At 38.4% G+C, this 144,179-nt stretch overlaps 2 protein-coding genes across 5 annotated transcripts; both read right to left on the bottom strand.

The window, feature by feature from the left end:
• Positions 1–33,157: 33,157 nt before the first annotated feature.
• Positions 33,158–44,322, bottom strand: ALDH8A1 (aldehyde dehydrogenase 8 family member A1). The gene is made up of 7 exons (XM_039707610.1): positions 44,074–44,322; positions 39,921–40,068; positions 39,386–39,541; positions 37,528–37,677; positions 36,662–36,918; positions 35,710–35,871; positions 33,158–34,300 (listed from the first exon to the last, which is right to left on the bottom strand). Exons 1-7 carry the CDS (start codon positions 44,209–44,211, stop codon positions 33,848–33,850), a joined length of 1,464 nt encoding a protein of 487 aa, XP_039563544.1. The 5' UTR covers positions 44,212–44,322; the 3' UTR covers positions 33,158–33,847.
• A 2,325-nt stretch (positions 44,323–46,647) lies between these two features.
• HBS1L (HBS1 like translational GTPase) lies at positions 46,648–105,559 on the bottom strand. Of its 4 annotated transcripts, XM_039707014.1 has the most exons (18): positions 105,380–105,559; positions 102,766–102,831; positions 100,700–100,840; positions 98,381–98,575; positions 72,053–72,161; positions 63,665–63,921; positions 63,042–63,207; positions 61,876–61,993; positions 58,987–59,133; positions 58,266–58,340; positions 57,387–57,504; positions 57,135–57,203; positions 53,811–53,915; positions 51,732–51,822; positions 50,025–50,133; positions 49,328–49,428; positions 48,265–48,409; positions 46,648–47,317 (listed from the first exon to the last, which is right to left on the bottom strand). In XM_039707014.1, exons 1-18 carry the CDS (start codon positions 105,420–105,422, stop codon positions 47,306–47,308), a joined length of 2,067 nt encoding a protein of 688 aa, XP_039562948.1. In that variant the 5' UTR covers positions 105,423–105,559; the 3' UTR covers positions 46,648–47,305. The 4 variants fall into 4 exon arrangements, with proteins under 4 accessions (XP_039562948.1, XP_039562949.1, XP_039562950.1 ...); XM_039707015.1 differs by lacking the exon at positions 102,766–102,831; XM_039707016.1 differs by lacking the exons at positions 100,700–100,840; positions 102,766–102,831; positions 105,380–105,559 and adding an exon at positions 79,972–80,036 and having other exon boundaries at positions 98,381–98,487.
• Between the last annotated feature and the right edge of the window lie 38,620 nt (positions 105,560–144,179).

Genomic DNA, 144,179 nt, shown 5'->3' with positions numbered 1-144,179 from the left:
TGTCCCACATACACAGAGCAAAACTGCTGATCACTGTCAAAAATGAGACAAATGGCACTACAGAGAAAATCTTAGACTGAAGACGAGGTCATTGACCCCTCCATCATGCTCTGTCTGAAAGGAGGCTGCTGCTGATTTGTGAAGAGGCAAAACAAAAGAGCAGGTTTTTCTGATTCTTGGGCCAAAGGGCTTGCAGCACAGTTTGTGTCTCTGCCCTTCACACAGAACAGAAGGCCAGAGTGTGCTGAGCTTGTTACTCCCAGCTGCTCCTCGAGCCGTGCAGCAGATTCAGTTTTGCCTCAGTTATGTGACTCAAAAAACCAATATAATAATTACAGAATGCTGGTAAAAACTGAGGGAATTTTGAAGTCTTTTAAGCGTCTCCTCTCCTCACATATCTTTTTTTCCTTTTCTTTATTTCCAGATTCAAAGTTCTCTGGTGCTAACAGCTTTTGGTCTTGCCCTGCACAGGATGTTTTAAGCTCTCCTATCTAAGTGCAGTAGATCCCTTAAGGGGTTCAGCCCTGAGGACATTGGCTCTCTATAAACAGCAGGAAAATGATCCATCTGTTAAGAGGGAATTGTATTGCAAAACCATACACAGCAAAACTTTGGTTTTGTATACACTCTATGGCTGAACTGCCACCATTTTCTTTAAAAATCTTTTATTTCTTTCCTTTAATTTGATTCACAGTTTGCTCCTTTGCATTCAAAGGCTGTTGGTAGAAAAGAAAACTGGAGAAGAACTACAATAAACAAATACAATAACAGCAAATACAAATACAGACAGAAGTGTCTTGGTACATTTTTTTGGTCCTAATCTTGAAGAATTTTTCCCTTTAGAAAGTCAGCAAGAGGGCACCGATTGATCATACTGGACATCATTACTTAGGCAAAACAACTACTCTTAAATTCATTTTTACTGTGATTCATAATTGCTAATATGGAACCTTTGAAATAGACTCCTCTTGCTTTGACTCACTCTTTAAATTGGCTGAAAACTCAGGGCAAGGGTCTGCTCTCCAACAAAGGAATGCAAAAGTCAGATAAGCCAGTCCAGAGGCAGCAAAACTACCCCCTAATTTTTCCCTTAGAGGACATGCCCAGAATGCTCCCCACCAAAATTGTTTCTGTTGTACTGCTTGCAAAAGGTGATGCAGAGGATGATTGTCTGACACCCTCTGGCAAACATCTGTCTCACAACTTGACAGGTGGCTCACCAGTACAGTGAAAGTTACACTATGGGAAAGCAGTCCCAGAGTGTGGAAAAAGAGAATCTGTGGCATAGGAGGGAGGGAAGGAGCTCTCTAGCAAGCTCAAGCCCACAGAACAGGTGGTCGTGGTTTTTCAACTCAGCTCACCAGGGAAAAAAAGGGAAATTACTTCAGCCACTTAGTTCATCAAGATTGTATTTAACAACCTCAAGTCGTTAACTATCAGGCCATAGGGAGCCTAGGCCAGTTAAAGGATGTGGGAAGTATGCATGAATTACACAGATGGAATAAAGGATTTGACTTACATAGACAGACAGAAAGAAGGATTTAATGTAACAGCATCAATTCTTCTTTCTCAGTTTCTCTGCTCTGACTCCACTCTTTTCTCACTAAGAAATGGAGGCAAAGCAAGGGTCACAGTACTCCAGAAGCTCAGACAGCAAAGAAGCAAGAAAAATGCATTTATGTAACTTTATGAGCATTTTGCTTACACAGGAAATTTAATCAGCAAAGACATCATGTACTTTAGGACTTCCTAAATAGCAGTATTATCTATAAAAGGAATGAATGCTATTACATGAATTCCCCTTCCGGAGGCAGAAGTACATTTCATCCCCTTTGCCTTCCTGGCATGCCTATAAACCCCAAAGTATTTACAGGTAGTGCACTCCAGGGCTACTGAGCAGTGAATATTTGATTTGGGCAGCTCTTAACCTCTTAAGCTCTTCTGAGTACCATATGCTGTGTGATTCAAGAGGTGAGTTTTAAAAACTCTAGGTTCTTTCATGCTAGTGACTTCCAAATCACCCATTGCTCTACAGATGTGGTAACACAGCTTCTGCCTAGTGAAATACCCTAAAATCTCTCCTCTTTCAGAGTTACACAACTGAAAATCACATTGTAGGTCTGAAATAATAGAGGTTTTTGTTCTAAAATGCAGCATCCCTGAACATTTCCCAAGCCCCAAATCCATTTGGTGAAAAGGAAAGAGGAGGCAAAGCCGTGTCCATATGCTCCTTGGAAAGATATAGCTGTAGTCAGGGTTTAAGTTCATGCCTTCTTGTCAATCTCTTGCAGTCCCAGAAGAGATACCAGGAGGGGAAAAAAAAAAGCTGCCATAAGCCGATTTATCCTGTATTATATTTTTCTCTGAGGTTTTTTACACAGCTAGGTGGTGGAGAGTTCCTTAGGCAGCCCCATGTCACTGCCACACAGGAGACAAGGAGCTTCTTAGCATGTCTTACAGGACTCTGCAAGTCCCTGGGCTTTACTACAAAAATTAAAATATTATGAGAAAGACTGCTTATATTATCTTTGTAATTCTTAAAACAACACTTCTTATTTCCTGACTATCAGGGAAGGAACAAACTAGAAATAAATAAACTGCATATTAAATCCTTTGAATCTCCCTCTTTTTAACAGTTAGACTACACAGTAGCTGTAATGTTTGAACAGGAACCTCTCCTACCTACATATTCATATTATATGTATAATATCTATATGTAAGAGCATGAAAGTCAAGCTCATTTCATTCTTTTCAATTTTGTCAGAAAAAGCATATCCTCTCCTTTCATTCCTGTTCCTGAGAACCCCCATTTAGCTTTGTACCCCTGCTGCCCTAATTTTCAGGGCATTTCTTTCAGGGTTAGTCCTGACTGCCTGTTGTCTGCTTTCTCCCCACCTGGCTCACAATATTGTGAAGGATGTCTAGGCACAGACAGGTGAGACTTGTTTAGCCCCTCTCATTATTTACTGACAGGATTTGTAACAATGGCAGCAGCTACTGATGTGACTGGTACCCCAGCTGGGATTATTTCCGTGGGCTCCAGAGCTAGTCAGAAGAGAAAATGTCACTTCAGTTAGAAAGCAGGCTCTGCAAGGGGACTGTAGTGTTCTTCCACCTGTGTGATCCAGAAAGGGCAAATAAAAGATTCTCTAATCCCAGCATGTGACAACAGAAATGAGGAATACAGTGCTGTCACAGGAGATGAGCTCAGACAGTGACCAAACAGAGAAGCAGATGAATTCATGGGCAAAGCCTATTCTGTCATGCAAAATCAGTGTAAATAAAAAGAAAGAAAAAGCAGGAAGGACTGTGAAGATATTCAGGAAACATTGTAGATCTGCATTTAAGGGAATCAGCAAGGCTTTAATAACAACACTGGCACTCTTCAGGCCATATGTCCAATGAATGACAGAATCCAGTGCAGCCTTTTCTAGATGTTCTCAGTCCTTTTATCCACTTGAGCAATAAATTATTACTCATTCATATGCTGTCATATCAGTAACTCAATGTGGGTATTAATACACTTGCTGGGGAATTTCCCAACAAAATAGATTTTTATTGGGGACTGTCAACCAGACAAAACCAAGAAATTTTAGGCAAATTGTAATGAAAGATAGGAGCTTGTCCAGAATTTGTCCTGCCACTTTTCCTTTGGGTCATCTTATGCTATTAAAGGTTCCAGCATTTCAGATTCTTGAGCATTTTGCCATAACCAGCACTAGCTCACCCACCAGGTCACAAGCTTTCAAGCTTCTTGACTCAATTTTAGATCATAAAAAAGAGCCTCAACTACCAGATCTCTATCAATTTTTCTTTCTCTGTTTCCCTTGCATAGTGCTATCCCACATGATCAGCTTCTCTTATTTCACTTTGCATTTCACCTTTTCAGGACCGCATTTTAGTTTTAGGAACAGCATATTCTGCTAAAATACAGAGACACTACAATACACTCCTATAAAGCAAGGAGATTTCTACTTGAGAGCAAGTTACCTCCCAAGACAGTGAAGGACAAAAATTGAGAACACTTCTCATTTCACCCTATGCCAGTGTAATATTTGTAGCAAATATCTGAAGAGATAATTTCTTCTTCTCAAGGTGAACATTAAAACCTGATGGGCAATATGCTGGCCAAAATAAAACCACACAGCCACGTTAAGCACTCTTAAGGCAAATGAGCTCTGCTTGTTAGGCATGCTGTTGAAAGAACCAGAATGAGAATTAGAAGTGTTTGAAGACATCCCCTCAGGGCTAAAAAGAACAAGCTGAATTGAATTTGACTTGTACCATGAAAAGTACACTACCTAGAGCCCTAGCAGCAGAAAGTCAGTAAATGAAAGCCATGCTATGCTTGGGCACTACAGGGGAAACAGAACAAATGTACAGTACATTAATTATGTCTGTGTAATTGCTCATTAATCTGAAAAGAGAGAAGTGATGTTCATCATTCATCTACTTCAACACATGACATCAGAATAAATCAATACTTTCATAAGCTTGACAAATTTGGGGAAGAAAACATTGTGTTCTGAAACAGAGAAAGCCTGCAGATTCTAATCCAAGCCATACCAGTGAGTGACAGAGGACAAACACAGGTGCTTGATGCCCTGAGAATTAGAATAAATCAAGAGCACAAGGGGAAAAACAAGGAGGGCTTCATCATTCTTCGTTGGTTTTAGGTTACAACAGGGGAAAAAAAAGTCCAGGCTTTAATCTTAAGGAAAAACTGACAACTTTACCCAACTTTGTACTTTGCACTGTTATTATTGTTTTATTATTTGTTTAATTCCTGTTCTCAGGTGTTGATATAAAACTGAAAGAGGAGAATAGGAAATCAAAGTTATCCTCCTGGAGTCAAGAAAGGATTTTAACTGTTACCACATTTTACTACACATGCAACTAGGACACAGTAAAAATTGACTGCTTGTTAATAGCATCACTGTATAAAACAGACTGACTACAAGCCTCTTGGTAAATCTTCTGAGGATTGTAGCTCTCCTCACATAAGTTGTTAAGATGTGAAGCTGAAAGACACAAGCTAAAGATCTTAAGCAGGCTCCTACTTATTTGTCAGGTGGCATCAAATAAACAATCAACACTTCAGATTAATTCCCCACACTATAAGGGAATATCAGTGTGAAAAAATTCAACATTGGATTTGTTTTTCAAATACTGACTAGTTTAGACATCTTTTTGTGTACGTGTGTGTCCCCAAAAAGAGGGAAATTAAAGTTTTAAAATCCCGGCCTTTGAACATTAGTTTACCATTTAAAAAAAAAAAAAAAAAAAAAAAAAAAAAAATGAATTTCGGGGGGGGAAAAAAAAAAAAAAAAAAAAAAAAAAAAAAGACATGCAGTTTCAGGTAGGCAGAAATGCTTCTTTTCCAAAAATGAAAGTTATTTTGATATTTCTGTTAGGAAGAGGTAGATACTCCTTTCATGACAGCATCAATATTGCAGTTCTTAAACAGGAGGAGACCTGTTATTGTTCTGCTGCCAGTTTACTGATCCTAACTTCTTCCACAGCCCCCATTACACATCTCTGAGCACTGCAAAATCTTTTAATCTATTTATCCTTATGAGACCCCTAAGAAACAGCAGAGCACTGTTATCCCCATCTGCCAGGTGAACTGATAAAAGGAAGCCAGTCCCTCATGAACTCACCATGAGCACACCAAACAAGGGCGGAGCAATATCCTTCCAGCAAAGAGGCAGGAGATTTCATCCATGGCTAAGGTACCCCACCAGATGAGGAAGACTTTGAGTCTTTGCTCCCAGTTATGCAAAGAACTGAATTCTTCTCTTTGTCATCTTGGATATTTTCAATGTAGTCCAGCAACTACTCATGCATACTGTTTGGTACCACATTTGAGCAATGAGACCATTTCAGGAAAAGGTGAAAATAGATAGGAATTCTGTAAAGTAAGTATCCACTTCTGACAAGACCCTCTATATTGTTGCCAAAAAAACCTCCCAGTGTATTTTGCTCATTGTTGCCTCTACACAGTAGGCTGCTTCTCCTGGCACACAGCACAGGAAACCTCCACTTTCAACACAGAGCTTGGAGTGGCCCTGAAGGAGTCAGATCTTGCAGCACTGAGGAGCAAACCTGAGTACAGCACCTCTGTGTGGTCTGCCAACAGTAATAGGAAACAGGTGGTTGAAAATGAAGCTGAGATATAAATCTAGGCATTCCTGACTTTGCTTGTGAATTGTGGTGTTCCAGCCCCTGGACTATCCTCATTGTTGGGCCATATGTATTTTTGAAAGGAGATAAGAAGCATTCCTGCCCTGACCAACCAGGAGTGTTTTTGTCCAGGAATATATTAAAAATTTCTTCTCTCAACCATCTGTCAACAAGATGAGCACACATGGGCTGGGAATATGAATCCATTACATTGACTTCCTTCACCTCCTCCAACTGATTCCTAGAGTATACAGCTATGTGAGTCTGACTTATATAGAAAGAATAAAATCATTAAGCATGGTTGACTTGGCCAAAAAACTTCTAAGACTGAGGTAGCTGTAAGCATTTGGAAGGCATAAAAATTAAGGGGAAATTAAGGGAAATTAACTGGCTAGGTTAATCCAAAGGAGTGGAAAGTGTTCTATATGGTGATGGTTAAGTACTATCAATTTTTATAATAGACTAATGCAGAGACTAAAACTTGTCCTGTTTTCTCTTACAGCTCCCAATAAGACATGTATTGGTAGAGTAAAATAAGGTTGTCTGGGTTTCAGTATCAGACTCAAACAGGGCATAAATAAAGGACAAGTGTATGGCAGAGATGATGGGGTTCAATTTCTGGACAAGCATACACAAGGTGCAATATATTAAAGGCCCAAATTGCTGCCTGCATCTTTTCCACCTAAAGGCAAAATGGGCTACAGTCATCCCTATTTGCTACTTTGCCACATTTCACAGCTCAATCAGCATAAACCCCAAAGGTTTTTTTTCCATTTATATTGAAGCCAACACTTCAGGAGAAAGCAGCAAATGCTTCTGACTATCCCTCCACAATCTTGCTACTTTGCCACATTTCATAGCTCAGTCAGCATAAACCCCCAAGTTTTTTTTTTCATTTACATTGAAGCCAACATTGAAGCCAACACTTCAGGAGAAAGCAGCAAATGCTTCTGACTATCCCTCCACAATATTACAGATTTACTTTCCCCCTTCTGCATTCTATTCTCTATTTATGTTGTATTTCACAGGCTGATCAAGGTTGAATGGGAACTCTGGAAGTGATCTTGTCCAAACCCTCTGTTCAAACAGGGTCATCTAGAGTTGTTTGCCCAAGTCTACACCCAGACATCTTTTGAATAAATATGTTTATGTTGTCTAAGATCTTTAATCAACAGTAAAGTCTAAAACAAATTAGAGCTAGCATATATTCTAGGAAGTAAACGCTTTATGCTTGCAGGCATAGCAATCATTTAAGTTACAGATGTCCTTAGAGAGCCCACACATGCCAACTGACTATCCACCTACAGCAAACTTGAATACTGACTGTTACTGACTGTCACCTGAGTTAGATTCCCTTCACACTCAGTCTAAAAAGATAGGGTGGATGAATAGAAGATCTGCCACTCTGAAAGTTATTTGAGATTTTGATGGATATTGGTGGATTGGACCTGAATCTCTGTCCCAAGATGTTACAGTGTAAACAAAGTTAATGAACATGAAAAAGGACAGCTAAGAGTAGAAAGAGATGTCTCTTCTATCTTTCAAGAGAGCAAAGGCACAGAGAAGAGATGAGCTCCAACTAACTTGCACCTAGTTCAATGCCTTGTACCTTGACTTGAGGTGCCTGGATCATCCAGTTTGGAAAACTGATCATCCAGCCTTTCCCAAAATACCTTTCTTTCAAGGCTGTTAAAAATATTAGTGCTTGCCTATGAAATATGGCTGTAAACAAACATTCAAGTCACAGACACAACGTTTTTATGAACTATTCATAAATAGTTCTGTGAGCATATACTGATGGAGTTTTTACAGAGATTGATCTGAAAAATCAGAAAAATGTTTCCTTTCTATTTGGACAGGTTTTGCTCCTGCATCAGAAAGCTTTTCCATTGACTGCAGCTCATCACACACAGCACAACGAGCCCCAGGTTTCAATCAGGTTCCTACATAACACACACTGCTTTCTTTATAAAAGCCTGACTGATAAGACAAGAGTGCCTCCTGAACCAGAGAAGCACATTAGCAGTAAATTTTCCATGCAGGCATAGGCAATGGCTGTAAACAGCAGACTAATGGAACAGAGTCAACAGGGATCTCACAATCCATGAACTGATTATGTAAATGTCCTCTGATTGTTTGCTTGAGCCATTCTAAGCATGGTCTAAACACAAAGCACATGGAGTTTTTCAAATGTGAATGAGACTCTACTAAACATCTATATACTTTCTTCCTGGGGGTTTTTCTCCAGTGCATTTGATATTTTCAAACCATTAAGTTAAAGGTGCAACTGCCACTGGAATGAGAAGCCAGCTAGTTTGCATCCTTTAGAAACAACATTCTTCTTCAAATATGTCAGAAAGGAAAAAAAAAGTGCATTATGAAGCTTGAAGGGTAGCTATTGTAAATCTTGATGCTGAAAGTGATAATTTCAAGCTATGGACTCATGCACCTATAAAAGGTTACAATGGCTGTTTTTTGGTTTGCTGGACTTTTTGGTTTTTCTTCCCAGACAGTTAGTTTTAAATGGAGAATCATGCTTCATAGACTTAATATAATTCTGGAAATTGTGAGGTACAACTACAGTACTGTGGACACCCAGTTCTCATTCCTGCAACTTAAGTACAAACCCTCCTTTCCATCTCTCTGAGCATATACTCTTTTTCAGCATATGCAGACACTCCACAGCATGTACTTGTCCCACCTAAAGCTCCAGTCCTTCAGTGTTCCTGGCACTCCCACACAACAGATGTCAAGATCTGAGGTTTGCCAGCCATGGTCTGCATGCCACAAGTGGTTGGAAAACTCTTCCATGGTGAATATGGGACAGCTCTTGACACTGGCTGCACAGATGTTTCCCCAGGAGCTGCTGGATAAATCCCCCTTGTTTCTCACAGAGCAACTGGGAGTTGAAACAATTAGCAACCAACACAACCTTTAATGATAATGCAAATGCCAAGAACTTGGCAGAATGAGATAGGGATCACTGGATTAGGATGGAAGGAAGGCTAGATCATATTTACCCCTGAGGTGAAAGAAGAAGAGCCATTAAGAAAGAAGAAGGATAGGATTGGATTCCTCATTTTGGCAGACAGGAAAAGAAGGGAAGGAAGAAGCCAGAGAATGAACTACTGCTTAAGGGTGTGTAAAAGGAAGCAAGGAGCTTAAAACTGGGAAGGGAAGATGGGTGGGAGTAAAGTCCTGTTTTGGCAAACAAGCTGGGACATGCAACTTGCCCTGAAAGTTAGCAACTGCTTCTGCCTTGAGTAGTGCTTCCCAAACAGAGTAGAAAGTGAATTTCAGAACAAAGGGTTTATGGCAGAGAAACCCCTGCCCATTCTCTCATCCCTTTTCTTTTATAGGAAGAGAAATGAAGAGAAGGGCTCAGCTTTGAAAACATGGCTCCACTCCCAGTTCAACCAGTGTCAGAACCAACACCCCAAAGTGCACCTACAGGACTAGAGGGAGCCAGAACAGCTCTGAGGGCAGGGTATCTATCCCATATTCCTTCTCAGGTATGTTGCCTACTCACATGATGCTTTTCCATTGAGACTGGACTACTGAGAGAGTACTGTGGAGCATCTTCCAGGTCTATGAAAGCAGAGATAACTTTTGCAGTAAAAAAAAAAAACAAACTCACAACACATGTCCACTGGAAATAATGCCAGGGAATGGCATTATTATTATTTTCTTTTTTTTTTCCATTGACCACTAATGCACACTGCAAAAATTTTATATTACTGAAGAAAAGCTCTCCCATGAGATAACTTTTGCAGTAAAAAAAAAACAAACTCACAACACATGTTCACTGGAAATAATGCCAGGGAATGGCATTATTATTATTTTCTTTTTTTTTTCCATTGACCACTAATGCACACTGCAAAAATTTTATATTACTGAAGAAAAGCTCTCCCACAAATGCCAATGTAATTTGGCCTAGTTGAGCAGGCGGTTCTTAGCCCTGACTTCAACAGAAATCAGTGATTAAAGTTAAACCAATCCATCAGCATCTGCAGGATCAGAGACTGTTCAGCTTTTCCAGTACAGTTCACAGCACTGCTAGAGAATAATATTTAAGAGTGTATCTTAGTATATCCAATCTATTTAGCTGGTAAGTTGTGCATCTCAGATAATTTCCACAAAATATTGTTGAAGATTTTCATTTCTGACTCCCAGTTTTCCTGATAATCTGCTTTATTTTTTGTCAAGATGTGATTAATTAAACTGATTTAAATGTACTTTGATTTTTTTAATGCTTACATCAGTCGTGTTTACTGAATTCCATATTTGTATTATTTGTGATATGCATAATGTTTAGAAACACATGAACAATACACTCACTAACAATAGAAATTACCAGCTCCAAAGGCAAGAAAATTATGTTCATTCCATTATCTAGATTCACCAACAGAAATCTCATAGATGAACTCTATTCTACTACACAGCCAGATAAGCAATCTTCTTATCTGATAATGATTTCTTCTCATTTAAATCTCCGTTACTTCTGTCATCTCACTTTTATGTAATTTCCTTCTTACAGATGCTTTTATGTTAAATTTCCCCAAGCAGACAATAGATATTGCATTTTCTTAATATCTATTTTAAAGCCTTTTATGTGGAATGAAAATAAGTGTAGAGAAGCTACAGGAAGGTTTTGTGTTTTCATGCACTCCCCTACTATATATATTATACACTGCCAACTCCTTCTAGATGGAAACTACACTCCTTCTTAGAAACAATACCTTTTCCAAAGGTAAGGATTAGGAAGCTAAGTTCCAAGCTTAAAAAACTTTTGATATAATAGTATTGCTCATAATACTGAGTAAAAAAAAAAATCCAGAAAGTCCCTATAGCTTATCAGCCGAACCATATTGCACAGACCTGATGTAACGATATCATCCTTGAATTCACTTCTACTCATCAATACAAATTTCTTCCTCTAACAATCCTACGAACCTATGACAGTACTGAATTCCAGGTAGACAACCACAGCCTTTCTTTCATCCACCAGATGGGTCACCTAGTCGTAAAAGAAGATCAGGTTGGTCAAGAAGGATTTGCTTTCCTAAACTCACCCTGGCTGGGTCTGATCCCCTGGTTGTCCTGTATGTCCTACACGAGAGCAGTCAATCTATTCATAACCTTCCATATCTGTTCCAGCCCTTCTTGCATATGGGTGTCACACTGGCCAGATTCCAGTCATCTGGGACCTCCCTAGTTAGCCAGAACTGATGATAAATGATGGACAGTGACTTGGCAAGCTCTTCCACCACTTCCCTCAATACCCTCACATGGATCTCATCCAGCCCCATAGACTTTTGAGAGTCTTAAGTGGCCCAGCATGTCACTGACTGCCTCCTCCTGATCACAGGAGATCCATTCTGCTCTCCATCTCTGCCTACCCACTCAGGGGCCAGATGCCCTGAGAATAACTGTTCTTTCTGTTAAAGACTGAGGAGAAGAAGATATTAAGTACTTCAGCCTTTTCTTCTTCCATGGCGACAATGTCCCACCCCCCGCATCCAATAAATGATGGAAATTTTCTTTGGCCCTCCATTTGTTGCTAATGTATTTTAAAAAAAGTTTTCATTGTCTTTTATAGAGTGGCCAGATTGTGTTCTAGCTGAGCTTTAGCCTTTCTCATTTTCTTTCTCTGTGATCTAAAAACACCTTTGTACTCTCCCTGAGTTGCCTACCTTTCTTCTAAAGGTCAAAAATTTTCTTTTTTTCCTTGAATTCCTGTGAAAACCCCCTGTTCAACCAGACCCATCTTCCTTGATATCTTCTCTTTCAGCACATAGGGATGGGTGGCCTGTGCATCTCTAAGATTTCCTTCTTAAAATATGCCTGGCCTTCCTGGACCCCTTCACTATTAAGAACTGTTTCCTAAGCAACTCTCTGAACCAGTGTCCTGAACAGGCCAAAGTCCACCTTTCCTAAGTCCAAGATAGAGGCTTTGTTGACCTCTTCCTTGATCCATCAAGAACCAAAAAGTCCTGCAGCTTTGTGGTCGCTCTGCCCGAAGCAGCTTCTGACCACCACATCTCCCATCAGCCCTTCTCTGTTTATGAAGAGCAGGCCGAGCAGGACACTGCCCCTGTAGGCTCCCTCACCAGCCATGTCAGGAAGTTATCTTCCAGATGGTCCAGGAACCTCCTAGACTGACTCCTTCCCACGGTGTTGGGTCTCCAGCAGACACTGGCAGGTTAAAGTCCCCCAGAAGAACAAGGTCTAGTGATGGTGAAACGTCAGCCAGCTGCCTACAGAATATTCCATCTGCCTCTGTCCTGGCTGGATGGTCTGTAATAGACTCCCACCAGGATATCTGACTTACCAGGCTTCGCCCTGATTCTCAGCCTAGGCACTCAATCTTTCCACCACTGTCCTCAAGCTTTGTGCAGTCAAAGCACTCCCTGAGCTACAGAGACACCCCACTGCCTCTTCTTCCTTGCCTGTCCCCTTGAAGAGCTTGTAGCCACCCTCTGCAGCACTCCGGTCATGGCAGTCACTCCACCACGTTTCCCTGATGGCAATTACGTCATGGCTTTCCTGCTGCAGGATGGCCTCTGGTTCCTCCTGTTTGTTACCCACACCCATGCCTGCACTGGTGTAGATGCAATTGTGACTGCTCCACTCTCCTCCAAAATCAGCTTCTATGTGTCTCAGGTTCTGCACCTGAGGGAATTGTAAGCATTTGAAATAATGGCCCTTAAATCAATGAATAATTCTAACCACTGCATGTTGCTGAAAAACAAGAGTGTGTATGGTTCAGATAAGTTCATGTATGTATTTTGAGACTCAAAAGAGAAGAGGTTTTGAATTAACAGGTTTGAAAAACAGTATGAAGAACATCCTGAGGGCAAATGATCTAACAATTGTGTCATGACATGTATTTTAGTAAGAAAAAATATTAACTGCCATGGTGAGCTAAGTGATCATTTAGACATTTGCAGACCAAAGAACCACTGCCCTGCTGAGTTTTTAATGACTTGAGAACAAAAGCATCTCCATTTAGACACCAGAAGCACTTGACCCTCACAACCCACTGTTGCTGTGCTCACTAGGTTGTGCCCATACTGCCTTTCTGGTTCAGTGCTGAAGTGAAACCTTGACTGTCCTAATTCACCATCTGTCAGTTGGATTTGCAGTGTGGTTTTAGCATATTCAAACTAGATTATCTGAGCAAGAAACCCATCCAAAATCTGTTTTCCATCCACATATTTACCCCAGTCTGCAGTGGAGACAATAAGTAGCTAAATCGATTACTTAGTCCTTCAGACAGCCTCAAACTACAGAATGATCAAGACTGCTGTGAGAATTAAAAGATATGGTATCAAAACTTGGAGCCATGCACCATATTTACCTCAGTCTGTAGTGGAGACAATAAGTAGCTAAATCGAGTCCTTCAGACAGCCTCAAACTACAGAATGATCAAGACTGCTGTGAGAATTAAAAGATATGGTATCAAAACTTGGAGGGACTAGAGACCAGGTTTGAGTTACCCATCCCAGTTTGCACAGGCAGATATTCAGTAATGTAGGTTGTATTTCGGCTTTGGGAATAAGTCTCAGTGTTCCTATTACAAAACTGTAATGGATGTCTCCATCTCATCTTCCTAGTGCTACTATAATTTTATAGCTAAACACGTCTAGGTTTTCTCCCTCAACAATCAGTCTAGAATTACTCTTTCCATATTGCAAAGTTGGGTAATTTCTGATTGTTTCTTCCTCTTGTCCATTTCAGCTGCAGCACTGACTCATGCCACCTTCAGACCACGTAACTGGTTATCCACATGCAAGGTAAGTAACCTCACAAAGCACATAATGCAAGATCCAAACAGGGCTGCCTTATGCCAAGGTACCCCAGCACCAAAGTACTAAGACACCCCTCCTTGATGCTGCTTCTCTGTGTGCCTGTATCCTGAGTTCTCCCTGCATCCCAATGTGCTGAATATGACTATACTTTACAACTAAGCAAAGTCTAAATTCCTTGTGCCCATAGCTCTCCTTCCTTTCTTGTGCTCAACATGGCAGTCTCATAATTTTCCATTTTTCTCCCGAATACTTCCCCCAGACTCAATTAGCCCAGGCTATCTTGGTTGTGGGTTTGGGACACAGCTTGAGAAAGGTTCAGCACCGTAATGGGAAAGCACCGTAATGCACCTGCAGCAATCACACAGACACAAAGCACAGGGCTCTGCAGCACCAGGTGCCAAGCACATGGTCTCCAGCACAACCTGCAGCAGATCCAGGGGATGCTCAAGGTTTCGTGACCACTGAAAAAGCCCTCTTCCATAATAATTCTTGGCTGCAGCCCTAGGAAGTACCATCCATGGGAGCTCCAGGTGAGGATAATGCAGGGCATTGTGGGGACAGACTGCAGCTGCCTTCCCAGAGCTGCTGTGTGCCAGGCTGCACCCGTGCTTGACCCATTTACAGTTGCCATGGAGAGAATGAAGCGTATGGAATTATCACTCCTCCAAATGCAATGAGATCTCACAGAAATAAATATTCATTTGTGAATTTAAAGGGGAAATACAACAAAATAATTATGAAAATCTATGTCCAGTGACTGCTGAAAAACATGCATTATTTGACAAAGCTAATCTATCATCCTTTGTTATCAGCAGGCTGCAGCTCTACCCAAACCAAACCTCTTCACAAGAAAAGAGAGTAAATAGGGCACAGTGGTGGTACCTTTCCTTTCAAGACTTTCACATTCAAAACTCAAATACTTTTCATCTTAATGGTCTTGTAACAAAAAAATGGATTAAAGCAGCAGTAAGCCAGAAATCACATTTTTGTGTGCAGTGTAATTTCTTGCAAATTCCTTGAATAGGTTGGTCTTCTTCCTAACAATTAGATTTCTTCCCTCTGTAATTGTGTTGCAGCTACAGCAGCTACTAAAGAGAACAGCACAGTGAGACTGATTCTCTGAGATTACAAAGAAGAGCTCCTTCTAAGTGCTGCTACTCAGCAAGGTTTCTTAAAGAAAGAAACACTACTATATAAAGGTTCGTTGAGTTGATAAGAAATGACCAAAAATGTTTGATTTAGGCCTCAGTAAACAATTTATACATCTTAATGATTTTTTCATTAATTTATTCTCTTTTTCTGCTAAGCTATGAGTTTATGAATTTCAAGGATGTATAAAAATGTTAAGCTATTGCAAGGAACTCTGCAATCATGAGACAGCTCAATTTTGCAAGCTTGGTGGCTGAAGGTAATTTTGGTCAAGCCTGCAGTTAAGGATATTTGCAGCATATAACAGCAACAATTTATTGAAACTACGGCTCAGTGAGCAATGCTATCTACACTCACGTGTCAGTGGATGGTCCTTGATTAGCCATTCGTGTCCACGTAGCTAGGCACATTCATTAGTTTTTACTTTCATTTGTTTAAACAATTTAGAAGCCTAGCTGGGGTTCAGCATTCCCAAAAATCACCCACATTTGGATGAGCTTAGTCTCATGCTAGAGATCTGATCCCACTTTTTTTCCACTGAGCCTTCTGATTAGTTTACATTTGTGATAGCAGGGAAAGACAAACAAGTTAAAAGAACAGAGTAGAAAAATCAAGGCATATAAAGTCTATTATTCTAACCGGAGTGTCCTACAGGGAAATGATTCAGGGCTAGCAGCTCTGAAGATGGAGGAGGGGAAATCGTGCTAAAGCACATTTGAGTGACACAGATCCAGGCTGTGGGTTTGTGAGGGTTTGGTAGTTTTATTCATTTTGTTTCCTGGTAAAGATTAAAGCAGACAGTTGAAAACTCAGAGGTAGGCAATGACTTTCATCCATCTTAGAGACAGAGGGAGGTGGCTTGTCCTGCGGTAACGCAGTGCCATCTACTGATTCCTTTCTTTAAGGAAAAAAAAGGAAAAAATATCAAACCAGGCTAAATTACCCCTCGTGGTAGGGCAGGTGTAATCATTGGCTGCAGCATCAAATGACAGCTGTCCTGATTCTTACTGTGAGCTTTGCAGCACTGCAGCTTACCTATCTCAACTGGCTTACCTATCTCAACTATAAACCCAAAATATTTATTTGACAGGTGTGAAAAGCCACAAAAATGGGAAGGAAACTTTAAAAAAATAAAATAAACCCAGAATTTCTCATCACAGATGATTTCATGACATACAGTGGTCTTTGGACCCTGGCAGTTACTCTAAATCTGATTTATCCCCATCCTGTGAGTTGAGGTTCAGGTGCAGGTGCCTTCCAGAGGCCACACATTCCCATGAGCTAAGTGCTGGGCTACATGCCGGGAAATTCCACATATTTCATTTCTGCTCCCATTTGGCCTGAAGACACCCATCCCTTTGTACTGCTGTGTAGCTGCCCTTGGCCAGGAGACAGCTGCAGGCTGCACAAAAAGGAGGGGAGTGGGATGCAGCTGCATGGTCGTGACTTTGGCATGCGACCACCATGTGTGTCCACAGCTTCAGTGGGTGCTATATGGGACTGATATCCTCACCAGCAAATCTATGTTTTGTCTTCTTTATTCCTAATTGAGAAGAAGATGAGTGAGAGGAAGACCAGACAACAAGCCTGGGATTTAGAAGTGTCAAATACACCTCATAGCTTTCCACAGATGGGGTTTTTTCCATATTTTTTCAGTGACAAAGAGCAACTCCTAATGCAAAACCAAAGAGAAACTTTTGCACATTTTTGATTGAACAAATTTTTGTGCACTGGTGCAGAATTTACCTTTTCTTAAAGATAACATTTTTTTTTTTTCTTCAACTTGAAATGCTTTCCTGAAAAATATTGTTTGCATATTGGGCCATAACAACACCATGAACATCCAGAGTCTGAGATGGTGTATTAAAAACAATGGTAAGCAAGCTTCTAGAATAGTAGAAGAGCAGATCCTGAGAGCTTTACTAGCTCAAAGCTGATCTATATTCACCACTAACACATAGTTTTCAATTTACATGGCATGTAAGAAGTAGTCCTTTTGCCCCGTTCTGTCTTGGATACACACCCAGGATTTGGTGCCACCTTCACAATGTGTGTGAAGAGATCCAGTGGAAAGCAGTGAACAACGGGAGATCTGGAAAGTATGGCATACAAGGAAGACTTGCATGAGGCAATCTTGCCTAAAAATATCTTTAAAAGCTACCAAAAAGAGAAGTTATAAAATTTTCCTGCCCATCACCAACAGGAGGAAGATGTAATGACCTTCATTCACAGTTAGGAGAATTCAGGTTTCATGCTAGCAAAAAGCACTTCAGCAGCAGAGGTAGAGATAGGGGAATAGGGTTCCAGAGAGGCTGTGGACTCACTTCAGCCAGAGGTCCTTACTAACAAATTTAATAGAAATACAACTATAATTACTCTGGCCAGAAGCAAAGCCTGAAACAAGTTCATGATGTTCTTCAAACCCTCCTTGCTCCATGAACCTCTGATGTTAAAATTCTAGCCTAGGGAAAAAATGAGCTTCCTTCCAACCCCTAACACAGGATCAAAATACAAGTACAGCCTGATTTCACACATACTGGTGTAAATCAGGAGGTACTAAACTAGGAGCAGTGGAATTATTCTGCTTTAAAGCCCAAAAAAAGAGGGCCTTTAAAATCATTAACCTAGAGGGTTTTACTGTAACAAAAGGCGATTTTTAGATATTTTTTGTTCCTGTTCTAGTTTCTTTGTTATGATCTATTCTGGGTTTTATAGCAATAATGATATCATCACCTCATTGGTCTGGTATCTACATAGTGTAGCAGGTGGAAAAAAATATTAGCCAGGAGAAAGATAAATTGATTTGATGCCCCTGCACCATATTTTAAACCCACCTATAGAAGAATGGAGATGAATACATTTTTTTAACAAACTCTACTTAATTATCCAGTTTCTCTGTCTTCTGTGACTAACAGTTTCACACAACTTTCTTTTTAAACTGGCTAATTTTGTACAGGAAAAGTGTTAATTAAAAAGTAAACCAAAGGGCTTAGCTAAATCTTTGATTTTTCTCTGTGCCCCAGTTGCTCATCTGTAACAGAGAGATCATAGTTTCTCAGCCCAGACATCTGCTGTATGATTCATTAAGATTTGTAGGGTGGTTTGCACATTCCCAAGTTACTAAAATAGATTACAGCAGATAATCCAAACAGTGCATTAGAAATTAATTTCCCTCTACTGGACTTTTGACAGAATGCAGAAAATTACTGGAAGTTCTGTGGTTTTTCTTCCAAGCTGTACAGTCAGCCAGTGTGACTGTCCATGCTGAGCCCAGCAAATAAACCTCTCAGCAGCCTCAGTGGGAATGGGATCAGCTCATCATTTCCCTACTTTTTCTACAGGAAGCCTGACACCCTGCCCACACAATGAGCACCCTCCAAGAAGTACCTCTACTTCTGCATTTGCATCCTCTCCCAGTGGATCTCCCTTGTTAGCACCTCCCAAAAAGCTGATCTGCCCCTTCATACATGGAAAGACAGCTTTTATTGCACACAGGAGTATTTAAATGTCCTTTCTATTTAGCATGAAGGGTGAGCAGTCAGTACAACTTTGGTTTTGAGGCAATTTACTTATTGACAAGGATCAGCCTAATATCACCTATTGCTGGGTGGAAATAAGTTCTCTTTGGGGAAAGGGGATGCACAGTCTGCTTGGCTGCATGAAGAGCATCATCCCTTGTAGTTGTGATAATATGCAACTGTCCGTGTGTGGACACTCTTATCCTAGGAGTAGCAAGTGCATTTTCATGTTTAATCCACTTCTGAAGATAAATGCTGAGTGTGAGCAAACCAAGCAGGAAGAAGACACTCATATGCCAGGAGCTGATAAAGCAAAGTTTATCAGACTTAGCACAAAGATGAAGCAAGACACACCTGAAGCTGTGGATATCAAAAGCCCAGATTCCAGGCATGAACAAATCACCTTAACACATTTGACCACACACGAGTAGCCTGCAAACCAGGAAGCAGGTATTTGGAAGTGTGAGGCAATGGCCACTGACTTGCCAAGGGTATCTGGGACAAAGTGTCCTCACTTTCAGCTCTTGATGTCATTGACACCAGACAGCTTGATTTGTCATGGGTGTTCACTTCCCCATAGCTGAGAGGGTACCAAGCAAGGACAGCTTCCACTGAGCACTACAGCAATGCTCTTGCTTGAGCAGTCCAATATCTTTGCTGTTTCTCACATTATTTGGTAATTTGTCCTATAGTTTTGCTGCAGCAAAGCTCCTTAGTTTCCACTGTTTCAAAATATAATTCTGCAATAAGGAAGCCTTAACTTTGGGTTATTAACTTTGAATGCCAGATTATGATTTCCATTATTAATAGCCACAACAGACTATTAAGAAGGCATCTCCACCCAGCTAAAAGCAAGATTTTGTCTTCAGGCATAATAATATCTCTGGGAGCTGCTCAGTTCTAATAAGTATTTAAACATATATTTAAATTTAAGCATCGTTGTCCTCTGACGTCAGTCAGAATTCTATTTAAAAATAAATCACAGACTTTGTTTTCTTTTACTCAATACAGCATAGTTGCTATGGCAATAATCAGTAGCAGAGCACTTGTGGTGAAAGGCAGAATGTTTTGATTGTCATGTGAAGATTCACACCTTCAGAATTCAATTCTCTCACTAGCTGCTGCTGTTCCTCCTGCAGGTTCAAGAGACTGCAGTGAGTCTTTATTAGCTCCGACAAGCAGCACTAAGACAATGATTGTCCAGCTTGCACTGAAAGGCCACTTAGCACTGAAGAATTAACAAGGCATTCACTCCCTAAGGAGTACAAACAAACACCCCAAAGATGTACTACAGAACAGGTGTTTAATCTGCAAGGAAACTTCCTTTTCCTTGGTAAGGAAAGCTTTTCATTCGCTTCCTCTATAAAGAACACCTGATGGACTCTATTACGCAAATGCTAACCACGATCAAAGCAGTTATAAGAAGGGATATCCAACTCCTGATCACACGTCTATAGTCTTCTTGTGTGTGCACAATAGGTATTCAATTTTTATCAGAGTTTTATGGAGCAAAGAACAAATATAGTACCAACTTGTTCACCAAGAACAGAAAAACATCCCCAACTAGTCAGACGGAAAAATAGATATGTGGGAAAGAATAAATGAAAAAGTATCAAAGCAGAGAGAATAGCAAGGCAGAAGTTGCTGTTTAGCCTTAAGGTCACAGGCAAGTTCATAACAATTTCTGAAACTGTTTGCTATGTTGAAAAAATCTGGGACCTCTTAAACTGCCTGCTTTTATAAGGTGCTCTTGAGGCTGGCCCTGAGCTACTTCTTGGGAATTCTAGGAGGAAACCTCAGTTCCCCAACAGTGTCCTCATGACACACTTGAAGCACGTTTGGGCTTCCAGATATTCCCTCTGCCCTTTCAGTGACCATGCCCAGTATAAAAAAGTCAGATGTCCTTCGTTGAGGTCAATGTAGGATAAATAAGGACCCAGTGTCTTGCTGCCACCTGCCAGAAAGGCTCATGCCCTTTATAAGCAATCTGAATAGAAGCTGCTACAAAAGACAAAATCCCTACAAACAGCGAGGTCCCAAGAGTGCCCTGGGATCAAGGAGGCTCTGATACTCTCTTTCAAAAGAAAAGCACACACAACATCCCTGAAATTCAATGCAAATACTTCTCTGTTAGAAAGAAACACACATGAAGCCTTTGAGATTATAGCTGGGGGGGGAAAAAAGGTAGGTACTTTCCTTAGCATGTTCCTAGGGAATCTGTATTTATTCTGACAGTCTTCATCTAAAAGGATGGTCACATGTTAATACAGAAAAGTAAATAAGTAAAAAGACTGAACAGTGTTAGTAAGAGCTACTTCACAGTGTATCCAAAAAGTCACTTTATCTCTGCTTAACTCTGCTGTCTCTGAAATGGGAACACATCAGTGGAAATTTTTCTTGCTTCTGCTACCTATTTTTGGACTTGTCAAAAACATATCACCTAGATTTTTCCAGTTTTCAGCTGATACAATGCTTGTTGCTTTTCCCTATATACTTTCATACTGTTAAGCTTTTTCATACACAGTAACTGAGCTTTCCTTACCTCAGTTAAACCCTGTTTTATAAATCTTGATGTCTATGGTCATTTCATAACGTTAGAGTCAGGTCTTACACAACTGTAGATGTCCAACACTCTTCCATTCACACACAACACTGGTTTAAAGTCTCAGCATAGAAAGTGGAAGCTGAAAAAAAAACCCCAGCAGAACCTGTCACTAGAAGTGGCTGGACCTTTTCACAGGTATAGGTTGATATCAACTTCAGGCAAATATCCAAAGATTTGTTATTTCAAAGTATATCACATCTGGATCTGGTTTAGTACCTGAACCTGAAGCCTTATGTACACAGGTTCTCACAGGAAAAACCTTCCTGCTACCTTTTTACTGCTTTGTCCTTTTGCTGTTCTGTAGCTGAAACTTGCAGAGGCAAAGGTAAAGCAGACAAGAAAAACATAACTGTAAAAAGATGAGAACAAAGAAGAATTTTAATAATCAGAACAAAATTTAATTTCTAGAAATTGGTGAGCTTTGATAACTAATTTAAAAACAAAAATCTTAATTATGATTTTAAAATATTTTTTAAGCCTTTCATTATCTTTAACACTGGACACTGACCCCAGTGATAAAGACAAATAAGCTTTGAGATGGAAACCAATATCTTCTCCTTGTTCAGAGAAATGCCTGAGAACAACTTGCTGGGAAATCATCTGTGACAGGCACAGAGGAAAGCCTTGTGAAAATGTTCCTCACAAACTCAAAATTAGGGAGGCCCTCCAGCCATACACCTTCCACAGTTTGAAATGAGTGTATGTGACCCAGTATGAGAACTTGGTGTTCCTTTTGTTTAAACATTTATCAGCTTTTGCAGAAATAGCAGAGCAGTTTCATTCATTCTCTTTTCAATTTATATAAATATTAGATTTGTAAATACACAAAAAATCACTTTGCACTTCTAAAATTTAAATTACTACAAACCTGAAATGTAACTTCATACAATACTTGAAAAAAACATAAAAGCAGGAGGGAAAGAACTGAGACTACTTTCCTAATATATATGATCAGTCAGATAACTTTTCTTCACCTGTCAACAAATTTGCTTCAAGAAGGTTTCATTTGCAGTTCATCATTATTAAAATGCCCCTTAACTTATTTCTCCCTGCTATGTATTTCCACAGAAGCTTACAACTGTCAGAATTTAGTCTTGCTCAAGCAAAAAATCACAAAAATACATACAGCACCACCACTCCCTGGAAATTATTGTTTCCATAAAAATTCATAAAAAGGTAAGAGATATAAAACCACCTTAATCCTACAGACTAAGCCAAACCATTCCTCCAGTAAAGAGCCAGCAGGCAGAAAGGAAAATTCCTTTATTGGCTCAGAAGTTTTTGAATGCTGAGAAGGAGAGAAGACCTCTGCGGGCAGGGGTAGTTCCTCAGCCTCCTCCCATCCCACCCAAATCAATCAGCAGGACAGCTCTACACACCCTTCAGGGCTGGTTTATATTTAGAAATTAATAAAGAATAAAAAATAGCAAATCATACACCCACTGTGCTTTGGGGAAACAAATGTGCTAGTCAACGGAAGATATAAATAATGGCACGATGACACAACGAAACGCCTCATCCGGCGGCTTCAGTGCACGCCGCTGTCCGGGGGCCAGCAGGCTGCTGGATGTATTCCATTAATCTCTTTCTCAAAGTGATGGATTTCTTTTCTTGGGAACAAGCCCAGTTCACAGAGGAGTCATTTTTTCCCCCATCAGCTGAGAGCAGTCACCAGTAACTCATCACTTCTCATCCAGCCCGTGCTCTTCACTTGTACCAGAGACTTTCCAGCAGTGATACCACAGCTGGCCTGCAGGAAACACCCCCGAACTCTCTATTCATAGTCTGGGAAGGGCAGAGGAAGGAGAGAGCAGGCAATCAGATACAGAGCGATAGGAAAAGTGTGACCTTCCTTTCCCTCCATATTGATATCATTTTCTCCCTCTGCTTTAACCTTTTAAAAACATTCGAGAAGCCATGTGAAAACTCGCAATCTCAATGCAATCTAGACTTAATAATTCCAAATTTTTAGGTGCAGAAGAAAATCCATAGTGCTGGGTATAGATATTGGGCCAGAGAAGGTGAGCGTGACCAACAGCTCCAGGGAAGAGCCATTCTGGGTTGTTACTCCACCAACTACAGGCATTTCTATTAAAAACTGCTTTCATGTTTTATCAAATAAGTTTGACATGCTGTCCTGAGACCAAGAAAACATGAATTTTGTGTACCTAGCTCTCCCAGCATGACACAGTTTACCTTTAAGGAATGTATGAAAAATAAATCTTTTTATCAGGGACTTCCATGCCCCCTCCCTGCCAGCTGCAAATGAGGCTGGCATGAGGCAGAAGTCATAATGCCTCTAGACACTCGTGGGAAAGGATTGAGAAGCCAGGAACATTTGGATGCTAAACGTAGGGAGGATGGCAAGTTTGTATGGTGGCTAAGCAGAGGCCTGGGAAATTGCAATGGAAGTTGCTCAATGGCCTTGGCCATCCAAAGCTGGCTCTGTCAGTCTACTCAACTGCACAAGAACTTGCAGACACATGACTGGAGGTGTACAGGGACAGAAGAGAAAAAAACGTGATGGGCTTATAGGGAGGGAATGGATTTTTACTGCTTTCCAGCTGCCTTGCAAGAAAAGAGTGATTGAATGGCAGGCTTGTGCTCTCAGGGTGGTCCACAGCAGGGTGTAAAATTGTTGGGAAGTTTATTTACATGCTCAGTCACTCTCTCTGACTTCTAATAGGAGCAAAATCAGCATGAAATGAGGCCCCAGCTACTGTGAAGAATTGCCAGATAATGGGATTTATGAAAGAGTAAACATGTTTATGCACATCCCTCAGCAGTTAACCACTGTATTGAGCAAAAGACATGCTGCCACTTAAAGGGTTAAAACAGATTCAAAATTAGAAGGGAGACTACAAGACCCTGGTACAATCCTGCTGTGCAGGACAAGGAGGAGGGTGGTGAGTGTGCACACACACCTCCTTCTGCTCGCAGCAACGATATTTTTATTCACTTTCCCAGATAAGAGAATCAAAGAATCATAGAACAGTTTGGATTGGAAGGGACCTTTAAAGGTCATCTAATCCAACCCCCCTGTCACAAGCAGGTATACCTGCATTTAGATCAGGTTGCACAGAACCCCTTTCAGCCTGGCCTTGAATGTTCCCAGGGACCTTAGAGCAGCTATAAATTGCAGAGCTTTTTGTTAGCTGGGCTGTCACTGCAGTCCTGATTCAAGTTAGTGCTGTAGCTCAAAGCCTGTGCTGCCCAGTGCCTCTTTGAGGAGCAGCACAAAGTGAATGAGCTTGATCCAAGCCTTGGCATTAACAGGGCTGCCAGCACCTTTGCTGGTAGTTTCTGGGCACACAGAATTTTTCTTAGTCCTAGCAGGGCAGAGCTGAGGCACTACTGCAGAAGACATTGCTTGGTCTGCCTCCATTTGGGGAGGAGTGAATGTTGGCTGCCTTGGGCTGTAAATTCTACCAGCATTTCTCCGTATTTTACCTATGGTTTTCTCAGAATTAGGGGTGGTGGAGGAAACAACTCTAAATAACCACAATGCAAACATTTTACATTAGAAAAGGCACCACCCTAAAAATGGCACAGAGCCATCATTTTAAATTACACAGGGCAAGAGCAATGCCCCTTTGGAAAGTGTCATTTCAAGGTAATGAGGATGTTGAGGAAAGACTGTGTGACCCTGCCCATATTTATCCTCCCAAATAGGTGGGGATGTGTCACAAATTGCTGTTACCAACCCGAGCCATGGCAAGCTCTGCCTTGCCACCAAGGGACAAAGCACAGCTACCACCATAACTATTCCACAGAAGCAGCTCACGGCCAGTTTGTCACTGTGAACCTGCAGTGGGGAGCCAGCAGTGCCAAAGGACAGAAATAGCAGCACTCCTTTTATCACCCAGGGTTTCACAATGCACAGTGCCATGCCAAAAGGTCCATGGATAGGGTGGGGAGATTCCTCTCACCTTTTCCCAAGGCTCATCTCTTAGTCTTGACGTTTACAAGAACTGTAAGAAAAGGTTTCTCATTTCCAGGTGTGGCAACATGACCCTCACCTCTCAGGTCAGGATGTGGTCTTTACAAAGATTGGACTGCACTGCTCCTGATCTGAGATATACAGTCACCTTTAAACAATACTTTGGTCACACAGCCTGACTGTCTCTCTACCGTTGCTCCATCCTGCTCCAGGCAGAATTGCTGCTCTAAGTGGAAAGTTAAGAGCTGGGGCTGTGCTTGGCCAAATTTCCTATTGTGATGACCAGAAGCTGAGTATTGAGAATGGGCTGAGTCCTCCCAGCTCTGCAGGGCTGGTCTGAGCTCACCCCCACACTTACCTGTCCAAAGCAAAACTGTCCCTGATGGGAAAAAGGCATCCATTGATGTTGGAAGAACAAAATGCTGCATTCAGCATATTTCCTAGGACTAGAGAGCACTGTCCTCATTCACATTTTTCCATCCACAAAGTATGTATCAGTCTCCCCTACAGAGAAATAAGAGTTATTATCATTCTGATGTTTCTGATACCAAGTGTTCTGCATGGAGAACTACAGGACCAGAAATCATATCTATTCAAAGCACAATAAATTGTTCAGGACCACATAGAATAAAACCAAACCAAGTATCACATGAGTTTCATTTGTGAAACCCCAGGAAACTTCCAGTTTAGTTATGAACTAAATGACCCTGATTTGGCACATCTAATGCACCTGCTGCTCTGATCATGCAGGGTTTAGTCCATGCACAATCACTACTGTGAGTCTTCACATTTCTTAAATTTAACTCAGAGGATAGCTAAGTAGCCACACGTGGAAAGAGAAAGAGTGCTGTGAATTAATCATAAAAATTACCTGACTTAGCTTCAAGGAACAGAGCTCTTTCAAGAGCACTCAAAATCTGACAGCATCCCAGTGACAAGTCCATGGAGTACAACTCCAGTCCTCAATGGCTGTTTCCTAAAACCAAAATAAGTTAAGCTTATATATTATTTCATGGCAGTGAAATCCAAAAGAACATTTTGTATTGTTTAGAATATTGCCATAGATTTATTATTTTCCTGCACACATATGAGTGTCAGCAGTTGCTTTTTCTTTCTACGTGATTTGAATGATCTCAAAGGCAAAAGCCAACAGCCCGCTATAAAAGTTACTTAATTTTTTTTTTATTTCTGAACTTTACTTGAGTCCAGCCCTCACTTATTCCGCTTCTTTACATCTGCTGTTACTTTAAGTATTTTTATTATTTAGAGGTATATAAATTGATTTACAATATTCATCTACAGTGAAACAGGAACTAACCAGCCTTCCTGAATTAGTGTCTGACCTCCCAGTGATGCACACTGAATCTTTCACTCTTTCTACCTCAGCTCTGCTCTAACTCATCCCTACCAGACCCAGCAGCCAGAGCACATACCAGCTGACACCTTTTTTCTTGAGTTCCAGCAAGTTTTCCAGGATGCCTGAAGACAACATAAATCATACTACCAACAAATAAAGGACTAAGCAAGAAAGTTTCAGGCAGGAATATTCTGCCTCTTCCATACAAAGCAACTTTCTTCTCTGCTGAGATCAGTCAAACCATTCAGACCATGACTGCACGAGGGAAAAAACTACCCTCAACTCACTTTGAAGAAATGTCTTGCAGGCATTACAGTATAGTCTGTCCTTAAATAGCCTCAGCAGCAAGAAGAAAAATGGTTCACATTGGTAAGATGTGCAAAGAAGGTTAATTAACTAAAGTTCATGTACTGCTTTGAAGGTGGAAAGACCTTCAAAGGAAGTGTTAAGAACAGCTAACCAGAATCCATCTTTTTCAACCTCATAAAAAGCAGATCAATGCTGCATAGAATGTGCACAAAGAGAAATTGTCCAATTGTAGGATTATTCATCTTCGTTAGAGCCTAAGGGGTTGCTTAGAAACTGGTGTTTCCCAGCTGTATCTCAGTCAGAGCTGTGATTTCACTACATCAGTGGAGTCAATATGGAGTCAATATGGCTGGAACATTACAACATTTTCTTCAGCATTCAGGGCTCATAGTTTTAAAAAGCAGATTTCTGACAGCTCCCTCAAAAAGTAATTATTTCTGTGTCTGTCCAAATACATAACAGCCCAGCTAAAAATGCTGTTTCTGTCACATAGTATGCCCATTAAATAATTCATATCACTGACTAACACTGGTGAGAAGTGGTATGTAGTAGCAAAACAACAAGTGAATCTGAGTACATGGCAGCATATTTCTAAATATTAATTAGGAAGGAAAGAATGAGCATATTTAAAAATCAAACTGGAATGTATCTCTTGCTGTATTTTGTCCTTAGATAGAACATTATCATCCTTACATCCAAACTGCATGAACTGTAATAACTTAGCCAAACTCAGGAAGAATAATGGGAGGAATTGCTTTCCTCCCCAGTGGTGAACGGCTACATCTCTCAGGCAAAGAAGCACAGTTTGCTTTAGGAAACAATGTTCTAGTTCTACTGTGGAAAAGAGGTATTAGTCGGACCCTGGGAGGAAAAGTGAGTCTTGGGCAGGATGACAGCAAAACCACAATCAAACTACCAGCTGACTGTCAAAAGTAGACATTGATTTGTATCAGCTGAGGGGAATGTGACCTCCCCTGAACCCTTGTTCTCAAAATAAGGTAGTTGTATTATTTAGATGAGTGGATGGTGTTAAACATGACAAATACATAGCATGTTGTACAAGCATAGAGAGCTCAGGAATCTAAAAAACTTGTTTTCTTTCGGGCTGCTCATGGAAAGAAACTGAACAGGGAAGTAAGGTCTCAAACCAGAGTGAGAGTTTCTTTGGAAGTACTTGGATCAATACTTCAGCTTGCCCTTCTAACTGAAGCACCACACTGTGGAAACTGCATATCTAAACAGTATGCACATACACATACTTATTTTTTAAACATAAGCAAAGGTTTCAAAGCATATCACCAACAGAGGAAGCAGCCTGAAGCTCCTTGCAGGGGTCAACTGATTAGAAGAATCCCACAGCGCTGTAACAGCAAATTTCTCTCTGAATCACCAACAAATTCTAGCTCTTGTGGCTCTTATAGAATTTTGGTTTTCACCCTTGTCCCATATGACTCAAAGCCACAAAGGCCAGAGATACATTTGACCATCCAAAAAACCTCTCCACACTACGCATTTGAGTAGGCAAAACAGACAACTCAGGAAAAAAATGATGAACTGTAGGAATATAATTACGGGTTACAAAAGTATCCTTTCCATCTTCAAAAAGCTTTGTGCAGTTCTGGAAGCAAACCAGCACAGGAAGGAGGTAATTTCCTAATCAAACTTCAAAGGTTATCTTATCAAACCTACTCAATGTCCTCTACTTGGAAAACTGGCTCCAGAGTCTCCTTGGAAAACAGCGACTGAAATACAGCCATTCAGCAGGACTGAAATTACCTACTTTCAGCTTATAAGTACTCATGTGAAAACATGGATATTTCAGCACAAGAATCCCAAAGAGAACCCCAGACAGACATTCTGCTGTTTCCACCAACAAACATTTTGGCATTCATCCTGAGGACAAGAACTCATATTTTCATCAGTGAAACACAGTCAATGTACTGCAGCCAAGTAAGTGTAAACAAATCAGTTAAAAAAAATTAAGGCAACATTAGGAAATGTTCCTTTTTTTTTTTTTTTTTTAATAAGTCAACCTCTGAAAATGTCATTTTACAGCTGCAGAAGACTTTGCCTGACTTTTTTGTTGGGTCAGCCAAACTTGAAGAAAAACATGAAATATCTCTGTAACCAAGGATAGACCACTACTTTAATAGGCACTGCTCCCAAAGGAAGAGAAAATCCAATTAATAAAATGGTAGCATAATCTTTTCATTATTATTTCAGGAGCTCAGAGTTAATTGGACAAGTTTAGCTCCCTGTGAATGAATGTGTGTCCTCATTTCACAATAAATAGTCTGTAATTACCTCCATTTCTCTGAAACCAGGAGATAGCTCTCATTAGCAATACCCTGGAAGAAGCCTTTTGTGGGTTTGAGTAATATTACAAACCTCATCATTATCATATCTGGGCACCCCACAGAAGCTCTTACACACAGAGAAATGTTCTTATTTCATCTTTCATGTAGCTGCACAAATGCCCCACATGCCTATGGGGAAGCTGCACAAGTGCTTTTCCCTCAGCCTCACTGCAGCCCAGCATCTGTCTGTCACCTCCTCATGGCCCAGTGGGCTCCTTGGACCAGGCACTCCTTGCCAAGCTGCAAGGTCCAGCACACCTTCCCAAAGCACAGGGCAAAAACAGAGTGGTAGCATCCAGGTGAGAAACCTTGGCCTGATCCACCTGGCAGGTCACAACTTCCTCTTTCCACCTTAAACAACTGCCCATCCAGGACCCTTGTGCTACCTTCTGTGGGAGCATCTGCATTTTCTAGGATATTATTAAGGACACCTGATGCCAGAGAGGAATGCCACAAGGCAGGCTGTGCTGTGGTTAACTCGTCACCCACCAGAGAACACACCAGTCAGGTGTGCTGCACCATCTGCTGTGTTTTAAGAGACAAAACTTGCTCTTCAACACAGAAGCCCAGGAGTATAGCTGCCCCTCTGACACTTCAATGACCCCTGCAATTGCTTCCTTGCATATGAACACACACACACACACACACACACACAAAAGCTGTCTTGGCAAAACTGGTGTTTGTGAAGCCAAAAGGTGTTGTGACATATCATCCAAGTCCCACACTAAAAGGACTTTCTTCAGAATTTGGAGCTATTTTCCTCCCTCCAAATCTCTCTGTTAAAGAGAACAGGAATAGATGCACAACATGACAGTAGTGTTACATACAAAGATAAAGACTACTTGCAGATTTAGCACAGTTCTTATTCTCTGCAACATCATGCTGGCCCTCCTGTTAATTGCAATGATGTGGCAGAGCTCAGGCTGAGTTCTACACTCTTGGGCTGCTTTGGCTGAACTGGTATTCTCACACTGATTGCACTTTCCCTCATAATCCCCAAATCCATTTCAGCTGCTCCTTTTCAGGAGGCAGCACCATACACACAGTTTCTGGCTGCATAACTAGCCTTCAGCTGCACTAAGATGCATCCTGTTTAACCAGTTACAGTACTGCAGGGCTTCCCTCTTTTTCTCATTATACCCCAATCTTCACCTAAATTACAACTGTTATCAACAGAGATTTGAGGTATTCTAGAAAAAACCTTGTGCATTGTTGTCCCTTAAGTACAAACATCACCCTCCAAGCACAAAAACAAATGCTTGGAAAGGAGGGGAGCAGAATTCAATGAAGAAAATGTCCCAGAATTTCCTGCAACTGTTGTTAGTTTCCTTTATTCATTATATTTAGCTAACTATAGCATATTTAATGACCATCTAGGGTGGAAAGTGACACCTTGGTTTTACTCTAAGACTAAGAAAATTTCATTCCATTCTCATTTTTCACTCTCCCACCACACAGAAAATCCTCTAATTTAATAAGAAGCTTGAGGACAAGTGCTTGGACACATCAACCAGTATTCTCTTCAGAGCTGAGACAGGTGTTGAGCTCAAGCTTCAAGTCTGAGCAAAAACTTAAACCTAAGCCCTGAAGACAAGCCTGGAAAGAAACTCCTCACTGTTTCCTCACAATCTCACTCTCTTTTCCCCCTCTTTTTGCTTTATTTGTTGCTGTTCATAAGAGGAAAGTCTTAAGTATCTGATTCTACCTGTGAAGTTGAATCTTAAGGCATAGCTTTCTGAAGTTCAGAAATTCAAAGCTTGGGTTTTAAAGTCAGTCTAGCTTACTAGACTGGTTTACATTCTTGTTCTGCACATTTAAGTTACACATTAAATTTTCTCTGACCCAAAAATCAAGTCTGTTTCCATCTCTGAGTTTTACAAATGTCTTGCTCTGCCTATGCTACAAACACTGTGGGAACATGAACATAGCTTGATTTGAATATAAACATTACAGCTGATATCTCCCCTCTCCAAACTACATGCAGAGTCTCCCCAAGCAAAGCTGCTTTCAGCATTACACAATAACTGGGTACAGACATAAATAGGCTGAGAAAAGATCTGAAATAGAACAGAAATAAACCTATGCTAACTGAGAGCTGTAAAGGATGGCAAATATATTAATACTTCCCCATGTAAAGTAATAATCTCACACCAGTGAGATAATCTTCTAGTGTTAAACTGAACTGTACTCACTCCATCAGTAAGAATTAACAGATGGAGCAACTCTTTGAGATTTACATAACAGTAATTAAACAAATCCTCACAATGGCCACATGATTTCATGCTCATGCCAGGGCAGTCTACAAAAAAAAAGCTTTACTCTCATGTTGGAAAATTCCAGAACACGTAGCCTGAAGAGCTCCACAAGAGCCATCAGCCTCATAACTTGGATCAGCCTGCCTCATCCTCCACGATATCCTCTTCACTGTCCACTTAAGAGTGAGAGCAGAAAACTCAGAAACAAAGCAGCTGTAATAGGCACCTTCATCATCTGTAGGAAGAAGTCCCATGGCACCTGCTTCACTGCCACAAGCACCAGCAGCTCCCTTTGGGGCTAGGACCTGAGGCTGGAGGTAGGCATGGGAAATGCAAGAATTACCCATTACTACTGGCAGGAACTGTCCCCACTGATAACACCCTCACACCTGTACATGTGTGAATGTCTAGTAATCTAAAAGGGCAAGAAATAAGCAAGGTACTTGAGCTGCACATTAACTGTAGAAGGAAGGAGTCTGCCCGTTAGAGATGGAAAATGCAGAAAGGGACAATATTTTGTATTTTCACATGGTCTCTCCCTCCTGCACAAAAGTCAGCAGCATCATTAGCACCAGCAGACTTCCCTTACCTCTCTGAGGTGCTGGACACAGGGATGACAGAATGGGGCTTCCCAGAAGTTCACCTCTGAGAAATCTTCAGTCATGCTGGACACAGGGCCACCACCTCCATATCCCACACCTGGGGGTCCTGCAGAACTCTTTCTCCACCCCACCCACAACTCCACCTCTGATGTCTTGGGCCAGAATCATGTAGCTAACACACAGACCTTTGTCTCCAGCATGTGAAATACATCTAGAAATCGCCCATCACATTTGACGATAAAATCAACCCCTGAAAGCAAATTAATCTCATTAAACCTGAAACTAGACCAGATCCAGATTGCAGAAGGTATCCATCCATTTCTGCTAATTGTGCAATAGGCCATCTGCTGTTGCTGAAAATGTCTGCCCACCATCACCCCCCAACTAATGAACTGTTTCACAGCTTTTGGGTTCTTGTGCTCTTCCAAACAGGATGTGTAAATACCCATCACCCCCCAACTAATGAACTGAATGAGCTGTTTCACAGCTTTTGGGTTCTTGTGCTCTTCCAAACAGGATGTGTAAATAGAAAGGAAACTGGCAGAATGAAACATGCACTGATAGCTGTTTATTCCCCTCCCAGCTGAGTGATGGGGATTAAAAATATCAAAGCAGGTGTTCTGCTGCCACCACATGGTCATGAACAGTCCTAAGCATTTTTAAAATAAAGTGCTTCCTCAGAATGCATCAGTTCACTAAGCCCAGAATTTTTACGTATTTCCTTAACATGCCTTTGGCTGGGGATTCTTGTACCAAATCCATCAAATGCCCACAGTTCCAGCATGGCTGCTAGCTCTGCCCTGCAACCAGGTGGAATCCTGTGGAGGTGTATCCAACTCTATTTCTCTTTTTGTGGAAAGCAAACAAGTTTGTGAGATACCTGATTAAAAAAATCCCTGCAAGCAAAAGGAAGAGGAAGAGTTGGAAGTGGTTTTATATTTTAGTGACAAATATTTCCAACAGTTCATTCTCTCAGGAGTAAATTCTGGATTCTATTAAAGAAGAGTGACGCTGTTTGTGATGCAGCCAATATTTTTGTGCAGAGATGCAAAAACCACTATCACTGAGGTCTTGAAGTGACAAAAGGCTTTAATTTTAAAATAGACAAGAGAACAGGTATTAGGATGATTCAGCTCCCAACCATAAAGAAGGTTATAATTAAAACATTTATTGGTTCTGTGAATATTAAGAGAATGTCATGACCCCATGGTTTAAAACCACGTAGCAGGTTGAAGAGAGTTTCTCAGGCTTTCAGTGTAGTGTAGTATCAACCCTTGTCCGATACCAGTGAGGTGCAATATGGGTGAATGTGTGGACGACACTGTTTAGAGTGAAAATGAGCTGATTCCCCTTTACAATATCAGTCTCACCATGTAGTACTTGTTACTTTGTCCCTCAAGGTAATTCACAAACCAGAGCTACTGTAATATATTACTCTTTCTCCAATCTGTCTTAAAGGGACAGATTTTTGAAGCAGGAATATCAAAAGTATCAAAAAGATTTAGGATCTGTAAGACAGGCAAGTCATCTGGCTTGAGATGGGTTGACTGTGGAGTCCACACTGACCTTTTCATCCAACATGAAAAACTGACTTTTACATTAGCATTTGGGATGATCATTTTCAGCTGTCATTGATATTACTTGACCAAAGTTCAAGAAAGGAATGGCCACAACAGCAACAGTCTGTATTCTAAGGAGCCATTTTTGGTAACTCAAATTGCTGTCATTTATTTCACTCTAAAATACTTCTGTTGACATATGTCAGTGCTTTATTGTGATAGTTTTGACCTCAGTAAAGAACTCGTAGGAATCCTTTGCTCCCTCCCTGCCTATGCCTGAGGCTTTCATCCCACCAAATGGCAAGTTCAGGTCTCTCACAAGCCAGCAGTTGGTCCACACCAATCCAGACTGCAGCCTGTGTGCCACCCTGTGAACGCGTCCCACGTTGCCGGACCACACCGTGGCTGCCAAGCCGTATTTCACACCGTTGGCTCTTCTGATCACCTCCTCTTCTGTATCAAATGCTACCACACACGTCACAGGACCAAAGATCTCTTCTTGCATGCAACAGGATTCATCCTTGACTTCAGCAATTACTGTGGGCAACATGAAATAGCCTTTCTGGTTGCCAGGTGGGAGGGCCAAAGGATCCACTCCCTCTCCGCAGAGGACTCTGGCTCCTTCAGCCTGGGCTTTCTTCACGTAGGTCCTTACCTGGGGAAGCAGCAGAAAAACATCACTGCTAAAGGACACCAAATCCCAAGAGTTCACACATCAGCAGAAGCCCCTGAACAACTCTAGCTGGAACATGCTGCCCTCTTACAATAGAGGGCAGCATTCCCTAAATTTTGTTGTTATGCTTCTTTGTAAGCAAAGCTGTGTATTTCTTGCTGAAAAAGTAATTGTTTTCTCTTTCCTAATACTTACTAGCCTAGCAGACAACACTGCTGGCCCTTCCCACTAAGTATGGTCAAAAGGGTAGGACTCAGTGAAAACACAAGTGGTTCCAGAGCCTCCCTCCCCCAGGAGCAGTTTGCCATGTATCCCATACCATGGTTCACTCATTTACTCCAAGAAATCAGTAGTATTTTCCTGCCTCACAGGCAAGACTTCTCAATGTTTACATGCCACGAGGACGATGAAGCCATGAATGGTACAGAAAATCTCATCAATAAATGATTAAAGATGTTTCCACGGCTGCTGCTACCATATGCTTGCTACCTTGAACACATAGGATGTTCTGTTGATCTGCTTCTGCTGTTCTGCAGTCGCTGCCTGGTTTCCCTCCTTACAGAAAGACCACAGAGATACCACAAGACTTCCTTATCTTTTTCTTCTTTTAGGCACCTTGGTAGGTAAAACGTGGGAGTTCTCTGTGGTGCTACAGACTAAGGTCCACAGGAAGTGGGTGTTGCTACCACTCTACTTCAGAACAAGAGAACCTGGAGAACCTTCTGAGGCATCAGGGAAGCATATCAAAGGTCTGGCTTTCTCTCACTCTGTGGTTTTTTGGTCTGCTTCTTGCGTCAGAGAGTTCTGGGATATAAGCATCTGCTCTCCCTGAACTCTGACACCACAACTTTCATTTCATATAAGCCACTAAAGCAGACTGTGTCTAACTGTGCACCATCTCAGCTGCTCTCCACACAGCTAGACCATTACAAATTACTGCAAGCAGTTCTAGGAAACTGTTCTGTACAAGCCTGAATTTGCCAGAGTGATATAAAAATAAAACTTTTACCTTGTCAACTAACTTATTAGGTAAATTAGTGATCTTTGCAAATGCACTATTAAAATCCAAGAAAATGTTGTTGAACTCTAAGATTTGTGAGTATAAATTCAGGACTTAAAAGAAATTATAATTATCTCATTCAAACAGGAGGAAATATACTTTTGCCATTTTAAATTATTTTCCCCAGGGAGTTTGATTTTTTTTTCAGAGCAATCACATGATCCCAAGCCACAGGCAACAGAAATCTCATTAAAAAGATACCTTATAATGGCTTTATCATCCCTCAAAGCTGATCTTGGAGATGACAAGATCCTTTCCCACATAGTCCTGAAACTACCTTTTAGCCCTCTAAAAGATGAGATGAAATCACATAAACTCCATGTAGCATCACCTTTTCTAGATGCTCTTTACTTATTAGTGCTCCCACATCAATTGCAGGATCTGAGGGATTCCCAGTCTTCCACTTCTTGGCCTCTGCCACAAACCTCTTCAAAAACTCACTGTAAATTCCCCTCTGAACAAAGATCCTGGAGGTGCAGAGACAGATCTCACCCTATCAAAAACAAAGAAATAAACTAGAAATCAACAATATTGGTTCATAATACATTGCACTGTTGACATATATTAGGAATTACAACCCAGTTCACTTGTGTGCCTGCATTCTTGGTAGTGCAAACTACGTTAACCAGCACTGCAAAGTAGGATTTTTTTTCCAAAAGGAGAAGGAAAAGGCAAAACTGTATCAATATCATGCAATCACCACCATAAGTAAATTTAATTTTATAAATTACATGTTTTCTTCTCCAACATTTTTTATAGAAAACATGATTTCCAACTCTGAATGATCTCTCTCCATTTCCTGATAATCTCTCTGTGATACCAAGCTATTTTCCTAACATTTGCCCAGATACAATTTCCTGGCTTTGGTGCTCTCTCCTGAGGGTGGTGATGAGGGAAGAATAATGTTGGTAAAATTTTTGGGGAAGTCCCCTAATTTAATTCTAACAAATCAACAAGCTTCCCACTTTCTTACTCAGTGGAACTTAAAGCAGCTGCTTCCATGAGAGATAAAAAATCTATGTACTTTGAGAGGAGTAATAACACCTTGTTATCTTCTGATGGAGAGCACAAGGAAGAGCCTTTATTACTCTGTGTCCCTCCCTGTGGAATAATGAAACCTTTTTCATATTTTTCTACTTAGGATCTTCTCAAACACGATCTTGAAATAGACCTTGACAATCTGAGATTCAGATCCAAAGGTAGGCGCAGCATGCACACAAACCCTCAGACATGGTCCCACCCTGCTGCCAGCGGGGCTTGTGTGTTACAGGGGCGGGAGGCACCTGGTTGGCAAAGCTGGACCTCACGGTGGTGGGGATGCACTGGCTCAAGTCGGCATCATCGAAGATGATGGCGGGGTTTTTGCCTCCCAGCTCCAGCGAGAGGCGCTTGCAGTGCGGAGCGCTTTTCTCCGTGATCCGCTGCGCCGTCAGCGTGCTGCCCGTGAAGGAGATCAGAGGCACGTCGGGGTGGCACACCAGGGCCTCTCCTGCCTTGGCCCCTGTTCCAAACACGACATTCACCACCCCAGGAGGCACTCCTGATGGGAACAAAGGCACACGGTCATTGTAACCATCTGTCTCCCCGAGGGTGTCACTTCACTTTGTTTTGTCCTTGAAGTTAGAAAGTTACCAGCAGCTCGAGGGCAAAAAATACTAACTCTCAACTTCAGTGGCAGCTGAAATGCACGATGTTAGACAGCTCTATGGGTCATGGGTTAAATGATAAAAGCAGTCCCACTGATCAAACTTGTCTGACGTGCATCACCAGAGTGGAACAAGAAATTGTTCTCCCAGTTTTAATTAATAGTGTAACAAATACAGCCGTGACACAGTTACCAAGAGCTGATTCTCACTCCTTTATTCTCTCATGGCTCCTTTGCTTGCACCACAGACTTAGGAGACACTGGTAAGTGCAGGAGAGGCAAAACTTTTCATCAGAAGATAGTGGGGAAAAATGAGCAATAGCTGGATATGGAAAACAGGATAGTATGAGAACAGAGAAAGCCTTCTGTTCTCCAGTGCAACATTCAGCTACAGCAGTCTTTCCCAAAGCCTCTGAGCCCCTTCTGATTTCAACTAAAAAACACCCAATGAACAGACAAGCATTTCCATTCAATTCCTGTTCCTTTGCATGCTGCAGGACTTACCTGCTTTCTCCAAGAGCTTGCACATCATCCAGGCTGTGACAGATGTCATCTCACTTGGCTTGGCAACCACAGTATTTCCACATGCAATGGCAGGAGCTATTTTCCAAGTCAACAAATACAGTGGCAAATTCCAAGGACTGATTAAACCAGCTACAAAACAAAACCACGAAGACAGGAGGTCAGTCTGCTGGGATACAAAACTCATTTCTCTGACCTCAAGAATTATATACACCAATTCAGATCTATGAAGGGAATTTGGCCATGGCTTTTATTTCCAGACAATATGTACAATAAATTTGCAGCATTTCTCACAGGGAGATAACGTCTTAAAAGACCTGTGCAAATAATTCTAAAAGTGATCAGCTGAGCTCTCTGAATAAGTTTTGCTGCTTCTTCAGGGCAGAATCTTATATTCTCAATAAGTTTTTTAATGTTTTGCAGGAACATTAATGCAAGGTTAGGCATAACAACAATTTGCAACAACTTGTCTGTGGTAATACTTTGTATTAGCAAAGAGCAAGTGAAAGTAATTATAGAATGGTTTGGGTTGAGAGGGTCCTTAAAGATCATCTGGTTCCAACCCCTCAGGGACACCTTTCACTAGACCATGTTGCTCAAAGCCACATCCAACCTGGCCTTGAACACTGCCAGGGTTGAGGCATTGTCCATTTCTTCAGGCAACTTGTATCAGTGCCTCATCACCCTCACAGTAAAGAATTTCTTCCTAACACTTGTTCACGTTGAAGCCATTCCCCCTTGTCCTATCACTACATGTCCTTGCAAAAAGTCCCCCTTCTCTTAAGCTCTCTTGCAGGTCTCTCAAGAGCGTTCTCTTCTCCAAGCTGAATGTGCCAGCTCAGATCACATTCCTGCTTTCTCTTGCTCTTTCAAGCTGTTTTTTAATTTTCAATTTTAATATTAAACAAACTCTGTATAATATACAGCACACATTTTCCAGATAAATTTTAGTCTAACTTATGAGTGCCAAAATTTATCACTATATAAATTGTTGTTCTCATGAATTGCTGAAAGACCAGAATTATTTTCAGTAATTGCCTTTAGGAATATTTTCACTTTACATATTAGTAGGAAATTATGAAAAAAATCTGTAATTGTCATGTGTGGCTCCTTACAAAAGCTACAGGATTTCTTTCTGTTTGATGGTGCAGATTCAGTGAGGGACTTTTCCTTATGAGAATAATTTTACCAGAAAAAGTCATGTTGTCCACTGCTCAAGAAAAGTTTTAACAGGGTCCTCTAAGTTAGCCAATTTTACTTTTAAGTAATTCAAGTGAAAATGTGGAGAACTCACAAATATTTAATGTTATATGTTATTTATGTTATATTGTATAACTTAACCTAATAATGAAATCATTACAACACTGCTACTTGTCAGCATAGGACTTTATTTTCTGAAGCAGCAGCAGCATCTAGTGGCTGAGTTCAGCAATTCCCCAGCTAGAGTGGCTTATTCACCCACGTGCACTCGGGTCACAGACTACTACTGCTTTCCCAAAGGAGAGAGGATCCCACTCTGCCCACTGGAGCAGGAGCTCAGTGCTCTGCACATCGCACTGACCCACAGCTGTAATGCTCAGCCACAGACACACACGGACAAAACACAAGAGAGACTGTAAAGCTGAGAGCAGTAGATGAAGCTTTTCAGGTATGCAGTCTTTTTTCTTTTTTTGCCATGAAGTCATACAACTGACTTTACATGAAGTTGCTGATGCTTTAGCAGACAAGCCCATGTTTAGCACATGACTCAGAGATAATAAATGCTTTCAAAAACTCTTTGCTGAGCCCCTACGGAGGCAGACATTCTGCCAAGCATTTCAGCATGTGAGGATTATCATACCAACTCCCACAGGTGCCCTCGAGGTGTAGTGCACACAGCCCATGGTTGGCATTTCGGTGCACTCTGTGACGTGATGAAGGATGGAAGAGGCAAAGAATCGGAAGTTGTGCACAGCCCGAGGGATGTCCACCGTTCTGGCAAACGTAATCGTTTTTCCTGAAACAAAAGCAAACCTGCTGCTGTCATCATGGACAGAAACATTGCTTTAATAGTCTGCTCTCAAAGCTGATTGGTGTGTCTTATGGGAAATGTCTTTTGTCCTGTGCCCAAGTAATCGCCAGCACAGTACAAACGTAGTCAATGACAACAGCTCCCCTCTAGCAATTCCAAATATCTGACAACTGAAGTCACAGTCAGTAATTCCGAAAAGCAAGAATCACCCAGGAATCCCAAATCCAAAACCTCCTCAAGGTTCATGCGCATCTACCCCAATTTGCTCCAACAGCTCATACCATAAAAAAAAAAATCATCCAAATCCTCCATTTCAATATTCAGCAAGGCACACTTATTTGAGATCAGCTGTTCCAGTTCTTACCCTGATCCTTTGACTCTGCTTGTGCAAATGCTTCCAGGTCATGTTCAATCAGGTCTGCCAACTTGTTCAGGATCTGAGATCTTTCCAATGGACTTTTTGAGGACCAAATTGGGAAGGCATCTTTGGCAGCTTTGACAGCAGCTTCCACCTTAAAAAGCAAAAGAGGGATGGTGAATGCTAATGAAAGGCTTAAGAAAATATTAAACACTCAGCAGATAAATTTATATTTCAGAGACTAATAATCCAGACTACATTGCTGGGGAGATGACAATTCCTTAGAGCTTCTCCATTGTTATCAAGACACTATCCCATGACTCAAGAAGTGTTACTGAAACAGAATATCTAGAAAAGAAACTTCCACTGGAATTCTTGTTTTTCTCCAAATACAGCAACTTGTGGGCCACCCTCCAGGCCTGGAAGAAATTCTGGAATGGTCAGCTGGCACCAGCAGGTGCCACTGGCCAAAACAAAAAAAAATCTTTTTTCTCATGGAGGAAAGAGCAAGAGCAAATGCAGCTTCAGTCTCAACATGCACAACCCTTGCAACACAAGACTTCACCACAGCAGGCAATGATGAAAGTAAGGGGCTGGATGCTCAGCTAGCTCTTGATTTCTACCATTTGGTTCAAGCAATGACTAAGAATATATTTAGAGAATGGACATTCAAGAGGAAAATTTTGTCTTACCTGATCACAGCTAGAAATTCATTAATGCCCTCACGGAAAAAAAAATGTTCCTTTTTCAACTCTGGGAGTTTAGTCAGTTCTCTTACCAGACATCTAACAAGCCTACAGGTAAGAATCATTATGTATTTATACAGATACACACCACTCCTATCAGTATATTGCCTGAGATGTACATGACTGATGCACAGTCCTTCAGCATGACATTTCTGAACAGTGGCAGATTACCAGCACTTTTCTGAAGCAGACCCATCTTCAAAGGATTAAAATTCAGCAGAAGGCTTTCTGTCCCATCAATCATTTCCTCTGGACTCTTAAATGGAAGTTACCTGCATCTGTCTGTTGATTTATAAGCAGTTCCTTCTTCATGTTTGCCAGTCTCACACTAACTAAAGATGGTGATCAATATCCTTCCATATTCTAACTGCTCTATTTCCCAGCTTTGGCTACCTATGTAACACTTATACCATACTCCCCATGTCTAATATATGCATCAAAGTGGTGGTTTAGTCACAGCTGTCGAAGCTGAGTTCCTAAAATTTTTCCTCATACAATTTCTCCAGTTTGGGAAATCTGCCAAAATCAATAACTAGGAGGATGCTGATGTAATATTGATCAGACCATTATGACCTCCCTGAATGTTGCCATATTGCTAGTCCCCATGAAGTTACTGAAGGCTCCTTTCCACCAATTCCACAAAAATGAGTTCTGAATTTGTTCCTTCAGATTGTGACAGGTCAAATAAAAACCATCACAAAATAATTTACAGCTATTCCAAAGACTTTTTAACTAATGAGGGCACAAAAGTTCAAGCAAGCAAAAAAATAAAATCTATATACCCCTTCTCTTTCCTCCTCCCACACACATCAGAATTTATGGGCCCTGTAAAAATAACACCCAGAGCTTGAAAGCAAGAACACCACCAGTGCAGGGGGCAAGGTGGGAAATAAACCAACGTGCAGAGTCACATGGATCACTGGCCAAGCTCAGAAACCTAGACTCTTCTCTTTCGACTGTAGTTCCACAACCTCCTGCTCAAGTGCCAATAGCAGCAGGCTGTCAGCCACTGAACAGCTGAAACAGGACCAAACCAGGCCTGGGAAAGGGGAACTGCAGCTTCCTGAGTGAGTCCAGTGCAGATGCCATGCTAGCCTGAAATGTTCACCCTCTGTGAAACCACACCACCTTCACTAATTAACTTGTTCTTCCACCCTCCCATCCTGTGCTGCTGCTGATCTGTCCTCTCCTCTGTGGCCTTTTCCACCAGGTGCTGCCAGGAGAGGAGACAGTCAATACTGTCTGCATTTTTAACCCTTTAGTGGGTTTAGAAAAAAGGACAAAAATATTGTTTTTTCACAAACAGCAGAAGAAAAATCTAGCAAAGGAAGGAATTAAGTGGAAATTAACGTAAGAAGAAAAAAGGAGAGAGATCTGTAGAGAAGAACTAAGCATACAAAGGTTAAACAGTTACTTAGTTTGATTAGCAAAAACCAGCAAAGAAAGTCAAGCCACAAAGCAAGCATGCATAAGAATTCAACTATGAACTCCTGTGTCTGAAACACTTCCTTCTGCTTTCCTCTTCTGCATGAGACAGACACAGAGAAACAACACACAATCCAGACCCGTCATAAAAAGTTGCTATCAAAATACCCCATGCTGAACTGCCCTCAGGACAAGATGTTTGCTTTTGCAGAGGATGATATGCAGCAGCCAGGTTCTTCAAAGAGAAGTGTTTTTAAAGCAGATATTTGCCAGTACTAATTAGTCATCAGCCTGTCTTTTGGATATACAGGGCACTTGCTCATCTTGCTGTGGTACTGCCATGTAGAATTTAAGATATCTAGCTAGGGAACAAACTGACTCCTAGAAAAAAATACATTCAGTATTTTTGGCAGAAAGTGGCTAAAATAGCCACAACAGCTGACCTGGTATTAAACTCTGGGGTCAGCAACAAACTCACTTTGCTTCACCTAACTTCCCAGAAAAATCTACCAAGATAATATGCAACTGGACATTGAGCCTTGCTAGAAACCAGCACCCTGAGTCCTTTGTTGAACTCTGGTCTAGATGCTTAATTGGTATTTCTAGATAGCCTCAAGTAGTATGTGATTGCATTTTCTTCAGCAAATTCCACCCATCCCCAGTGGATGCCAGCTCTGCAGAGCACAACCTTCTTGTGCAGTTGTCTAAAATAGGACTAAAGCACTCACCAAATTTACAGTTCTTTAATCAGGGTTCCCATTGCTACACACAAACACTGACTCAGAAAGCTGAAAGAGAAAAGCATTGCTCTTAGGATGCTTGAACTCTATCTCTAGAGTGACCAGCAGCCTCTGGCATTCTCAGATCTCTCTGGTTTTAATGATTTTGCAAATGAATGGACAAGAAGATTTGCTCCTGCACATCAAAGAGCAAACTTTTCAGGCATAATTAGGATTGGAATGAACTTACACAGATATATTCCAACAAACCCAACCTGTTACTCTTTAACCCTTGGTCACCAGCATCTAACAAATATTTACCCAGTTGAAATTACAGTGCAAAGGTTTCTGCTGAGAGAAGCTGTCAATAAGGCTGAAATACAAGCAAAGAGAACAGGTACACACTGCAGTATTCTGTTTTAAAAAACATTTTCAAAATGCTGTCCATTATTTGACAATATTTTCCAAGCCCTCTGTGCTATCCAAGCTGTCCAGTCACTTTCCTCTTCAGTGAGTTTGAAACACTATTTTGGACACAGACTTTAAGGTCCCCTATAAAGCAGCATCAATGAAACTGCAGCTCCCCCAATGAACATCATTGCCCATCCACACCCAAATATGTACAATGTTCCAGGAAACATTCACCCCAGTAGGGAGCACAAGACCAGGAAACCCTATAGATGCAGAGGACAGGGTATGTTATAAGGAAACACACTCATCACAACCACTGAATATCCAACTGCTAACACCAAAAACCAGAGAGGTCTGAAAGCTTTTTACCATTTTCAGAGAAGAGACAGCAAGCCAAAAACCCTTTTAAATGAAAACTGCAAATCATCAAGACACTAAGGGGAGAACACAGTTGCATATGGTGCCTCTAAGTTTATTTACAGAAGAGATCAATAAACACTGCTCTCACAGATTGTTTATATTTACAGCCTGTCTGGGTGTTATTGTGAACTTATGCACAAGGCATCTCCCACCATGTGAGCTGAAGGAGCTCCATGCAAGCTACTGAAGCTTTATTGATTCACACCAGCTTGGAATCCAGATCATAACTTTCTAATAGCAAAATGTAAAAAAAAAATGGCAGCATTTGCTGCTGCGGCAGTAGATTACACAATACTACAATATAATCAAGGATTTACTTGTTTAGGCATTGACATAGTCATTTTTCTGTTCTCTCACCTCCAGCCTCTCTCACTCACAAGGTTATTGTTACATGCATTTAACATTTTTCACTTTTTTGTACTTGTGGATAGTACTCACCTCTTCTTTGCCACTGTCTGGAACCCTGCAATAGACATCTCCAGTGGACGGATTATAGGAGTCTATGTAGGAGGAACAAGGAACAAATTTGCCACCTATGAAGTTTTCCAGCACTAAGAGAGCCTTTGAGTGAGCCATTGTTGGCTGCTTGCTTCACCTGTGATTTTTTTCAACGAGGCAACAATTCAGATTAGTATGTCTGTATGTATTTGCACAGTGAGTCCGAACTCCTCCCCTGTCTCTCCTGCACCACTTGTTTACAATTGAGAACAAACCCTGGCAACAACAGCAGGAAAGACCAAAGGAGAAAAAAATTAGTATTACTGTGACCCTTGGTTCTTTTCTAGGAGTTGAAGCAAGGAGGGAAGAACAGGACAGCTGCTGGAAACCAGCTTTTCTCTGTCTGAAGGAAATGAAAGACTGAAAAAAAAAGAGAGAAAACGAATGGTTTAACAGGGGAATTTATACCTATAACAGTTTTTGAAGTTACAGTTTGAAGACATTTTGCAACAACTAAACAAAACAATTCAACACTCAAACATCTGGCCAGGAACCTGCTTCTAAGTGTCAGCAGACAAAAGACACTTAAGACCAGCATATCTGCAGCCCACGTTCACTGTTCTATCAGTACTTTTCCTTGTATCCCCAAAACCAATGCACCTCAAACCAAAAGATTTTAAGCAATAAGAAACTCTTTTCCACAAAGATCACCAAACATCAAACAATACAAACAGCTGAGTGACCCCTCAATTGAGAAGCACAATCCTACCTGGTATACTCTTATATGTTGTCAGAAATTCATCAGGCTTTTTCTCCCCAAAAAAGCAAGACACTGGCTGTCATGCTTTCCCTTCCATAAATATTCCAGTGGAAGCCCCTTACTACAGAGAAACCTGTTACATATAATTAGTTTTTCCATTTTTTATAATTAGTTTCCCATTAGTTTAGAACCTAAACTGCCCAGTAAGAGCTGTGTAAAAGACGTGTTCTCCAAGACAATGCTGAGGATTATCAAATTGCTTTAAGATTGCATTGCACCTCCTTGTTCTCCAGAGATATTCAAAATGCTACACCCAGAGAGCAGTATGTTCTCACCAGGAGATTGTGAATATCTCATTCAGGAGTTTAGGAAGGTTTTGCATCCTAGACAACTGGCAAGCCATCAAGTTTCACGTGGATCAACATGCAATCATATTTTGATCGAAGAAAGGTGATATGCTTCTATTGCACAACAACAGATCATTTATGCTTCAACCAAGTGGCACCTCTGGGCAGAGTTCAAATCTGTGCTGAAAGGTAGTGCAGTCATGTTGAAACTGGATTATGTAATACCTCTGCTTCTCCCAAGCTGCAAACTGGGAAAGCTAGCATGCAGTAGCTTTTCAGTCATCACAGAAAAGTAAGCCTCAAAATTTAGTGCAAAACATGTGTGAGAAGAGTTATCAGAGGTTCACCGTGTATTACACTTCCTTGTCCATAAATAGTAAGGAATTTATGCAAGTCTTAGAACTGAAGACTGTAACTGCTCCCTGATTTAAGGGCAACCTAAAGATTTTCAAAGCTTGAAGGCAAGCTCAAGTGGAACCAGTTCAATGCAAGAGCTTGGCAGTATAAATCTCTGGAATCCACCAAGGGCACCTAAACCTTCACAGTGGCATGTTGAAACTGGTAAATATTTAAATGCAATTTTTGGTCTCTAAAAAGACATAACAAATAGTGGTAATTCATAAACTTGCAGTAACAGTGTTCAGGTATTTCAGATTCATAAGTTTTACAAAGGTTATTTCCACATAAAGCATTGCTGATACTTCTATAAATATCCATGCAGGCAACAGTACAATTCATCAATGTGGTCAAGTGCAGGTAGCTGCTGAACTGGGGCTAAAGCACCTAAGTACAAAAGAAGTTATCTACCAAAAAAAATCATGTAGGAAGAGTAGTAGTATGGCTCACAGACCATACCAGACTGTGAACTAAATAACAACTACAGCATTTTAGTGTTCTTCACTGCTCTGGACACAGCTTTACTTCAGTTAACCCCACAGACCGACACTCTGGAGCGAGTGCTTCAGTTCCTGTCTCCCACTACTAACTCTGGGCAAAGGTGAATTGTCTCCACTCTGCACTCACATATAGGTCCTGAAACACCTGAGGTCCTCTCAAAATTCCTACCAATATAACTTCCAAGTTGTAGTAAAGTGTGTCTGTCCTGAGCTGGAGGTGGCAGAAGGATCCTCCTTTAAGCTGGAAGGTTTCATCAACCCCATTACTGAAAAGCAGGAAGGAGTTACAGGCATAAGTCAGCACAATTTGGCTTTAGCAGACACCACAAGATTAAACGGTCAGCCTTTGTTCAAAAGAGCACTAAGTCTGGATGAAAGAGACGTGTATGCACAGTGGCTGCACTGAGTAACATGAGAAAAACTGAAATTATTTCTTCAGAAAGCCAAATTGGATGCCAGTTTCGCATTTTAACTCATAAGTTTACTCTGAAACTTCTCAGTTATGGTAAGTAAAGAATGATTTAACACAATTTAGGAGTGTTTAAATAACAAAAGATGAGGGAGTCAAAAATGCTCAGACAAATTTATTTTATTATTCTCACTGTTTAAAAAATAAAATTAGCCAAATTTGGCACAGCTTCCACTACACAGCAAAAGAAAATCTCTTTTTTCTTAAATAAATTCTGGGACAGGGAAAGCAATCCCATGATAATACTACATGCCATTCTCTTGAAAACAAGGTAAATAGGTTTGTTTTTTTTTTCCCTGAATATGCATTCAATTCAAACCTAAAAATATTTTAGACCAATAAAGTTACTTTACTGAATTAATGTGCAGCAAAAAAGCAATCAAAGAAAATATGTAAACAATTTATGTCTGTAAGTAAGAAGTTTGTTTCATGATAATTCATCATCTTTTTCTCTAATTCAGCTTTCTAATATTTTTCCATCAACTTCTCTAAGGGCTAAATTCCACATGGAGAAACTCATGAGATTCTTCAGATCAAGAAGTGCAACACTTGCAGTTCCTTGTCAGTTGGCATCTTGTTCTGCAGCAGGAGAGACTGATGAAGGGATCCCCAGATGTCTCACACAATTCGACTTTTGTCACCACCATCTTCTCCCCAGTTAATTGCACTTGTTCCTTCAACTGAAATAACTGGATTCTTACTCAGAAGTTTGGATATCTGATTGAGTTTTGCTTGGACGGTGGAAATTCTGTCACCACTGTCATTCTTTAATCTAAAAATGTAATCAAATGGAAAAAATCCAATGGTGAAAAATTAAGTACTAAGTGTAAAATTATCTCGGTGTTTTTCAGTATTATATAGTTGTGGAAAAAACAATTCTTTTTCCACTTAAATTCTCGGAACAAGAAGACAAGTACTAAAATAGCAATTCCCAAATAACATATCAAAGAGGTTATTTAGTCCCAATTCTACAAACATTAGTCTACCTCTAAACATTGCAGATCTAAAAATCCCATTCACCTCAAATTTAATGAAAAATGGGTTCAATCCATCCTATTTCTGGAACTTATTTAAGACCAGACAGATTTTTAGGAGCATTCTACATCCATAAGACCTGTGACTGACCTAGCACATCATTCTTACATATACACAGAGAAACCAGAAAAGCTCATGCTCTAATTCTAAGTTTTGACATTAAATGACTCAGGCTTAAGTTCTCAGTGCCAGAACTTGGTTAATGCACAAGATTTTTTAAAGGGACAGCTGGAGGGACATTCACATTTTTTGCTTCTAGTTGAAGATAAAACATTTATGTTTAGCCCTACAGTCTTTGCTTCCTCTCTGCAGAATCAGAAAATCAGTATCAGCATCAGTAAGAATCAAATGTACAATTTTAACAGAAAAAGACGTTGGACCCAACCTAGACAGTTAAAATGGCCAACACTTCTTATTTACAAACTGCTTCCAGAATATTCATGCAGACATTGCAAAAAGACTGATATATTTCAATTCAAGGGGAAAGAGGAGAAATTCTAAACACAGTAATTTTTACTCCTAATAAATTAGACAGAATTATGACAAGTTTTCCTTACATCTTGCTGAAGCACTGTCTCTTCCTTAGCACAAAAATATTCACTCCGGGCTAGAGGGTGTAAAACAGGTCTTAACCATAACATCACTCCTCTGCAGTACAGAAAGTCTATTACAAAAATGCCATACCTCTGTAACAACTCCTGCAGCAATAGTGGAACCACTGTAGCGTAACATAAACCTCCCCAGCTCTTTAAAATCTTTGTACAACTCTAGAGCAACAGGTCTTTGAGTTTGTAGCTCTACTAGAGCATTCTGGCCTTTAGCCAAGAACCTGCAGGAAAAAAAGCAGAAAACTCTATTAGAAATGTATGCATGGATCAATAAAGAAAAGAACACTGAATAAATGGGAAAAATCATTTTAGAAAGCCCACAGTACAACTATCAAACTTGATTTCAAGTATAACCCAAGCCACAAGACTGAAAACTTAGATGCCTTATTAAAATGTATACTCCAGGCAAATGAGTTTTCTTCAAAAACTTTTTGGCACTCACCACAGCATTTAACAAATTGTTTTGAAGCTATTTATCTTATTAGCACCTGTTTTTTCATGTGAAGTGGAAATCAATTCTTATTTCAACCCCACAGCTACAGAGCCCATTCATTACTTTGCAGAAGTCTGCAAGTTTCAGCCATGAAATTTCTGGAAAAGGATTATTCTGAAAATGTTGTATGTCTTAAATAGCATTTCTATATTAATTTTAAAATATTATTTTAAACAACTAGAGTGTAGTTACTGTAATTGTATGGGAAGATACCCTAAATTTCTTTTTTTTGCACTGACACATTGTCTAGTCAAGTGTGTTTTAGGCAGTTAGAAATCTCCAGAATTATATAAGGATCCCATGCTTTAACAGTAAAAGAAGAAATACTGTTAAAAAAAAAAAAGAGAGAGAGAGAGGGAGGAAAAAAATCCTTTAAGTTAGGCACTGCTGATCTAGGATTCATTCCCAATTATGCAAGTGACCTTAGGCCTAAATCACTGTACTTCTCAAGTGCTCTGCAGTTATCAAGAGGGCAGGAGGCTTTTCAGTTTGCAAAGCACATTGAAATCCAAACATGAAACCAACTAAAACAATAAAAGCATATTCTTATAACATACAATTGATTCATAGTAGAACCTGTTTGATATACTGTGTATTAAACATCAACCCATTTCTTGAGTAATTATTAACTATTCATAACACTTACTTAGGTTTTTTCTTTGTCACTTCACCAGTACTTTTGTGCAGGACACTCAACAGTCTTGTAATAGTAGCAGGTTCACTTACTGTTTGATAGTGTAAAAGCACCTGAAAATATTTTTGCAGTTATTAAACATCCTACAATAATCAGCAATCCTAGGTGTTAATAGCTGAAAACAGCAGCTTGCTTTAAGACTGAATTTTTTTAAACAAATACTTATAAACCTTCTCTCACAGGAGTGTGTGTCTCACACCCAGTAACTGTTCCTAGTTCCTAAACTTTGTGATCAAAACTGATATGACACAAAGGCCATATTTCATGTCATCATAAATACATTTTTCATCCTTTAGTGTTTGGCTTTTGCCACTTCAATGCAGTTCTGAATTGATATTTTATTTATTTTAAAAAGTATCTTAAAAGGTATCTTACACTTAAGTGCATCACTATATTTCCACAAGACATGAGCTTCTCAAGCCTAGCTGTGGTGGAACTCACATTCTCTGAAATGGCTCAGCTATGTAGTAAAAGCCAGTAAGAAAATGCATAAACAGGCACCGTAGCCCCTTCTATCCACTTCAAATTACAGAATAATCTGTTTCCTCTGGAGAGACAGAACCACTTCTGGATTCTGACTGTGTCTCATATTCAGGAGGTCAAACAGAGAGAGTAATCTGCCATGAACACAGTTTCCACAGAGACTTACAGGAAATCCTTTAGTGATTGGAATCTCAATATTGAAGATGAGAATCCGAGCTCTGAACCGAGTACAAACTTTAATGGGTTCCTTGGGATCACAAAATACACAGCCCACACTAGAAGAGAGAACAAAAAAAAAAATTAAAAAAATAAATAAAACAATCTCTTGACACAGAAGTGTTCAATAAGTATCCTTTTCCAGTGCAGTGATTAAGACAAGCAAAGGAAAAGCAACACCAGTTTAATGTAAGCAGGGCGGTGGGGGGTTGTAGGTGTGTGGATCTCCAGGAACACTGTATTGAAGCCTGTAACAAAACGCGTTCCTAGACAATGTCTACCTTATTTTGTGTGTATGCATGAAGGGCTCTGTCTAGTTCAGTGAACAATTACCTCCATTGCTAATCAGTTTCTGAAAATGTCATTGTTTCCTGTGCGTAGATATTTTTAAGAATTAGACTTTCATTCAGAGATTCAGGGTTTCCGTTCAACAGCATAAGATACTGCAGGGTGCCCAAAATTGCAGTACTGCTGCCTGTGGCTCTAATATTTTTAGGATAATAAGGGAACATCAGGATCAGGACTCAAAACCTGAGCTTTCAGCAGCTCTCATTTCAAAACATTCTACTTGGAGTCACAATAAAGCTGCTGCTTGTTACAAGTTGCTAAGTAGACTAGACACAGCTTTTTCATAGGGGCTACTTTTAGCCATCTGAAATGAAAGGAAAATTAATCCCACACAGGAAAACATGACAGAAGAGAAAAAAACAGCACGATTAAACATATACATCAAATTTCATCAATATCAAAAGGACTTGAAAATTCATAGCTTTTTTTGACAACCCTAACATATCTACAAAAGATGAAGACATCAATGTAACAAACTGACTCAAGACTTCATTCCACAACTAGAACAAGACTTCCCTCAACCTTTGACCACTGAGAATGCCACCCCACTATGAAATGGCAACACAGAATACCTGTACTTTTCCCTTAAATCAGAGCATAGATTTGAAAAACTATCAATGCAAGGAGATTTTCCAAGAGTAGCTTGAAAGTTTGCTGTCTGAAGTCCAACCGAAATGTAAAAAAGGTGAACAAATTGTGGATCCAATTATGTGGCCTAAACAACAACTGACACTTAAAAGCTTGAGGCTAATGCACAGCATGAATCCTACAGACTGGAGAAGACACCAAGAGGTTTGCTGCACCTCACTATTACACCACCCCTTAGCAAAACATTTAGGAAAATAAATCTTACAATTAGCTAAATGTGTTGAATAAACAGGTTCCATCAATTCCCTTGTACAGATTTACTTATTAGTACAAAATGACAGTTTGCACGTGTCCTGTTAGAATGATTGATAATTTGAGATGTTCTTTAAATTTTTTCTGTTTTATTTAGCAAGGTTGAATTTATTTGGCAGTTAAAATGTCCAAGGGGTAGTCTAAAAGAAAAGGGCTTGGAAGGTTACTGGTGTCAGCACTAGGGCAAAGGAAAACTGACAGTATTCTTCTGAGGCTGCCGTTGCACATGCAGCAGATGTTTCCAACGTTTGTTCATGCAGGCCAGGTGATATGCATCACTTTGGTTTTAAATATCCTGGTAGCCACATCATTCTTCAAGTAAACCGCTGTAATATAGCCCAGTGTAATAGTTATACAGCTTTTCATTAAAAACAAACCGTTACTTAGACTGAAACCCAGTTTTGCTCACTTGATTTTGATGATATCCATGCCGGTCAAAGTGAGACTAACGTGATCTCCTGCTGCAGCCCAATCAACTGGTTCATCGTGCAGTGTGATTCCTGGAAATGAGTAAGAACAGAACCTCACAGTGAAGTACCTAGGTTCTGAGCTACAAACAAACAGCTCTGTTTGGGCCATTTGTGCTTCATCAACCATTACTCATCAATTTTCAGTATGAATGGGTTGAGAGTAAAAGCTTTTTAACTGAGAAGACTGAGGAAGCCTTTCTTTCCCCTTGGTGAGGATTCACTATTCTCTCTCACCGCACCCTGCACCATAACATGGCCTTATTCGAGCCAGAGGAGGGGACCTGGCCCTTGCCACCAGCACAGATGACGCAATCCTGAAAACGCTGCAGTACTAATATCTCCATATCTGCCCCACCCATCCTTTGAGGCACACGCACACCCTAGACCGCATCTTTCATGTACTTTAATGGTACTGTGTCAACTTTCATTTACCTTGAGTGGGTTTGCTGACTCTTTCATAAAAAAACCTAACTGAAGCCTTCCGTTCACAACATCGTGTCTATTAGAAAGCATCTTTACAAGCAACTGAATTCTGATTTTTATGCGTTTTAATTTCTTTAAAAGACAACCTGCCTGATTGGTGAGGGCAAGAATAATTAGCTCTGATTGAACATCCTGAGGTTTCTGGTGGACACCAGGAGAGAAAGAAGAAAACTGTTTTTTTAGAAATAGGATCTAGTTCTATTTTGCTGCAGATTGTACCTCTTGACTTGCAGATTTGTTCCCAAAACCACTTGCCAAAAACATGCCAGAAAGCATGATTCAACTATAATCATGTTAAGTATCATTTTTAAACAGTGCTGATAATTATTGATATATCTGTCATCATCACAGAATGAAAGAAATTCAGCCTCTTGAAATGAACAACTTGAATCCTAATGCGCACACTGCCTAAAGTAAATACTGTATGCTAAATTAAATTATTACTTCTTTACATTGAATATAAATAGTAAATGCCTAATGAATTTATATGCCCAATCTTCATTTGCATTTCAGTCATAGGAGAGGCAGTACAAAAGAAAAAACATAGAATCATGCTGCAGGAGATACTCAGACAAAATACATCTGTTTCCATGGTACTTCTTCCACGCCCCACACAGGGGAGTGACTACAGTGGTCTGCTACCCAAATTCATCCACATTATTGTAACATTCCTGTGCATGTGAATAACGTGCATAGAACTGTGTGCGTTCATAGACTGAAGAGCTTCCCAAATTAGCACCAAACAAGCCGGTTTGGAACAGAACAGACAACCAAATCAACACATTGCTGTATTCAGGCTAAATACTTAGATACAAAAACCTATTCATATCTCAAGGACTCAATTTTTTATTCACTGGCCAATGTAGGAAAATCATAATTTTATCTTTCTATTTGCATATGAAGCAAAACCTACTCTGCAGCACAAAGAAGCAAGCTTAATCAGGAAACAGCTAAGCACTTAATGTCTAGCTATTTCTTTCCAGAAATCAAATATATTGAAATTTAAATCCGATTTTCTTCTATTTTCTAGCTGTTCAAGACAACTATATCCTGGAAGTTTGATACTATGAAAGGATCAGTGACAAATCTTACAACATCAAACAGGAACGATGACTTTATTCTCAAGCTTTTTCACAACCAATTCATAAGATTAATTTCTAAAGGTTGTTCAACATCCTCACACTCCTAGCAGAAGCCCTACACAGTAAAGCTGAATACTAATGATTCCTGTACTGAATATCTTTACAGACATTGCTGGAACTCAAATGCTTTTACAGGCTCTTCATAGAGCCATGTCAAAAGCCACAAGGCTATAACATTTGGATTATCTGATACAGTAAAAAAAAAGTATTCGAGATTTCACATACTCTTCACAGACATATTTATACAGACACAGTCACATCTAAAGAAATTCGTTTTATGCTTTCACAATTTATGTTTGACAGTTGGTATCAGTTTGACAGTCTGTTACCATTTCAGTAACTGTTTCTAGCCCAGTATTGACCTGAAAGTAAACACGCTTCTGAAGACTGTACCTTTTGCAGTGCAAGTTTCATTGGGAGGCATTGCCAGAAGTCGTTCTCCAACCTGAATATAGCCTGCTTCTATTTTACCAGTCACACAAAATCCTGAACCTTGGTCTGTAACAAACACAGCAACAATTTCAAAAAACTTCATAATACAGTCAGTTTCCCATCAGAAGTTAAGTCCTTCACCAATGCACAGACAAGTTTTTAATATAGTGAAGATTTTTTTCCCCTTCTCAGCAGTGTTCAGTACTTGCAAGTTAGCCAGCTGTGCATCATAATGAAAATGAAACATTAAATTCAAAACCTCTAGATCTTATATTTTTCAGAACTAAGGAAGAAATCTTCTTCTTTAAACAAATGTAGGTACATAAATAAATATTTTTTAGTTTTTTCAGTATTAGACTAAGCCCCTTTATTTCTAGCAATATTATTTAATTCAGCACTTTGTCAATATAATTACAGATAAAAGGAATATGACACACTCTCACAATTATTCTCATGCATACAGGTGCAAATTTCTATGCCATTTACTGTTCAACTGAGTCAGAATCCTACATACTCTGTCTGCATATTACTTTTACTCCTGGAAAAGTGAAAGAATGATTCAGTACTTTTTAATACGAGAAACTATTATAACTGGAGATGATTAAGTATTTCTGAATAAAAGATCTGCAAAATTTTCATCTTCAATATCCTAAGAGCCTGTTCATCATTTGAATGATATGCCAGTTACTTTCCAAAGATATTCTACACATGGATATTTATGCACATACACCTTAACAAATGCCTCATCTTCTTAGCATGTGTTTGCAGGTGTGTTTAAAAATAACTCTCTGAACTGATTCTACAATGACATTTTCAGTATCCACACAAACAACAAATAATCTTTTGCTGAACATCAGAATTCAGTGATACAAGAAAGCATCTTAGTATTTTGTGTCTCACATTAAATTAAAAGCTGAACTTAGAGCTGAATTTAAAAGAACAAGTAGAACTCCAATCTTGAGGTCACTTACTACTGACTTGCTCTTTGCATTTACCACAGATACTGATAAATGCTTCTGTGTAGTGAACGCTTCCATCTTTCTATCTGGAAAAATATTACCAGTATGCCTGCATGCTAGTTTTCCTCTATTCATGCCAGCAAATGACATGAAACACAACAATTAACAGATGACATCAGATGTCAAACAGAAAACTGCAAAGCTGATACTGGCTAGAAAAAGAATACCCAAGTCACGTTACAGACACCACCTCAATACGGTACACAAAACAACCTGCAGCTGGCCTTGCAAGCACTTGTGGCAACCAGAAACATGACCTGATTCCAGGTTCTCAGCCACTTCCAAGCACAATTGAGAACCATTTATCTTTTGTTCACATCATCACCAGGTTTGGCTTGGTAAACCAATGTGGTCTTTGAAGCTTCACCAACTCCTATGCTGATTGCTTCCTGAAAAGTGTCAAGTTCCTTCAGTTACCTCTGAAATCAGAGCAAGTGCAAAATGGACAGTGGGGGACAGAATCAGAGCATAAAAAATGGCCCAGTTTCTGTGCATCATGGTATTTGGGTTCTGCCAGAACATGCTCTTTGTACTCAAGATTTGGTTGGTGGACAAGGCATTTTAGGGTCAGACCAGTCATACCCTAGACAGAATTATAATATGGTAAGTGGGGACTGATGCAGCAGCAAAGGGATTTACACATCAAGAGATAGTTAGTCTGGAGAGAATGAATATTAGGAGGACTGTGGAGGATAACAGCTAAAAGCTGGCTGAGGCAGCTGGCTCTGAGCAGCCTTAATAGAGAAAGGGGTTTTCCAAACGATGTGGGGAGTACACTCAGCACTCTCACTTTTTACACACTTCTGTGGACAGCTCCTCCTGAGCATGCACAGGTACTGGAACAGAGCTGAGAACAACTATTGCTTCACGTACTTGTATCTGCAGCTACTTCCTCTGGTGGCATCAAAGTTGATCAAGTTTTGAGATTATAACATAAGAAAAAATAGCCTAAAAAACCACCTAAAAGACCACATTTAGTGATAAACCCTCTATACGTAAATTGTGTCCCTTCCAAAGTCATTATTTTTTTGCATACTTTAGCAAAATAGATGTAGTCAAAATTGCTCATTTTGTGAAACTTTTCTCAACCCAAAAATGATTATTTCAGCTGAAAAACTGTGATATATTATTTTGAAATATCTCAATCAATAATCCAAAGACACTTTCCCACAGTTCATAAAATTAAAGAGGGAAACATAAACACAGAGATGGCATAGATGACAAAACCAGTAATATCACACTAGGGTAATTTCCCATGCAACTCTTCAATATTTAGCATTATGGCTTCAGTTAAATCAGCTAATTAAGGGCATGCACAATATCTAGTGTTTTCTCAAAGGCCCACGTGAAAATTGCACAAACCTGGTATTTCCAGGTTTATACTACTTACAATCAGTATTTCGATCTGATTTTTTTGTATTTCCCCTATAAATATCCTAAATAGAAAGCAAAATTTCTTAAAATATGAATTTCAACAATCATATTCGATTACAAATATTTACAACAGTTCAAATCATGCTGTCATTTGGTTTGCAACATTTCTCAAGGGACCTACAGAATATTTCAAATGGGCTGAGTCTAGAAGCCTTATTTCTTCTAAGTTATCTGCAATTGTAAATGACTAAATGGGGGAAAAAATGAAGTTTACCACGAAAATCTTACAGGCTCAAGGTACTCTATTTCCACCAGACAACCAAAGTAAGAACTGGTTATATTTCTTGCTGTTCCTATCTTTATTAATGCTAGGGAATAGCTCACTGACTTAAATCCTTGGTTGGTTGTCACAGTCTCACCACCACCACGATTTTCTTCCACCTCATCTGTCCAAATTTTTATACAAAAATTAAGGAACATTTCATTATTCACAACTACAACAATGAACAGAAAAGGAACAAGACAAACTTGTTTAAAATCTAGGACTGGAAAGCAAAAGAGCCCAAAGCCACACTCATAAAAATTTGAGAAATATTGATTTAGTCCAGCAGAACCAGTTTGGGAAAGTCCCATATTCTGTCCCACAGAACCATGAACTCATTACACAGACAAATAATTGGTCATGCAGATTACCTTCCTTAATCTTTTCCAAGGTGTTTCACCTTCAGCAATACTATTTAAAATTTGGCAAGGAATAGAACTTGAAAATATCCTATTCTGGTCTAGGACTACACATGAAGCTCCAATTTTAAGTCTTATTTTGACAGCATTTTTTAACACTTGTGTTAAATATTGGTGAAATGATGGTAAAAACATTATAAAAACAACCAACCTTTAAAAACATCAGCAACACACAGTCTAAATGGTTTATCCACTGATCTCTGTGGTGGCTTGAAAGAATCTGCAAATAAATTGATAAGATCTTTTAGAATGTCTGTATTTAATAACTATCTCAGCAACTTCTCTGTTAAGAGAAATTAATTATGTTGCATTCCATTGACTTTGTTTCACATTCTCCCCAAAATAAGTTTTAACACACACAGGACTAAGAGGTATTATTTTAAATGAGGAAAATTGCACTTACCAATTTGCTCCAACAAACACTTTCCTTTATACCATTGTGTGAGGTCACTTGACTGACCCCTTGTGACTAGATTTTCACCACCAAGGCCACTTGTTGGGATATAAGCCACATCTGACTCCTAATAAAGAAAACAAACAGATGTGAAGCATACATTAACAACAGAATCTCCTAGCAGAAGTTAGAGGTGCATTTTTTCAATGTTATGCATCTAAATTTTAAAAGAATAGTTATCACATTCCTATTTCCCCTGGAGAAGGCAGGTTACCCAGTGAATCCATTTCCTCTGTGGTTATCTCTTGCCCAATCACTCTGCTCCAACAAAGTGATAATTAAACATGATGGTATCAATGCTGACAACTAGAAACTGAGTTCAGGTAATAAACTCCTCCATGTTTGACAGGAAAACTTTTGTTTGAATTGCTGCTTTATGCATAGAGATTGCAGGAAGACCACTGCTAGTCCAAATGAATAGTAGTTGGAATTCAGAAAACATGAGAGGAGGGTTCTCATGAGCTCACAGTCCACAGTGATACCTGCTCCAGTATAAAACCCTCTACTGTAATTCATGAAATCCTGAACGTTAAGATAGACAATTCTTTGTCTCTTCTGCTTTGTAGACAACAATCCCAAGAAACTACAAGTGATCTAAGAACCCCAAAGATTCAACAGACCTAAACAAAGATGATGACACAAAGAGTATTAAAGAACTGACTACTCTTATGCAGGACTCGGTATCACCCTACCAGGAAGAAAAGGCATCTGCTACATTATGTGCATGTAGCAGTAGCAGGAAAGCAACACAAAATAACCTGACTGTAGGAAAAGCTTCTCCCACCCAAATCCTTGAACAAAGCAACAAAGGCCTCACAAATATATTACCTTAAAGCCAGCTTGCTTAAGAAATTGGCCAAGCTTATTTGTAATTTCCTGAAATCTTTCCTGTTGCCAATTGACCTAAAATAAAGCACAGATTATGATATGATAATAAAATTACAGATTTTTAACCATGACTTGAACATACAGCTGCATGTCATCAATTCTGTAGTAGAAACAGATGTGTATTTATAAACATGAGATTTCCAGGTGCATTCATACTTGAATATATAAGAGCATACACATTAGCAACTACTGATCACAAACACCACTAAAATTGCAAGCCCTTTTAATTTCAACAGTAACTTTTTTTTTTAAGCTTACACAAAATTCAGATTCAGTAAGACATTCACTACAGTAGTAACTTAAAACATAAATAGTAATCTTTAACACACTTTGCACATTTAAATAAAACTATTGAGGTCCTCACCTAAATGACCACCAAGATGATCTTACAGATTCCACTGAGATCAACTGTTATGTGAGATTTCCACAAGTACAAAAGGGACACCTGCTCATTTTAGCACCAAAATTAACACACAAAATGTATTTTGAAAATACACCCATAAATAAAAAGAATGGCATAATAAAGTCTAAACACAAAGAACAGAGCTGGAAAGCAAAGAAACAATGCTTTACTACAAGTTTCACAATACTGATCCTTAAACTTAATGTCTACAAATCCAGACAGAAGCCCCTCACCTAAATGAAGAAACTAAACATGTACCTGGTCCATTTTATTGACAGCAACAGCCAACTGTGTCACTCCCAGAGAGCGCACTAATAATCCATGTTCTCTAGTTTGTCCACCCGTCTCAAATCCTGCCTCAAACTCTCCTCTGCTGGCATCCACAACCAAAATTGCCACATCAGCCTACATTATAAAGAAAAAAAAAAAAAACAAAACAAAAAAAGGGGTTAAGAGGGGGAAATAATCTGGGTAAATACCTCAATCAGTAACATTTCACACAAAATGTACTTCACACAGAAAGAATCCTGATGTGCTCCAAATGTAATTGAAACTGCTCAGTCCCATCTGTATCATACCCACTTTGGTGAGATATTATGGCATTATGCCATCTTATGTCAAAAACAAGCACCTCCTGGTTAAACACAGGACCAACTGCTCGTTTGGGGAACCTGTCCCCTTCAATCTACCCACTGTGGATGCTGCACAGATCTAAACAAAAGCAGCCTCCACTCAGAAGCTTTAGAACACAATGTATGAGCACAATGTCCAGTTCTCTCTGCCTCAGTCTGTACACTGTCTTCTTAGTGAGAAGCTGCAAAAATTACAAACAAATCACCACACTATACAACTGGGACAACCAGTTGTACTGTACTGTTCACTGTATGTTGGATGTGAATGCTTCACAGTCCACTCAACACACTGGAGCATGCCAACATCACAAGGTGGCAAAAGACAAAGCAGCCTATTTCATCAGCTAGACAAATCCTCTGCCAAAGCATTAAGAGCAAACAGTCTATAGCACTGCATAAAAGTCAGCATGTAAGCACTAGGAAATACACAGATCTTGCTGTTAGCCTTAATTGCTGCTAATATTTCTTGCACTTTTCCTGCTTTGGTAAGTAATTGCCAGTTAAATCATCATCATGTACTAAGTGATGGCAACAGATGTGAACAAAGGTACTGGTGTCAACAGGCAGGTGTAAGACAATTTCAGAGGACTGAGGAGATGGACATAATGGAAAGAGAGAAGAAAAAGCAGTACTTTTTCCCTTTCCTTAAATGCTTATGCTTCAGAATTCCAGGAAAAGGAAGAGAGTCCTGATTCTGAACTACCCTGGCCTCATCCTCGGCATGAAATCCCCAGAGCTCAGAGACAGCAGGAGTGTGAGAACAGGAAAAGGATAACTGATGAATTTCCTCAGAGCTCCCAGCCTCAGAAGTGCATTGCAGTGAACTTCTTAACAAAAAAAAAAAAGAGACATTCCACATTTTCTAAATTATAAAAACAGTACCTCAAGGACTTATTGAATGTGTATCAAAGGCCAGATGCTGGCCTTGATAAGGCTGATTTTCATTTTGCGTAACAGCAGCTGGGGGTTCACCTCCTAACAGCATTCTCCACAATAAAAAGACACTAAAGCCATTTCCAGCCATTGCTTCACCACTGAGCCTGCTCTAACAGGCAACAGAGAGTTGCAAAGTTTCAGTGATTCCTTAACAGGCTCCAGAACAGACAAGTCCCTCATCACCCTGAGAGCTGGAACACAGAGATACCAAGCTTTATTTGGTCAGCCTTGCCTTCTGCTGGACTGATAGAATTGCTGCAAAATGTGCAACTTTTCTCTTAATACTTCTGCCTGTGTTGCTTTTCCCTCAAAACAAAAAAACTATTTCAACAATTGTAAAAAAATACCATATCTGAGTAAACATTTTCCACTGCTCTGAAACCAAAGATTCACTTCTAATTTTAAAACTCATAAAATTGCTACAACACATATTCTGCCATATAGATGGCTGTATAAGCACTATACCATAATTTGAAAACTTCTGACTACTCTGCAGCCTAACCACTGGGTCACAAGGTTTGAATTCTCACCCAGGCTCTGCTTCAGAGCTAAAGCAGAACTTGGGACAAACCAATCTTCCTACAGTGCAGTTCTCTATCTAAGATCATACTAGCAGTACTCATCCAAGTACTCAAAGATCTTCAGATATAACCCATATTTCAGACAGTTATGACACAGACAAAGCAAAAACCAATATGGAGCTTAGCTTTCGAAAAAAAAAATTAAATCTCTACTCTGGAGAATCAATTTTATTATTTACAAAAGGGTGCCTTTAAGTGAAAAAAAAAAAAATATGCAGCTTAGCTTTCAAAAAAAAAATTAAATCTCTACTCTGGGGAATTAATTTTATTATTTACAAAAGGGTGCCTTTTAAGTGAAAAAAAAAAAACAAAAACAAGAACAAAACTCCTTTTATATCATGTAACCATGTTATTTTTTCCCCCATCTCTGTGGTATTATTTCCACAAATAATAATCTATAGGAGACTGGTACATGTCATACTGATCTCAATGGGTAGTGTCCAATGCTACTGACTTCACCTACTTTTCCTAAAACAAGTGGCCTGCAGTCTCTGCAGATCTGACAAGATTTATCTTCTTGACAAGATAAATGCATTCTGTATAAACTTTGTTATCTGTTTTCTCATCCCCTACAAAATACACTGTAAAACAGAAAAATGTGTTCTGCTTGACATATAAATTCTTTTTCTTTAAGCTCAAAATCACTTAAATTCTTATCCTACAATGTGACTTTCACAGAACTACTAACTGAGTAGCCATATATCATATCTAAATAGCTTTCAAAGCTCAAGTGTGGTTTTATCAAACTGCAACTTACTATTAAATTACTTGCATAATAAAACCCTCCTCCCAAACATTAGCATCAAAAAAGCAACTACCTTTAATATTTAACAAACACATTATTTTTTAAGTTTAGAAAATGCAAAGAGAGGTTAATACTATCAATGATTTCATTCCAGTCCATCTTAGATTTTAAAAGGAAAAAAAACCAAAAAACAATTTAAGAAGAATCTACAAATAATGCTGATATTGGAAAAAGCATTTTAGACCATCTTTACCTGTGCTGCTCCTGTGATCATATTTGGAATGAAGTCCTTGTGGCCTGGAGCATCCATCAGTGTAATTACTTTAGTTGGTGTCTCAAATTTGGTCATACCCACATCCATTGTCACTCCCCTTAAATAAAGCATACATGCAATGCACAATAAAAACTGCTTTAAAACTTCACAGAGACAAAGTAAGCTATTAAAAACACAACCATGAAATTATACCCTTCATATCTTTCACTGATTTCACCTTCACCATAAGGATACCTGTATGCTGGAAGAGCAAACCTCTAGAGCTGTTTTAGTAAATCCAGTTGTGAAGAAAAATACCCAGAATTCCCAGTACTACCATGCACCCTTAGACTGTGCCCCAAAAAGCACAGCAAAAACATGAAAATTGAACTGCATATCTAAATCACTACTAATTATACTTTTGATATTTAGTTCTTCAGAAAAAGATAAGAGAAATATAGCTGAGCTTAAAAAAAAATAGGTGGTATAGGACTATAGAGATACAGTTACACATTTGCAAAGATGCACAGGCAGAACTCCAGATTACCAAGGAAGGATCACAACACACTTGGACTCAGTTCCACCTCTTGCTACTCTCCACATGTTCTGCATGACACACAGGATAGGATCCATCTCAGCACATGCAAACACCTACCATGCACATGTCTGTATCTGGGTTAATCATCTGCATCTCCCTTTACAGACAATCAAGAAAGACAGGAACTTTCAAGGGACAAAACATCTTGTAGTAGAAGATACTTTTAATAGGCTGCTTCCAATCACCAAAAAATCCCAACAGCAAAATAAGCCCCCCAAAATCCCACACATTTACAGATTATTCCAGAAAGTTGTGGTTTTTAAAATAAAAACTCAAAGCAAAGAGAACATAGAATCAAAAATCAATCAACCAAAAATACCAATTCAGAAAACTCATTTCTTCAATATAAAAATGCAATTTTAAATTTCATAGTTCAAATTAATAAAGGCCTTTTATAAAGCATACAAATATTGTTAATTTAATTAATTTGTAGATTTTATTTTAAAAGTAATGTAAGTCACACGTGATGAACTGACATTTCAATGCTTAGTTCATCAGACTAATATTTTCTGACAAATGCTGTTCTTTCACAGAAAAAAAGGTAACTCCCATCAAAATGTATTTCTACCTTTCTCTTTCTTCACCAGTTTCATCCAAGACCCATGCATAGGCAAATGAAGCTTTACCAGCCTTTTTAGATTCCTGTTCGTATTTGTGCATCGTTCTTTTGTTCACATTTCCCAAAAGGTACAGCAAATGACCCATTAAAGTACTTTTGCCTGCATCAACATGTCCTGTGGAAGAAAATAAATATTACAGCAATTTTATTCATTTATGTAATTTAGGTCTAGCACAAGAAATATTCTAAACATATGAACATCACATGCGATGATAATGCTTCTGTAATCCATAGAACTTCACAATCCTGTGAGACACAGAGACACAGGAATACAGGTTATTGTAACAACCTATTGTAACAGCCATAGAGCACCTCCAAATTCATGCTAAAAAGAACATGCTGCAACAATGAAACCAAACATGGTCTGTATGCTCAAAGGGACTCTAAGTCAACCTCACTGTCCAAGTCAAAGACATCTGAATGTACTCCCTCCAAAAGCTGCAGAAGGAACTGGAAACAGTATGAGATCCTCTTCCCCTGAGTGAGGAAAGTTTAGCTTGTGTATCACTTCCAGATTCAATCAACACAGTTTTTAAACTTTGTTTGTCAGAAATGTAATTTAACAGTATTACCTATTACCACCAAATTCAGCAGTTGCTTTCCTCCTTGTCTCTTCTCCAACTCTGCTTTCACATCTATTTGTGGTTTTGCCTTGCTTGACTTTTTTGCTGGAGTAGGCACCATATTCTGCTCTTCTGAAACCTGCACTACTTGGGGTGAAGGAGTAGATTTTGAGACAGCCTCAAGTGCCCCAGAAGCTATACTGGCATCTTCAGGTAACAGTCCTTTCTGAGGTGTATTAGTGTGGCCATTTTCCTCAGCAATTGCACTAGGGAAAAAAAGAAAACACAAAGAATGCAAATGGAAAAGAAGACATAGACATAGGGGACAGAAATTGAGTTTTCCATTCACTATCATGTAAGCCCCAGGGAGTATGTGATAAGCCCATTAAGGTGGAACTGATAAGCAGCTGGATAAAAACTGCACAGATGCCAGCTCTGAATATCTTGTCTGAAAAGCAGCACTGTTTACAAAAACAAGATAAGATGAAATCTTGTAAAATATATGAAACAGATAAACAAGCTTTCCATAGACCTTTCCTTTAACAGGAAGGGGAAGGACAATTATGCAGAACAACCACAGAGCAGGTTTCCTCTGAACTAAGAGCCTAAGTCAACTTTGAAGCACAGATCCTGAAACAGTTTCCACGTACAGTACCCTTACTACAGTTCAACATAGTAATCTTTTATTCTGAGAACAGTGATAGAACATAAAGAGTTGATATTAAGCACATGTAAGCTGCAATTTAAAGTGCAATGCTTATACAGAACTGTAACAAGATGAGTTAAGATTTATCAATATTGAAAAAAAATTGTTTCATGCATCAAACAAGAAACCCAGGACTAAAGAGATTTGGATTCTCAAACTCCATTTTTCTAACACCCTGTTGTACAAATCACCATACTAATCCTAATGATAAATAATCTCAAATATATATTTTCTTACACTGTCTCTTTTTATCTCCATTTTATAAATGAACATATTTTCCTGATCGACACAAGCTTTTGGAGAATGTACAATATTATTCTTTATTTGTCATAGCAAAGATGATCACTAAAAACAAACACTAAGTAAGATTTTAAAGACAGCAAAAGCTTTCTTACTGCCTGATAGAGTTGCATGGTGAGGCATTAATGTAAGAAACAAGACTGGAACAGAAGCACTTTTTACAGTTCTGCCAACATTCTATCACAGCAAATGTCAATATACAAAGCACTGGTTATACAGAAAACTAAAATCCTTACAAAACACTATACTTAAAATTTTATCCAAAGGGAAGAAGCTTCTTCCCCTGGAAAACTGGAAATCCGTTCAAGTTCAGTACAATCATGCTGCAGATTGCTTTCTCTGGAACAGGTTCATGCAGGCTCTCAGTCAAGTGCTTCCGCATCCACACTGAAATTTTCACTCTCCATCCACTTTCTGTTTACATGCCACAATTAACTACCCAGTTTTAATCTTTTAGACTTCTACAAACAAAACTATTTGTTTTGGTACTTTAGAATCCCACATTGTGACATCTCAGCTTTTATTTGACATTATTTCTCATTTTCTGTCTGCGTAGGAGTATTTGCATTGCGTTAGTCCCTTTCCATTACACAGACTCATGGAACAACACAGCCTCAACACATTAGTCTACTAAAGAAAGCTGTTGAAAAGTTATGATCTAAAAATTTAAACATTATAAATGTTCAGATCAAATGCAAACTTAGCCTCTCATTAGAGCAATAAGTAACACGTGACATTTTATGGCTCCCCCTTCTTCCCCACAGTTTCAGAACCCACCTGTGTTATCAGTACTGCAGCAGACTGATTGATTTTGACACCTTTTTATAAGGCCCAAAGCCAAGTTTTTCTCTTGATTGGGAGACCAAAGCAAAAATTCCAACACTCATTTCTTTTGGCTACAAAATACAAGGTCAGGTTCTTGCCTCAAGGCTGAATACCCAGGGTTTTTTTTCAAAACCCAAGGTCAGGTTCTTGCCTCAAGGCTGGATACCCAGGCATGCTTCCCAAATTAGCTAAGCAAACAACCTGTTTTACGCCAACTGTGATGGTTGCAGGGGTACAGATGGTACCTGTGCTTCTGCATAATGAATGGGTAGACAATTCTGTATAAAGTCTATTTGATATTAAACAAAATATAGATTCATAAAGTCTTTTTATATTTTTGTATTAAGTCTTTTCTAAAAAGTTATTCTACAAAATATTCTAAACCACTTGTAGGAGAAGGACAAGTAGCTTGATAGAAGGAGAAGTAGCTTGATAGAAACTACTGCCTTGGGTCACACAATCTTGACATTCTAGAATTCACACTACAAAGCCAACTGTTCTGTATCAGCAACTATCACTCCCATGTTACAGATAGCATTGCAGCTTGACAAGCTGAATAACCTTGATAACACTTGATTCTTTAAACTAAAACAATAGTTGGTCATCATTGCTTTACATGTAGCAATGAAGAAAGTTGATTACATACAAATTATTCCACGGGGAAAAAGCCAATACAATTATGCTATCTTTTACTGGAAAAGGTAACGAAAGGCTCTGCCTTTAAAATTCTTTAAATAGTACATTAAGTATTAGCTAAAAACCTACTTTGGAATGGCAAAACAATTATTTTCTCCAATGTCTCTGCAGGGAAATTTTACTTCATGAAAACAGACTGGAAACAATCGAGTTGATAGAGGGTAAATATACAGAGAATTGTGATAAAGTTTTCTACATATTGTAATAAGTTATTAAAAATCATCTGAATGGTATAAAGTATAACAAATAATTTTTGTGTCAATCATTTAAGAGAGCCTCACATATTTACAATTAATTTGCATTAGACAGCTTTAATCAAGATTAAGACTCTTCCATCTTTTTTCTCTTTCTTTAGGCAAATCAGTTCAGTCTCAGCATAACATCTAGCATGTTAACATTGAAGTACCAGGACTAGTGCCAATATGCAAAGGTCACACTGAAATGCAAATATGGTATTTTACATTGGTATCAAGTTTTCTTCCTTGAAAGTCTAATATTTGAAGTTCTGGAGAAAACTATTTGTATAAGAAGTCATATCAAAACAGCCTTTACAGCCGGCAGTAGTTTTCTCTCCTTTTCGGTGTATGCATTTCTTCCCAAACCAAATTTTCAAAAGTGAAAAAAAAAATAAAAGGCAGTTATTTAGATGAAGCTGAAAGTAATGCGACCCACAAACATAACTCTCCTATTTTTGTATAGCTTTCCAAAATATATTCAAACATTGTCACATCAGCCTATTAAGAGACAAGAATGTATTTTCATAGAGGTTATTTGCAAGCCTCTAAATTTTATTTCATTAAACTAGGTAATGATTCTTTTTCTAATCCCATATGGTAAGATCCTCCTGCAGGCCAAAGCCAATGCCAGTAAGGATTCCCCAAAATAGGATGGATTTTGTGTGATAGAATACAAACTACTTACAGCATCTGAAAGAACCATGGTTATTGCCAGAGACCAAGTACTCTCTCATTTCTATGTAGTTTTTGTTGCAACCACCACTGCTTAAGGCTGCCAAATAGCTTTTGTTTTGGGTGGTGCAAAGAAAAAGTGCTAGATACAAGTGAAATTAGTGAAACAGAGCTCCAGCCATCATTAGGCCTTGCTACTTTTTCAAGGGTGCACTATTTGAACAGTCAGTACACTGCCAAAGTTAAAAAATTTCAGATATTACTATGTTTTGGAAACCTGGAAACAACTTGTGCCACAATAAACTTAGACTTGCCATTTCAGAGAAGAAACATCAGAATGGAGAGAGCATATGATCTACTTACAGACCACCCCTAATAACACAATGCAGCTTTCTGTTGAACAGCATCAGAGAAAGGGAGAGCGAGTTTATTGCTAGGTGCCTAAGCAGGAAAGCAGGCAGGTTAAATTCCACTCTCATGGAAGTACATGAAAAGAAATGCAACAGTATGACCCTGACAGTTACTTATACTTCATGGCAACCAGTTGAGCAGTTTACTGAAAGCTTGATAACAGCTCAGAAAAATGCTAAGGAAATCCATTTCTGACAGTCAATAAACAAAAATGAATGACCTTGGAAACGCTCTTCAGCTAGCCTCTTCCCACAAGGTTTTACAAAATTACTGAACTGAAAACCCTGTCAGAAGGCAATACTAGTGTGTCACTAGTGCAGGCAGTTGAGAATATAACCAAGTCAACTGCACTAAAAAGCATCTTTGGTAGCAAAGTTGTAGCTTGGTCTGAGCCATGACAACCTACCATATGAAGAAAAATTTATATTGGAGGAAGATTGCTAGGGTTTAACAATCCTAAACCATTGCTTGCATCATTGTTTGAGAAGTTGATGGAACTCTCAAAAGCAGTCTCAGTTTGCCAACCAGTGCTGTCTGGTAACATGGAGCCATTGATTGATTATGTAACTCAACTTCTTTGACAGGACAGAGCTATTATGAACCTTGCACATGCACTGAGATGATGTACTCAAGAAAGCTTGGCCATCAGCAATTCAGGCATGAATCTCAAAACAGCCTATCACAGCTCTTTTGGAAATCACCAGACAAACCAAAGCCTGGCAGGGACCAACATTTAGTAAAAATTAAAACTGCCAGGCCAGAAATTTCCTGTGCTGTCTTGCCAACAAGACCTTAACAGTAAACTGAATGTTATGGTTACATAACATTTACATTACATTTTCCTGGGGAATATTAATAAATACAACATATACTGTTATAAGACATGTTAGAAGGCATTCAATCTCCCACAAGTATTGAAAGGTTCACACCACCACGTACTCAAAGAGGAACCTGAAAGCTCATCTGCTCAATATTAACACTTCAGAATTTAGCTTTTAAACATTATTTTCAATCTTCTAGTCTCGATGCTGGGTGAATTATTTTTACACAACTGACTCTTTTGGAGTACTTACAGTCATTACAGAAATGTCTACATTTATTTCCCCTTTCAAAATTATTAATTACAAAATATTGGTCAGACTAGTTAAAATAATCAGCCCTTTTTTGGTCACAACTTCTTCCGGCTTCCTTTATTACTTAACAGAAAGAAAAAGCCCAGTAAACAGTTTTGCTAGAGCATCAGTTTACCAGCAAACTCCATTTTCTGCAGACAATCCCACTAAAAATACCCAGCAACAAAGGCAATCAATGTTCAAAGCAATTACTGACTTCTAATAATCCATCCATTTCAAATAAGATTCACTAATTAATATGAGGTTATACCTCAAAACAAGACTGAATCATAGACTGAATAGTTAGTCAAAGAATGGGGGTTTTTGCTAATGCAAGGCTGCTGTTTTTAAAAACATGATCCAAAAATTACCTTTAAGATCCCATATGGGTAACAACAAAACTAGTTCATATGTACTATACAATTTCCTTCTAATGGTATCTGCACTGGCACCATACAAATACTTTGGAGTAATAGTAGAGGGCACAGTTACAAACGTTTTATAATCCATTAAAATGCTTTGAATAATTTATACTGGTGCTTTTGGTCAGTGGCATAAACTATATACCTAAAAAAACCCTGTTTTATTATAAACACCCTGCAGTAAATTAACAATGAAACAAGAACATAAAGAACTTATAAAAAGGGTCAAAGGAACAAGTCTTTCTTAGGTGTTAATAAACACAGATTCCTTCTGTTCCTTAACAGGTTATCCTTATCCTGCCATTAATCCAGAAGGTAATTGCAGAAGAAAAAAACCAACCCTAATACTCATTGAATTGAGGTGGAGGTCCATGTTTAGAAATAGATGATTATCTGCTTCTATCAAGTCAATACCATAGGCCTTGGCAGTGCCTCCACAGTAGTCTGTTAGGCAAAAGAAGAAAGAAGGGCCTCATCAGACTCCTTGAAGAAGAGATCTTTAAGACATGCAGGTAACTTTAAATTGTATCTTCTTCCATATTCATTGATTGGCTGTGCTCCAAATCTCATGCTCTTTTACAAATCATTCCACTTCTTACCTATTCCTCCCACTTAAACCTAAATACCTTAAGTATATCCAATTTCTACAGTAAAAATAAATTTGTTTTCAATTAGTATCTCTGCAGTACCACTAAGTGAGATGATTTAAAAACCATCTTCACTATTGTAGAATGACAGAATAGTTTAGGTTAGAAAGGGCCTTTTAAGGTCATCTAGTCCAAACCCCCTGCAATGAGCAGGGACATCTTCAACTATATCAGGTTGCTCAGAGTCTGGTCCAGCCTGATTTTGAAAGTTTCCAAGGGTGGAGCATCCACCACCTCTTTGGGGAATCTGTTCGTGTTTTAACACCCTCACTGTAAAAAACTTCCTTAAATACGATCTAGACCCTCTTGCAGTCTAAAACCATTACACCCTTTGTCCTGTTAGAACAAGCCCTCCTAAAATGTCTGTCCCCATTTTTCCTATACACCCGCTTTAGCTACTGGAAAGCTGGAATGAGGTCACTCCAAAGCATTCCCTTCTTCAGGTTGAGCAACTTCAGCTTTCTCAGCCTGTCTTCATAGGAGAGGTGCTTCATCCCTCTAACAATCTCGGGGGCCTCCTCAGGGCCCATTCCAACAGGTCCATGTCTTTCCTGTGCTGAAAACCCCAGAATTGAATACAGCACTCCAGATGGGGTCTCACAAGAGCAGTATTAAGGATTTATCTAGAGGATTTACCCACAGGTCCTGAAGGCTTAATCTTTTTCCAGCCACTTAACTGTAAGCAAGCATGATACAAACTATGTCAGTGACCCTGAAAAGAAGCAGAATGGCTGAGAACCATGTTGGAGACAACCACCTCTCATTAGAGACTGAGTCATCACTAGCCTATCCAAGACGTACTTAAGTCTACAGATGAAGAAACATTCCTCTTATCTCCTCCTTCCCTGTGGAGCAGGCACACCTGCTAAGTATCAGATACAAAATTCTGTATTTGCTCTTTTTTAGAAAAAAAGATTTTAAATAGCCATTATTACAGATTAAAAGAAAAAAAAAATCAATCACAACTTCATAAAATTAGCTAGCAGATCTTCTTCACTCACTGAATATTCCTTTCTTTTTCTAAACTTCTATCCAAATTAAATTACTACATAGAAGTCCCCATGAAAAACTCTAACTTCTCAGAAGTTTAGTAAGAACATAAGAGATGAAGGTGCCTGGAACTTCATGAGTCCAGTTGTCAAACCCAGAGTCACTGACTAGTAGACAGCAAGTGAAAAAAAAATTACACTTCCTTTATATATTGCAATTCTCAAACAGTACAGACAAAATATTTTGTGAGTCCCAGAAATTTTTCATTTGGAACTTATTGCATCTAAGGCGATTGAATGAAGGTGATGTCTTTTAGCAATGGCATTTAGTAGCATAAAGGAATAATGACATCAATTTCACACCTTATATTAAATGTGCTTAAGTAGATGAAACTGCTTGCTTTCCATTCAGTTATCAAACATGCACAAGATACTGTAAGATAAAGACTATGCTGCCCTCTTACTCCCAAGAATGCTTTCTAGATCAGAAATACAAACCCTGCAGGATGAGGTTGGGATGTTGGCACTTACACTTGAGAATTTTTTTACCTCAGGATGAACTGTGGAATTTCTTGCCAGAGATTAGATAGCTATTGTAAGACTGGGTTCAAAAACAGAATAAGGGTACCCAAGTAAGAAAAATACATTAACCAGTCTTAATAGAAACAGTCGCAACCAAAAAACAAATAAAAATTGTGGGGAACCACAATATGTCATGGACCATATTCCCAATATACATGCCCTGTCCTTATATATTTAACTATTCACTGCTGGCTATTGCTGTAGGTAGACTCTGATTCAGATGTCTGTATTCTTGCTCTCATGAGACATCCCCCTTAACAGTTCCAAGTCAGGATAAAATTAGAACCACTAATTTAGCTATAGCACAAGTAGGACCAAACTCTACAACAGTTGTACCCTGGACACCTGTTAAAGTTAATAAAAGCTGCAGAGGAAGGTATGATTTAGCCATAAGTGATTGTTTTCCCCATCAACTATTCTTAAATACATTACTTCCTTTGAAGAACAAGCAATTACAGTTAAGATTTATTGATTTCATAATTCCACTTAGAGAACTAAATTTAAAATAAAACGAACACCAAGAAAGTTCAGTATTCTATGAAGCGGATGTTTAAATAATCTGACTACCTGATATCTCTATGCACTATTCATAGTGAAAGGATTTGTTAAACTCAAAACGTGAGGTACTATCTTCTGAAAGTAATTCTGAGTCAAACAAGAAGCTGAGATGGTTAGTTCTGAAGAGTAACACTAAAACTGCTGTGAAAAATAGAAAAAAAAAATAAGAAAACTTGCTACAGGTGCATCAGTCTGAAAGAGGAGCTGCTGATGTACCTTGATGTATGAGGGCTTGGCTTACCATGGAACTTCAAATCCCATAGATTGTTTCTTTCCAGACACTGTCATTTTGGCAATTTTTGGCACAATTTCAGATTCCATTCTGGCTGACTGGGAATCCCTTGTTTTTCCTAGTAATAGACAAAAAGTAAGTTTGAACTTAAGGTTGTGACTAATAGGTGTCAAATATAAAGTTTAACAAGTCCCATTACTTCTCTCCGACCCAACAATACCAGTCCTTCATGACCAACTCTCACATTTCAGTGTCTTATGGGAATGTATTACATAATTAATCAAAATAATCTACAGTTAGATCTATTGTGAAAATCTCACATCTATCTCCAAGCACTCACATGACACCTACACTACGAAAGAGCTTTACTAGAAGCAGCTCTGCAGGATGCCAGAAGCATTTCATGCAACACAAGATAAAGAAATAGTTTGCAGCCACTCACTAGATAATTAGATTAATTCTTCTTTAGAGATTTTCTTTTGCCTTAATATTGCTAATATTGTAAAGCAAAAAAATATATCCAACTCACAGAATACTAGCATCAGCACCAGCTATGTGTGGGCTGCAGTGCCTTGCCTGAAACCTGAAAACAGAGTTGCCTTGTACTGAATTACAATCAAGAAGCCAAGCAATACTCCAAAGCTAGCTAATTTCAAGGTTATTTAGAATTAATTACCAGAATTTAGTAACTGAATTAAAGGTATTATCTTTTACCATAACTTAAATGAAAACACAATTAAAGTTCATTCTTAGTTTTGTGAAACTAGTTGCACAACTAATAGCACTACAGTGCTATTTGTTTCTTATCAAGCTGTAAAAAAAAAGACAAATTATTTACTCTGCAGAGGAGGGGTTTATATAAAAGAAGCAAACTAGACATTTTTTTTGCACAGTTCCCTTGTTATTATTTTAGGATCCCTTTTTCCTTAAAGTAAAAAACTTCCTGTATTACAGCATTTGTGACAGCTGCTGCACATTGTGTTCTGAAGGATGTTACACACATGACAAAGCAAAAAAATAACCCAAATTCAGAATTAAGCTGCAATTTTTAAACATGCTTTACCGAGTGTATCTGAAAACTAGAAAAACACCACTATTCTTCCAGTATTGGACCAGTTTGGATACTCAAGAGTCAAGTGAATACCAAGTTACTCTTTCAAGTATTTTAGATACACTACATTAGGACAAACTGTCGGAGACATTTGGCCCTACTCATTTATGTTAATGCTGCACTTTCTTCTAAAGCACAACAGCTACACCTTTAAACCACAAGATCAAATTGGTCTGTAGGTTACATAAATGATTGCGGTCAAGACTGCTGAAGATTTCAGGCAAGGAAGCAGAATACCACAGACATGTCTACAACAGCAAACAATCACAATACAGATGGAGACATTCTTATTTATCTGATGACTTGGTCTTCATCTCCCTCATTTGTCTTATCTGCTGATACTCATTTTATTTATATGCCACCTGCAGATCTCTGCAAGAAGTAGTCTGTATGTAGTTTAGGAATTGTTGCATACAAATAAGAAACAAAATTAAGAGAAATAAAGGCAACAATAGAAAGCAGGCTTACAAGGATCTCAAATCATGTACCTAACAAATACAAACATTCAGAATATAAAATTCTCACTGGACAGGGCCTGTTAGTTAAGCACAAAGATTGTGTTTCATCTTCAAACTCTTAAATAGATGGCTTATAGCATTTTTTTAATAAGAAAACATTTCAGTTACAATAAAAATTACATTATTTCTGTTGCCCAATTGATATGATATTTTCTACATCAATTCTAACCATTTTCAAGCAGACATCATTTTCAACTAACAGGTAAACATGAATGCTTTACATGTCATTTGAAAGCTGAATTCTCAGAAAATACCATGTTTTAAATCTGGCTACAAGGAACTAATAATTACAAATAGCACAATTAAATTGAAATGAGATTAGTTGAAAGAAAAGACAAAAATTAGTATTGTATAACTTGAAAATAACATGCAATCTATTAGTCAGAAAGTCAAAGGTTTTACAAAACATCTTCTCTAATCAATTTCAAAATTAAGCTTTACTCTGTACAAACAATGCTGCAATATTTGACACAGACTTGAAGTTAAATTGTACAAGGAGACTTAACACATTCAACAAATGGAGTATTTGAGACAGAAAAAAACCCTTAAAACTAGAATTTAGGAAACACTACAAGTTGAAAGAAGATACAAAACTAAAATCACAAAGAACAAGAGAAAGTAAAATAACAGTCCATTGAAGCTGACAGTTTGGCTAGTTCTTTATTTATATATACTTCAGTTTTATAAGTACCAATAACAATAATAAATAATTATATAAATAAATAAATACCAAAGCATAGGTGCAGCAAGGAAGCAGACTGGGATCATATAAAGACAAATCAAACCATAGAAATAATCCAAGAATGGCGACATTCATACAGATGAAAAGGCAAGGCAAGAATTATTAGTAACACTACTGATAGAAGCATCAAATACAATTTTCAGCCTTCAATGTTTTTATAACCAAGTACAATAAAATCAAGCAGAACATTTGAGATAAGGACCAAGTCTGTCTTTTATGCAGTGCAGGCGCCATTAAAGATTAATAATTATGGCTTTATTACAAAGGACAGAAGGCTGGGAAAGGAGTCTACTTCACTATCTAATCTATAGGGAACCGGAGAAAACTGCATGATAAATTCTTATCTGCTCTAGCAGGCAAAGCAAAAGCTATTCGGCACTTAACAGATTGCATGCAAATCCTTAAATTGCACCTTGGAACTAAAAGGAAGTCAATGCACAAAGCTGATACAATTTTAAAAACACTTCTTAATCTAAAAGCAGGGTACCCTACGGCAGCTGAAGCGTACTACAAACCCAGAAAAAACATAGAAACAGTAATCCCAATCTGATTAGGACAAGAGCAGCTGTGGAGAATCAACTTCTGAAGGGAAAGGATTACAAGAGTATACAGATTTTTACCAAGAAGGCCTTCATAAAGTACTTCGTATCCAATGCCATTTGGACATTCTCAAACACATACCTAGGTAATTCAATGGCAGTACATTTCCTAAATCAAGAGTACAGATAAAATAAAAACAGATACATCTTTCAAAAATTTCAAAATATGTCCCAATACCTTGTTACATTTCACTGCTCTAAGCGTTGCAAGAAATAAATCTAAGTGTGTATCCTTACAAGTAAATGCACTGATTGACAAAACACTAGGAAAATGTAAAAAATTTCTTTCCACAGAAACACATAGCATATATTTATAAATAATAAAAAAATAAAACTGAAAATAAAAAAGTAAAATCTTAAATGCTCATAGCATGATAGTTCTCACAATTCAGAATGTTCAGAACCCCAAACTTCCAGCCTATTTTAAGCAAAGTAGTTTCCAGAGAGGTATTTGGTACTTAGACTGCACTAACATCAGAGTACCTAGACTAAAGCACACTGTAGCTACAAGTCAAAACACTACTACAAAACTAAGTGTATTGATGAACCTTGTCTCAGTATTAAACTGGGATCAGTCTAACACCAAAGGGAACAGACAGACCTGCACTGCCATTACCCCAGTACAACTGGAGTGTATGACACCTTGACAAAGTTCTCTTCTATTATTCTTGGCTGTGTTTTTACCTTTCCTGTGACTGCCATTTGGTCTTCTGACTTAACAGACTCACAAGTCTGTTAAGACTTACTCAAAAAAGTATTACTAATGACACCTGATATAACTTCAAAATTGTTAGCAACAGAACCCCAAAATCTGATGGCACAATAAACTACCTGCAGGCTGATAAATATAGATGATGAAGACAGACACAAATACATATGGAGGAAGAAGTAAAACACTGGGACAGTCTTTAAAAATTAACACAGTCTCTCTAGATGTTCAGGATGGAATAGTAGAAGTATATAGATTTAGTCAACCACCTTCCTTTACTGTGAGCAATTCCCTCTGGATTTCTTTTCTAAAATAGTTTGTAAGCAGTACCTGTAGAAGATTTGTACAAACAAATCAAAACATTACTCTGACTACATTATCAAACATAACAGGCTTGATTAGTCCTTTTTTCAATTTTGATTCATATATATACACTTAACACTGAAAGTAACAGGAAGGCAAACATTAATATTTTCTCTAATTTTGTTGGAGGTATGGAAGGTTTCAGTAAATGGAAGAGTTGACTGACAGTGCAGTCTGTTCCCAGGTAGTTTAGGAGTGAATGAAAAGAGCCACTCTCTCAAGAAAGACACATTGATACCAAATGGATATTGGCATATTTGGAAAAATACACACTAGCACTGGGTATTGAAATCCACACTGACTTTGCTCAGACGCCATATCTTTCTAACAGCAGAAACAAAATGCCACTGCTTTTAACTCCTATTCACAGAAGTTTCTCCTCCCAAGCAGTCTTTCACTAGTCAAACTCAAAATTAGTACTCTACACTCAATTAGCCCACTGCATAGAGAAGCCTGTTTCTGATACAATGAACCAGAATGTTTCATGTGCCTGAAATCAGCTTGAAAAACAAAGACAAATTTCCAGTCAGGCATGTGTCAAGCCTATGCTTTTTCAGGTGGCAATCCCATTTAAATAAATCCATGTCTACTCACAAACCAACTACTAGTGGTATATAAGCACTGGCAAAGGATCACACCTCCAAGGGAATTACGTTCCAATTAACTGTAAGCAGCTTGCAGACAATTTTTCACTTGCTTTTGGCATTTTTCTTGGTTATACTGTTTCTTCACTTTTCAAAACTGGATGTGCACTTGAAGGCAGCTGCATACTATTTCAATTTGGAATGCGGCTGAGGATCTTACATTTAACTGACACTTGATAGACAGAATAAAGTTACTTAACCAGGTCCTCCTAATGCTGTCTAAACCAGCACTGCCATAAAAAACACACATGCAACACCATGCTTTCTAATCTGCAAGACATGGTTTGCATCCTTTCCTCTGCTACAGACTTTCTATATAACCACAAACAAGTCACTTACACCTCTGTCTGCTCATTATACAGCAACAGCCACCAATTACATAAAAGATAACAGGGCACTGGTTTTGTGCACCATGTCATGAGCTGGGTGCACGTGTCATGAGAAGACACAGTTCTGTCTGAAAAGCAGAATTAATAACCAAGACTTCTCTCACGATAATATACTTCCCCTCCTATATGCTCTGCTATGATTTTAAACTAATTTTAAGACCCTGTGAAATATTTCAAATATGGACTACACATGAGCGAGTCAACCAGATGCAGACACCCACACAATTACACACAATTTCATGCTCAGAACCATGTATCACCTGTTTGCCCACATATACTGGGTTTATATTAAAATGTAATAAATCCATCCTGTCACAAAACGCACCCGAAAAACTTCAAACTATTTATATTTTTCTATTTATGCCAGAAACCTCATGAGCTTTAAGCCTTTAATTTTTATTTTTAATTTGCCTTAAAAACAGTATAATTTTATTTTTACCTCTTTAAATGTCAAAGCACATGGGAAAAAAATAACAAAGAAATATCAAAACTTGTGAATTTAGAGATATGCTACTGAAAATAATTTGTTTTGGTTTCATAATTAAACTGAATTAATTGACACTCATGAATTCTACAAAATGCTATAGGATATAGTGGTAACTTGCAGTTTAGTTAAGTTTGCACTGGGATGCAGTACACTATCATCAGTGGCATTGGTACTGTGTATTAGTATTATCACCATATCACAACTCTGAGAACACTATGAGAAGTCCAAGACTCTCAACAATGTACCACCTGTACCACCTGTCATAATATGACTGTGGAACTCAGAATATCCTAGATTTCCCAAATTTAGACAGCTTCCTAACTTTTAAAACATTCTTTCTGCACATAATTTTCTGTGCATCATCCCGATAGATCATCAAGTCTTTTGATGCAACAGCAGTGACAAAGTTTGCATGTGTGACAACTTCCACCTTCCAGAATTCCTTCCATATGCAAACTTTAGTACTTAAATTAAACTGGTTCAAAACAGACACTTTTAGAAAACCATATAACATAATGCTGCTATGAACTGCATCATACAAGTGGATGCTACTGAACATCCACAGTACTTCCAAAAACAATGCAACAGTCCAAAATAATAGAAAAGACAACTTGCTAAGTCACCACCCAGTGATGAGACACAGCCATTCTAAAGATATTACTGAAAACAATTCTCCAAACAAGAACATTGAACTTTTTCTTTTTAAAAGAAAGGTTATTTCCTAATAGAAACCACAGTCAGGGGCTTTCCAGGTAACTTGGTCTCACTGTTATAACTATTACCTTCTCTGCAAAGTTTCAGAGGGTGAATATGACTTTTTTCTTTTTTTCATGTAACTCGGAGTAGGCATTTTCACTGAAAAATGCTGAAAATAAAAATGTTCACTTGTACCTAACTACAAGAATTATTTTGGTTTGTTCTTAAGGTTTGATACAAGAGGGAAGAGAAATACAGCAGGTTCTTGAGTGGTGATATTCCTGAGTCTGTCCATCATGGACCAGTTTTCTAGGATGCACAACACACACAAACAGCACAACTTACTACCCCGAGACTGAAGTTCCAGAAAAGTTTGCTTTACTACATGCAGCTGCAACAACCGGGTGCACAGCAGCCACAGTCAGAAGGGCTGGAAGCCTGCTACAGCCAGCTGGCACTCCTCACCTCTCTAACTTTACTTTCAATGTTTGCAGCTTTCACCAAGTTGACATCTCTAGTCCAAAAAATAATTTGTTCAAGTGAGGGTCCCGCCTGGAGCTGACCTTTTTTTTTTTTTTTTAAACTTCCAAACAGGGAGAACAAACAAACTGGAAGATAAAAGATAAAAGAGAAGATTTTTGAAAATGGCACCTAAGAAAGTTTATTTGCATAAAATAAATCCTTCAAGTGATCTTTCTACATTCTGAAAACCCACCTGATTTTGCCTTAGCAAACAGTTTGCACATGCTCTTATGGTTTAAGTTTTAAAAACTACATCCCTGAAACACTTCATCAACATTCAGCATGCAGCTGCTACAACTGTTTTTGTCCAGGCTGGACACAACAGTGTCACCTGAACTCAAATTCTACCTCTCCTGTGGTCTTCATAGTTTCCTACTACAGCAATAAACTGGAGGCAAAAATTTGTCCTGGATAAATCATAAAAACAAACAAAACTGGAGGGCAAGAGAAGAAAACCATATAGTGAGAACTGGCAAGCAGTAAAACACACAGAATATCAAAAACAGATGAAGATTAGAAGAATGAAAACTAGTCAAGCAGAGAAGATAAAACAGTGATAGAGTGACAGAGTGACCATGAAAATAAAAAAAGACAGTGAACAACCTAACCTGAGGAAAAACTGTGTATAAGGAGAAAGTAAGAGGCCACATACTCAATTACAAGTTCCATGCAGAGCCAAACATGAACAAAGGAAGCAGAAAATGAGCAGAACTGAAAGCAAATGCAAAGTATGTCTGGAAAGGAGCAAACATGGAAAATAATAATGGCCAATTATTAGAAAAATAGGAAACAGGGAATGGCTAGATAAGGAGTTTGAAATTATCAAGTAGAAAAAAATGGAACTGCAATAAAAACGTGGAATGACATCAGGAAATAAATAATGTGTTTAGGGCACACAGACAAATTCAACAAAAACACTGAACACAACTAAGTTAGAGGATTAGAAGGACAGACATGAATGTTAGACCAGGTTGACGTGGACGGTGTGGAATGTGTTATAACAAGGCATTTTCTTTCCTGTCTGAAACATAGCCAATATTTTTGGAGTCTCACCCATGTGTCTTGCCATCAATACTACCTCCCCAAATGAAGCCAAATGATACAGAATCCAGCAGTCAGTTACAGCTGCATTGTCTTGCTCTTCTCACCTGAAACATCTTCCTGTGAGAATTTTCTGGCCATCAGGACTTATTTAACTTACACACGGTCAAGCCTGCAAGCAGCACAAAATTAATGTTACCTATTAAAACTATTTTTTCCAAGTGACTCCTTACTGCAATCATTCCATCGAATGGTGTACATTTAATTTAGAATATCTAATGTTGCCAGAAACACATCTCAGAGAACAAATGTATATTTTTATATAAAAGATTTTACTCATGTCTATTACAACTGGGAGTTTTCAGCATTTTCACAACTTAAACCTTGTATGTCGCAATATCTGGATGCTTAAATCAACACTCCAGTTTTTATGAAATTATGTTTAAGCAATACACGACAGCAAAGAAATGCACAGATTAGTTCTATACGTAGACCATTGGTACAGTCTTTCCAGAAACATGGATAATTAGTCTGGTTTGCATTCATGGTTCATCTGTTAGGGGAAAGACAGGCACTGATGCTATAGCAAAACTCTTAAGATTTCCAGTTTCACTAAGCCAACACCTCCCCTGTAAAAGAACGGGGATCTGTACAGAAAGGCAGACTGGGGGGTGGTGCGTGTTTTCCTTTCAAGAGTACCCAAACATCAGCTGTCTCCTTTTGATGTTTCCGACACGTAAAGGCCCAATAGGAGATCAACTATCAAAACAGCAACTTTCTCTCCACCAAGTTTTTCAAAAGGATGCCCCTGTGATATTTCTCATACCTACTGCTCATAGTTCAATGGACTACAATTCAGTCCTTCACATGACCGTAACTCAGCACAACTCATCCTGTAACTACTGAAACCTAATTTGTGGGAGGTGTATTGCTCTGCATTCTAGCAATGCCAACGATACCCATTCTCAATCCGTAACTGAAGCTACGATCGCCTGTAAAAATAATTTATTAGATATTTGCACTTGTTCTGTAAGAGCACCTTTACTCTCCCCCAGATACACAACCATAAGTCGTTGGTGGTGTTTTCTATCTCAACGAATTTTTCTTAAATGACTGAATTGTCTTTCACTGAGATTTACAAACAGCTCAGTCTGATATTTCTGAAGTGCAACTTCCTACCATAAATGGTCATGTAAAGAGCAGAGTAAGCACTATGGGCAGGATAACCCTAAAAAGATATCCCCTTTAGCCAGTCACTTAATTGAACAGAACCCAGAGTCCATGCAAATTACCAGAATTTCTGTTAAACCTTGGCCCAAAATGAGTATGCAAAACTGAAAGTACAGTATGTACATTCTATTACAATTATATCAAATTTCCAAAAATAACAAACAGCAATTTCAGGTTTAATTCATAACTAATGTTATAATGCCAGAGGATGGTGCTATTTGCACATCATTCTGATAATTCAGAAACATCATATCCTTTACATGTTGACATTATTTATTCAAGTACATTCCTGCTGATTGTATTGATGGAGTGCAAGGCATTTTACAAAAATAAAGTTTTCCTGATCCACAACTTTTATTTATGCACTAAAACTACTTCAGTATGAAATAGAAGTTTAAGAACAGTGAACATGAAAAACATAGAAACAATCTGACAGTATTTAAAGAGTAAAATTGTCTTACACTTGTTCAAATTTTCCAAAACCATTCTGCAAATTTTCTCCAGAAATGTAATGACATAGTCTTTTAAAGCTGTACAAGAAAATGTATTTACTAGCCCTACACAACTGTTTAAGCTGTAAATATTTCTATCATTTGAAGTTCCAGAAAAATGCAAAAATTTTGTGTGGTGAGAACTTCTAGGCAGGACTAGCTAAAGCCTTACTTAAATTTAGGTTCTCTGAATTCTCAACCCTCTCACTCTGCTGGTGACATTACAATTACACCAGACTCTCCATGACTTCGGGAATGGCAATGCAGACAGCATAAGGCAATGCCACAGCACAAGGCATGTTTCAGAGAGGAAGACTGGTGGCTTCAGAAGGCCAAAAGCCTAATCACATATCAAAAATTGTTCAGTTACTGAAAAAAGCAGTTCAGGGGCTTATGTAAGATGTGATTTTAAAGAAGCAAGTGTTCAACAGGTTGAGTATAGGTTAAAAGAAAAAAAAAATCAAGGTACAGCAGTACAGCAATTACTCATAATACTGGGTACATACAAACACCCATCCCTTACTGTAAATTGAAATACAAATGCATTTAATAAAAAAAAAATAGGAGTTGTTCATGAGTACAAGGGAGAAACTCACTGACTGACAATGACTTTTGCATTTCTGCTTGCAAGGTTATGGTAATCAAACAGCAAATCCTCAGAGATGTCCCCTTTCAGTTTGTGGGGGTTTTTCCCTTAAAAAGACAAAAGAATAGACATATTCTACTTACATATTTTACAAAAAGTCAGCCAAATACTCCCATTTTGAAAGCTTTACCTATAATGAAGATAAAAGAAGAAATAGTATTTACTAGAATTTCATTAAAGGTAAAGAGAGTAGGCGAGGAGGCATAGGATTGCCAGCAGAAATAGAACTGAAGAGATGGAAGTACCTTATGTGGAACAGTTTGTATTTCAAGGGGTTTTGCTTTTGTTTGATGAAACTGACTTCTTGATTGTCCTTGCCATGCCCACCACCTCCTACCCAACACAGATGGAGACATCTTCCCAAGCCAGTAGTTAGGGTACTTCTCAGGGATGTGGCAAAACTAAGTACAAAGTCTTTACTGTAACAGACAAACTGTGGGTGATATGGGTACCACCCACAGCACAGTAAATGTTCAGACTCCTGATGTTTTGGGGGGCTTTCTTCTTCTATTTAAGCAAGAGATAACCCCCCCACTAAAAAGCATTTCATTGTAACTACTAACCAGCTTTGGGTGTGAGCCTCAGTTTAAAACCATATTTGCATTCAGTATTTGTTCATATACAGAACTCAAAGCAAACCTAAGTTGCATTTTTGCCACAAATACTTAAATGCCTCTTGAATTCCACCGTCCATAGGCGTAGTGGAGATCTGAACTCAAGAAGAATTGCTTCAGGGCATTGTGCTGCTTTCACTAAGAAAGAAAACTGCTACAGAGGAAAGATATACTAAGGAATGAAGATGAATGAAGTACCAGAAATTTTCTTCTGAAACACAAACAATATTCTAAATAGTCATAATATAAAAAATGTAGTAAAGAGTATTATGGTTCTCTATATTGAAAACTACAATTAGATAGAAAAACAAGAAAAAAAATCACTGCCAACAAAAAATATCTCTCCAATACAGTGATAGCAAATGTGTTATTTTAAATTCCAAAATAAAAATCATTAAAAGCCATTACTTTGACCAAATAAATTAGTCACAGTCATTTTCCAAACTCCCAAAAGACAATGTTTACTGTTTGGATTTCTTGATCAGGAGTAATTTTAGTAAGCTGAGGAAATGACAAGGAAAAAGCTGACAGTATTAACCAGAATCGAAGTAATGATGCTGGAAGGCAGGCTCCAGTGAAGAGAAAGCCAGTAAAACACAAGACTGACATTCTAACAAACTTGCCTTCAGAAACAGCTGTGTTCTATGCAAGGCCGCTAGCTCAGTGAACCCAAGAATAAGAAGTGAAATAGGAGCTAAGATGTTACACCTAATACTTGCTCTCACTTTTTAAAGCAATCCAGCAGAACAGGGCCTGCCCATATGTCCCCAAGAAAACAGGAATTTTCATTTTCAATGAATGGAATTTTCATTTTCAATGGGAATTTACAAAAGGTAAATATCTAACTACTGCAAATAGCTCACATTAACCAGTAATACACATGAATGATGGAAAAGGTACCTCTGATAGGTGACAGGTACCAGCACAGAAGTCCCAGACCTAGGAGCTGACAGGCTCCTAATTACCAGAGATGTAATCAAATATGATAGAGTAGGAGAGATGGTATTTAGAGTTTTACAAAACAGAATGGCTAAAACGTACTGTAACTTGAAAATCCTACCGCTTTTGCTATTGCAACTATCTCTTATACAAAATCTCTTATTCCAACTAATCTATTAATATCCAAAACTTAGGCAGCTACTGAAAATGTATACCTTGTAAAAAGTTAAATAATATATTAACTGAGTTTATTTTTAAAAATTGAATCTTTAGCAGTTAAATGCATACATCTAAAAGCCACCTGAACAATTACTCTGAAGCTAAAAATTATAAGTGTTCAAATTTATACAACTCAGAAACCGTAAATATTAAAAAACAACAAATCAGACACAAAAGGAATTAAAATACATTGATCTTTGCACATGCAAATTAGGTCAAGTTAAACACTTCACACAATCTGTTCAAAGGAAACATTCTGAGTGAACATACACCCATTAACAGTGCTTCTTGTACTAGGATTAGATGTAAAATAATGAAGCAAAAACACTTAAGACAACAAAGAAAATAATTTACAAGGTGCTGTTTCTCCTTTGCATTTTTTCTCTAAATAAGACTAATATCGATCAAACTACTCTTCCCCACCTTAACTGTTCCAATATTTCCGATTAAGGGATGATGTGTCATGCTATTGGTTCAATTTTGCATTACTCAACATCAACATATTAAGTGGGGGGGTTAAAAAGAATAACTGCAGGATCGCAATTCTTCCCGAGAAATTTCAGAAAAGCAAAGTAAAGTTTAACACTTTTTCTTAGACTCAGCCTAAAATATTTTTAATATTAGATTTACAAATTATTTCTATGTAGATGGGACAGTTTAAGTACTCTAGAGGCATTCAATTTTAAAAAACATAATACCAGGAGAAATCACTTAAGATTTCCTCCTTCCAACTTAATTTTATTTTCAGTGTTCTTACATCATGAAACCAAAAGTTGTAGGTGCACCATCAATATGCTCACAACCTACAATTCACTACTAGAGATTACATTTCACAATGCGCTATTATTTAGCAGAATGCTTTCCCTATTTTTTATTAGATACCACTTTAAACATCCCTATTTTATTAGATACCACTTTAAACATCTTCCCCTCTCAATACTATCTGCCACTCATGGTGGAACATCAAAAGAGAGACAAAGAGAAATGAGGCTTCAAGTCCAGTCATGCTCATCTTGGTAATTTGTCCATAACATAATGGGGTGAAGTTGTGCTATCCCACACGTGACTGCTCACAACTGGAAGAGACCTTGACTGTTCATAATGACACTGTGAACCAATATTTTATTCTATCTTACAGCTTTTCTGATATAACTAGCTACACCACTAGTATCTCTTGCTGGTAGACTTTGCAGATATTCCTGTGCTGTAAAGGACACTTTTTTTTTTTTTTTTGCATGTACCTCCGAAACTCGAGCAGCTCCGGCCTTTTGGAAAGAAAGAAAGAAAAGAGTGCAAACTGAATTTTGTCCTCAGCACTACACAGATGAAAGCTCAATTATCACACACACAAACCTACACAGCAGCTAACTTTAACAAAAGACAAGAAATAACCAAATACATATACAGGAGAGGATGACCACATTCTCAAAGCCTGAGATCAAAACTCTCAGATTAAGAAGATTGATACTACTAAGTCATACTTTACTGTCACGTAATTTTCTTCTAGTTAATTTTTGTGAAATTCTCTGTATGTCTTCACTGTAAGATCAACAGGCTTCATTCAACATCTACTTGTGCTGCTTCCTTTAATTCTTATGGAAAGCACCCTACTGATTTCCTAAATAAACAGAGTTAGTTTGCCACACTGTCATCTTGTCCTGTTCATAAACAGAGTACATTTAAGGAAAGGCAGAAATGACAAGGAAGCAATGGCTAATAAAAATGAAAAGAAAAAAAAATCTTTCAGCATTCTTTCTTATTTAAATATCTTACTGGTAATCCAAAGAATATTTGAATGCTAGGTGTGAAACTGCTAAAGATCTCCGAATCTAACTTGCAAAACAAACTTAAGCTGCATCAATGCAGAAGGCTGATCAAAGGCACCTAATTTATCTGCAGTCCAGAACCTCCACAGCATCAAAACCAACATATTAGCAGAAAAAATATATATCTAACACAGAAAAGTTCACACACCTATTACTACCAATTTAGAGACTAACCTTAAGTTATCTGAAAAGCCACAAAGTTCTCCTGGACCACTGCTGTGCAGTTTGTACAAACACCTAGATACAACAGATAACATATCAGAAACACGTTTCCCTAAGGAATATATTATGGATGCTACCAGAAACAAGGAACATTGCTAAGGATTTAGAGAATCCACCATTAATTTGGTGATTTGACAGTAGGCCTTTGAGTGGCTAACTGATACAAAATCCTAGAATTAAGCTTCAACTGTATTTATCAAGGAAACGACCTTATTGAACATAGTAAAGTACAGCCTGCAGTTTTAGACAAGCTTTGGAAGACTTATTAGATGCAGATCAACACCAGAAAAATTTCACTTGAGAGCCTGAAGCAGTGCATTTCACTCTGTCATGACTTTAAGAAGGGAACTCGCATGGACTCAAGTTCATTGCTTCATGTGTTTGTCTACACATTTACAGTAGCACCTGTAAGTACACAGATAGATCTACAATCTTGCAATAGTTTGTTTGCATACATGTTATCATAAAAATAGCATCAAAAGCATAAAAATTAAAGCACACTTCTGCCTTGAAAAGTGTTTAAGATCTTTGGGTAGCACTTTTTTCCCCTTTTTTTTTTCCAACTCAAGCACAGTTACTCTATCTTCCCTAGTGGACAAGCAAAGTTAGTCATTTTCCTGTTTATGTGGGTCAGCAATAAGGAAGAGGAAAACATTAAAAATAGGAAAATGTGATTCTAAAACCACAAAAAGTTGCAGCAGGGACTCCAACAAGGAGTACCCAAAATAACTTCAACTCATATTTTGGAATTAATTAGATACAAAATTTCCACTAAGGGTGAGCTTCTATAGGCAGTAAAAAACATACAAAAATAACCGAAGCAACAACCAGTCAAAGCTCTTGCGTGTCTTTGACAATACGGCATTACAACTTCTGCAGACACAAGTATTTTCCACAATAAAGTCAGCGAGTTTTCCAAGCTTTTGGCATCTTAAGCATTAATTTCTGACAGTGGACTCATGAGTTTTAATTTTAATGACCATTTCAATCATGAGTATAACAGAAGGGAGGAAAATGGTACTTCATATATTTGTAAGTGTTCTTGCTGAAGACTGAAAGACTGAAAGGCTGCGAGCACAGAAGGTGAGATGATGAAAAATGGGTCATGTCTTGTCACCCAAGAAGAAAAGGAGTAGTGAATAGTTTTGTGTTTAAAGCCTGGATTTTTACACCAACCTGGCTTTTACTTTTTAACTTATTTTCTGAATATTCCCAGTTTCCTGTTAGCACTCAAGCTCCTTTTTACCAGTAGGTAATGTATTTTAGTCTGCTTCTTTTGCTCCCACTATTTTGGATTGGATATGTCACTTCTAATGTTTAGATGTCTTATTAGTTTCTAGAGTTGAAATGCACTAGTTTTCAACTGCGAAACACTACCATGTTAGCATTCCCAACAGCATTCCCTTGCTTTGAGTAGTCTTCTGGTACAACTTGAAGTACAACTTCAGGTAGGATTTGCAATCTTTAAATTGATACACAATAGCACTACAGCAGCAGTGATTCATTCATCCTTAAAACAGGATTTTAAAAAAATCTGACTCCAATCATACATTGCCCACAATCCAGCAATCCCATCTGAGAATTTAGTAAATTCTTCACTTTACCTTCTAAAGACACTGAGAAAACCACGTGATAGTTGATCTTTACCATGACCTAAATGGACTGAGAGAGAACACTGTAAGAACAAGTGGAGCTACGGTTTCCCTAGGATCTCTGGTTCTTCTGGAATCCCAAAGTTCTAAAAAGGACACAATCATTTTTAGTTTCATCCAAGCTCCCTTAGCTTCCAAGTACAACACCCAATTTTCATAGACAATACAGTCAACTATGGAAATGACTTTGTATTGGTTTACACTTCATCCTAACAAATGTAAACCATGCTAGTGTTAGAGGACTATGAAGGAAAACTCAGAAAAAGCCTGGAGTGTCACTTTTTCCAGTGTAGGTGTACAGTATGTATGAGGAGAATCTCAAAAATGTATTTCAAAGGATTAAAAAAGCTTTTCATTGCTGGTGACACATTTTTCCCTGAAATAAGCCACTTCCTTTCTAAAACCCACACAGTCAAGATGCAGTAACTTTGCAAAGTCTGTGTATATATTTTTCTTACCCAAAACACGGAAGTTTTAAATTCTCATTTACTTTCCATGATTTAAGATATATCATGTCAGATCTCAAACATTTCCATTAAGAAAAGAACACATTTTCTTTGTCACAGACGGAATGTGTAACATATCTGAGTATAATTATGTACAATAGGTTCTCATCCCTATAGCAGGCACTTGAGAACTGTAATGTTACAGAAAAGTTACCACATTCAACTGAAGTTGGGAATAAAAATTTCTTCTCAGCTACCAATGTATAAATAATGGATTTTTAAATGACCAAAATCAAAGCATCAGAGCCTAATATGATAAATGGCAGTAAAACCTGAGGAAATCTAAAGCTAATGAAAAAATATTGTACATCACCATTAAACTTCAGAAAGTTTGCTCTTCTTTGGAATTCTCCCTATAAATAAAATCCAAAAGTATCAGTTTGTCTGGTTTTTGGTCACTGAAGGTTCCCAACTTCATTTGTCCATTAACCACAACCAGAAGTGATAAATGATATTTGTTAAAGCCCAATAATCTGCATTCTGACACTTTGCACTAAGTAACCACTATCACAATGACCAACAGCAACATAAAAAGACAGAAAACAAGGGTATTTGTCCATGGGAAGAGAAACATGTATCATTCTGAACCAACACCAAAGCTTGCTGCATTCAACGGAGCAAAAAGAAAGAGCTAATTACATCAAGTCACATTGTGGTGATGTTTGTGTGATTTTTTTCGTTTTTAAATGCTACCAATGTAAAGCAAAAATAAAGGAAGATACTTATGCAGGAGAGGCAAAAAAAAATTTTCCAGAAAATGAAAAGACACATTAACAAAATGCAAGGTAAGCACATGGCAATTTTATTTGTTCTTTTCTTGAAACTGCCCACACTGTATTACCAGCTATGTCAAAATCCTGAATAAACGCAGAATTAATAAAAAGCATAAACTAAAGGTACATGTCAGTGAAGGAATACCTGTTTCTCTATTAATATTTTTAACTGCTTCTCTGTAAGAAAAAGAAAGTAGTAAAGCTCAATACCTACAAACCTAGACTTAAATGTGAGACTTAAATGTGAGACTTAAATGTGCTCTATTCCTAATTATCTGCCATGTCATGAGTAAGGCTTTTCAGCTTCCTGTGCCTTGCTTTCAACCTTGACTCTCTACTGTGAATTTTGTTTCTTATTAAATATTTATAAGAACAGACCTGTTCTTGGTGGTATTCTTGAGAAATTACCATAAAACAAAATAGCCAGTGCCACCACAAAGACAGCTCAACTCTAGATTCCTTGCTGCCCCAACAACAACCAAACCAAACAGACTCAGTTTGCATCGCTTTTTATTTCCTGCAAGGACTGCACATTTACAGACATCTGACCTCTTTCTTGCTTAAGCATCACTAAAATCAAAAATCTTAATGTCATAAAGTGGTTAACAATTCCGTTAATGGTGCCTAAAATGGAATAGAACCTTACTCAATCACCAGTATCTGTTTGTTCTGCAACACTAATACAAGCAAAAAGAAAAGAAAATGTAGTTTAGCTAGGAAAAAAACCATGCAGAAATTAAACGAAAATGCAAATGTTTTTCACTGAGGGTACCATTTTCACATAAATATTTTTTAGAAATTTGGATTTTAAGAAAGATTTCTCAGAGAACCCATAAATACCAGCTACACTTCCTGAAACAAAAATCTTTGCTTGTCTTGACTATAGTGAGAACAACTTATTACAGACTGTGTTTCAAATTGCAATCTCTGAATATCACCAATACCAGAACAAAGGGCACCTAAGAAATGCTACACATGTCAAGAACATATGCTACCAGTTAAAAAAGAGAAATCTGTATTAAGCTTTCATTCTTTCATGTCATGGATAAACAGGACTCAAAATATCAAAACAATACCCATCTTCATCCACTATTCCTTCCACACATTGACAAAATTCCTGAGTTGGAAGGGAGCCACAAGGAGCAAGTCCAGCTCCTGCACCTGCAGAGCACCAACCCCAAGAGTCACACCATGGGCCCAAGAGCATCATCCAAACACCTCCTGAACTCTGTTAGGCTGGTGCTGTGAACACTTCCCTGGGGAGCCCATTCCAATGCCCAACGACCTTCGAGGTGAAAAAACCTTTTTCTTGTATCCAACTTAAACCTCCCTTGACACAACTTCAGGCCATTCGCTCAGGGCCTGTCACTGGTCACCACAGAGATCACTGTCTGCCCCTCTTCTTCCCCTCATGAGGAAGCTGGAGAATGGAATGAGGGCTTCCCTCAGTCTCCTCCAGGCTGAAGAGACCAAGTGACCTCAGCTGCTCCTCATACAGCTGCTCCTCCTGGCCCTCCACCATCCCCATGGCCCTCCTTTGCATGCTCTCTAGTAGTTTAATGTTGTTATGTTGTGGCACCCAGAACTGCCCCCAGCACTGGAGGTGAGCCCACCCCAGCTCAGAGCAGAGGGGACAATCCCCTCCCTTGCCCAGCTGGCCATGCTGTGCCTGATGCCCTGAGGACAGGCTTGGCTCTCCTGGCTGCCAGGGCACTGCTGACTCCTGTTCAACTTGCCACTGACCAGGACCCCCAGGTCCCTTTCTGCAGTGCTGCTCTCCAGCCTCTCACTCCCCAGTCTGTCTGTATATCCAGGGTTGTCTCATCCCAGGTGTAGAATCTGACACTTGCCCTTGTTGCCCGGCACTTGGTTGGTGACTGCCCAACTCTTCAATTTATTGAGGTTTCTCTATAGGGCCTCTCAGCCCTCAAGGGAGTCCACAGCTCTTCCCAGTTTTCCATCATCTGTGAACTTCCAGATTATCCCTTCCAGTCCTGTGTCCACGTCATTTACGAAGATGCTGAAGAGCACAGGGCCAAGGATTGAGCCTCACTAGAGATGTCTGAGGTCACCTCACTCACTATAAACCTTTGTGCCTGATCCATGAGCCAGCTGCTCACCCATCTCACGATGTATTTATCCAGCTGCATGCTGGACATTTTGTCCACAAGGATCCTGTGACAGTATCTAAAGCTTTACTGAAATCCAAAAAGATTACATCAACTGATTCCCTTGGCCAACTAGGCGTGTTACCTTGTAATAAAACAAAATCAGACAGGACTTTCATGAAGCCATACTGGCTGTGACCACTGACTGTGCTGTATTTAAGATGTTTTTCAATACCTCCCAGAAAAATCTTTTCCATAACTTTATCAGACACTGAAGTGAGACTGATGGGCCTCTAGTTTCTGGGGTCTTCCTTAATGCCCATCTTGAAAATCAGGACAATGTTCACCAGCTTCCAGTCAGCTGGGACCTCACTGATGATGAGTAAATACTTCACGAGCGACTCTTCTCTAAAATCTCCATGATCTCTTTATAAAAAGAGTAAAATAATTTTCACTATGCTTTCATAAGTCTAATTCTTAAGAAGTGGTTCATAGATTCTCTTTCAAATATCATTTTAATCTCTACAGACCACAATCATTTTATAGGTGCTAGTCATACTGGTCTTATTATTACCAGAAGCTTACAGGGCAATGAGTTATTTCCTAAAGGAATCCTACCAACACTAAGCACACTTATCAACTATTTGAGCAATGAACTACTGACGTACCTCAGAAGTCACTGACAATTGTTTCTAATGGGCCATTTTTAAGCATGCAATGTAACAAATCCACAAACCAGATAAAGAACACTTCCTCAATGATACTAAAAGCTGATGAGCAGCTTCATACAGATTGTTCATCTCAAGAATCATCTAAAATCACAAATTGCAATTAGCTTTTACTTTTTGGTAATACAGAGTACTTGAATAGATCACACAAAGGAGCAACTGCTGCATAATGCAGCAATACTAAAACAGAGATCCATTCCCATTGAACAGCATTGAGACAGCAATTTGGGAAGACAAGACTGTGACTAAATAAATTTAAAAAATCACCACTGGCTTTTTGTTTTCTCACATTGTTCTCCAGTGCAGATCGGTCCAGTGAAACTTGGACTATTGTCACTTCCTATCTTCTAATTAGAAGTCTGGATGCAGTAAATTGAACATAAAATCTAAGTTTATCAGCTGTCTACATTTCAACAAAATGAAACAAAAAGAAAAGCAAGATAACCATGAAAATTCAATTCTATTAAAAAAAAAACAAAACAACAAAAAACCAAAAAAACCAAAACCAAAAGAAAAAACCAAAACAAAACCAAAACCAATCAACAACCCAAAACACAGGGAAGCATTCTCCTTCAGCACTTTAGGAAGTTTACCTTTACTAGATGAATTACAATGGGATGAAATATTTGCTTGAAATATTGATCCATAATGAAACCTAATACAAAAACATTTTAAAAACTTGAGAAGTTGAGTACTTTAGATTTGAAAAAGATGCGACTGTGTAACCCTACCTCATGTATGAACTATTGCCCTTGTAAAATGGCACTGTAATAAAGTACGTATGCTTCATAAAAAGACAAGCCATATCCTCTCTTCATACAAATATTTTGTCCAGATACTCATTTTTGCAGTAGTAGTTTGCATAAGTGCAGATTTTCAGAAATTGTTGATTACAGAAACATTTCTGAATGCACAGTAAGGAAACAGGACAAAACACAAGACTGCAAAGACTACCACCCTGCACCAATTAGTCTCTTAAAAATAACATTTTGAAATACTATTGTGCAACAGTTCTAGAAATTCAAGCAGTTTGCTGCATGTGAAATTTAAGATCTTGAGAACTGTCCAAATTTTGCCTCACTTTCTCCAAAGGAATCTTCTGTGCAAAGAATGCCCATACAAACCTGGCCAAGAACCGGACAATAGATATAAACATTACAGAACATTTAACCCTATTTCTATCAGGTAAGTTAAAAAGAAAATGTAATTAACTCAGTTCTATAATAATATGCATTTTATTTATATACATAAAGCAACATCCAGAAGTCAATTTTGTATTAAAAATAGTCAGCAGCCATTTAAAAATTATGCACAAAATAGATTTGATGTACTAAATGCGTTAGGAGTACACAGGAGTAGTACACCTATGCAGTTTAATATTAACTTTTTCTGTTTATATGCAAACACAGACAAGTATTTTGCAATGTTAATATGTGAATTCCAAAACAAGTAACACAATTAACCCATATTAGCCAAAGAGAGTAGCTGCAAAATGGAGGGGGGGAATTATATACATAAACTGAGAAAATAAGCATAAAACAGGCAGATTTAGTTTACTAGAATTCTAACATTCATTAGGCACAAACCCTTCAGTGCAAAGGCCAAACACAGCTGTTACACAAAAATGCCACATACCATATCATGCAGTATTCTAACACAATTAAACCTGTCCTTGAAACCATATACTCATTCTCAGTAAATAATTAAAGAAATAATTAAGGAAATTATTAAAAAACCTGTTTAATTTAAAAAGCAAATATAGTGACACAATACTTTTTGTTTAGAAAAACAAAACTATAAAATTGTTTAGGCATGAAAATAAATCTCTGCTGAAAATTAATTGGAATTCAAGTTAATCCACCACTTAGGTACCTTCTCCAGTGTTTAGCCTGCAGGTCTGTATTAATTCAAGGCTCACTTCAGGATTCAGGATTGCAAACTGAGGAAAAATCCCTCCCCTACTGTTTACACACTGAACAGCATATACTGCTCCATCATGACCACTAATACCAGAGTCAAATGCCAATGAAAAAGTAATTATATATGAAAATCTAGCTGCCTAACAAGATCCAAAGTTGTTTACTAAGGTAACAATTCCACAGCAAGATCCATAATAAACATACAGTGCTGATGCTCTTTGGCTTCAGTCACTTGTTCAAGCTTTAATCAGCATGAAGACTATGCCAAAACTGAGCTTCTAGTACTACACATTGTCCCCTACTACTTGTTCCAATGGTATCCACAGGACCTATATTTAGTTGTACATCCAGTTCACACTCTAAAATGATAACAAATGCTATGGAGTTTTATGCAAATAAGGGCAGCCAGAGGAATGAGAAAACAGACCAGAACCAAAAGAGAAGTCAGACAGAGAAAAGATTTAGATGGGAAAGCAAAGCTATTCAACTTTAAAAGACCCACATGTATTAGAAATCTCTGCTGACATTAATGAAGTCTTCTGGAGTATCTGAAACACAGGAAAGCAAACCCACCTGCAAATACAACAGGCATGACAATGCCAAACTTTGCACTCATATTTTATGTCGAAAAATCAGAATTTCTCTACTAGAAAAATACACACAATTTTGGGAAAAGTTGAGTTTTAATTACAAACTCTGCTAACAGCACCCTTTGGTCAGTAGGAAAAACAGACTTGGATTTTTAAGCAGGGAGAAGTTAAAGCTTGGATTAACTGCAGAGAAAGAGATCACTGAAAAGCATTTCTTATTTTTAACACAGTAGAATTTGCTATTATGACTAATCAATAAAACAAACAGTAGAACGATCAGTATCCACCAGACTTCCATAGAAAGTCTTCTCAGGAATTCAATTATGCTCCCGCTAATGAACTTGTCAGATCATAGTATATACACTGGATTATATTATTTAATTCTTTAAAGGAACTCCAAATGGGTTAGGATCAATTAACACATCAACTGGAACATAAACACTGCAGCACTGTCATTATATAAAACTTTTATTAGGGTAAGAAACATTAATTTCATTCACAAGGTCAAAAAATCACACTGCTCTTAGTCCTAAGTGACAGATGCATCAACTAGACAAACAGATGTATAGACAAGCAAAATATACAGACCATTAAATTTGTACCTGAGAACTGGAACATGTTTTGTTTTGTTTTATTTTATTTAGAAACAAGTCGTAGTGCAATCTGAAGTCAGGAATAAACCTAAAGGTTTTGTATTTTTTTTGATCTAACATGCTCAAAAAAATTGGATTAAAACTAGATGAAAGTCATATCTGCTGTTTCATACTAGCTGCCAAGTTTAGCTTTAGTTTACAAACACACATTTTTCTAGTTGCAGCAGTATCTCTACTGAACTTATTGCTGTTCTGAATCTAAAATACTGGCAATGACACTGGGAATATATGAGAGGTCATAATGTGTACTAAAAGGAAAGTTAAAACATACATGCAGCTACTAATTTGAATAATGGGGCACCATAATAAGTCCAGAATGTTCTGATTTGGATCTTTCATCTAAGGATTCAAAGTAACTGCAATGTGTACAAACAGAGGAAGAGAATGCACTTCCATTTTTGAAGGAAGTTTTCATCAAAAAAGACAAGAGGCAGACACAAACAGCACTTAGGCTTTGCCTTATTTTTTTTTCAGTGAGCAAAGACTTTCATGCTACAGTTGAAAGTACTGAAACTTCAGCACTTCTCCAAAAGGCTTGAGGATAAACAATAGAATCCTAGGGAAACTCCTTATGAAATACATGCAGCATGTACATACCTATAAAATTGCTGGTTTAAAATGCTGGATATCACATTCTGATAGCTAACTGGAGTCGCAGGGTACAACAACAATTTGTTTGCTCCCCTACAAATTTGGTCCTATCAAAAACTACACATGTACTACCACAACCAGAACTGTCAAAACCTGAGGTCTTTGAGGCTTTTAAAAACTAAAGGCATTTCTGTTGTAATAGTGTGATCAGTATCAAGATAGAATAATGACATTGACTGGAAACATCCATTATAAGACTGATAGTTTAATAACATACCTTTATCAGAAAATCTAACCTTAAGAACATTTCATAAAACAGTTGTGATATAAACTGACGTTCCTGCTCCCCAAACTATACACCATATAGCAAAAGTAAATTACTTTACAAAATAATAATTCACCGTTTGTCCCAATGAACTGCATCTTCAACACCTAAAGCGATATTTCAAGAAGTCTAATGGTGTTTACAGAATTTTGCACATGCAATATCTGTAGAGTTCAAGACTTTCCAAAAGTTAAAAATGTTAACCTGTCAGTGAAAATTATGCAAAAATTAGGATATTCAGTGCAGCACTTTAAAAGTTCACATACAAATTTCTACCTATCAGCAAGAATTGTAATATGTCAATTTAAAAAATAATAATAAAAAAATCAGTTCTGGATCATAAATAGGTCCTATATTGATTTTTTTAAATACAATTCAATATCAACACTGATGCCTTTTTTGTTTTTTCCTCACTACTGTCTTGTAAAAGCTTTTCTTTGGTTAGCTTTCACAATATCATCAGGAGATGCTGATTTGAAATCAAATGGTGTTATGGCTATTGTAGGAACAGTTTCCTTGGGTTTTACATCTTGTACTTGTCTACTGTATAGGAATGTTTTGTGTATCCCAACTGTGCACCGCTTATACCCTTTGGGAGGATAACGGAGGCACAAGGTTAAAGCAAAAGCTGAAGGTCTTGCACGCAGAGCCTTTATCCATGAAAGGGACAAATCCTGCCTCTTAAGACCATGCCCTTTTTTGGGTTTTCTGTTAGTTTTGGCAAAACCAGAGCATTTTCCTTGCTTTTCTTTCACAAGTTTCGTTTCGGGACTAAAGATATTTGACTGTCCTACCACACTTTTCTCTGTAGATACATCTGCATTTTTTACAAGGACACTTAAATCAATGTTGGTTCCTTGGGAGGGCTTCAATTCAATTACATTGTGCATGGGCAAGTCCATCCCTTGCTGAGTTTTATCTATTTCAATAGTCTCTGCTATTAAATCTGAGAGTGATAAATTCTCAATCTCCTTTACTGGACAAACTTCAGAAAGGGCCAGAGAAGACAAAGATCCTGTTAGCTCTGGCATCCCACCTGAAGTTTGGGGTTGATTTACTAGCTGTGATAATGATGAGGATCCCAACTTCCTATCAGTGAGATTTGCTGTTGACTGGGTGTAAAGATCAGCCAAAGAGTAACAGTGGCTAGCACTGCTTTCCTGGTGCTCCTGAAGCAAGTCAGCCAATGATGTATTTCCAGATCTTAATACTGGCAAAGCAGCCATGTCTGAAGAGAGGCTTTCTTGCTTTCTACTTTGTGCAAGTGAAGATAAACTTTCAAGAAGTTCATTCTTTTTATTTATAGTATGACTGACTTCATTATCAACAACAGAGTTTCCTAAAGCACTTGCTAAACATGAAGGACTATAAAAATGTGCATTACTATTACAATCAGGACTCAAAGAATCACAAACCACATCCTGCATCAGCAAGGATTTCAAGTCCTGCGTTTCCTTGCACTTCAGTAGGTTACTTCCTATGCTAGAGTAAACATCTTGACTGTCAGGAACCAAACTTACTGCATTAGCACTTTGTGGTAGTTGCGTCTCTGCTTGTTTATTCAGAGGTGCACAAAATGATCCTTTGCACAAATCATCACTGAATGCAGATGACAGAGCACATGAAGAGGATTTCAATCCTTTCCTTTCACATGAAGGTATACTGGATTTTTCAAAATTTGTAGTTAAAGAATAGAGAGCTGAATCACTTTTGGCTGTCAAGTTTCCAAAACCAGGTTTGTTGGTGTTGTCAGCAAAACTGTCTACTGCACAAGAGAAACTGTCTGTATCAACACACATTTCTGGACAACAACATAAGTCTCCTTACCTTACAATAGCCAATGATTTTCAGATGGAAGTCCAGTCACAATGAAATATCCCATTTTTTAAAAGTTGACAGCAGCAACCAAAAAAAAATAAATCAAGAAACATGAAAAGGCATTTAATTACTAAGTGTCATCCACAGGTAAGGAATGTTCTACATGTACATCACAGGTATCTACTGAAATACATAAAGAACTTTAAGAATCAGCAGAGAATGTCAATAAAGACTACAGACATTTAAGTACAAATCAGAATAAGAAAGCTACTGTATAGACACTGCCCAAAAAGGGAAATACTAGGGATGGGTGATGTCAGTTTACCAAATAAATAACAGAAGCACTAAAAATTTAAAGATGCTTTCCAAATTTAAAGACATGCATTAATTCCGTTAAGTCATATATTATAAATGAGAAATCTATTATGAACTGCAGATGGTCACAGCTTGAATTTAAACTGACTCTGAGGTGTTATTTTGACTTCTAGCTCAAGAAAAGCTCTTTCTTTGAAATGTTTTAGAACACACATATAGCAAGTCAGTCATCTTTCATTTTCCAAGAAATGACTATTGCATTGATAAGTGTCTTCACAGTTTGTAAAGCCCAAATTAAACTGTAGATAGAAATGAATCACCTTGAATGTAAGCAATTAAATCTAAGTATACCTTTTGTAGTCTTTGCTAAAATCACAGCATCCTTATTCTTGGTCTTCACATTTTGCTTACAGCCTTGTGAAAGCACAAGATCCAAAGCCTTTTGTACATCGAATTTAGTATCCAGTGCTGCTTGCACCATTGTTTGCTCCGGTATGGACTCCGCCAAAACTTCTCTCATTTGATCAAGGCATGAATTAAGACGAGCTGAAAGAAACACATCACTGTTATAAGCTGCCCAAAAATACATCTTCAATGGCCTAACCCCTAGCACCACACCTCTGATTAGCAAACAGAAGGGAAAAATATTACACTAAGGGTTAAAACCTTTAGAAAATAATTTCAATCTCATCTACTGCCCTGATAAACTTTGTTCCCACACCCTGCAGAATATTTGACCTACTTCAGATATTGCAATAAAGAACATATTGCTATTAATCTAGAAAGTCTCAGTACTGAAATATGTTGATGTGTAAAATAACTATCTTCACTGCAGAGAAGAAATACAAATAATCACCTTGAAATTATCCAAAGCAATAGAGTAAGTAAACGTAGAATCCCATTGAACAGCACATTTTAAGTGTTTACAGATGATACAATTAACACCCAAAGTAAAACAATATTTCCAGGGTCCTCAGGCCTTAACAACTCAAAACCTGGAACAACATGGCAGGTTTCAAACTACCCGTAATCTTTACCGGTATTTTTCTAAAACTTTAAGATATTTTTTGGCTGATAAAATCAATTTTCTTTGGAGTATATTTCTGCAACTACTATAAGCCTTTACTAAGGTACTTGCTGCACAACAGAAGACTGAAAATTCATCAGGTTGCCCCTCACTGGAAGCCATACAAACACTAAAGAGCAGAAGAAAATCTTCCTGAAATCCCAGTTTCTGCCAGTTCAGATTTTAGAAAACAGGACCTGAAGAACAGGAAGACAGCTACATCTTTTTATTTGAACACTTCCTAGAAGATGTTTAAAGAAGTTTGGGAATTCAATACTACAGAATTCCTACCTCCGTGAGGTTACTTATATTAGCACCCTTTACCTGTAATTCAAATAGCAAGTGAATCTTCTGCAGACATTTGCCCTGAAAAACAAGTGTGGGCAGAGCCTGCACAATGTGCTGGTTGCCATTTTACCATCTAATACCCAACAAGAATAACCTTGTGGAACTCTTTGCAGCCACCCTAGCTACATCAATAATTTTGTATTAATGGCCAACACTACATACTGTATCAAACGTAACAGGTCTTGTGAGACCACTGCTGTTTTCACAGTAGAAGTGGATATTTTGAGGTTTCTTTTCCCTCTTTTTTTAGTCTAAAATATTACTTTCCTTCCTGCTCCAATACCAGGTCTTAACTGAGTCTGTCAAAAGCATTCTGCAAAACCAGAGGACTGCATTGTCTGGATCACCTGTATCATTATACTGGCTCATTCTTTCAAATTGCCCTCCACAGCTTTATTTCCTGCTGTAAAAACATGTGTATTATTCCCCAATGTATCATATGTAACCCTATCTCCAAGCATTAGCTTAACTTCTACCAATTTACTTGATATGGAATTAAAATTCTTTCTAATTCACTGTTCTGAATTTTCTGCAACTTCTTTAAGTACCAAATTTCAAAACACTTTAGTCTGATCTTTTCAACATTTTTAAAAAAACCCTGATTATTTCCAAAACTATATTAACTATTAACACTTAGGAAAGAGACTTGTGAATCTTTTTCACAAAGCAAGTAATTAGGCAATTAGGCAGCAAGTTTAAAAATAAAAAGCAAGTATTTTTCCCCAACCACTCAGTTCAGAACTCAGCTTGTAACATGGAATTCATGACTGCAAGACTGAATGGAAATGAAAGTCTTACAAACTCAAAAGGTAAGGGAAAGAAAAGATTGTACAGAATATTGGCTACTCTTTCAAGGCGAAATGAGAGACTTTGAAAACCTTAAATACTGCTAATTGCTATAATTTGGAATGCAAAGCAGAAAGAAATTCTAATACTAATACTCACTTTATAATATTCAAGAGTCAAGATCTGAGCTGTCAGTACAGCTGTTCTAATGTCTCCACATAAAATTTCATTTTTTCTAGTTAGAAACTAAGAACACATTTCAATGTATGCAACCAAGTTACAAGTAGTACACAAAAGGTAGTAATGAACTTGAAGAATGACCACCGAAGGTAGCTCCCAGAAGGGTATTGTTTTATAATAAAATTCCAAAATTGTGAGCAACATCGATTAAGAAACATTAATTTAAGACTATTCTAGTAAATCTTTAATTCATATAAGAGATTATTCTGATAGTTCTTCTCTATAATTACCTCTATCAACTTCAGTCAACTGATGAGTGGGTGTAAAACAATCAGCAGCAGCAGCACCAGTACCTTCATCGCCATATTCTTCTTCTAATGGCTCAGCAAACGTGCCTGGCTTGTCTCGTCTGGAGTAAATGAACTGAGCTGCTGCATTAGGTAAAAAACAAAGTATTAAAAAAAAACTCAAATTTTTTTCCTCCTTTAAAAGCAAAACATAACTAAAGGTAAAATAAGTTAGGATGCTGAGTAACACTGTTCTACAATGTACATGAGTTTATTTTATAATTTAAGCTTCCACACATAGAGTTCTTAGGAAAATTACTGTGCACAGTCAGGAATTCATTTTGCCAGAATAAGTTAGGATGCTGAACTGTTGCAGTGGTTTCAAGGGGGTGGTGAGACACTACTGTGTCATGGCTACACACTGAGGACTGCACAGAGCATACAACAGCTTATGCTAGAATATAAATAAATTGGTCCTCACGGTGAAACCACAGGCTGGGCAATATCCTTGTATGAATGAAATGCAATAATTCTGCAAAGTTCAACATTACAAAAAAGATTATATTCCAGATTTGAGAAACAGTATTTTCTATATGAATCTATGGCTTAATGTCTTCAGAACCTTACATTATTTTTGAATTTGAATTTTCAACCAGTTTCAGTTTGAATTGTAAAAAGTTCGCATGAAATTAGCATGGCTTTTAAAGTATGTGACTATAGTATGAGACTGTTAAATTACTGATAAGAATTTAATGGAAATGAACACATCCTTTCTTTCTTGGAATTTCATTAGAAATATAGCCCATGAGTAAAAATGTTCACACAAAACTTTAAACAAGTGCATGGTTTCACTCTGATTTAGCGACATTAAGGCATATACAGACAGAAATCCTCATTGAAGAAGAGCCCCAGTCATTGCAGTCTCTCAGAAATGTGCAAAGCATAATGTAAACAAATTGCCTTATGCCAGGTAATATTCTCCCCAGCTCTGAAATCCATACTGAAAGCAGGTGTATATCCAGAAGTAGCAATTCCTAGCAACTGTTTCCCAAAAGCATACACACCGCTTCATGTTCAATCACCATAACTGAAGCAACTAGTAACACTGTTCTACAATGTACATGAGTTTATTTTATAATTTAAGCTTCCACACATAGAGTTCTTAGGAAAATTACTGTGCACAGTCAGGAATTCATTTTGCCTTTTATCAATCTATACTTGAGCAAAAGGTACACATTGCTGATTTCCATCACTGAAATTAACAGCATGGGAGAACACCAGAGTTTTAAAGACTTAATTATCTCAAGTTCCTGTGGCCAGAGGTCACACACTACATCAGTCACAGTGGATTAGATCTAAACCAGTTACCTGCAGTAACACAGCTTCATGTCAACACCAGCTGTACTATTTCCAGGGCCTACTCAGCTCTAGAAACACTGGCACCTAATCTGGGGAAACCCTAAACTGACAATCTTGCCAGAGACTTGACTGGAGAGCACAACTTAACGGTTCTACAGCCAGGCTGAAATCAGCTGGGCTGAGCCCCTGCAATGATGCCTTACCTGAGCACACAGCCATTGCTGTTTTTAAACCTACTTTGCAACACCGCAGATGCTGGAAGGCTGATTAGCTCCACGTGACCTTGCATGAGAGGACCAGCACTGCAACCCACAATGAGACTCCCTGCCCACGTTTACTCAAAGGTGCGTAGAAGACATCAGCTACCAGGTACACAATAACAACAGCTAAGCCCAGGTAGATCCTACTAACCACAGGAAAAGACACCAAATGTTTCAAGGTTATCAACACATTCCCACAGAGCAGATTTTTACAATAACAAGTACATTCCAACCATCTAGGATAATATACTTGTAGGACTCAAGATGCGGCCAGTTGTTTAATGGGACTTTCAAACGTCCAACGCCTAACACTGCACAACTGACTGTAACAGGATTATGGCCACTAGGCACTTTTCAAAAGTGTCCCTCGCTTTTAAAATTTGTTTTCATTTAGAAATAAATCTCAGAACAGGTATCAATGAACAATACTTGATAAATATTTGAACTAACCTGTTGAAGGAGAAATGCAATAATCATCTTCTACTGATTGGCCATACACATCATCATCTTCAAAGTCTATGAAGCAAAAACAGCAAGATTAATCTGCACAATTTCTAAATAATATTATAATCCAAACCATATATTTTGCACAAGGTTTTATGAAATAATGTATCTCCTGTATTCCAGAAGTACAGTGAGGTTCTGTTTATTTACCTAGGTGAGAAATAACCTTCCAAGTTCCAATAACAATTTTCTTACAATAATACAATTTAACATTTAATAGTCTATTCATTAGGCTGAAAGTTTTCAAGAGCTACCATACTTCACACCTCCTCCTTCAGCATCTCCTTTGCCCTCACAGACTAAATCTAACTTTCTACACTCCACAAATTTTTACCCATGGCACCTCTCTTGATATTTCTGTTTGACCTCTCAGTCTTCACCCCAGACAGGCAGTTCAATCACAATTTCTACTCCCAACAACTCAGATCAGCATTTCTACTCCACTCCTATGCATCTCTCACCTTTCTTCTCTGTTTTATGCTCACACCCATCCACCTTTCAAATGAAGTTCAGCAAGGCAAAAAAAAAACAATTCACAATTCTCTTCGAATATGCAAAATTGTTTCAGGTAAAAAGCAAGTATCTTAAACAGTTACTTAAAGATAAAAATGTTCTTTCCTCAGGAAAAAAAAAAGGCACCAAAAAATAAAAGAGTAAGTTATGCACCTTTCTCTCCTAAAATGAATCCTAGTATTATGCCAATCTCAAAAAAATAGCATAATTTTCATTAAGTAATAATGAAATACATGAAAAAAGCAACAAACTATTATTAAAGACACTACTGAACTTGGCAGTTTCACAAGTTACATCTATTCTTTATTATTGTAAAAGACAGATCACAGCATGCACTGACCATAAAAATTAGCATTTAAAAATTACACAAATTACAGAGAACAGAGTAGAAGCTACTGAAGCATTCCAGCTGTATTGTCAAGATATTTGCAGATGGAATATCACATTTGGTTATGAGCACAATATCTCAGAAAGGAGAGGGGGAAAAATGGAGCATGGTCAAATAAAGACCAGAAGATCTAAGGCCTCAGAAGTCTTCTTATGAGAGGAAACCAAAAAATACTGTAAATATTTAGCTTAGAAGTGCGATTCATAATCGGGGCATTACAGAACCACATGCAGCATAAAAAAACCATGTTGCCTTTAACAGAGAAGATACAAAGTCTATTTCATTTGGGTCATAAATGATTCTGTGTGACTACAAAAGAAACATATGGCACAAGGGCAAAGCCCTGACACGTCACCTCACAGTCATGTTTCCAAAAGCAAAAAGCAACTTAATAGCTACAGCTACGGTGTATCTGAGCAAACTCATTGCAAGAGTCTGATGAGTGTGTTAATAGTGAAATTAACTCCAGGGACTGCACACTCAACTTTGTAAAAGCCAGCAACTCAGCTGAATTCAACATTTCAACCAGTCTGTGATGAAAAATGTTCTCTAGAGGATGAATAACCAAGCAGTAAAATTCCCAATCTAGTTCAGGATTACCTATATTAGGTAAATTTACACTAGTAGAAACTGCAAGGTGGGAACACAGCCAGCACAGCTCACATGAATTTACAACTTCCAAGAAATTCCAATATCAGAGTGCAAAACCCAATTTGTACTACTGTAATACATAAAAACCATGTAGTCTGTTCACTCAACAGAAGACCAGAGGCAGGCTGAAGCATATATTGCATTTTTTTAATAAACTGACAAAGTGAAGCAACAAAATTCCTGTTCTCCTACCAAAGGCTCTTCAGAATATTGTTATGAACTGAAGTGTGTCCATTTCTCCACAACCCAAGCCAACAAAAAGAAAGACTTTCAGGGGAAAAAGAAAATACTCGGATTTACAGTTGGTGTAAGTTAATGGGGCCAGGGCACAAAGAAAGCTGCAGAACTGCAGGTACAAGCCAAGCTCTCATGGAAAAACTTCGTCATTCTGTAAGTAAAATAAGACAGGTGCCTGAAAATGAGATTATTCCCTACATGCACAACTCCATCTTTAGGAAGTACATTTCTTCCTCAAGTAACAGTTGTTAACTCCTGTCTATTAACACTTTGGTAGAGTTTTGTCGTGAATACAAATTTTTAAATTTTTCAAGACTAAAGATGGATGGATTCAACCGCACTGAGGCTTTTTTCAAGTCAGTGCCGCTACTAAAAAGCAGAGTCAATCTGGGCAGCTCAAGGCCATGCAGCTGTGGCTTGGACCACGTACCAAGGCCACGCTCTGCCCGTGTGGAAGCAGGAGGAGGCCCTGGGGGGCAGAGCGGCCACTCGGGCGGGAAACGGGCCGGGAACAGGCCCCGCCCGGAGCCGCGCCCAACCCCCGCCCCTGGAGGGGAGGCGAGGGGGAGGCTTTTCCCCTCCCACCGGCCCTGACAGCCCCCCGGGCCCTCCCCTGCCGCCGGGCGAGCCCCGCCACACCCTCCTGCCCGCGGCCGCCGGGACGGCAGGCCCGGCCGGGGCAGGGGCACGGGCCAGGGCAGCGCGGAGGGACCGGCACCCGCGGCGACCTCCGCAGCTCTGCCACCAGCGCCCGCTCGCCGTAACCGCTACCTTCGTCGTAGTTATATCCTCGGACGTTCCTGTGCCGCGACATGACGGCGACAGCGGCCGCGACGGCCTCGCTCGCCCTCCCGCCCGCGGTGACGCTGGCGCGGCCGGCCTAGGTCGCCATGTTGAAGTACGGCGGCGCCGGGCGGAATCCCCTCTTGCGCAGGCGCGCAGGGAGCCGCTTCCGCCCTCGTGCGCCGCTGGGCATGCGCACGGCGCGTCCCGCCCGGCTCGGGGCGGGGGCGGCTCCCGGAGGCGCTCGCGCCCCGCCCGCTGAGGCGGCCCCGGGGCGGAGGGAGCGGGGGGGCCGGGACAGCCTGAGGTGGCCGCGGAACCTGCGGGTGGCCGCTGGAGGTGGCACTTGGAGCCCAGCTGTGGCTCTCCTGGTGGAGACCTGCCCGAGCTTGGTGTCGGTGATCTTGGACGCCTCTTCCAACTTGAATAAACGTTGCTGTGATTCTGCAGGGTGTAGTACCGTGGAGTCACTCTATAGTAGCTGTGTGTTCAGTAATACGAGTTACAAGGAAAATCTAGGTAGGAGATGCCCATTTCCTGACAATGATGAGTTTTATTCAAGACAAAAATGGGAAGTTTTACATGCACACATATAAAGTTTAGTCAAAACCACATATTAAAGTTTAGTCAAAACCATTTGCATCATTGATGAAAAGGGAGCATTCGGTATAGGCCGACATTCACTAAGGGTAGGCTTATTTAAACACACTTGAAGTAAGTGTCTGTGATCTGTGTAGCACCACAGGAGCAGGGTTTGAAAGGCTTTGAAATTAAGTACAAGGCCTTTCCCAATTCTGGATCAGCTGAAGCAGCTCCAGTTGCTCTGGCTTTTTGGTGAGTAGCCATTGCAATCCAGGGACTGACTGTGGCCAGGCTGAAATGAGCTGCTCTAGGTAAATACGAGCTGTAATAATTGGCATTGCTGTTGGTGGTGTTAAGAAGCAAAATGTCAGAGCATTAGACCCCATGGAGCCTTGATTTGACTACATTGGCACATTACTGTGACACTTCCTAATGCCGAGTTTCAGCCTGCAGGAGCAGTTGCACTGCCAAGGGTTTGGATAACCAAGGAATGTCCCTGCAGCTGCTCCTCTTGCTGGGGCAGACAGGGAAGGACAAGCAGACAAGACCTTCAGCTCTGTTGAGAAAGGGAATTGGGATAGAGCTCTCAGCTCATGAACTCCAGCTCTGACAGAATCTCTTTCCATATCTGCCAGCCAGTTTTTCCCCAGATACCTGCATTCATCTGTGGGCTCAGGAGCTGCTAGACAGATTACACCATTGATATTTCTGAAGTCAGGTGTCTTCATCTTTAAGACCTTCAATAATTTATTTACCATCTTTTCATCCAGTCTTGAGAATACCAGAAATTGAGTCCCCCTTCAGCCACGTGCACGCTCCAGGTGTCCTCTGATACCCCAGCACACAGCCACACGTCCCTACAAATACACATGCCCTGCTTCTGTACTGCCACATAACTATTGTCTTGTCCTTGCCCACATGCCAAAATTGTCACTGTCTGCCACTCCACATCCTTCCTGGTCACTGCCAGAGGTAGGGAGTATTAACCATAAGCCAAAAGTTTGTGTTCACATACAAATAGTATGCAAAGTGACAGATTCTTTCCTTATATTATTTGCATATTTCTAACTAATTTCTACAGAGAAGCACATGCAGCTGAACAGGCTTAGGCTCTATGTAATGACTTCCATACAGTGCTGGGATTAAAACAGAATTGGAAACAAAGATTTCTGTTTAATACTGGTGTCCTGTTGACCTTTAGTGTCCCAAATGTTCTCTGCAGCAGAGGTTTGACAACCTCTTATTCCTTATCTGTCACAATCTCTTGACGTGTATCAAAGATACAAAAGTGGAGACTTGCTATCATCCATTATTTCTGTGGCCAGGGTAGCAGACTTCTAAATTCAAAACCTGATTCCAGCATCTGCTTTCTGAGCCTTCATTGAAATAACTTGAGACACAGTATCACTACAACTTTGGAGCATCCTGCCAGTCTGCCTCCAGCAGCTTTACTTTGGAAGAGACACATTTTCTAGCCTCTGAAATTACTTCTGTCCCATTCTTCAAATGTTAAAAACTCCAGTAAATATTAATCATGTTCATTTAGGGTTTTTTTTTTCTTTCAGGTAGTGACAGTTCTCATTTCTCACACCTGAACATTGTGTTTCGAAGATATTTCTTTTATCCTTCTTATTGCTGCTTTTTTTTTACATAAATCACCATCTGCTTATAAAATAATAAATTTTTCATGTTTGAATATTTTTTCATTACTTCTCTTGATTTTCAGTTACTGTGACCTCCACAAATAGGATGCTCATTTTATTTGCTTGGTAGTCAAATGTAACATTGTTTTCAAGATTTCAAAATTAGTTCAAAACAGGAAAATAAGTAAGAGTTGTAAAAATATAAAGGTGAATATAAGGGTAAGCCAAATGGAGGAGATTGTATACTATGTAGTCTTTCCCAGGCATTAACAGTTAACTTGAAATTTTTCTTCATTTAAAGTATAATAGGTTATATCATACAAGATGTAAGGAAAAAAGAACCCGAAAAAAAATTTCTTAGAGGAGCACAATTACTTCCTGTTATTATTTCATACATAGTATCTTCAAAGAGTCATAAATACAGTGTGATTATTCCTTGCCTTTTCTTAATTCTGAGACATATGTAAATGTTTCAGGGAAAGATGTTCAAGAAATAATAAGCTTTAGTCCTCAAGCCCTAGTTATACCTCAGTTAGTGCTACTTGTACGTGAATGCAAGGTTCATGAAAAGTATACATCTGATGGCAAAGCAGTCTTCTATAACTAAAAAATATTCCTTCAGCAGCAATTAAAGCACATCAGAGAACCTAGTCAGTCTGGCTCCAGCAGTTCTGACTGTGGCATGACTAACCAGGTCACTTCTGGCATTCATTTCCTTCCTGCCCACTGAGATTATATATTACTTTAAGGTGTATGCCTTAAGAAGTGAACCAAGATCACCGGTCTCAATCCAGGTGGCAGCATTTCTGCTAATCCTCTTTTTTCAGCAATCTGCTGGGCACTACCAGCCCCAGCACTATGAATTTTTTTTGTAACTGTAAGAATCAGTTAATAAAATACTTAATAATTTCATTTTAGCTAAGTAGAAAGTCTTTCATACAATATTATTTCTTCTTGAAATGAAGCTGCCAAGCTTTTTAGTAGTTTAGTAGTCTTAGTTACAAAATATTCAGTCTATTTCAATATTGTATTGTTCTTTTAAACCAAAGTCAAGCAAGGCTGGTCTAGGAAAAAAACAGCATAATTCCAGATGTATTACCACACTACCAGGTGTGGCTGTTAAGTTCTAAAATATAGATTTTCAAGGTCAGTAAATGCATTTCCAGCTGCTAAATGATCTGACTAGCTCAAAGAAACTGCAGCCAGGAAATACATGTCTGTTTTTGTCTAAAATGATGCCATGTAGTCAGAAGATGATTTAAAAGTCAGAAAACAAAGAGTATTAATAAATTATCATTTTGTACATATGGTAAATAGCAAGTGTCTCCAATTTTTCACAGTATGAATGAGGTTGTTAAATATATTTATTATTTCTTTGGGAATGGATCAGTGCAGAACAACAAGTTTCACATATGAGTGATTTATGTTAGGACCTTACACAGTTTCAACAGGATCTATTAACAGCTAAGTTAGATGGCAGCTGATGGCAAATGGCAATGTAATGGCAATTCAGCATAGAAAAGTGACCTATTTGTATAGTTTAACACAGAATCATTAAAACTAGAAAAGACCTTTAAGATTATTGAGTCCAATCCAACAATAAACCTAACACTGCCAAGTTGACCACATTTGTGTTCCTCACAAGCATGTAAACTTCCTGTTACAATAAGGAATAAAATATTTCAGTGCCTTTAGGTGAATCTATACTTTCTGTAACACTTTGATTTCAATCCCAAATACCCCTGTCACCCTGCTCCCTCCCTGCTGGCTCTCAGACTGCTTCTCATCTGCAGTGACCCAAATACTGGCCCAGAAAGTTCTCTGCGAGGAGGGGAACTGCCTTGAACCACACAGCTGGGAGAGAAGGAGTTCAAATTCGAGCATGGTTGCCAAGAGCATGGTAGCTAAAGCCACTGTGAAGAACTCAATGAAAACCTATTATCTATTGATCTTGCCCCTGAATAAAACCAATATTTTATTACAACAGGGTGGCATTCACTTCTAGTTGGCCTGTGAAGTTTATTCTTGGTACAGAGAGAGATAAGTGATGAAAAAAGTTTGTTATAGAGAGAATATGCATAAAATGGAACATGACCCAAGTTTATACTAGGAGTGCCTCAGAAATAACTATTGAGGTTTTTTTTCCCATAGTAACAGCTTTTCTCAATTTTCTTGAAACTGAAAGACAGCAAATTTTAAACTGATAAAAATAGACAATTTTCATTCAGCATAGACTTAGACTACAAAGTTCATGAGCAAAATGAATGATCATGGCTGAAAAAATTAGCAAGATTCAAACAGTTTACATCCTTGTGTAGATGACAGGAATACTTAAACATGATCACAGTAAATATTTAAAGTCTGTATAAAATTCTGCAAGGTATTAAAATGTTCATGTTAGAGATTCCATCTACTTTTCTCATTATAAGTGACAGAATAAATTAAGAGAGCTGCAGAGCTAAGGAAGAGGCAAAACAGAAGTCTGTCATTATGACTTGGTTCAATATGATGCATGTGTCCACACTAGAGCAATTTATAATGACACATACCTATATTTATAGTGCAGCATTCTGTTGTGTGTGATTACATACATCCATTTATCAAGCACTTTTAAAAGTTTGCCATGGATCCTGGCTACTACCATAAACTGTGACTTCATCAATTTGTCTGTAATGATTGGACATAGAGATGCAATCAAGCTTTCAGTAACAGCAGTGAGACCTTTTTCTACTGCATCTGCAGGAAAAAAAACACCAAAGTGAACTTAGATCCTGGAAAATGTCTTTTGAGAGACATTACACAAGTCTGCAAATCAAAGCAGAGTAAATACAGTTTGAGAAATCCATCACTTTCCTGTATAGAGTAATTCATGACTCAAATCTGACTGGGACATTCCACTACTGATCTCTTCTTCTAGAGTTTAAATGAAAAACAAATGCTGAGACATGTATGTTTCTAGGAGGCACAGTAATACTTAGCTTGTTGGGAAGACAGCTTGTTAAAGTCTAAGAATTATGTTAGAATTACTCTGATTTTGTTTTCTGTGTTCTGCACTTTTACATTTTTGGGAGCTGCCTTTGACAAACCCAGCTATGTGTTTTGGGCCACTGAGTCAGGGAAACCCCCGTACTTGCCTCTCTCAGAAATCCAGTACCTCCATGGTTATTCTGAGTCACATTTCTTCCCACATGAGACTCAGTACTGAATCTGTAAAACTGCATCGGGTTGAAGAGATTTATGTGGTATTATTAAGTGTTAGGAAGCATCATTTGATGAATAAGAAATGTGGCTTCATTCAGACTGATACTGTATGTCAGTCTTTGACTAAAGTCTTTTGTTTCCTCTCCCCCCAAAAATTTCACTTTCAAAGGCTGATTCTTCAAGAAATTATCAAGTCCCTCGTTATCTCTCAAATGTTTCTCATGTACTGCACACTGAAGAATCTCATAAAAGGTATTGCTAATTCATCCTGCAATCACAGGATATAATGCACTTGAGATGCTCGTTTATTTTTCTTTATTCTTTTCTTTGGTTTTTTTTTTTTTCTTTTGTCATGCTATTTAGAAATTATCAAGTCCCTCGTTATCTCTCAAATGTTTCTCATGTACTGCACACTGAAGAATCTCATAAAAGGTATTGCTAATTCATCCTGCAATCATAGGATATAATGCACTTCAGATGCTAATTTATTTTTCTTTATTCTTTTTTTTTTTTCCTTTGTCATCATATTTGGTGTATCCTAGAGTCAAATGCAGTCCTGCAACACAAAGCAGTGACTCTAGCAGAGAATGGAAATCTTGCACAATAATATCCTTTTAGTTCCATTTTTTCTTATCTGATAACCAGAAACTACTTAACAAGATGCTCACTTACTATCTTGTTTGTTTCACATGTTTAAAGTATAAAATTATATCATTTGCTATTAGAGCAACATCCTATCTTCCAGGAGCTAATCTTTAATGACAGATGCCCTGTCTTAAATGTATAAATCTATTAGAAAACCGATCTGATAAAAATTTATGCCTGCAAAATGATGATTCACTTATATCAATGTACTTGTCACTCAGACCTTAAAAAAAATACATAATACCACAGAATTGGGTGGGTGCTTAAAATATGCAAGACCTCGATAATAGGAAAACATTAGCCACAAAGTGTAAAGGAGAAACACCAATTAAAAAATAAAATTACCAGCTCAAAATTTCCAAGTTTGTAGATCATCTATTATGAACAGCAGCATGTAAGCTTTTGGTCTTAGGGTGCTGCAGCAGCTACCTTGTGGGTGACAGCATGATTTCAGTTTAACTGGAGATATCTTACTCATCTCCCCTGTGCTTTATAAAAGCAAACATGGCTTAGGCCTTATGAATCAGTATTTTAATGCTGGTGTCCAAAGCTGAACTGATGTGGCTGTTCTAATTAAACATCATGCTACCTCCAAAACAACTCATCAGAAAAGAATATTCTCTCACTTTCTAAGATGTCTCTGAGGACAGGCTAACTATATAAGTATTTGCTTAATGTGCTTAAAATTATAATTGTTTTATGTGATTTTGTTGCTGATTGCAAATGTTGTAGACTTCATCTTTGTATTGAAGTCCATGTGTGTTTTATGTTTGTATCCATTGAATGAATTCCCTGAAAGACACAACAGCATTGCAGTGTAGGCCAAATTCAGTTATTGTTAATTTTTTTTTCCCCAAACCATGCAAGGACACAATGGTTCTTTCTGTCTCTCTGCTATGGATAAAATATTTTCCCACAGTACTTCATACTGGTACCTTGCACCAATCATTCCTGCAGACAATACCTGTTAACACCAGAGGTTATCACCTCTTACAATATCAACTACGTCATCTTGGAATGGAGGAGATCCCTGTAGCAACAGAGTCTCTCTTTGCCCTGCACTCATGGAAACAAAGCTGGAACTTAATTTCCCTTCTACATTAGTAATTTTTGTGGAGGCTTTTGGCAGGGAGGGGTTTGCAAACTTTTATAGAAGCAAAGTTTATGAAAAAAAAAATATATATTTAATCATCATAAATTCAGTGGCAAGATGCAAGAGGGGGGCTCAAATTAGTGCTCCCTCAGATGAAAAAACATGTGAAAAAGTGAATGTTCCATACTCTGTGTGTACGCAGAGTTTCACATCAGTGATAGTGCGGGCCCAGTGATGGGTCAGAGATATAGAGAAAATTCTGGTTACAGCTGTGAAGATTAGTTAGGGGACAACACATACACTGTAAAAGAATCCATGTTTCATCCCTTCACTGCTTGTGGAACAACTCTTTATTTGACTTAAATTATTCCTGTAGTCTGAAGTATTTAATAGAAATCGTCAAAGACTATCCACATTGCTTCAATTGACAGGAGTATATTCAGAAGTTGCTGAAATTCTTCTATTCAGTGTTTGATAATGGACACTCTGCAGGATTTAGAGTGAGTGAATTAAGTCACTATTATCTACTTTGCAAGGTATAAAAGTGTATTAAATGAAATTTAATCAAGAATACATTTTAATCCTGTAGCAATAAATTTAATAATAAAATGTCTACTTGCCACTCAAAACTCTTATTCTGGTGAAGTTTAGATAGATGCATCGGTAATTTGCTGGATTTCAAATTTGCTGGATTTCAAATATTTGAGGTTATCATTTACAGCTATGAAACAATGCCAGCCCTCTGTACTGGTCACATAATTCTGTTAAAGGAAAGTTTAGAATTATTGAAAATGTTATTATCAGGATGAGTAAGGGCATCCTTTGCAATAGCGAGAGAAAAAATATTCCTACTTCACTTTAGTTCATCTGTAGTCATGAGGAAATTCACATTTCATTCCCAATAAAAGCTACAGCAGAATGATACTAATACTTTCCAACTACACGAAACTGGTCATCTTTTTATAAAAATTCATTTGGGGCCTGGTCCAAACCTTCAGGAAGTCAATAGAAATAATTAAATATGCTTTCATTAATCAAATTGACTCTAACCAGATCAATGACATGTACAAATTAGAGGATTTTGGTAGAACAAAAGCACAAAATTTTACATTGAGTTCCAGTGGAGTATATTGTATTAGACACCCTATTACTGCCAGAGAAACCATGAGCTGAGGAACAAAAGATAATAATAATAGGTATAGCAAATTTCTTATTTATGTTCTTAGGCAGTGAGAAAATGTCAGTGGATGTTATCTGTGGAAACACAAGATCATATTTTCAAAAAAGTGAAATGTAGCAAAGAGGAGACAAATAATCAAGGGCCCCTTTGAGCCTGAGGAGGTGGCAGAGGAGCCCTGGAACCAGCCAGTCCTGAGCCTTTATTTGACCAAAGGGGAAGGCATCAAGTGAGCTCTGCTGAGGACCAAGAAATTCGAATGGGTCCATGGACTTCTGATTCTAGGGGCCTTAGTCAGGGGAAGTACCCTGTGTTTTGCTGCTTGGTAGGGTTTGCATTTCAGGTAATGAACTGTGCCTGAAGGAAGGACATTAAAGAGGCCTGGGCATGGTACTGGATTTTTTTCCTTGGCAGGTGAGGAAGCCTGCCGGTTTACAAAAATATGGAGACTTAGCAACTGCTGTGTGCTTGTATGAGCACTTCACCTTGCAATAAAGACTTGACCATTTCCAGTATTTTAAAGCAGAATTGACATATTATATTTGAGAAATACTAAGAAAACCTCACTTCTCAAAACAAAGATGAAAAAGGAGGTATTTTGCGATCAATTGATTTGAAATTTTCAAGAAAACTTCTTGTTTGTTGAAAAGTCACTATTCTTTAACCAGAAAAAAAAACCTTGTCTCAGGCTGTAAAATATTTGGGAAAAAGGATTGTCTGTATTTTTTCCTGTATTTTTACCCTACTGGGAACAGAATGATTCTTCTCCAGAAATGACATACAAGAGCAATAGCAGTAAAACATTGGTGTCTCAAAAATGAAAATAAACACACATGTATTTATGACCAAACAGTCAAAACACTGTCAATGTATGGAAGTCCACTTGTAAGTCTTACAGCAGAGTTCTACTGGTACAAAATACATGGCTTCTGTAGGCTCCTGAAATAAATTAATGTTGTCCAAATGAGCATCATTGCTTTACTCTGCAGACACCTTTAATGTGACTACACATTAAGTTTGCAGGATTTAAAACTTTCACTTTATAACCTCCATGCAACTACCATATCTCTCTTAAAAAAAAAATAAAAATCTGTTCAGGTATAGACCTAGAGGAACTGATTTTTCTCTCTTTTATGTCATGCTCTCATTCTGAAAAGAATCCTAAGCTATGTGTGAAATAGTAGAAAACTGTGTTACTTACCAAAGTAAATTAAAGAACCCATGGTTAGTCACACTGGTTCCAAGCTTCCAAGGCACAAAGTGAGCTACTGAAATCTTGTTGAGATGTTTTTCTATTGTAAATATCCAGGGAGAAATCAATCAATTGAGAATGGAGGACAAAAATATAGCCATAATAAAGATATATACATGAAGAAAGGAAAATAATAATTGAGGAAAGTCAAAATGATTGCATATAATTCTTTCAGCATGGGCAAAATCTGTAAAACTAGGTCTACATTCAGTTTTACCCAAACAGATTGCTAACTTTTATGCTATCCTGTCTCTCTGGAAGCTAAATTTGTGTCTTACAGTACTTTGCACCAGCAACAAAAAGCAAAATGCAGCCAGACTTTCAATACAGTTTAAATGTGATCTCTGCATCAGCAGTATTGAGGAGAAAGTTTTAGCTGCTGAAAAGGTGAATGTGTTGCTTTGATGTAAAAAAAGATTTATTTCATGAGAATGCTCAAACAAACAATCTGTTCCAGTTATAAGCAGTGTGACTATTTATAGTCTGAGCCTAATACAGACATAACACACTTGACTGTGAACAGTAAATACTTTGTGAGGGTTAGAAAGTGAAAAAAGAGCTGCTTGCAGGCACTGCCACACGGTGTAAAGCGTTTGCTGAGAACGACAATGCAACATCTGCAGATTCCCACAGGATGTGTAATTCTTGTTATTTCAGGGTCTCATCCAATTTATTTGACATTATTGTAAAATTCACATAAAGACGAATTGATTTTGGTCCTTAGCTTGTCATGTAAAATACTGGCTAAATACAGAGTTTATATTTGGATAAGTGAAATAAAACCTTCCTATTCCCGCACCCTGAATAAGCACTTTCACCTTGTTTAAGATCATTCCAAAAATAACAGGAAGCAGGCAGGTAATAGGTACTATCTGGTCTAGCTGTATAATTGCAGCCCCAGGCAAGAAGGGAATAATGGATTCTTCTATACATTTTCCCCACAAGATCTTCAAGAAAAAGAGGCAAGTGTAATAATAAAGAATCCAAATCTTTAAAAACCTTTTAAAAGCAAATTGATTAAATCATTACTTTAAAAAATCAGTCATTTCTACCAGTTCTATGCAACACAGACATAGTTGCTTACTCTGTTTCTACTCTTTACTTGAGGGATAAATGTCTAATGAAAACAAAGTATAGAGAGACTTGTATAACCACAGGTCAGCAGATGAGTGAAGAAAAGTAAGCTTGTGCTTAAAAATGTAGATCTCAGTTGCCAGAGTGTGCAAATTATTATAGATTATAACTACTCTTAATTAGGCTTTCTGATGGTAGGAGTTAGGGAAGGCATGAGCTGGGAAGGCATGAGCAGCAAGGGAAGCTGTACTGCCATGCTTATTCTGGGGGTCATGTTGTACATTAATCCACCCGTCCATCCATCCATCCATCCATCCATCCATCCATCCATCCATCCATCCATCCATCATCCATCCTCTGTGAGTACAACCAGCTACAGGTACATTCCATATGCTGGAAAGCTCTTATATTCATGGTGTTTGTGACTTCAGCTGTTGATTTCCTGCTGTTTGTCGGTGACCTTGGCTTCACCCTTAACAACTGCAGTGAGCTCCAGTTCCATGGTACCTGTTTGTATTTCAGCAGCCTCTCATGAACTAAACTTAGCGCGGAAAACCAAGAAGTGAAGCCCACACTTAGCCTTTCAAGTGGCAAAGTGGTTAGAGGCAGAACAACAATGTTGACATGACTCAGTGACAGGAGGGGCAGATGGGATCACAGGAAGAAGCAAGTGTGGCCTTCAGGGATCTGTTTGTCAGGGACATACACACACAAATGTGGGTGATCTGCAGGCAGTTGTGTAACACCATCACCTTAATGGTGCAATCATAACTTTATTCTAATAAAGGATTATACCTGAGCCACCATCAGTAAATAATTTATTTTTTTAAAGCTATATGTAATATTTTTTTCATTATTTGATTCATGGACATGAGAATTCACATGACGATATTTCTCAAAGAGTGCCCCCATTCATTAGTGTAAATTCTTTCTACTGAGCACAGAGTGGTTATGCAATATTAGTGTGACAATTCCTGGGGGGATTTGTACACCACCAACAATAAGGGCTCTATGCTCATCAAATGCATGGCCTGCAGATGATCAGTGTCTATTTCTGAGCTCTCAGCTCACACTATCTTGCTAAACTTGTCTGGGCTGAGGAAACTTGTTTTTGCTCTTTCCTGTGGGCCTCCCACTAAGAAAGAAAAATGAGTTGATTTCAGTATTTCCATCTCTGCTCTCAAAACCCCACCTAGTTCTGAAAAATCAAAACTTCTCCCTTTAAAAAATCCCAAAATGAAACATTGATCTCTGCAAAAACAAGAAAACATTTACAATAAGGTGAATGAAACCTCTGGCCCATGGGCAAAGGACAGCAAGTAATTACCAAAAAAAACATGTGATTTGTTTAACTAGAAATACTGCAGTTCATTATGCTTCTTTCAACAGCCAGAGAAGACTGTAAGAATTCCTGGTATCAGCAGTGAGAGCTGGAAGAAAATACTTGATGTTCATTTATAACCCACACACAAGTACCTGCTGATTTACAACTTACCTCCAGCATTCAGAAAAATGGAACTAACTACCTTTAACCTTGAGACAGGTTTCATCTTCACACAAATTATTTACGTGGTTTCTGTGCGAGTTTATTGTTCCTTTCTGACAAACATTTTTTCTGTCTTATCTGGGAGTACAGATCATTTAAAAGATTATAAATCAAGAACTGTCTGATGTTATCACATAACCTGGCTTCCTACATAAAACTATCTGAAGCAGTTCTTATTTGAATTGATTTATGGCTTTTAGATGTATTGTTTTATGCTGATCTCTTGAGTAAATGCTTGAAAGACAGAAAAAGAGGTCGAGGCCTGCAGCCAACAGCCCCTGACCACTCTGTTCTGTCTCCCTTTCTACAACAGGTCTTTTGGACTACATTTATAGGTAAACGAGAATGGAAAATGTGCATTGACCTGGGAAACACATGACATGGCTTGAATCAAGATCCAAAAATCCCTACCACCCCGTCCCAACCAGATTTATTCTATCCAGAATTAACGGGCGTGCTGTCTTAGTGATACCCACACATTTTCTGGGATAGTAGGGCTAATTGTCAAAGGTCAAAGTGTGCTAAAACTGTAGAAGCACCAGAAACTGCAGAAGGGTGCATGAGTGTGAGCGCTGACCCTGTTTTACTTGGATGTGTAAGAAAAACTCAGTGACCTTTATCTAAGTCTGCAGCCACTCTCTTAGGTTTCTTCATCTGCAGTTTACTTCTCTGCCATTTGTGGAACACCCCCTCTCCACATACTCCAGTCCTCCCATCTATTTGTCTTGACTACTGAGTATCTAATAAACATAGCACATATAGCATAGCCTCAGGATCTCCAAGATGTGTATTCTCACCTTTTCAACCTGCATCCCAATTCTTGCATATTTTGTTTCCTGTTTATTCTCCCAAGTCCATATGGGGTGTGGCAGCTGTCCTTAAAAGAAGGCTAGCAGCTCGCTGTGTGACTGTCCTTGCTGAGCAAATGGACAGGTGTTGTCCATCCCAGGGAAATGTAACATCTGAGGAAACATTCAATTGGTGCAATTGATTGTGGGACCACTGTAATTGTAATAATATGGGAAAACAGCATTTTGAGAATTGAAAATCCTGAGTATTGACAGGAGAATGAATTATTCTTATCTGAATTATTCTGGTCGCAACTCTATACAGTTGTTTTCTGAAGCTGTCTTAGAATCAAACCTATTTCTGAGCTATGAGGTGGGGGTTGGCATATCAAAACCTACTTTGTAGGTGCCTGTTCAGCATGAATTCAAGTATAGTGTTAATTTTTATGGCATTGAATTTCTTCATAGGTTCAGATGGGCAAAGGAGGCCATTCATTGTTCCCATTCATGTGAGGGGATAATAGAAAGTATTTTTTGGTCATCATGCATCTTTTGGTTGGATTTGTTTTTTTAGTATTTTTCATGGCTTGGGGGCCTTTCTGGCAGTACCTTTCTTTCAAAAGGTATCATGTCCTTTAGGAAAAAGCAGTGATGTGCAAGACCCACAGCACTTCTAGCTGAAGTACTTGAACATTGAAGACACCTACTGGTACCATCCTAGTTTTATCTGGCTGTTTGGGGAGGAATGAGGGAGTTTTTGGCTGTTGCTGCCCAATCATGTCTTCCATGAGGGTGGTGAGTTTTGTTCTCTGGCAGGTAGCAGGTGTCATTTCCTGCTTCACTCAGTGTCTGAAGGCAGGGAATGAAGTCTTAGGGAAGAAGATGTTCACTTTACTTGAATAAGGGGCAACTCCAAGCAAAAAGACCTTCTGTGAGTACAGCTGCTACTGGGATCACAAGGATGGGAATGTGGTACAGAGTTTGGGGCTTGTATTCAGGAAAAGGCAAAGGAGTAGGATTCATGGTATATGATGATATGGTTAGGGCCTCAAATTATCCAAGTGGAGGTAATTTACTTCAGTGCCTTAACTTCTTTATAAAAGCAGCTAATTTTCTTTTCAAATGTCTACACTGGACCTCTAACACACACAAAGTCAGACATGATTCATATTACTTTTGAGACTACTTCAAATATAGATGCAGGTGGCATCATGATAGTGTTGGATGTCACCCTCTGCAAAATGTGCCTTTTTCAAAACCACAGGCTGCCTTTGTGGTTGTTGTTTTAGAAGCAGCCCTTCAGCTGGTGTTATCACATGATGACACAAACTGTGGGAAATGAGACAGTCAACAGGTGCTAAGAAACCTTGAATATTAGAAACAAGAAAAAAAGTGAAAAAAAAAGACTAAAGTTAGGCCAAGGAGATACAAAAGTACCAGACATTTTGAAAAATTTTTCAAGGTAAAAGCAATGAAAGCAAAGAGAATTATAGGTCACTCTGGCTGGATCAGAGGAACTACTGTGTGAGCGTAATGTGTTTATAGCCCATATCATCATGTGACTGGAAGATTTCCCTGCTCTGTTACATCAAGCTTTCTCTAGGACCAAGTAGAAAAAACCTTTGATTTACTGCTCTTTATTTGGAAGGTTTTGTTTGCAACAGTAAAGCCATACAACACTTTGTTGTTTTGGTTGTTGCTTTTTCAGTTGAACCTAGTTTCAGGCCATGGATTCCAGGGTAACCATAGATTCAGGGGCAAACTCTGTCCTGGAGCTGTTGAAAAGTTACAGTAGATACTGTAAGTAATGTCATAAATTTTACTCTTCTTTTTTAAACTTGAATTTCTGAGGTGATGAGCATTTTATTGTGTCCAGATGTCTGTCTCTTCCTTTGCACGTCTCCTGCCCCATACCTTCTGACTTCACTAGCCAGTTTCTAGACATTTCAAATGTGGCAAGTATCTCAAAGATAATTATGATCCTTAGTAGAATACCATCATACATTAATACTGCAGAAGAGCAAAAGGAAGAAGAACTCAGCAGTTCCAATAAATATTTGCCTTTTTGTCCAATGAACCTACACGTACTGGCTGACCACAGAGCACATTAATCCTGACAGGTCAGCCATGAAAAAATTATTGTTGAGACAGGTCAAAATGGCTAAGGCACAAAAGATTCAAATCTGTAGGAAGCCATCAATTCCTTTACTTACGGAACCACTTATTAATTACAAATACAAAGCCTCCCTGCAATCAGAAATATTCAGCATGCAGTAAGCTATTCAATAAGCATATGCATGAATAAATACCCCAAATGCATCTTTAAATGCAATTAAGTATGTGTACAAAATAGCTAAGGAATATGTTGATCTGTATATGCATCAGTTCTACACATTCAAATGTTTACTTGCATAAACAAATACAATGTACAATTAAAGCACTTGTAATATAAGCACACAGAAAATTTGATGATCATTTCTGTTTGATTAGCATTATTACTTTTCTCTAGACTACTGACAAAAATCTCAAGTCCAATTAAAAAATAATAACTGTCACAGGAGAATTTTAATATATTAGTACAAGACCAAAATTGAGCATAATTAATTGTACGAATACATGTTTCAAAGCAAAGAGTGATAACAAAAGGTATCTTCTGAAACAAAGGCTGAGACAAACTTTTAGTCCAAGACATTGTTTTTTCATTGCTATCACCAGTGGGGCACATGGCCCATCGTGGCTTCTCTGCCAACTCTTTTTTTTATGAGTCATCACGGCATCAAAAGCCTGTCAAACACCAGAACAGAGATAACACATTCATAGACCGCACTGTTACAAGCCTCCACAGTTTTTTTTCTGCCATACCAGAAGAGGAGTCTCAAAATTACTTCTTCCTCAAGTCCAGCCACTTCTTCAAGTGCTGCTCTATGCCAGCTTTGGGGAGTTGAACAAAGGACAGAACTGTAAACGAGACTAGTGTTAGTTAGCAAGGGCCATGGGATCAGCCTGGTTACTGCTATAGATTAGCCCGTGCTCCTGACTCCTCTGCTCAGCTGCAACACTGGGGTGCCCCAGGAACTGTTTCCAAGACACACTTACTCCACCTGTAGTGAATCCTTGATTTCTCCAAAAATGCCAGGAGGGAGAAGTGTGGGGGCAACTGCTGGCAAAACTGCATTACAGCTTTATTTTTTTTGATTTTAAACTGAACCCTATAAAGGATCAGGCCTCTTATGTAAAAGACTGTATTGTAGTGGTAATGAATATTCCTCCCCAAATCACCAAACCAGCAATAAATTCCTCTAAAAAGAAGTCATTACCTGTGGTCAGAGTTTTCATATATTAAACAAGCATTTTTCTCAAAGAATGCCTTCTTGTGTTTCTTTGTTTATATTCAGTTGTTCAGGATATTTCTTTTTCTTTAGTCTTCTCCATGAGTCCATACTATGAGCACTATTAAAATTAACCAGTAATGAATTTCTTTAAAAATTTATACAGCAACTTCAAAAATTGCTTTTTTAAAAGGTTTTAATTTTTAAGGAAGTATTCAGAGAAACTCTGGTCCTTTCATTATACATGATCACATTTTCCAAATGTGTCTGTAAGGAATAACATTAATCTATCACATTTATTCAGTACAACTCTTCACTAATAGTAAAAATAATGAAAAATTCGAAAGACAGGCATGTTATATACAATACAGAAAAGAATACTAAAACTCAAGCCAAACGGAAAGTTATGTTTAAAATCAGCAGCAAGACTCTTCCCCAGAGACTGAGTACAGTCAAAATAAAAAGTTCTACTGAATAATTAACAGGTGTTATTGAAAATGGGGTGAAGTGGTTTTAGGTGTATATCCTGAAGGAAGCAGGGAGCATGGTACCATGGTAAATAGTGCATTACAGGAAAATGAAATCCTACCCACCTAGTTGCTGTTGAACCTCTAAGAACTGCCATTGCACAGGTGATTAGTAAAGGCAGGAGCTAAGAAGGAGGTCTGGAGCACAACTGCATCCTTCTTCCATAAAGTGTCTTAGCATCGCTCCAGACAAGTCAAATCACCCTGATGATGTTACTGAGGGCACTGTCAAATAACACTACGGCTGCTGCACTCTAAAGGAGTATCCAGGTGCAAAGCTCAGTGAAGTCAAACGTGGGTGGGCTTCAGTGGGCACTGGATTTAGGGCCAGATTGCAGGAGGCAGAGAACCTGCTCTCAGTGCTTGGGCAGAAGCCCACACAACCCATCCCCTGGGAATCAGCAGGAGAGTTCTTCTTGTGTACCTACACACTGTAGTCCAAAGGCGAGTTGAGCTGCCTTTGCCTTTCCAAAGCTCACCATAGCTGAGCCAGAAGAGGTACAGAACATAATGTTGCACAATTAGCTAGTCTGAGAGACTGAAGAGAATGTGTTGATAGTATGGACTCGTGGGGAAGACTAAAGACAAAGACATATCCTGAATAACGGAATATAAACAAAGAAACATTAAAAGGTATTCTTTGAGAAAAATACCTGTTTGCCATATGAAAGCTCTGACCACAGTATGAGTCACTGCAAGTGACTTCTGATGATTCACTGTAATTTTTAAAACTCTGATAACAATCATAACAATCTCCAGTTGTTTCAAAAACTTTTATTTTTTCTCTTGTGAATAAATAGTTTGAGTAACTTTTCATATAAAAAACCTGTGATTTCATTTTCTTGTTCTTTTTAAGCCTCTAAACAGCCATACCAGTGGACTCTGTTGGGTAAGACTGCTTACATAACTTGCTCCTCATACTTTGGAAGGGCATTTCTTCTGCAGAGAATTGATTTTGACTGCTCTATCTCAGACTCTCTACTTGATCCAAGTAAATCACTTGGAATTCTGTTGGTGATGGTCATCTCCCAGGAACTGGACCAAGGGAACAGAACCCATGCTAGCAGACCACCAGAATGCCACCAGATTATGACTCTTGGTTACTTCCATGGCCTTTGAGTTGTGATTCCTGCCTTACTTACACATCAAGGTTGAGTCGGTCACTTACACCAGTATCACTGCTCAGATAAAAATAGCTTGAACTTTCTGTCAGGTATGAGAAAGTTCTTCCCAGTCAAGCATGAATCCCTTTCCAAATGAGGTAATACAAACCGAAAAAAAAAAGAAAAAAGTTTTTCCATATCAGAAAGAGACAGTTGTGGGTCATTTGAGTTTAGCTAAATCAAAGTAATTTGATGCATTTAGCAGTGTCCATGTGGACACAGTTTAGCAGTGAAAGACTCTGGCCTATAATTACTAGTCCTCTTGACAGTTCCTACAGTCTTGTGTCCTAAATGGTTTTTTCCCCAGCTGATCTGAATTTAGGCAAGGTAAAAATGCATCCTAGCAGTATCAAGGTATTCAGAAAATTTTGCAGGCAACACCTTTGAAAATTGGCATAATGCAGTCTTGAAATAGCTTTGAATAGTTTTAGAAAGTCATTCAAGTTTAATCTGCTTTGCAGAGAAATTATTTGAAGAAAATAAATTATACCCTTCCTAGTTTATACTGCAGGAAGAATTTTTTACTCTGTTCATTCTGTATCTTATTATGCACAGGTAACATAAAAATTTTGGGTGGGCAGCACCAACAGTCAGATAATTCTTCCAGTAATTCTGCTCTGAATTTTTATTCTACTTCAAGGCATACATCAGTGATTGCAACCACCTGAAAAAAAATCAGTTTTTTTATTATTTATGGCTTGTATTATTTCTGACCCTGTGAACACTTCTAGTCCCTTTCAGTGTAGTATTGAAGAGGCTAACTACTAACTGAACCAATCTGATCTTGTCTTGAGCTAATCTGTTTGACTTCATAACAGAATGCTTCTTTATTTGGTTAACAACCCTCACCTGGAAATAGCAGCTAAGAGTAAATTTTTCCCAAGTTTGTCAGAAAAACATGGCAGATACAAAATCAGGTTTTAGGAGTACAAGAGTAGACTGCAAAAAATATTTGTTCTGCGTGAGACCTAAGACTGATCTAGCTCAGTATTCAAAGCCTGCATAGGCCACTAGCAAATGAGGGGTCTCAATCTGAAACCTCCTGATTAACCCATCCTGTGTTGATTTGACTAATGTCTTTAATTAATCTATATGACTTTCTTGTCCTGTGGCACTGTTTTTTGCCACAGTACACTTGAACATCACATGGAAAAAATAATCTCTTTCTACTAGGCTGAATATTTTATGGAGTGGCTCAGGTCCCTATGTTGCAAGAAACAGAAGTAAAAAAAACAAGAAAGTTTTTATTAAAGGTAAAATCATTTTGTTGTATTATATTAAATATATGGGCAGTGTTGTTTGCTTATAGATCAGTCTAAGTGTCCAAGTCCCTACTGAATTTTCCATTTAGGACCTGGCAGTTTATGCCATTTCAGTTACCGTACGGAGATCAACGCTTTTCTGATTCCTTTGGGGACATCTGTTCATTAGCACACAGGGTGGCCAATATTGCTCTAGGTAAAGATCAGCTAGTTCCTCTGTTCTACACACTTTGGAAGAATAGCTTTGCTTATAAAATGTAACAAATGTTTCCTGGACTCTAGCCAATATATTTTTGATCCTTTCTTGATCTTCTTTTCACTAATCCTTTTCTTTTTTTATTCTTGCTTTTTGTTGACATGCCAAAATTCTGTCAGTCTTGTTTCCTCTTTCAAAAAACGTATTTTTGTTAAGTTGAATTAAGCATTCTACCCTGTTGCCAAGAGCAAATTAAGTTCCCCCACACTGAAATCAAATTTCGTAAAGTGTCCGGGCAATTAGCTCTAATATGTGGTTGCTGTAACTCTTAATTTTCCCCTTTTAAGGGTTTTCTTTTTTCTCTGTCTTTGTTTCTGAACAGAAGACATGAGATTCCTTCTTTTCCCTCTGGTTGTCGTCTTTTACTTCCCCAGCATCCAGCAACCACGCACTGATACTTAGCCAAACCTCACTTTTAATCTGTAACCCAAAGGTATTTAAGTAACAAATTGTTCATTCTTCAACCAGAAAGCTGAGCTGGTGGACCAGCCTGCTGGAACTGGAACAGGAACAAAACTTGAAGAACAGACTTCTGAAGAGCTCTCCCAAGCACCACATTTAAGCATATCATATGCACATCCAGAGATTTCCCATGACAATTTAAAACTGGCACAGCTCACCCACATAACAACAGAAGTCTTTTACAACAGAACTTATCTTCTGTGTATTTGTTGTCAGGATTTTGATTCCAAGATGTTCAAGGACAAAATAAGAGCACATTTTACCTTCCCATCTACATTCCACGTAGATGGGAAAGGAAAGGCCTAGTTTCAGAAGGATCATTGCAAAATTGTGACTGTTTTTATATGATGGAATGGCTCAGCTCTAGCCTAAGCTTCTTGCAAACCTTTAGCATTCTCACATCTGCATCAGCCTACCATAGGCTTTCTTCTCCAGACTGCCTTCAGCAAAGAGTTTTTTCTTATTTTATTCCTCAAACCCTTTGTCTTGATGCACAAGCAGGATGCACAAGAAGAAGATTTCTCTCTGCTTACCATACCAAGCACTTCTGTGGTGAGGAAGGATATAATCGGAGCCAAGGAAGCAGTGGTTTCAGTTCCAATAAAAAGTCATATCAAAAACCCTAAATAATAATAATAAAAAAAAAAAAACCTGGATGGCTTCCCAATGTCAACTAGATTAGGATCAGCTAATTTGTTCATGAGAAATTTGACAGTTTGAACATTACTCAGTCAGCCACCATCCCTCTTTTCCTTTACATCCCCATTTATTTTGGCAGACTTAAATAGTGCACATGAGAAAGCTGTATTATAGTAACAGCCATCATGCTATTTTAAACATAACACTAGAAGTTAGAGAAAAGCTACTTGGATTCCCAAGAATATATATATATATATATATATATATAGAGAGAGAGAGAGAGAGAGAGAGAGAGAGACAGAGAGAGACAGAGAGAGACAGAGAGAGACAGAGAGAGAGAGTTATATATTTGTATGCAGTTATATATCTATATATCTGCAAATTGAACAGCCACATTGCAAACACTCAAATGAAGCAACAACTGATTTCAACACATGAAACCTGCAATTACATGAAATACTCTTTTGTTGAAAAAATTACTTCTATTCTCAGAACCACACAGAAGTGTTGTCCTGCATCCATACTTCCATTGCTGATTGCCAATCCCTGTCAATACAATAGGTCTTTAACCCAAAGACCTGGGTATGTTCTGCTGTTGCTGTTCTCCCTTTGTTATTCCTACTCACCAACACTCCTTAGTTTACCTCTTCCCTGATTTAGCCTTCTGCCAGCCCTGTAAATTATGCAGAAGGGAGGCGCAGCTGAGAGTTGAGTGTCTAGTCCTCACTTATGTTCACTGGGGACTAGTCACTAATTGCCCTTCAGTGTTTTGAAAATTCTGCTATGAATAATAACATGCTAAAAACTCAGTCTCTATTTTAAGTTAATGTGGCCAGAACAGCATCCAGAATTTCATAGCTAATCTTTGCCCTCAGTTGTATGATATCCATCTACTTCAGCCAACTTTTCTATTTCTTCCAGGCCAAAAAATGTCCATGTGGCCAAGGACAAGATGGTCAGCATGTGTCTCCAGAGAACAGGCAGAGGATGTGGTGACAGGTGGGAGGTGGAGCATTTTTTCCTTCATCTGGAGCGCCATTGCCCCATGGAATGGGTGGGAAAGGACTTGGAGGTAGGTCATGCACCTCCTCTCCTTTCACTGTAGGCATCTCTGAACACTTGGCATTCCAGCCCAGCGCAGGCTCATCACATGTGATCTCGCCATGGCAACCACGCGTGACCTGCTCCCAGTTTCATGCAGTACAGGAACACGGACAGCCACCTTTCTCTGTGTCATCAGTACCAGAACTGCAGTGCCTGTACTCACTGTGCCTCTCAGAAAAGGCTGGGATGTCTGAAAGCAAGTCTGATAGTTTGTGAACTCCCAATTCGCCAATTTCATTCTTCTCTATTTCATGAGCTACCCCATACTTTTCTCCCTTCATCATTTCATTTTCCATCTGGCAGACCTGATTCATGTTCTATTCTGTCCTTCATGCTTCAGCTTCTTAATCCTTCTTGATTCTTACCTGATAAGACTGACTTCTTTGTTATTAATGTTATCAAAAGGATGAATTAAAATTAATGCAAGACTTGTAATTCATCTGAATTGTTGAAGTGAAAAGTCAAGCCAGTCAAAACAGCAAATGAAACATGCTTAAAGGCATATCACAGCAGCTTTTAAAACAAAGCACAGACTCTTTATAAAAGCCTAGGCTTCTAAACAGAAGAGAGAAAGATGCATGACCATACAAGAGACAATGTGTACTCACAGAAGCTATTTGAGAAGTACATATGATACTTTTCAAAGATTTTAGGTCAGTTACATGATAAGCACAACACATCTCATGATACAGCTGCAGCACCTGTACGTCAAACCTAAAATATAATCTTCTATAGGAAAGAAATTTTTATAAAATTTTATAAAAATACTTTTTATATTGATTATTATATTAAAAACAGAATACTTATATAATCTTGACACTATTTTCCCAATAACATCAGTTGTGTTTTTCCATATTTTCCTGATATTACAAATATTTTATCCAATATATTTGAGTTAGTTCATAGTGTCATATAATATGCAGCTACTGGTTTTAAGCTTTGAGTGAAAGGAAGAAGTAATTTTCTTTTTGTACAACAACTGCTGCCTGTTTCCCAGTTGCTTTAACTCTCATTCTTTTGGAACTTTATTTTGCAAGCTAAGTACTTAAACTTGTATTTCCTGGCCTTTACATTAGGATTTCTACTTCTACAACAAGCATTATTGAAAGGCAAATTATTTTATAAGTGTCATTTCCAAGTATGATCAAGTGAGGAAAAATCAGAAAAATCTCAGATGGAAAATATATTTAAATTATCATGAGGTATAAAACTTCAAGGAAAAAAGTAGCTAGTAATGTATTAGAAGGAGGAGGAAAACAATGTATAAATCCATTACATAATGTAGGAAACAAGTAAGCATGGCTTCGCATACACACAAACATGAAAGATAGATTGCAATCAGATACATGGAAAAAAACATGTTTTAAGAAGGACAGAAGAGTACCAGACAGAATACAGAAAAAGCAGGTTAAAGAACAAATTTAAATTAATGTTTCAGCCCACAGAAGTAGATGAAATTTACCCTGGACAAAATGATAAAAAGTTTGATGTAGCCAAACTAGCTGATTTTGGAACTAACCAAGATACTTTCCCAAATATTAGTGATTGCATTTGGGAACCTGGGGATGACAAGAGGAGCTCTATTAAATGAGAGAAGGCAGAAGCCTTTACCAAGGGAGAAGGAAAGATGTGAAGATGCCGAGCAGCATCATAAACTAATCAGTCTATAAAAAATACTGTAATGAATTACTGAACAATCCACGTCAACAGCCTTAAAGATAATGAAGTGATAAAAAAAAAGCAACAAGGGTGTGTCAAGAACAGCTCACTTCACACCAAACTAATTCATTTCTTTGACAGGTAACAGACATAAGAAGCACAGAAGAAAGAACAGAAGGTTGCATTTCTACTGCAGTAAATGTTTGTAATTGTCCACGTGGTGTTCCTGGAGAGAAGCAGAATCTTGATGTGGTCACCATCAGGTAGATAAGGTTGGCTGAATTAGTTTCAAATCTGCTTATCAGTGGCTTCCCACCAAACAAAAACAGTGTCTCAAGTGGGTGTGATTCTGCCTTGGGTCTATTGAATCCAGTTGTATTTCATGTTTCCACAGTGACTAGGACAGTACAGTAGAAATTGCCCAGTACGGCAGAGAGATGACATATTACATGGCTAGGGAAAAAATGGAAATACTGGTTTATTCTGAGCTGGGGACATTTCTGGTGGTGCCTCCACCACCTGTGCTAATACTGTGGGCCCCTAAAAGCATTCTGGTGACATTATATTGCATTTTAGATGTATTCTGTTTCTCAACCCTCTTGCCAAGCCTGGGACCCATTCTGGTTCTCCTGTTAAATCAGCGGTGGAAGGAGCTTCTGCTGAGTAGTTTTGAAGAGGCATATGGTATTGTGAAGTTGATAAATGGACCTATGGATTTGACTGAAAGACCACTTCAGATAATACAAGTGGTAGTGGTATATGCAGATGGGTGATAAAAGCCTTTTGGACACATTCTAGAAGACTTTACTCACTTCCCTAGAAGAAAAACTGAAGTATTTGAAGATCGGGTTGAACAATAATCTCACAACTGCACTTGTTTTTACTTTAGTGGCAGTAGTCTTCTGGAAGTAGCTTCACACTTTCATCATTAATTTACAGTAGCACTCAGTGAAGGAAAACTGGCTGCAGCACTACTTGGAAAAAGTAAGTTTGTCTGATTTATAAGAGATCATGGATCTGGCTCTACCTGTTCAAATATTAATATATCCATCCATGTTGTGAGAATATTTTACCTGGGAGTATTATGGGAGTTTATAAAAATAAAATAAAAAAAAAAGAAAAAAAAATACACACACACACATTTCTGGTTTATAAGGCATCTTTTATTGTAAAAAAATACATCAATTATTCAATGGAATTGGGTTTACTTTTGTTTTTACTGAACATTGGTACATGTCATATACTCAGGAGTTTATATCAAAGGCCAATAACCACTATGGTCAATTTTAGGGGCAGGACTTCTTTTAGTTACTGAATCATACCTATACTTTTTGTTAACTTCAAAGTCATATCACCCTTACTTCTTCTCCTTATTTTTCAATCACAGACTGCCCAGAAAAAAGGCCAAGCTTATTCACAGGCACTAAGACACAAGAAGGTTTTATCAAACATAAAAATTATGCAAACATAGCAAATTAAAATTGCAAGAACAAGGTTTCAGAATCAAAGATTTAAAAGTCTGCTCAGACAAAACACCACCTCTCCATCCCAGCTGAGTACAGGAGTTTCCCAAAAAAGCAAAAATCTTGGCTTTAAGTCCAATGGCAGATGAACCTTAAAAACTGGTCTCATTCACTTTGACCAAAAGCTTGGGCATCTGAAGAAAATGAGCGAACCTAGGTTAACTTCCAGGTTATCTGGCTGAGTGTTGTGAAGACCCTGCCTCTGTGAATATTGCTTCAGAAAATGTAACTTCTTTTACATAGCAACCTTTTTCATAGGTATAAGAACTGGATAAAAAGGTAGGAAAAAGAAAGCCGTACTTACAGTTTTTCTTTTCACTTAGCTCTCACACACAGTTGTGATTCATTTTTACCAATAAGGGAAAGTAAGATCATACCTTTCATGAGTCATATTCTTTTTTATTGTGGATTTCTCAGTTTTCAATGTTTTGTTTATTGATTATCCTTTTGATTCCTTCTGACAGAGGTAAGTTTAGCAGTAAAATGGTCACCACCAAATGTGCTTTCTCCTCATATCTTCCTTTTCATTTTTGAACTAAGTTGCAAATCTTGACCTCGTGTTGGCAACAACACTAGAGTGAGAGGTTCAGCTCAGTCTTAAGTGCCTAAAGTTATGGAATATACATTGCTTTCATCTTTGGTTGAGAGATACATGTCATCAAGCAGGCCGTATTACACAGGCAGGTATGCAAGCAGACTGAGGACTTACCTTTAGTCTTTACAGTATGAAGATCTTGAGCAGCTTTTTGGGGAAAAAATAAGCAAAAAAAACAAAACAATTAAAAAAAAACAAACCCCCAAAAACCTCCAACACACAAACTTAAAAAATTTTATACATATAAACATGAATTTCACCATTTAGCCCTGATATAATTCATCTGGGCCTCCCAAATCAAACCAGAAATTATTCAGCCATACAGAGGTAAGACTGAAGGGACTCAAAAGTATTCACTGACTTTGCATGCCTCTGTTTACGGTTGTCTGGCTTTAAAGACTTACCAGCAGGTGTCTAATTTAGGCTACATTAAAGAAAAAAGAAGAACTCAAAATGTGGGGGACTTTTTAGAAAAGATTTCCCCAAGTGGCTTGTACAAGGATTTTGAGTGAGCCAGAAAGGACAACCAAGGGCCTAATCCAAAACTGACCGAAGGACACAGTCAGCTTGTATTACTCTTGTGCTCTCATGTTCCTGAGAGTGGCAATCATAACATACATCAGATTAAGTGATGCATATGTTACAGGATTCTGAGGCACAGAATGAGAGTTATCATAATGAAACTATATATTACTTTTGTATGCACCTGGTATGTGATCCATATACAGATCTTCTCTAAAATGAAGAAGGGCAAAATAAACTGAGAGTTGGTTTTGATCCATTTCATTCATGATCCAATACATCATGATACAATCCTGAAACCAAGGAAAAAACCCAATCTTTAATCTTCCTCATCTAGTCAAGGAGTGCCCCAGGAACGTACTGTAGTTATTTTGACTAGCACATTGAAACTGTACCTAGTTTTTTTAATTTTCTCAAACTTTCTGAAAAATCATTGTCCCTTGGATACCAGCCATTGAGCTATTCTAGATTTCTACTCCAGCTTTCATCTCCTTCAAAGACTGATTGCATAAGATTTAAAAAGTCAAAATATTTTAGCCTTTTTTGTATGTGTTTCCAGCTCTTGCAAAATTGTTCACCTCTCCTCACTGGCTAATGGGGCTTAAAAACTTCAGTTATCTTTTCTTCCTAAAGATTTTGTCAAGCATAAATTAACATGGCTTGAAATGCAGCCTTTTACTTAATGAAATAAAGTCTGTATTTTAATTTTTTTCAAGTTGCCACCAGGAGAGTCAGGATATGAAAATAAAATATTTTAACAAAATAGACAGAAAGACAGTTTTGGAGAAGTTAGACTAATCACCTGACAGTGGTGGAGTGCAAACAGAGGGGAGAAAGGAGGTCAAATGTACATCAGTTTCTCACACCTGTGAGAAAGTAGGTGTGGGGAAGAGTTCACTTAAGAAAAAATAGGGAAATGTAAAAGTCTGTAAGACACTGAAAACAGGTTGTTGAACTCCCATCCTTCCCAACCCATTTTGTTAAAATAATAGAAGACAATATTTGTCTGTCTTTTAGTAAAGGAAATCGGGGCAGATTAAGAGGCTATTCTACTCTTCTATGAAGATAGAGGAAGAAAATTCCCAGGATCTTGGTTATTATATGTATTTAACTAAGCACAGGATTTGGCCTAATATTTTTTTGTTCCAAGAGAGAATTTATTTATGTATTTTTTAAATTAAATTTTTACTCAAGTAAGATAATATCCAACTTAAAGCAATGTGTAATCCTCCCTTCTGGGTGGGGATCTGTGCTGCAGAGCCCTGGGAGGTAGGGTACAAAAAGGATGCCATGGAGCATCTCTGCTCTTATTTCCCACTCTTGCATCTACAGGAGCAAGTAGGGCGGCTCAACAGGCATGGATGCACTGCATGGCATGTTGATGTTGATGGCCCAATGTCCACCTGATGGATGTTCCATGAGGTTTCAGTTTGTGAGCAGCTGGAGTCCAGCACCAGGTGCTGAAAGCTCCTGCCAGGCATCCCCAGCTTGCTTCCATCTAAGAGAACACCCAACCTCTGCATTCCCTGGGCACAGGGCAAGTGGGGCGGGATGAGCAGGGCATTCCCTTGGAAGGTGCGACTGTGAGGAGCAGTGACAGCCCTGCGTGTCCCCCTCATCCAGGACACGCTCGGGTGGGATGGGAGCAGGGACATCCACCAGCCAAGCCCTGTCCCAGCAGGAGGAGCAGACAGAGAAGCACCAAAGCTCTTTGGCCAGTCAAGCTCAGGCATGAGCCAGGCCTGAACTGTTCAGCTGCATTCTCACTGAGGCATTTCTCACACAGGCAGAGAGATGCAGAAGCTTAGGCCACGACCATCAGTGGTTTCAGGACTGTGCCTTTTAAAGTGTTATTCTGCTGCCTAAGCAACATTTTAGGGACCTGTATATTAGTTCAAGTCATTTGCCTGAAGCCACGACAGCCATTTGTGGCAGAACAGGGAAATACACCTTTATCCCCAGAGGCTCTGGCTAACACCATAACCGCACCGACGTCCTTCCTCTTTTCTCCTTCCTCCTGGCTGGTCAGAATCAGCTTGAAATCACATAACAGATTTTGATCTCAGAGAGATGGGGCTGTGAGAGGCATTGCAATTAGACAGCTGTCCCTGAAATGGAGACACTTTGATCACAAGAAGTCCATGTGGCACATAACCAGCTGGACTGAGCCCACAGTGGTCTGTCGCAGATTAAATGGCTGAGGCCATATAAAATAAGAGATAGATGTGGGGATGCAAGAGGAAAAAGGTGGAGGTGAGATGAGGAGAAATGCTGGGAAAGATATTTATCCAAAAGAAAATAAAAGTCTAAGCTGTCATCCTATTTTACTCAATGGCAAAATTTCCACTGACTTCAAGACAAAGGACTGGTAAGCCATGCAAGTGACTGCAGAAAGCAGCCACCAGTGTGCAACTCAGTGTCACCCTCTGAGCAGCTCTGAGATACTAACGCTTCGTTTAATCACAAATCAGCAGGACAAGTTCAATATTTGATTTTTTTTTTTGCAAACTCAAATATTCTGTTGTATTCTGAAATATACTTTGCTTTCAATATGTGACAAATTTATTTTAGGCCTTGAAGTTTTGGCTAATGCTATGATTGAAAGAGATGCAATAGTAAGTATAGAATGCCCTGCCAGTTACAGACCACAGAATGCTCAAGGTTGGAAGAGACATTCAAGGTCATCTAGTTCAAACATCAACCCAGCAGCACCATAACCATCCCAATACCATATCCCCAAGTGCTACATCCAGACACCTCTTGAATACTTGCAAAGATAGTGACTCCACCGTCTCCCTGGGCAATCTATTCCTGTGCCTGACCAACTCTTTCAGTGAAAAATTATTTTTATAACATTTAATCTGAACATCAGTTTAGTATATCAATATACAGAATGTGAAGATTGAAATGATCAACCATTTTTGTAAGTTCTTGCCAAAGTATTACAAAATTCAGTAATTCACATTATTTTTCCTTGTTTAATTGAACAAGTACTTCAAGATTTCCATTCTACTTTCCATTCATTACTTTTTACAGGCTGTACTTGTATGAACAGGAATTTTAATCTCAAAACATAAAGCTTGAATTTTGAAAACTCAGGCAAGTTACCATGCTCAAAATCTTGCTCCTTCTAATGAAGCAATTTTAATTAATTTTAATGAAATTGTGCTGGTACCTACTATCTTCCACAACTTTTGGATGAGGCCTTTGTTGAAAATTGTTTAATTATATCTCTCATCACACTAAAAATCTAAAGATATGGAAATTGATCAAAAGTAATGAATAAACTTCTTTTCTCAAGGCTTGTTCTAACTTGTTGCTTAATTTGGTCTAGTCAAATATTTAATTTATAACACTTTATTGAGTGAAGAAAACCTGAAAACCAATAATGATTAAAAATAAAATTAATGGAATATTTATATTATATTTATAATAATCTCTTCAGCAATTCACATTTTCCAAATTACAGTGCCATTCTTTATGTTTTCATTGCACATACAGAAGTAGCAATGTATATGTGAATTGTTATCAAATATTCTGAGGTATACATTTTCTTGTGGTGTGTTTGCAAAATTAATACAAGATGCGTTCATCTCCCATTCTGTCCTCTGCACTAATAAATCACAAAAAAAAAAAAAAAAAAAAAAAAAAAAGACAGTATCTTACTAAAAGAGATGTGGAATAAGATGTGGCCCTGTTTGTTTTTTTTCCAGCTCTGTAGGTTTATCAGGATCCCAGAGTCTGTGCTCCTATGGGAAGGGAAAAATGTCTCAGCTCTAGTCCCAGGTGGTTGGGTGAGTGCACAGGGAAGAGAACTAGTGTTGGTTTTATGGCTCTACAGTCAGGGTGGGAATGAGCATGGACAAGAATATCTGATTTCATATGCACTCCATGAAAACTGAGAAGAGAATGGTGCTGATGAACAGCTTAGCGCCCAGTAAAAAGAAACTGCCTTTCCAAATCTGGGGCAAAGTGTTAAAATATTTCAATATGTTTAATTAAAAAAAAAACCAAAAAACCCAACAACTTCCAAAAGGTTTCTGGAAAAAACATTAAAGCAACTGTATCAAAAAACTATACATTGAAATGGTTCTGCTACATGATGTCAGAAGCACAAAATGTTATTTTTCTCTCTAATGTTTAACAGAATACAGATATTGAAGCAGCACTAATGTAGAAGTTTTTAGAAACTTAAAATACAAATTAAATAAAAATTAAATACTACGAGAAAAATAACATATGGAAGCAGGTAATGGTCATAAGATTCAAGCTACCAAAAAATGAAATAAAATCTTGTGAAATATTTGCATTTTAACAGTGTCTTCTGATTTTCCAACATTTTAAAAGAATCTGATGGTCTTAAGGAAATTATACATTTAGGTCATGCCTGTCCTTTCCTTTTATTTTTAGTAATTTTGGTTTTTGAACAACAAAATGTGCAACAGTGTTATTAGTACCTAGTTCTGTTTGCCTAATGGTGACAAGATATGATAGGATACAGTTTCAAAGGTCTTTTCCCCCATGAATCATCTTTATTTTGAAATAAGATAAAATAAATGCTCATCGCACCTACGGCCAACACTTCCCTACCAAAATGCAACACCCTGTAAGAGGAAAGCAAATTTTCTTGGGAAGTATGGGAGCAAGAAGAGAAAACCATAGCAAACAGGTGAAGCTGGCCCCTGCTCTGCTGAATGTTTCCTTGCACAGAGCTGCCAGCATCCCTCCAGAAGCCCCTGCCAGAGATGCTGTGCAAGCTGATACCATTTCATCCATATGCCATAACCTGCAGGGTCTTAATTCCTGTTGCCTCACTGTGGTTTGAAAAGCAGAAGAAAAGGACACCAGGTAGGAAGTTGCTTACAGACATTCTGCTACATTGCATGAGATTAAACAAGGGGATTTCCCATCAAGGTGAAGAAGAAAGCACACCTGTAAAGACTGAACATCAGCAATAATTTGGCATGATTTCCTTCCTGCTCCAAAACCTGCTGGAACGTTTTTCACTTTTTTCAAACTCCCTTTTGTGTTGCAGATGAAAAACAATGTACAATTTTAAAGCTGCAAAGCTGTACTTTCCCACCTGTTCACGTCTTAACATGACTGGACTATTTTTGGTAGAAAAACTGAAGAAAAAACTGCTTTTATACTTTTCTACATCTTTGCCTTTCAGTCTTGCTGTATGATTTATTTTCACTCTCCCTTTCTCTCTTATGTGTCATCATGTTGAGACTCTTTAAAAACTTCCTCACCCTCTGTACTCCACCACCAGGACAGCCTGGACTTTTCTGGTGCTTGGATCCCTCACTTGGATGTCACTCTGCTGATAGAAGCACAGAGTGCAGAAGAGAGATAAACCCCATTTCTCCTATGTGAAGTAACGGTTGGACAAAAGTTGACCAAAATATGTTCTGAAAGGGCCTGATCTAATATTCCCTGCAATCAATGGAAGGCCTTTAACTGACTTCAGCAGGTCTCAGATAAGGACCCACATTAATATTGCCATTATCATTTGTAACGGAGGCTCTGAGCACTGATGTTTTCCAAGAGTAGGAGACAACTATGGCACTGCATGTTTGTCCCTGCTGTTTCAAAAGAACATTATTTTCATGCAAATTTCTGTTTGCTTTGTTTTCTTTGCTGTTTTTATGTATCAGATGTGCCCTTGTTAGAAGAGATCCTCCCTATGTTTTGAAATCTCTCAAGCCTCAACAGAAAGATAAGAATATTAGAAATCAACAAGGAAGTTTTTCTTGCAAATAGTTTAGGCATTTGTGGTGATTAAGCCTTAAAGAAAAAAAAAATAGTTTGGAATGATCCAGGTGAAAGAAGAAGTCCCACCACATTTAATCAGGTCTCCCTTGTATGGGTGACAGTGGTGCCATTACCCTTCATGTTACATTGTGTTCCAGAATGAAACAGACCTCAGTATCTGACAGAAGAACCCAAACCGAACTTTCTCAGGCCGGAGAAGTGGAAGACCTTAAAAAAAAAGCATAAATACTGCTTTCCTTCTAGAAAATTGCCTAAATATTGTGTAATAAAAAATCTGTAAATATCAGAAAAATTAATGTCTCTGTTCACTTCCACTGCATGGGGAAAAAAAAATGGAGCAGAAAAAACTGTTTTAAAAGAGGGATATGTCTCAGAGTTCTTTTGCTTCAGTAACTTTCCATTGAATTTACATCACAATCATTTCCATCACTGTCATGAACTTTAATGGATTGACTTTTACAATGTCCTCTAAAGAACAGAGATGTTATTAACACTTGTAAGAGTCCTTAAGCTGGACTTGCTGAAGACAGATCATATGCTTTGGATCATGCAGCACTTCAATTGCATGTAGTCCTTTTCTCTGAAGCTCTGGCAAGTGAGCTCAGCAGCCCCAAGATCACACCTGAGCACCTGAGGAAGTTGTACCTGTGTGAATTTCTGCTGGCCATTGATCTTGCAGTCATTACATCTGCTATTGACCTTCACATGTCATGTTCTGGGCTTTGTCCTTTCCTCATGTAGATGAATAGAAAAATTCTTTTGACTCTGCCATGAACAGGAGCAGGAATATGACATGCAAGGGGCCTCTTCAAGAGCCAGATTCAGGGTTGCATCTGAGTAAGTCTGAATTCTGTCTAAATTGATGTATGTACTTATATTTGTACACATCTTTTTCTATCAATATTTAACAACCTGTTCCTTACACTACTTTACACTTTTACTTCCTCTCACTGATTTCTTACCCTCACCTTCCATCTTTGCCAGTCTAAGAGAGTTTGCCAAAAACTGTTGTTTGTATGCCCAAACCTCAATACAGGAATGAAGCAGCTAATCGATAAACACTGAGGTCAGCCACGTATTATCTCTAATAATTACCTAGTAACTTCTCCAAGAGCTTCAGATTGTAGGTTTTACTAACTCAGTACATCAAGAAGTGTATGTAGCTAGAAAATTTAATTAAAATAAATAGTATTATTTGTGTATCACAAGTGAGGTTTGTCTGTACGAAAAACTATACAGTTTAAAAACATTTTTAGTTAAACTGATGAAGTACAAATAATTGGAATGTGTCATTCATATAAATTTTATTCCAAATGGATAGTTAGAGCTAAATTAATATGAGTCGGGCTGAATAAAAAGAACATGCTTTATGCCACATTTCACCCTGTTTTCACTTGCTTTCCAGTGTGATTTCAAGTTGAACAACCTTAACTTTGCTAAAGATAAAAATCTCAGTCTGGCCTTAGTACTCTGAAGTACTGAAATGCTGATGAATTTACAGAATAGCCAAAATAGAAGGAGTTCTCACAGACAGCTACCAAGTTTTTATACTGAGAGTTAGACATAGAGGAGAGATCCATCAGTTTGCAATAGTGTAGGAAGAGAATATTTGTTTGCCAGTTGTAGCTTTCCTAATCAAGGAGGGGGGAAAGAAAAAAAAGAAAATAAAATATGAAAGCCTTGAAAGTACCAAGAAACTTAGCTATAGCTTAATGTCTAAATAAAGCTTTATGAGATGGTAATACAGACAAAATGTAGTGCAAATTGCTTGCTAAGATCTAGCTCTGTGAAAGTAATTAAATTTTAGACTAACCCAGTAATTGCTATTTCTGGAAAGGATTGGTGGTGGCTTTCTAGTCACATGCCACTGGTACTCAAGGACCACTGAGATGATCCTAAGAAATAGGAAGTTGGCCATTTAACAAGGTATTTGAGACAGATGCTACAAAAGTATTTGCAGCTTCTGAAAGGACACAGAAAAGTATAGCAAGCACATGTGATCAAAACAATAGGCAGTACTTAAAGAATGATCTTGATCACAGATGTGCTAGAAATGTAAAGCGTAGGAAATGACAGAGGAAAGGTCATTTTTCAGTTATGTGCTGAACAAAAGACACCCAGGAAGAGCATGCAGAGCCATTCTTCTCAGGCTCTATTACTTGTGTCTCTAAGTGTGATGAACCCTGGAAAGCAGGTTTCATCCTGGCAAGCACAGGAGCTTTAAAATCAGCTTGGTATTTCTACTGTCAGTGCCAGAATTCAATTATCTTCAAGCTAAAATAAGCCGGTGTTGCCCTCAGAAGCTTAGCAGGAAAACTGGAAGGGAAAGGGCAGTTTACAGAGGAGACAGCACACTGGTGTTGGGTGAGACCTTGTGCCCAGGACAGACAGGTTTGCAGTCTGTTAAGCTGTAGTGTCATAGCAATGCAGCTGATACAAAAGCAAAGGGAACACCTGAAGAATGAAGAATCTCTTGAAAGTGTCAAGAAGGATGAAAAACTGGAGAGTGATGCAGCAGTGGTGCAGTGATCATATCTCATTTCTCAGCATGGCAAGATCACTGCAAGTGGAGAGCACTTTCCTCCTGCAAAGGGAAGTAGCTGGTGGGCTTTGTGCTGTTGTGTGATATGAGCCCAGTGGAAGTCATGTATTCTACAAATGAATCTTTTGTGAGTTTCGCTGCTGACTACAGTAACCCTGAGGTCATTCTGCACAGTCAGCTCATCTGTATGAGAAAGAAAAGGAATCTAGAATGATGGGGCCTTTCCAACACCCATTTAAAAATTGTGTAGAGCAGTAAATTGCCTTAAAATGTAAATGTTTCTTGTAACACAAAGAACAGTATTGGTCCTTTCCATGCAAAAGTAAAATGGTCCTCTTCTCTCTCTTATGAAATCATGTGAAGCTTTTGTGACTCATCCCTTACACAAAAATTTCTGTTAATACAGCATTGGGGTAAATTACTCCAAAGCTTTTCTTGTGGAAATATTTGATAACTATGGATATCCCAACCTGTCACCAGTTACAGAAACAAAAATGTTAACATATTTATGGTGTGCAAGAAAGCAGAGACAAGAGGGTCAAGGAATTCTACAGGCCATTGAACTTTGAGAAAGTCAAAACCAACAGAATTACATTTGCCTGACCAGTACCTTGCAAAGTAGAGTAAACAGTCATGCCTGCCTTTTCAAACAGTAGTGAATTGCTAGCTACAAGCAAAAAAAAGCATATTTTTTTTGTAGGTTTAGGGTAATCCCTAAAACCTGGAGAGGAAGCTGAAAATAGAAGACAGGATGGCCCTGAGGCCTTCAGAAACTGCTGAAAACCTCACTATTTCTAGAGTGGCCTACAGCATGTTAAAAAGGCATGAGAATCTCTGAATTCTGACACTTTAGTAAGGCAGTAAAAAAAAAATAGGTGATTTTCTGATAATACCAGCTTTGTCTGAGGGAGACTAGTGGGGTGGATATCAATCTTTGTGCGCTAGAGGGAGAGAAATAGCCAGCTGGGCTAGAATATTAGCCAAAGCACTTATGAACTGTGTGATTGTCAAATACAACTAAAATGTCACTAGGAAGGTTAAGAGTATGTTTTCATACTGGGGAATTCCAGAGGAACTATTACTGGAAAAGGGGAAAAAAAAAGGCCAGGGTTTACAGGGCAAGGTTTCAAACCTTTTTTGGCAAGATATCATTTCTACTGCATTATCACCAGCCCTCAATGTCCTGAAGCAAAGGCAGAGACTGGAAGAAATGTGCAGACAAGATGATCCTTCCTTGGCACAGTTACGTACAGATCAGCTCCTGTTATGTCAGCTAAACAAACCAGACTTCACAGAGCAGCGCTTGCCATCCCAGTGACTGACACTAGAAGAAGCTCTATATGTTGACCTACCTACTTACAGAACACAGAGGCTGTACAGACCATGCTGACAATGTCCAGCTGTTTCTGAAACATTTAGATGAGAATTTATGTGAGGAGCAAAAACAATATGTTTCAGGCGAAATCATGTGAGTACTTTTCTATGAAAAATGCTGAAGTCTGTTATTATCAGGAGTATCTGAAACTGTGTATTTAACAGCAACAGCAATATTGCCTGTATTTCTTGCAAAGAGGTATCTGAAGTTAAAAAAAAATCACGTGATTTGACACCAAAGCAACCTCTGAAAGAGTAAAAATAAGTTTAATACATATTTGCTTCAGTCAAATGTGTTCTATTTGAACAGCATGAACTGATATGGGATTTATGCCTCTGTTCAAAGCGGTCTGAAGAAGCAACTCCTGTGATAAGCTCATGGCATTCATTTGACTAAGTCTGAAAACTAGAGATGGACCATATAGGCATTGTCATTGAATGCTTAACCATTTATATTGGAAATATTAAAAATGTTTCTCAGTTCTGTCCAAACTCCTCTACACTTAGATTTCCTCTAACCCAGAGTAAATGCCTTCAACTTCATTCATTCTCAACCTCTAGAAGGCACTGGTTCCTGGGAGAAGAGAATTTGTGCCTGTATGTTAGCTTACCACACTGAGGTTTAGGGCACCTGAGGTTAATTTTAATGGCCATTCCAGTGTAATCAGATAGCTCCTACACGTCTACTGAAATGTCATTTTTCACAGCTCCATGGTGGCACATAGCTGGTGTGTTGCCATTGTCGAGTTCTAGTGCCTCACCCTAAGAGCTGAGTCCTGCTCTCCAGTTACATTTGAGCAGAGAGCGGGGCCATAAACAAGTATTGGCCTCTTCATCAAATTAAAACAACATCTGACGAGTGATGGATCAGTAAGGACAGATGCTTTATTTATTCATATGAACCCCTCAGCAATTTAGCTGGTTCCCTAAATGTCTTGTTAAAGAAAAGTGAGTGGTCTCCACTTGTCTTATATTTCTACACAAAGCACTAAAGATCTACCAAATTTTATCATTCTCAGACCTACTAAAGGTGCCTTTACCTACTTTATTTTTCCTTTTCTTTTGCACAGCAATTGCACCCAGTGGAAGGCTGCCTCTTTGTTAGTGACCAGTTTAAAGAGTCAGATACTCGAGAAGATTGAAATGGTTCTGTAATTTTGCTATGTAAAGTAGGTGGATTTTTAAAAAATCCCTCCCCAGAGGAATTGCAATCCCTTATATTTCTAATTGAGAAAAGGGAACATCCATGAAAACTGCCACTTAGCTAAAACTGAAATTTAAAAAAATAAATGACAGTTTAATGTGAAAAGAGAGACAAGGCACTGAGAAATAATATGTAATTGCAGGTGAACAAAAACTTAACTGAGCATAATAAAATTATTATACTCATGGTTTATTCTTAATGAACCAAGCAGTAAATATTTTATTGCAGAACTAAGACTAATAGGTCACTAAATAAAGGATTTTTTTTTCACAAAATTAATGTTGTATGATAAGCCCCTCAGTCAGTTTACATAGAAAGGAAAGGAAGCAATATCCAACTTTGACCTAAAAGTACAGACCAGAAAAGCTGTATTTGGGTGCATGCAATTCTAATCAAGCAATATATCCCCATCAAAATGAAGTCCAAACAATTGCCCCCACAGCAAGTTCACCTGTGACAAAAAGTTGAGCACTGTCAATGCTCAGTTTCTGTAGCATCTCCAAAAATAGCTGAGAAATCAGATGCAGAACCAAAATGCAGACCTGGTGGTACAACAGGCAGATGATGGGCCAGCTCCCCTTTCAAAGCTCTTTGTGTTTTACAGTGCTGACGACACTGGAGCTTGTTTTCATTAGTATACTATACAGATATGACTCAGAAGACATATGGAGAATGTGTACTACCAAGATGCAATTTTTAAAGTCACTTTTCTGTTCAAAAACCACACTTAAAAAAAAAAAAAGAAAATAAAAAAAACTCCCAAACTAAACCAAAAAAATATCCCACAACAAAGATGTGCTAAACTGACAAAAACTGTCACTAATAGCTGCCTAAATCAATAGGTGATCATCTCTTGCCCCCCTCTAACTTCAGTGGGGATGGGAAGGAGGAAAGGTGCTTAATGTATAACTATGAAAAATGTTCATTTGAGGAAAAGTTTTAGATTAGCCAACTAGAACACTGAATACTATCTAGATAACAAAATAAAAAACTTGGTTTATGGCAGATGAACATGAGCCAATTATATTGGTTACTATTCAAAAGAAGGAAAAAAAGAACTAAAATTTCAGTTTACTATTGAAACTATTACATCACAATCTGCCTGCAAAATAAGAAGTGCCAATAAACAGGAGAATAGGCACTTGTGAAGTCCAGCTCGGAGCTATATGCATGGCATGGCCATTTGCTGGGGGAATCTGTTATCCATACTAGAAAGCAACAGTAGATGGCCTACTTTTCACAAAAAGTGAGAGCTAGAGAAAACCACATTGTGCCATAGGGAGGGGAAGCACAGGCAGAGCCTTCATTATTAATTGGCATACACAGAAAGAGCAAGCAGAAACAAGACAAGTAAAAGAAAGAAGGGAATTCTCCCCGGAAACATATGGGAAGCACAAAACAGAAGTAATAAAACATTAAAGAATAGGGATACAAACACCACCATGTCCAGAAAGTGCAGTCAGTAGTAATGACTGTAATGAAAGCACTGGAAGGGTGAATGTGAAAGTTAATGGCTTCTTTTACACGTGTGAGAGAGTGCACAGAAAAAGAACAGGGTACCTCAATGTATGAAAGAGTCTTCCAAGTATCATTTTCTATATAACTCACCAGGCTTTACTAAAGGGAGAAGTAAAGGAAAGCACAGAAAATTCCACTTTGACACCTGTCTTTCAAAGCTGATTTCATTTTCATAATTTATCTTTGTAGTTACTGCACAGCAGAGGACCCAAAGCCAAGCACTGCCAGCATGTCACTCTGGTCACAGACCTGGTGCTCTACTTACTTGCTTTATGGGCCCACTAAACCATTTCCATTTTATAATTAGCCACCAAGGATAATTTTCCAGCTAAT

This window comes from Passer montanus, unplaced genomic scaffold (genome assembly GCF_014805655.1).
Source record: "Passer montanus isolate IOZ18808 unplaced genomic scaffold, ASM1480565v1 scaffold2, whole genome shotgun sequence".
Taxonomy (NCBI): domain Eukaryota; kingdom Metazoa; phylum Chordata; class Aves; order Passeriformes; family Passeridae; genus Passer; species Passer montanus.
This window is presented reverse-complemented; position numbering and strand designations above follow the sequence as displayed.

Coding starts and splice junctions, on each gene's coding strand:
- ALDH8A1 (XM_039707610.1), bottom strand. CDS start 44,211: ATGGCTCACTCAAAGGCTCTCTTAGTGCTGGAAAACTTCATAGGTGGC. Junction 35,872..36,661: donor GGTCCAGCTTTGCCAACCAG/GTGCCTCCCGCC, acceptor TGTTTTTGATAG/GGTGAGATCTGTCTCTGCAC. Junction 34,301..35,709: donor GTAAAGAGCATCTAGAAAAG/GTGATGCTACAT, acceptor CTGCTTCCCCAG/GTAAGGACCTACGTGAAGAA.
- HBS1L (XM_039707014.1), bottom strand. CDS start 105,422: ATGTCGCGGCACAGGAACGTCCGAGGATATAACTACGACGAAG. Junction 63,922..72,052: donor ATGGGATTTGAAGTTCCATG/GTAAGCCAAGCC, acceptor TTTTTTCCCTAG/TGCAATTGCTGAGGAAAATG. Junction 50,134..51,731: donor ATGGATATCATCAAAATCAA/GTGAGCAAAACT, acceptor TCTCTCTTCTAG/TGTGGGCTGTGTATTTTGTG.